Source organism: Perna viridis, chromosome 14 (genome assembly GCF_037379345.1).
Source record: "Perna viridis isolate PV_CMFRI_1.1 ecotype Kerala chromosome 14, ASM3737934v1, whole genome shotgun sequence".
Taxonomy (NCBI): Eukaryota; Metazoa; Mollusca; class Bivalvia; order Mytilida; family Mytilidae; genus Perna; species Perna viridis.
This window is the reverse complement of record NC_142458.1, coordinates 32058848-32176480: the sequence shown is the minus strand read 5'-3', so window position 1 is coordinate 32176480 and position 117633 is coordinate 32058848. Positions and strand designations below refer to the sequence as shown.

At 32.4% G+C, this 117633-nt stretch overlaps 4 protein-coding genes across 14 annotated transcripts; 3 read left to right on the top strand and 1 right to left on the bottom strand.

Moving 5' to 3' along the window:
• Positions 1 to 31783: 31783 nt before the first annotated feature.
• Positions 31784 to 55277, top strand: LOC148599007 (uncharacterized). 3 transcript variants are annotated; one of them, XM_088560842.1, is made up of 15 exons: positions 31784 to 31898; positions 35025 to 35073; positions 35787 to 35851; positions 37831 to 37934; positions 38917 to 38974; positions 40414 to 40521; positions 41679 to 41707; positions 42480 to 42627; positions 44545 to 44655; positions 46998 to 47044; positions 48498 to 48546; positions 48906 to 49121; positions 51299 to 51919; positions 52838 to 52906; positions 54901 to 55277. In XM_088560842.1, exons 2-15 carry the CDS (start codon positions 35025 to 35027, stop codon positions 54991 to 54993), a joined length of 1767 nt encoding a protein of 588 aa, XP_088416968.1. In that variant the 5' UTR covers positions 31784 to 31898; the 3' UTR covers positions 54994 to 55277. The 3 variants fall into 3 exon arrangements, with proteins under 3 accessions (XP_088416968.1, XP_088416970.1, XP_088416969.1); XM_088560843.1 differs by having other exon boundaries at positions 31896 to 31976; XM_088560844.1 differs by lacking the exon at positions 48906 to 49121.
• A 7219-nt stretch (positions 55278 to 62496) lies between these two features.
• Positions 62497 to 66878, top strand: LOC148599006 (monocarboxylate transporter 12-B-like). Of its 3 annotated transcripts, none has more exons than XM_088561462.1 (6): positions 62497 to 62636; positions 63472 to 63656; positions 63952 to 64095; positions 64586 to 64732; positions 65865 to 66215; positions 66687 to 66878. In XM_088561462.1, the coding sequence occupies exons 1-6, from the start codon at positions 62623 to 62625 to the stop codon at positions 66833 to 66835; spliced, it is 990 nt and encodes a 329-aa protein (XP_088417588.1). In that variant the 5' UTR covers positions 62497 to 62622; the 3' UTR covers positions 66836 to 66878. The 3 variants fall into 3 exon arrangements, with proteins under 3 accessions (XP_088417588.1, XP_088417586.1, XP_088417587.1); XM_088561460.1 differs by having other exon boundaries at positions 65088 to 66215; XM_088561461.1 differs by having other exon boundaries at positions 62513 to 62636; positions 63475 to 63656; positions 65088 to 66215.
• Positions 66879 to 73853: 6975 nt separating this feature from the next.
• Positions 73854 to 79392, top strand: LOC148599005 (monocarboxylate transporter 12-B-like). 3 transcript variants are annotated; one of them, XM_088561727.1, is made up of 6 exons: positions 73854 to 73999; positions 75093 to 75277; positions 75646 to 75789; positions 76239 to 76385; positions 77653 to 78783; positions 79145 to 79392. In XM_088561727.1, the coding sequence occupies exons 2-6, from the start codon at positions 75103 to 75105 to the stop codon at positions 79291 to 79293; spliced, it is 1746 nt and encodes a 581-aa protein (XP_088417853.1). In that variant the 5' UTR covers positions 73854 to 73999; positions 75093 to 75102; the 3' UTR covers positions 79294 to 79392. The 3 variants fall into 3 exon arrangements, with proteins under 3 accessions (XP_088417853.1, XP_088417852.1, XP_088417851.1); XM_088561726.1 differs by having other exon boundaries at positions 73981 to 74055; XM_088561725.1 differs by lacking the exon at positions 73854 to 73999 and having other exon boundaries at positions 74096 to 75277.
• Positions 79393 to 97021: 17629 nt separating this feature from the next.
• LOC148599004 (uncharacterized) lies at positions 97022 to 115355 on the bottom strand. Of its 5 annotated transcripts, none has more exons than XM_088561296.1 (10): positions 115217 to 115355; positions 113905 to 114093; positions 113470 to 113579; positions 111178 to 111295; positions 110801 to 110893; positions 109084 to 109224; positions 107714 to 107839; positions 98190 to 99230; positions 97791 to 97866; positions 97022 to 97480 (listed from the first exon to the last, which is right to left on the bottom strand). In XM_088561296.1, the coding sequence occupies exons 1-10, from the start codon at positions 115272 to 115274 to the stop codon at positions 97363 to 97365; spliced, it is 2070 nt and encodes a 689-aa protein (XP_088417422.1). In that variant the 5' UTR covers positions 115275 to 115355; the 3' UTR covers positions 97022 to 97362. The 5 variants fall into 5 exon arrangements, with proteins under 5 accessions (XP_088417422.1, XP_088417423.1, XP_088417425.1 ...); XM_088561297.1 differs by having other exon boundaries at positions 107714 to 107827; XM_088561299.1 differs by having other exon boundaries at positions 111178 to 111265.
• Between the last annotated feature and the right edge of the window lie 2278 nt (positions 115356 to 117633).

Here is a 117633-nt window from a genome sequence, read left to right as displayed (position 1 = left end):
GCTAGTTGACCCGTATTGTAAATGTATGTAATGAATTTAATTTTGTAAGAAAACCCGAGAAAAATTAAGATACAAATCTAATATGCTAAATTTCGGTATGTGTACATGTAAAAAAAGTAACTTCTCATGGGCTGCATTACTGATTTATACGACATTTAGACATCAAATGTTGATGTGCATGAAGGAAGATTATTATTGTGTGGTTTCTCTGAAGATAACACCAAAGAGACTATGAGTATTAGACCACTGGCCTGCATAGCCCCCTCCTCCCGTAGAGGGATTTTTTCTGGACATATATGGGGTTCGTAATTGATGTATTTCAAGGTTACAGACCACCAATTCAACCAATGAGCATTTGGAACGTACGCAAAAATAGTCCTACGCAGAAATTACCCCTGTTCCTCATAGCCCCGTGCAGGTTCGAGTGTGAAAAGAATAGGCCTGCAGCAGCGCTAAGCTTGTCGTATAAGGCGACTAAATAGTGCTCAGAAACCTAGCCGGGGGCTAGGCGCTCTGCCCACAGAGCAACTGGGATGGGTGCCCCAGGTGGTGGAATGGGGTACCCCTGGCGTGTTACATGCTGGGGTTGTCAGGCTATAATACGGAAAACCTGACCGCAAACCATAGTGGTGCACCGTGTTGGAAAAGATGCCACGTTCCTCGCACGTTAAAGAACCCTGCTGTGGTATTCGATAGGAGTAGGAACCTTTGCGCTCCGCCACAGGAGGCTAAATTGCCCGACCTTACCCATCCGCCCCTTTTTCCAGTGGCAATCAAAATTTGTCGACCCTACTGTCCTTGTGTCCCATCCTTTTTTTTTCATTTCATATTCATTTTATCATCCATTTCATGTTCATCGTCTGAATATAGCTGAAATATTGCTGCTCGGACGTTAAACCCCAACAAACAAACAAACAAACAAACATAGTGCTGTGAAAAAAGTTTTCATCTCATTTAAAAAATTTAAACAGTTTCGTAAAAGGAAAAACATTTCTGTACATTTTATAGGTGCATTTTGCTTCTTGTGATGTGAAGCCTGATCTCCATAATGATTTCTAAATATACCCCTATCTTGTGAAAACACTGGGATTTCCCATGCTATTTATAGACACTTCACTTCCGATGACCAGTACTGCACTGCAAGTCTGCTAACCCCACATGCCATTCTGAGGATTGTGAGCCGACATATGTAGAATCATGCTGATATATAGTCCTCTGCAGGTTAAAGTTAAGGTAAAGTCCAGAGAAGCCATTGAATATTGTGAAATTAGCATAGAAGCCTATGGGAAGTGGAATTAGTGGTTTCTAGCCTTAAGCTGAGGCCATAGCAAAATGAAAAGTTTCTTGGAATAGCTTTAAACTACTTGAAGATCTTGTAAACTTTGCTATGAGAGGAATACACTACAAAAATCCTTCAAAATATGCATTTTTTTAAGTTATAGGTCCAAATTATGGAAAATTGGTCTTTTTGGCTGAATTTTATGTCCTATCTTGTGAAAAGTGTAGAAAATTTAGTAAAAATATCAAATATTTAACTTTGAGGGCTATATTTACCTAAATATGGTGGTAATCAGCACTTGAAATCAAGTTTTGTGTAAATTTGAGCAAAAATTTGATTAGAAATGAGGAAAAACTCACTTTCATTACTGCGGTTAAGGACATATAAGCATTTCCCTATGGCAAGATGGAAAATCCATTTTTGAGTACTTTTTTTGCTTTAGGTGCCCTTTACTTGTCATGTTTTATTGTGAAAACACTGTATTTACAAATTTAAAGCCAAAGATATCACCTTTTGTGAAAATGTAAAGATTTAGGGTTTTTGACATGTAATCAAGAAAAAGGGGGAGGCATGTCAGACATAAATTTTTAAAAATAGACCAATTTTCCAGAAAATGACTACTTTTAAAGGCTATCTCTTTATTAATATTGTTAAAAAACAAGTTGTGATTGATTTTTTTTATTTGAAAAGTCAGAAAAAGTTCTTTGCAAATATTTAATGCATTTAAGTATGGTAGAATACTGTCACTCTTTTGCTCGCGCAACTTGGTTACCCTATATTTAAAAATCAAATATTTAAAAATGTGCTTGTCACATTTCACTGAAACTTTGCAAATGCATTCAGTATGTGTATAGGAAGATACCTGTATAGTTATTTATTTTTTCTAAGACAGAAAGTGACTCTTTAGCTGAGGCCATAGCAAAATGAAAAGTTTCTTGGAATAGCTTTAAACTACTTGAAGATCTTGTAAACTTTGCTATGAGAGGAATACACTACAAAAATCCTTCAAAATATGCATTTTTTTAAGTTATAGGTCCAAATTATGGAAAATTGGTCTTTTTGGCTGAATTTTATGTCCTATCTTGTGAAAAGTGTAGAAAATTTAGTAAAAATATCAAATATTTAACTTTGAGGGCTATATTTACCTAAATATGGTGGTAATTAGCACTTGAAATCAAGTTTTGTGTAAATTTGAGCAAAAATTTGATTAGAAATGAGGAAAAACTCACTTTCATTACTGCGGTTAAGGACATATAAGCATTTCCCTATGGCAAGATGGAAAATCCATTTTTGAGTACTTTTTTTGCTTTAGGTGCCCTTTACTTGTCATGTTTTATTGTGAAAACACTGTATTTACAAATTTAAAGCCAAAGATATCACCTTTTGTGAAAATGTAAAGATTTAGGGTTTTTGACATGTAATCAAGAAAAAGGGGGAGGCATGTCAGACATAAATTTTTAAAAATAGACCAATTTTCCAGAAAATGACTACTTTTAAAGGCTATCTCTTTATTAATATTGTTAAAAAACAAGTTGTGATTGATTTTTTTTATTTGAAAAGTCAGAAAAAGTTCTTTGCAAATATTTAATGCATTTAAGTATGGTAGAATACTGTCACTCTTTTGCTCGCGCAACTTGGTTACCCTATATTTAAAAATCAAATATTTAAAAATGTGCTTGTCACATTTCACTGAAACTTTGCAAATGCATTCAGTATGTGTATAGGAAGATACCTGTATAGTTATTTATTTTTTCTAAGACAGAAAGTGACTCTTTAGCTGAGGCCATAGCAAAATGAAAAGTTTCTTGGAATAGCTTTAAACTACTTGAAGATCTTGTAAACTTTGCTATGAGAGGAATACACTACAAAAATCCTTCAAAATATGCATTTTTTTAAGTTATAGGTCCAAATTATGGAAAATTGGTCTTTTTGGCTGAATTTTATGTCCTATCTTGTGAAAAGTGTAGAAAATTTAGTAAAAATATCAAATATTTAACTTTGAGGGCTATATTTACCTAAATATGGTGGTAATCAGCACTTGAAATCAAGTTTTGTGTAAATTTGAGCAAAAATTTGATTAGAAATGAGGAAAAACTCACTTTCATTACTGCGGTTAAGGACATATAAGCATTTCCCTATGGCAAGATGGAAAATCCATTTTTGAGTACTTTTTTTGCTTTAGGTGCCCTTTACTTGTCATGTTTTATTGTGAAAACACTGTATTTACAAATTTAAAGCCAAAGATATCACCTTTTGTGAAAATGTAAAGATTTAGGGTTTTTGACATGTAATCAAGAAAAAGGGGGAGGCATGTCAGACATAAATTTTTAAAAATAGACCAATTTTCCAGAAAATGACTACTTTTAAAGGCTATCTCTTTATTAATATTGTTAAAAAACAAGTTGTGATTGATTTTTTTTATTTGAAAAGTCAGAAAAAGTTCTTTGCAAATATTTAATGCATTTAAGTATGGTAGAATACTGTCACTCTTTTGCTCGCGCAACTTGGTTACCCTATATTTAAAAATCAAATATTTAAAAATGTGCTTGTCACATTTCACTGAAACTTTGCAAATGCATTCAGTATGTGTATAGGAAGATACCTGTATAGTTATTTATTTTTTCTAAGACAGAAAGTGACTCTTTAGCTGAGGCCATAGCAAAATGAAAAGTTTCTTGGAATAGCTTTAAACTACTTGAAGATCTTGTAAACTTTGCTATGAGAGGAATACACTACAAAAATCCTTCAAAATATGCATTTTTTTAAGTTATAGGTCCAAATTATGGAAAATTGGTCTTTTTGGCTGAATTTTATGTCCTATCTTGTGAAAAGTGTAGAAAATTTAGTAAAAATATCAAATATTTAACTTTGAGGGCTATATTTACCTAAATATGGTGGTAATTAGCACTTGAAATCAAGTTTTGTGTAAATTTGAGCAAAAATTTGATTAGAAATGAGGAAAAACTCACTTTCATTACTGCGGTTAAGGACATATAAGCATTTCCCTATGGCAAGATGGAAAATCCATTTTTGAGTACTTTTTTTGCTTTAGGTGCCCTTTACTTGTCATGTTTTATTGTGAAAACACTGTATTTACAAATTTAAAGCCAAAGATATCACCTTTTGTGAAAATGTAAAGATTTAGGGTTTTTGACATGTAATCAAGAAAAAGGGGGAGGCATGTCAGACATAAATTTTTAAAAATAGACCAATTTTCCAGAAAATGACTACTTTTAAAGGCTATCTCTTTATTAATATTGTTAAAAAACAAGTTGTGATTGATTTTTTTTATTTGAAAAGTCAGAAAAAGTTCTTTGCAAATATTTAATGCATTTAAGTATGGTAGAATACTGTCACTCTTTTGCTCGCGCAACTTGGTTACCCTATATTTAAAAATCAAATATTTAAAAATGTGCTTGTCACATTTCACTGAAACTTTGCAAATGCATTCAGTATGTGTATAGGAAGATACCTGTATAGTTATTTATTTTTTCTAAGACAGAAAGTGACTCTTTAGCTGAGGCCATAGCAAAATGAAAAGTTTCTTGGAATAGCTTTAAACTACTTGAAGATCTTGTAAACTTTGCTATGAGAGGAATACACTACAAAAATCCTTCAAAATATGCATTTTTTTAAGTTATAGGTCCAAATTATGGAAAATTGGTCTTTTTGGCTGAATTTTATGTCCTATCTTGTGAAAAGTGTAGAAAATTTAGTAAAAATATCAAATATTTAACTTTGAGGGCTATATTTACCTAAATATGGTGGTAATCAGCACTTGAAATCAAGTTTTGTGTAAATTTGAGCAAAAATTTGATTAGAAATGAGGAAAAACTCACTTTCATTACTGCGGTTAAGGACATATAAGCATTTCCCTATGGCAAGATGGAAAATCCATTTTTGAGTACTTTTTTTGCTTTAGGTGCCCTTTACTTGTCATGTTTTATTGTGAAAACACTGTATTTACAAATTTAAAGCCAAAGATATCACCTTTTGTGAAAATGTAAAGATTTAGGGTTTTTGACATGTAATCAAGAAAAAGGGGGAGGCATGTCAGACATAAATTTTTAAAAATAGACCAATTTTCCAGAAAATGACTACTTTTAAAGGCTATCTCTTTATTAATATTGTTAAAAAACAAGTTGTGATTGATTTTTTTTATTTGAAAAGTCAGAAAAAGTTCTTTGCAAATATTTAATGCATTTAAGTATGGTAGAATACTGTCACTCTTTTGCTCGCGCAACTTGGTTACCCTATATTTAAAAATCAAATATTTAAAAATGTGCTTGTCACATTTCACTGAAACTTTGCAAATGCATTCAGTATGTGTATAGGAAGATACCTGTATAGTTATTTATTTTTTCTAAGACAGAAAGTGACTCTTTAGCTGAGGCCATAGCAAAATGAAAAGTTTCTTGGAATAGCTTTAAACTACTTGAAGATCTTGTAAACTTTGCTATGAGAGGAATACACTACAAAAATCCTTCAAAATATGCATTTTTTTAAGTTATAGGTCCAAATTATGGAAAATTGGTCTTTTTGGCTGAATTTTATGTCCTATCTTGTGAAAAGTGTAGAAAATTTAGTAAAAATATCAAATATTTAACTTTGAGGGCTATATTTACCTAAATATGGTGGTAATTAGCACTTGAAATCAAGTTTTGTGTAAATTTGAGCAAAAATTTGATTAGAAATGAGGAAAAACTCACTTTCATTACTGCGGTTAAGGACATATAAGCATTTCCCTATGGCAAGATGGAAAATCCATTTTTGAGTACTTTTTTTGCTTTAGGTGCCCTTTACTTGTCATGTTTTATTGTGAAAACACTGTATTTACAAATTTAAAGCCAAAGATATCACCTTTTGTGAAAATGTAAAGATTTAGGGTTTTTGACATGTAATCAAGAAAAAGGGGGAGGCATGTCAGACATAAATTTTTAAAAATAGACCAATTTTCCAGAAAATGACTACTTTTAAAGGCTATCTCTTTATTAATATTGTTAAAAAACAAGTTGTGATTGATTTTTTTTATTTGAAAAGTCAGAAAAAGTTCTTTGCAAATATTTAATGCATTTAAGTATGGTAGAATACTGTCACTTTTTTGCTTGCGCAACTTGGTTACCCTATATTTAAAAATCAAATATTTAAAAATGTGCTTGTCACATTTCACTGAAACTTTGCAAATGCATTCAGTATGTGTATAGGAAGATACCTGTATAGTTATTTATTTTTTCTAAGACAGAAAGTGACTCTTTAGCTGAGGCCATAGCAAAATGAAAAGTTTCTTGGAATAGCTTTAAACTACTTGAAGATCTTGTAAACTTTGCTATGAGAGGAATACACTACAAAAATCCTTCAAAATATGCATTTTTTTAAGTTATAGGTCCAAATTATGGAAAATTGGTCTTTTTGGCTGAATTTTATGTCCTATCTTGTGAAAAGTGTAGAAAATTTAGTAAAAATATCAAATATTTAACTTTGAGGGCTATATTTACCTAAATATGGTGGTAATCAGCACTTGAAATCAAGTTTTGTGTAAATTTGAGCAAAAATTTGATTAGAAATGAGGAAAAACTCACTTTCATTACTGCGGTTAAGGACATATAAGCATTTCCCTATGGCAAGATGGAAAATCCATTTTTGAGTACTTTTTTTGCTTTAGGTGCCCTTTACTTGTCATGTTTTATTGTGAAAACACTGTATTTACAAATTTAAAGCCAAAGATATCACCTTTTGTGAAAATGTAAAGATTTAGGGTTTTTGACATGTAATCAAGAAAAAGGGGGAGGCATGTCAGACATAAATTTTTAAAAATAGACCAATTTTCCAGAAAATGACTACTTTTAAAGGCTATCTCTTTATTAATATTGTTAAAAAACAAGTTGTGATTGATTTTTTTTATTTGAAAAGTCAGAAAAAGTTCTTTGCAAATATTTAATGCATTTAAGTATGGTAGAATACTGTCACTCTTTTGCTCACGCAACTTGGTTACCCTATATTTAAAAATCAAATATTTAAAAATGTGCTTGTCACATTTCACTAAAACTTTGCAAATGCATTCAGTATGTGTATAGGAAGATACCTGTATAGTTATTTATTTTTTCTAAGACAGAAAGTGACTCTTTAGCTGAGGCCATAGCAAAATGAAAAGTTTCTTGGAATAGCTTTAAACTACTTGAAGATCTTGTAAACTTTGCTATGAGAGGAATACACTACAAAAATCCTTCAAAATATGCATTTTTTTAAGTTATAGGTCCAAATTATGGAAAATTGGTCTTTTTGGCTGAATTTTATGTCCTATCTTGTGAAAAGTGTAGAAAATTTAGTAAAAATATCAAATATTTAACTTTGAGGGCTATATTTACCTAAATATGGTGGTAATTAGCACTTGAAATCAAGTTTTGTGTAAATTTGAGCAAAAATTTGATTAGAAATGAGGAAAAACTCACTTTCATTACTGCGGTTAAGGACATATAAGCATTTCCCTATGGCAAGATGGAAAATCCATTTTTGAGTACTTTTTTTGCTTTAGGTGCCCTTTACTTGTCATGTTTTATTGTGAAAACACTGTATTTACAAATTTAAAGCCAAAGATATCACCTTTTGTGAAAATGTAAAGATTTAGGGTTTTTGACATGTAATCAAGAAAAAGGGGGAGGCATGTCAGACATAAATTTTTAAAAATAGACCAATTTTCCAGAAAATGACTACTTTTAAAGGCTATCTCTTTATTAATATTGTTAAAAAACAAGTTGTGATTGATTTTTTTTATTTGAAAAGTCAGAAAAAGTTCTTTGCAAATATTTAATGCATTTAAGTATGGTAGAATACTGTCACTCTTTTGCTCGCGCAACTTGGTTACCCTATATTTAAAAATCAAATATTTAAAAATGTGCTTGTCACATTTCACTGAAACTTTGCAAATGCATTCAGTATGTGTATAGGAAGATATCTGTATAGTTATTTATTTTTTCTAAGACAGAAAGTGACTCTTTAGCTGAGGCCATAGCAAAATGAAAAGTTTCTTGGAATAGCTTTAAACTACTTGAAGATCTTGTAAACTTTGCTATGAGAGGAATACACTACAAAAATCCTTCAAAATATGCATTTTTTTAAGTTATAGGTCCAAATTATGGAAAATTGGTCTTTTTGGCTGAATTTTATGTCCTATCTTGTGAAAAGTGTAGAAAATTTAGTAAAAATATCAAATATTTAACTTTGAGGGCTATATTTACCTAAATATGGTGGTAATCAGCACTTGAAATCAAGTTTTGTGTAAATTTGAGCAAAAATTTGATTAGAAATGAGGAAAAACTCACTTTCATTACTGCAGTTAAGGACATATAAGCATTTCCCTATGGCAAGATGGAAAATCCATTTTTGAGTACTTTTTTTGCTTTAGGTGCCCTTTACTTGTCATGTTTTATTGTGAAAACACTGTATTTACAAATTTAAAGCCAAAGATATCACCTTTTGTGAAAATGTAAAGATTTAGGGTTTTTGACATGTAATCAAGAAAAAGGGGGAGGCAAGTCAGACATAAATTTTTAAAAATAGACCAATTTTCCGGAAAATGACTACTTTTAAAGGCTATCTCTTTATTAATATTGTTAAAAAACAAGTTGTGATTGATTTTTTTTATTTGAAAAGTCAGAAAAAGTTCTTTGCAAATATTTAATGCATTTAAGTATGGTAGAATACTGTCACTCTTTTGCTCGCGCAACTTGGTTACCCTATATTTAAAAATCAAATATTTAAAAATGTGCTTGTCACATTTCACTGAAACTTTGCAAATGCATTCAGTATGTGTATAGGAAGATACCTGTATAGTTATTTATTTTTTCTAAGACAGAAAGTGACTCTTTAGCTGAGGCCATAGCAAAATGAAAAGTTTCTTGGAATAGCTTTAAACTACTTGAAGATCTTGTAAACTTTGCTATGAGAGGAATACACTACAAAAATTCTTCAAAATATGCATTTTTTTAAGTTATAGGTCCAAATTATGGAAAATTGGTCTTTTTGGCTGAATTTTATGTCCTATCTTGTGAAAAGTGTAGAAAATTTAGTAAAAATATCAAATATTTAACTTTGAGGGCTATATTTACCTAAATATGGTGGTAATCAGCACTTGAAATCAAGTTTTGTGTAAATTTGAGCAAAAATTTGATTAGAAATGAGGAAAAACTCACTTTCATTACTGCGGTTAAGGACATATAAGCATTTCCCTATGGCAAGATGGAAAATCCATTTTTGAGTACTTTTTTTGCTTTAGGTGCCCTTTACTTGTCATGTTTTATTGTGAAAACACTGTATTTACAAATTTAAAGCCAAAGATATCACCTTTTGTGAAAATGTAAAGATTTAGGGTTTTTGACATGTAATCAAGAAAAAGGGGGAGGCATGTCAGACATAATTTTTTAAAAATAGACCAATTTTCCAGAAAATGACTACTTTTAAAGGCTATCTCTTTATTAATATTGTTAAAAAACAAGTTGTGATTGATTTTTTTTATTTGAAAAGTCAGAAAAAGTTCTTTGCAAATATTTAATGCATTTAAGTATGGTAGAATACTGTCACTTTTTTGCTCGCGCAACTTGGTTACCCTATATATAAAAATCAAATATTTAAAAATGTGCTTGTCACATTTCACTGAAACTTTGCAAATGCATTAAGTATGTGTATAGGAAGATACCTGTATAGTTATTTATTTTTTCTAAGACAGAAAGTGACTCTTTAGGTTACAGACCACCAATTCAACCAATGAGCATTTGGAACGTACGCAAAAATAGTCCTATGCAGAAATTACCCCTGTTCCTCATAGTGCTGTGAAAAAAGTTTTCATCTCATTTAAAAAATTTAAACAGTTTCTTAAAAGGAAAAACATTTCTGTACATTTTATAGGTGCATTTTGCTTCTTGTGATGTGAAGCCTGATCTCCATAATGATTTCTAAATATACCCCTATCTTGTGAAAACACTGGGATTTCCCATGCTATTTATAGACACTTCACTTCCGATGACCAGTACTGCACTGCAAGTCTGCTAACCCCACATGCCATTCTGAGGATTGTGGGCCGACATATGTAGAATCATGCTGATATATAGTCCTCTGCAGGTTAAAGTTAAGGTAAAGTCCAGAGAAGCCATTGAATATTGTGAAATTAGCATAGAAGCCTATGGGAAGTGGAATTAGTGGTTTCTAGCCTTAAGCTGAGGCCATAGCAAAATGAAAAGTTTCTTGGAATAGCTTTAAACTACTTGAAGATCTTGTAAACTTTGCTATGAGAGGAATACACTACAAAAATCCTTCAAAATATGCATTTTTTTAAGTTATAGGTCCAAATTATGGAAAATTGGTCTTTTTGGCTGAATTTTATGTCCTATCTTGTGAAAAGTGTAGAAAATTTAGTAAAAATATCAAATATTTAACTTTGAGGGCTATATTTACCTAAATATGGTGGTAATCAGCACTTGAAATCAAGTTTTGTGTAAATTTGAGCAAAAATTTGATTAGAAATGAGGAAAAACTCACTTTCATTACTGCAGTTAAGGACATATAAGCATTTCCCTATGGCAAGATGGAAAATCCATTTTTGAGTACTTTTTTTGCTTTAGGTGCCCTTTACTTGTCATGTTTTATTGTGAAAACACTGTATTTACAAATTTAAAGCCAAAGATATCACCTTTTGTGAAAATGTAAAGATTTAGGGTTTTTGACATGTAATCAAGAAAAAGGGGGAGGCAAGTCAGACATAAATTTTTAAAAATAGACCAATTTTCCAGAAAATGACTACTTTTAAAGGCTATCTCTTTATTAATATTGTTAAAAAACAAGTTGTGATTGATTTTTTTTATTTGAAAAGTCAGAAAAAGTTCTTTGCAAATATTTAATGCATTTAAGTATGGTAGAATACTGTCACTCTTTTGCTCGCGCAACTTGGTTACCCTATATTTAAAAATCAAATATTTAAAAATGTGCTTGTCACATTTCACTGAAACTTTGCAAATGCATTAAGTATGTGTATAGGAAGATACCTGTATAGTTATTTATTTTTTCTAAGACAGAAAGTGACTCTTTAGCTGAGGCCATAGCAAAATGAAAAGTTTCTTGGAATAGCTTTAAACTACTTGAAGATCTTGTAAACTTTGCTATGAGAGGAATACACTACAAAAATCCTTCAAAATATGCATTTTTTTAAGTTATAGGTCCAAATTATGGAAAATTGGTCTTTTTGGCTGAATTTTATGTCCTATCTTGTGAAAAGTGTAGAAAATTTAGTAAAAATATCAAATATTTAACTTTGAGGGCTATATTTACCTAAATATGGTGGTAATCAGCACTTGAAATCAAGTTTTGTGTAAATTTGAGCAAAAATTTGATTAGAAATGAGGAAAAACTCACTTTCATTACTGCGGTTAAGGACATATAAGCATTTCCCTATGGCAAGATGGAAAATCCATTTTTGAGTACTTTTTTTGCTTTAGGTGCCCTTTACTTGTCATGTTTTATTGTGAAAACACTGTATTTACAAATTTAAAGCCAAAGATATCACCTTTTGTGAAAATTTAAAGATTTAGGGTTTTTGACATGTAATCAAGAAAAAGGGGGAGGCATGTCAGACATAATTTTTTAAAAATAGACCAATTTTCCAGAAAATGACTACTTTTAAAGGCTATCTCTTTATTGATATTGTTAAAAAACAAGTTGTGATTGATTTTTTTTATTTGAAAAGTCAGAAAAAGTTCTTTGCAAATATTTAATGCATTTAAGTATGGTAGAATACTGTCACTTTTTTGCTCGCGCAACTTGGTTACCCTATATATAAAAATCAAATATTTAAAAATGTGCTTGTCACATTTCACTGAAACTTTGCAAATGCATTCAGTATGTGTATAGGAAGATACCTGTATAGTTATTTATTTTTTCTAAGACAGAAAGTGACTCTTTAGGTTACAGACCACCAATTCAACCAATGAGCATTTGGAACGTACGCAAAAATAGTCCTATGCAGAAATTACCCCTGTTCCTCATAGTGCTGTGAAAAAAGTTTTCATCTCATTTAAAAAATTTAAACAGTTTCGTAAAAGGAAAAACATTTCTGTACATTTTATAGGTGCATTTTGCTTCTTGTGATGTGAAGCCTGATCTCCATAATGATTTCTAAATATACCCCTATCTTGTGAAAACACTGGGATTTCCCATGCTATTTATAGACACTTCACTTCCGATGACCAGTACTGCACTGCAAGTCTGCTAACCCCACATGCCATTCTGAGGATTGTGAGCTGACATATGTAGAATCATGCTGATATATAGTCCTCTGCAGGTTAAAGTTAAGGTAAAGTCCAGAGAAGCCATTGAATATTGTAAAATTAGCATAGAAGCCTATGGGAAGTGGAATTAGTGGTTTCTTGCCTTAAGCTGAGGCCATAGCAAAATGAAAAGTTTCTTGGAATAGCTTTAAACTACTTGAAGATCTTGTAAACTTTGCTATGAGAGGAATACACTACAAAAATCCTTCAAAATATGCATTTTTTTAAGTTATAGGTCCAAATTATGGAAAATTGGTCTTTTTGGCTGAATTTTATGTCCTATCTTGTGAAAAGTGTAGAAAATTTAGTAAAAATATCAAATATTTAACTTTGAGGGCTATATTTACCTAAATATGGTGGTAATCAGCACTTGAAATCAAGTTTTGTGTAAATTTGAGCAAAAATTTGATTAGAAATGAGGAAAAACTCACTTTCATTACTGCGGTTAAGGACATATAAGCATTTCCCTATGGCAAGATGGAAAATCCGTTTTTGAGTACTTTTTTTGCTTTAGGTGCCCTTTACTTGTCATGTTTTATTGTGAAAACACTGTATTTACAAATTTAAAGCCAAAGATATCACCTTTTGTGAAAATGTAAAGATTTAGGGTTTTTGACATGTAATCAAGAAAAAGGGGGAGGCATGTCAGACATAAATTTTTAAAAATAGACCAATTTTCCAGAAAATGACTACTTTTAAAGGCTATCTCTTTATTAATATTGTTAAAAAACAAGTTGTGATAGATTTTTTTTATTTGAAAAGTCAGAAAAAGTTCTTTGCAAATATTTAATGCATTTAAGTATGGTAGAATACTGTCACTCTTTTGCTCGCGCAACTTGGTTACCCTATATTTAAAAATCAAATATTTAAAAATGTGCTTGTCACATTTCACTGAAACTTTGCAAATGCATTCAGTATGTGTATAGGAAGATACCTGTATAGTTATTTATTTTTTCTAAGACAGAAAGTGACTCTTTAGCTGAGGCCATAGCAAAATGAAAAGTTTCTTGGAATAGCTTTAAACTACTTGAAGATCTTGTAAACTTTGCTATGAGAGGAATACACTACAAAAATCCTTCAAAATATGCATTTTTTTAAGTTATAGGTCCAAATTATGGAAAATTGGTCTTTTTGGCTGAATTTTATGTCCTATCTTGTGAAAAGTGTAGAAAATTTAGTAAAAATATCAAATATTTAACTTTGAGGGCTATATTTACCTAAATATGGTGGTAATCAGCACTTGAAATCAAGTTTTGTGTAAATTTGAGCAAAAATTTGATTAGAAATGAGGAAAAACTCACTTTCATTACTGCGGTTAAGGACATATAAGCATTTCCCTATGGCCAGATGGAAAATCCATTTTTGAGTACTTTTTTTGCTTTAGGTGCCCTTTACTTGTCATGTTTTATTGTGAAAACACTGTATTTACAAACTTAAAGCCAAAGATATCACCTTTTGTGAAAATTTAAAGATTTAGGGTTTTTGACATGTAATCAAGAAAAAGGGGGAGGCATGTCAGACATAATTTTTTAAAAATAGACCAATTTTCCAGAAAATGACTACTTTTAAAGGCTATCTCTTTATTGATATTGTTAAAAAACAAGTTGTGATTGATTTTTTTTATTTGAAAAGTCAGAAAAAGTTCTTTGCAAATATTTAATGCATTTAAGTATGGTAGAATACTGTCACTTTTTTGCTCGCGCAACTTGGTTACCCTATATATAAAAATCAAATATTTAAAAATGTGCTTGTCACATTTCACTGAAACTTTGCAAATGCATTCAGTATGTGTATAGGAAGATACCTGTATAGTTATTTATTTTTTCTAAGACAGAAAGTGACTCTTTAGGTTACAGACCACCAATTCAACCAATGAGCATTTGGAACGTACGCAAAAATAGTCCTATGCAGAAATTACCCCTGTTCCTCATAGTGCTGTGAAAAAAGTTTTCATCTCATTTAAAAAATTTAAACAGTTTCGTAAAAGGAAAAACATTTCTGTACATTTTATAGGTGCATTTTGCTTCTTGTGATGTGAAGCCTGATCTCCATAATGATTTCTAAATATACCCCTATCTTGTGAAAACACTGGGATTTCCCATGCTATTTATAGACACTTCACTTCCGATGACCAGTACTGCACTGCAAGTCTGCTAACCCCACATGCCATTCTGAGGATTGTGAGCTGACATATGTAGAATCATGCTGATATATAGTCCTCTGCAGGTTAAAGTTAAGGTAAAGTCCAGAGAAGCCATTGAATATTGTAAAATTAGCATAGAAGCCTATGGGAAGTGGAATTAGTGGTTTCTTGCCTTAAGCTGAGGCCATAGCAAAATGAAAAGTTTCTTGGAATAGCTTTAAACTACTTGAAGATCTTGTAAACTTTGCTATGAGAGGAATACACTACAAAAATCCTTCAAAATATGCATTTTTTTAAGTTATAGGTCCAAATTATGGAAAATTGGTCTTTTTGGCTGAATTTTATGTCCTATCTTGTGAAAAGTGTAGAAAATTTAGTAAAAATATCAAATATTTAACTTTGAGGGCTATATTTACCTAAATATGGTGGTAATCAGCACTTGAAATCAAGTTTTGTGTAAATTTGAGCAAAAATTTGATTAGAAATGAGGAAAAACTCACTTTCATTACTGCGGTTAAGGACATATAAGCATTTCCCTATGGCAAGATGGAAAATCCGTTTTTGAGTACTTTTTTTGCTTTAGGTGCCCTTTACTTGTCATGTTTTATTGTGAAAACACTGTATTTACAAATTTAAAGCCAAAGATATCACCTTTTGTGAAAATGTAAAGATTTAGGGTTTTTGACATGTAATCAAGAAAAAGGGGGAGGCATGTCAGACATAAATTTTTAAAAATAGACCAATTTTCCAGAAAATGACTACTTTTAAAGGCTATCTCTTTATTAATATTGTTAAAAAACAAGTTGTGATAGATTTTTTTTATTTGAAAAGTCAGAAAAAGTTCTTTGCAAATATTTAATGCATTTAAGTATGGTAGAATACTGTCACTCTTTTGCTCGCGCAACTTGGTTACCCTATATTTAAAAATCAAATATTTAAAAATGTGCTTGTCACATTTCACTGAAACTTTGCAAATGCATTCAGTATGTGTATAGGAAGATACCTGTATAGTTATTTATTTTTTCTAAGACAGAAAGTGACTCTTTAGCTGAGGCCATAGCAAAATGAAAAGTTTCTTGGAATAGCTTTAAACTACTTGAAGATCTTGTAAACTTTGCTATGAGAGGAATACACTACAAAAATCCTTCAAAATATGCATTTTTTTAAGTTATAGGTCCAAATTATGGAAAATTGGTCTTTTTGGCTGAATTTTATGTCCTATCTTGTGAAAAGTGTAGAAAATTTAGTAAAAATATCAAATATTTAACTTTGAGGGCTATATTTACCTAAATATGGTGGTAATCAGCACTTGAAATCAAGTTTTGTGTAAATTTGAGCAAAAATTTGATTAGAAATGAGGAAAAACTCACTTTCATTACTGCGGTTAAGGACATATAAGCATTTCCCTATGGCCAGATGGAAAATCCATTTTTGAGTACTTTTTTTGCTTTAGGTGCCCTTTACTTGTCATGTTTTATTGTGAAAACACTGTATTTACAAACTTAAAGCCAAAGATATCACCTTTTGTGAAAATTTAAAGATTTAGGGTTTTTGACATGTAATCAAGAAAAAGGGGGAGGCATGTCAGACATAATTTTTTAAAAATAGACCAATTTTCCAGAAAATGACTACTTTTAAAGGCTATCTCTTTATTGATATTGTTAAAAAACAAGTTGTGATTGATTTTTTTTATTTGAAAAGTCAGAAAAAGTTCTTTGCAAATATTTAATGCATTTAAGTATGGTAGAATACTGTCACTTTTTTGCTCGCGCAACTTGGTTACCCTATATATAAAAATCAAATATTTAAAAATGTGCTTGTCACATTTCACTGAAACTTTGCAAATGCATTCAGTATGTGTATAGGAAGATACCTGTATAGTTATTTATTTTTTCTAAGACAGAAAGTGACTCTTTAGGTTACAGACCACCAATTCAACCAATGAGCATTTGGAACGTACGCAAAAATAGTCCTATGCAGAAATTACCCCTGTTCCTCATAGTGCTGTGAAAAAAGTTTTCATCTCATTTAAAAAATTTAAACAGTTTCGTAAAAGGAAAAACATTTCTGTACATTTTATAGGTGCATTTTGCTTCTTGTGATGTGAAGCCTGATCTCCATAATGATTTCTAAATATACCCCTATCTTGTGAAAACACTGGGATTTCCCATGCTATTTATAGACACTTCACTTCCGATGACCAGTACTGCACTGCAAGTCTGCTAACCCCACATGCCATTCTGAGGATTGTGAGCTGACATATGTAGAATCATGCTGATATATAGTCCTCTGCAGGTTAAAGTTAAGGTAAAGTCCAGAGAAGCCATTGAATATTGTAAAATTAGCATAGAAGCCTATGGGAAGTGGAATTAGTGGTTTCTTGCCTTAAGCTGAGGCCATAGCAAAATGAAAAGTTTCTTGGAATAGCTTTAAACTACTTGAAGATCTTGTAAACTTTGCTATGAGAGGAATACACTACAAAAATCCTTCAAAATATGCATTTTTTTAAGTTATAGGTCCAAATTATGGAAAATTGGTCTTTTTGGCTGAATTTTATGTCCTATCTTGTGAAAAGTGTAGAAAATTTAGTAAAAATATCAAATATTTAACTTTGAGGGCTATATTTACCTAAATATGGTGGTAATCAGCACTTGAAATCAAGTTTTGTGTAAATTTGAGCAAAAATTTGATTAGAAATGAGGAAAAACTCACTTTCATTACTGCGGTTAAGGACATATAAGCATTTCCCTATGGCAAGATGGAAAATCCATTTTTGAGTACTTTTTTTGCTTTAGGTGCCCTTTACTTGTCATGTTTTATTGTGAAAACACTGTATTTACAAATTTAAAGCCAAAGATATCACCTTTTGTGAAAATGTAAAGATTTAGGGTTTTTGACATGTAATCAAGAAAAAGGGGGAGGCATGTCAGACATAAATTTTTAAAAATAGACCAATTTTCCAGAAAATGACTACTTTTAAAGGCTATCTCTTTATTAATATTGTTAAAAAACAAGTTGTGATTGATTTTTTTTATTTGAAAAGTCAGAAAAAGTTCTTTGCAAATATTTAATGCATTTAAGTATGGTAGAATACTGTCACTCTTTTGCTCGCGCAACTTGGTTACCCTATATTTAAAAATCAAATATTTAAAAATGTGCTTGTCACATTTCACTGAAACTTTGCAAATGCATTCAGTATGTGTATAGGAAGATACCTGTATAGTTATTTATTTTTTCTAAGACAGAAAGTGACTCTTTAGCTGAGGCCATAGCAAAATGAAAAGTTTCTTGGAATAGCTTTAAACTACTTGAAGATCTTGTAAACTTTGCTATGAGAGGAATACACTACAAAAATCCTTCAAAATATGCATTTTTTTAAGTTATAGGTCCAAATTATGGAAAATTGGTCTTTTTGGCTGAATTTTATGTCCTATCTTGTGAAAAGTGTAGAAAATTTAGTAAAAATATCAAATATTTAACTTTGAGGGCTATATTTACCTAAATATGGTGGTAATCAGCACTTGAAATCAAGTTTTGTGTAAATTTGAGCAAAAATTTGATTAGAAATGAGGAAAAACTCACTTTCATTACTGCGGTTAAGGACATATAAGCATTTCCCTATGGCAAGATGGAAAATCCATTTTTGAGTACTTTTTTTGCTTTAGGTGCCCTTTACTTGTCATGTTTTATTGTGAAAACACTGTATTTACAAATTTAAAGCCAAAGATATCACCTTTTGTGAAAATTTAAAGATTTAGGGTTTTTGACATGTAATCAAGAAAAAGGGGGAGGCATGTCAGACATAATTTTTTAAAAATAGACCAATTTTCCAGAAAATGACTACTTTTAAAGGCTATCTCTTTATTGATATTGTTAAAAAACAAGTTGTGATTGATTTTTTTTATTTGAAAAGTCAGAAAAAGTTCTTTGCAAATATTTAATGCATTTAAGTATGGTAGAATACTGTCACTTTTTTGCTCGCGCAACTTGGTTACCCTATATATAAAAATCAAATATTTAAAAATGTGCTTGTCACATTTCACTGAAACTTTGCAAATGCATTCAGTATGTGTATAGGAAGATACCTGTATAGTTATTTATTTTTTCTAAGACAGAAAGTGACTCTTTAGGTTACAGACCACCAATTCAACCAATGAGCATTTGGAACGTACGCAAAAATAGTCCTATGCAGAAATTACCCCTGTTCCTCATAGTGCTGTGAAAAAAGTTTTCATCTCATTTAAAAAATTTAAACAGTTTCGTAAAAGGAAAAACATTTCTGTACATTTTATAGGTGCATTTTGCTTCTTGTGATGTGAAGCCTGATCTCCATAATGATTTCTAAATATACCCCTATCTTGTGAAAACACTGGGATTTCCCATGCTATTTATAGACACTTCACTTCCGATGACCAGTACTGCACTGCAAGTCTGCTAACCCCACATGCCATTCTGAGGATTGTGAGCTGACATATGTAGAATCATGCTGATATATAGTCCTCTGCAGGTTAAAGTTAAGGTAAAGTCCAGAGAAGCCATTGAATATTGTAAAATTAGCATAGAAGCCTATGGGAAGTGGAATTAGTGGTTTCTTGCCTTAAGCTGAGGCCATAGCAAAATGAAAAGTTTCTTGGAATAGCTTTAAACTACTTGAAGATCTTGTAAACTTTGCTATGAGAGGAATACACTACAAAAATCCTTCAAAATATGCATTTTTTTAAGTTATAGGTCCAAATTATGGAAAATTGGTCTTTTTGGCTGAATTTTATGTCCTATCTTGTGAAAAGTGTAGAAAATTTAGTAAAAATATCAAATATTTAACTTTGAGGGCTATATTTACCTAAATATGGTGGTAATCAGCACTTGAAATCAAGTTTTGTGTAAATTTGAGCAAAAATTTGATTAGAAATGAGGAAAAACTCACTTTCATTACTGCGGTTAAGGACATATAAGCATTTCCCTATGGCAAGATGGAAAATCCATTTTTGAGTACTTTTTTTGCTTTAGGTGCCCTTTACTTGTCATGTTTTATTGTGAAAACACTGTATTTACAAATTTAAAGCCAAAGATATCACCTTTTGTGAAAATGTAAAGATTTAGGGTTTTTGACATGTAATCAAGAAAAAGGGGGAGGCATGTCAGACATAAATTTTTAAAAATAGACCAATTTTCCAGAAAATGACTACTTTTAAAGGCTATCTCTTTATTAATATTGTTAAAAAACAAGTTGTGATTGATTTTTTTTATTTGAAAAGTCAGAAAAAGTTCTTTGCAAATATTTAATGCATTTAAGTATGGTAGAATACTGTCACTCTTTTGCTCGCGCAACTTGGTTACCCTATATTTAAAAATCAAATATTTAAAAATGTGCTTGTCACATTTCACTGAAACTTTGCAAATGCATTCAGTATGTGTATAGGAAGATACCTGTATAGTTATTTATTTTTTCTAAGACAGAAAGTGACTCTTTAGCTGAGGCCATAGCAAAATGAAAAGTTTCTTGGAATAGCTTTAAACTACTTGAAGATCTTGTAAACTTTGCTATGAGAGGAATACACTACAAAAATCCTTCAAAATATGCATTTTTTTAAGTTATAGGTCCAAATTATGGAAAATTGGTCTTTTTGGCTGAATTTTATGTCCTATCTTGTGAAAAGTGTAGAAAATTTAGTAAAAATATCAAATATTTAACTTTGAGGGCTATATTTACCTAAATATGGTGGTAATCAGCACTTGAAATCAAGTTTTGTGTAAATTTGAGCAAAAATTTGATTAGAAATGAGGAAAAACTCACTTTCATTACTGCGGTTAAGGACATATAAGCATTTCCCTATGGCAAGATGGAAAATCCATTTTTGAGTACTTTTTTTGCTTTAGGTGCCCTTTACTTGTCATGTTTTATTGTGAAAACACTGTATTTACAAATTTAAAGCCAAAGATATCACCTTTTGTGAAAATGTAAAGATTTAGGGTTTTTGACATGTAATCAAGAAAAAGGGGGAGGCATGTCAGACATAAATTTTTAAAAATAGACCAATTTTCCAGAAAATGACTACTTTTAAAGGCTATCTCTTTATTAATATTGTTAAAAAACAAGTTGTGATTGATTTTTTTTATTTGAAAAGTCAGAAAAAGTTCTTTGCAAATATTTAATGCATTTAAGTATGGTAGAATACTGTCACTCTTTTGCTCGCGCAACTTGGTTACCCTATATTTAAAAATCAAATATTTAAAAATGTGCTTGTCACATTTCACTGAAACTTTGCAAATGCATTCAGTATGTGTATAGGAAGATACCTGTATAGTTATTTATTTTTTCTAAGACAGAAAGTGACTCTTTAGGTTACAGACCACCAATTCAACCAATGAGCATTTGGAACGTACGCAAAAATAGTCCTATGCAGAAATTACCCCTGTTCCTCATAGTGCTGTGAAAAAAGTTTTCATCTCATTTAAAAAATTTAAACAGTTTCTTAAAAGGAAAAACATTTCTGTACATTTTATAGGTGCATTTTGCTTCTTGTGATGTGAAGCCTGATCTCCATAATGATTTCTAAATATACCCCTATCTTGTGAAAACACTGGGATTTCCCATGCTATTTATAGACACTTCACTTCCGATGACCAGTACTGCACTGCAAGTCTGCTAACCCCACATGCCATTCTGAGGATTGTGAGCTGACATATGTAGAATCATGCTGATATATAGTCCTCTGCAGGTTAAATTTAAGGTAAAGTCCAGAGAAGCCATTGAATATTGTAAAATTAGCATAGAAGCCTATGGGAAGTGGAATTAGTGGTTTCTAGCCTTAAGCCGAGGCCATAGCAAAATGAATAGTTTCTTGGAATAGCCTTAAACTACTTGAAGATCTTGTAAACTTTGCTATGAGAGGAATACACTACAAAAATCCTTCAAAATATGCATTTTTTTAAGTTATAGGTCCAAATTATGGAAAATTGGTCTTTTTGGCTGAATTTTATGTCCTATCTTGTGAAAAGTGTAGAAAATTTAGTAAAAATATCAAATATTTAACTTTGAGGGCTATATTTACCTAAATATGGTGGTAATCAGCACTTGAAATCAAGTTTTGTGTAAATTTGAGCAAAAATTTGATTAGAAATGAGGAAAAACTCACTTTCATTACTGCGGTTAAGGACATATAAGCATTTCCCTATGGCAAGATGGAAAATCCATTTTTGAGTACTTTTTTTGCTTTGGGTGCCCTTTACTTGTCATGTTTTATTGTGAAAACACTGTATTTACAAATTTAAAGCCAAAGATATCACCTTTTGTGAAAATTTAAAGATTTAGGGTTTTTGACATGTAATCAAGAAAAAGGGGGAGGCATGTCAGACATAAATTTTTAAAAATAGACCAATTTTCCAGAAAATGACTACTTTTAAAGGCTATCTCTTTATTAATATTGTTAAAAAACAAGTTGTGATTGATTTTTTTTATTTGAAAAGTCAGAAAAAGTTCTTTGCAAATATTTAATGCATTTAAGTATGGTAGAATACTGTCACTCTTTTGCTCGCGCAACTTGGTTACCCTATATTTAAAAATCAAATATTTAAAAATGTGCTCGTCACATTTCACTGAAACTTTGCAAATGCATTCAGTATGTGTATAGGAAGATACCTGTATAGTTATTTATTTTTTCTAAGACAGAAAGTGACTCTTTAAGCTGAGGCCATAGCAATATGAAAAGTTTCTTGGAATAGCCTTAAACTACTTGAAGATCTTGTAAACTTTGCTATGAGAGGAATACACTACAAAAATCCTTCAAAATATGCATTTTTTTAAGTTATAGGTCCAAATTATGGAAAATTGGTCTTTTTGGCTGAATTTTATGTCCTATCTTGTGAAAAGTGTAGAAAATTTAGTAAAAATATCAAATATTTAACTTTGAGGGCTATATTTACCTAAATATGGTGGTAATCAGCACTTGAAATCAAGTTTTGTGTAAATTTGAGCAAAAATTTGATTAGAAATGAGGAAAAACTCACTTTCATTACTGCGGTTAAGGACATATAAGCATTTCCCTATGGCAAGATGGAAAATCCATTTTTGAGTACTTTTTTTGCTTTAGGTGCCCTTTACTTGTCATGTTTTATTGTGAAAACACTGTATTTACAAATTTAAAGCCAAAGATATCACCTTTTGTGAAAATTTAAAGATTTAGGGTTTTTGACATGTAATCAAGAAAAAGGGGGAGGCAAGTCAGACATAATTTTTTAAAAATAGACCAATTTTCCAGAAAATGACTACTTTTAAAGGCTATCTCTTTATTAATATTGTTAAAAAACAAGTTGTGATTGATTTTTTTTATTTGAAAAGTCAGAAAAAGTTCTTTGCAAATATTTAATGCATTTAAGTATGGTAGAATACTGTCACTCTTTTGCTCGCGCAACTTGGTTACCCTATATTTAAAAATCAAATATTTAAAAATGTGCTTGTCACATTTCACTGAAACTTTGCAAATGCATTCAGTATGTGTATAGGAAGATACCTGTATAGTTATTTATTTTTTCTAAGACAGAAAGTGACTCTTTAGGTTACAGACCACCAATTCAACCAATGAGCATTTGGAATGTACGCAAAAATAGTCCTATGCAGAAATTACCCCTGTTCCTCATAGTGCTGTGAAAAAAGTTTTCATCTCATTTAAAAAATTTAAACAGTTTCTTAAAAGGAAAAACATTTCTGTACATTTTATAGGTGCATTTTGCTTCTTGTGATGTGAAGCCTGATCTCCATAATGATTTCTAAATATACCCCTATCTTGTGAAAACACTGGGATTTCCCATGCTATTTATAGACACTTCACTTCCGATGACCAGTACTGCACTGCAAGTCTGCTAACCCCACATGCCATTCTGAGGATTGTGAGCTGACATATGTAGAATCATGCTGATATATAGTCCTCTGCTGGTTAAAGTTAAGGTAAAGTCCAGAGAAGCCATTGAATATTGTAAAATTAGCATAGAAGCCTATGGGAAGTGGAATTAGTGGTTTCTAGCCTTAAGCCGAGGCCATAGCAAAATGAATAGTTTCTTGGAATAGCCTTAAACTACTTGAAGATCTTGTAAACTTTGCTATGAGAGGAATACACTACAAAAATCCTTCAAAATATGCATTTTTTTAAGTTATAGGTCCAAATTATGGAAAATTGGTCTTTTTGGCTGAATTTTATGTCCTATCTTGTGAAAAGTGTAGAAAATTTAGTAAAAATATCAAATATTTAACTTTGAGGGCTATATTTACCTAAATATGGTGGTAATCAGCACTTGAAATCAAGTTTTGTGTAAATTTGAGCAAAAATTTGATTAGAAATGAGGAAAAACTCACTTTCATTACTGCGGTTAAGGACATATAAGCATTTCCCTATGGCAAGATGGAAAATCCATTTTTGAGTACTTTTTTTGCTTTAGGTGCCCTTTACTTGTCATGTTTTATTGTGAAAACACTGTATTTACAAATTTAAAGCCAAAGATATCACCTTTTGTGAAAATTTAAAGATTTAGGGTTTTTGACATGTAATCAAGAAAAAGGGGGAGGCATGTCAGACATAATTTTTTAAAAATAGACCAATTTTCCAGAAAATGACTACTTTTAAAGGCTATCTCTTTATTGATATTGTTAAAAAACAAGTTGTGATTGATTTTTTTTATTTGAAAAGTCAGAAAAAGTTCTTTGCAAATATTTAATGCATTTAAGTATGGTAGAATACTGTCACTTTTTTGCTCGCGCAACTTGGTTACCCTATATATAAAAATCAAATATTTAAAAATGTGCTTGTCACATTTCACTGAAACTTTGCAAATGCATTCAGTATGTGTATAGGAAGATACCTGTATAGTTATTTATTTTTTCTAAGACAGAAAGTGACTCTTTAGGTTACAGACCACCAATTCAACCAATGAGCATTTGGAACGTACGCAAAAATAGTCCTATGCAGAAATTACCCCTGTTCCTCATAGTGCTGTGAAAAAAGTTTTCATCTCATTTAAAAAATTTAAACAGTTTCGTAAAAGGAAAAACATTTCTGTACATTTTATAGGTGCATTTTGCTTCTTGTGATGTGAAGCCTGATCTCCATAATGATTTCTAAATATACCCCTATCTTGTGAAAACACTGGGATTTCCCATGCTATTTATAGACACTTCACTTCCGATGACCAGTACTGCACTGCAAGTCTGCTAACCCCACATGCCATTCTGAGGATTGTGAGCTGACATATGTAGAATCATGCTGATATATAGTCCTCTGCAGGTTAAATTTAAGGTAAAGTCCAGAGAAGCCATTGAATATTGTAAAATTAGCATAGAAGCCTATGGGAAGTGGAATTAGTGGTTTTTAACCTACAAGCACATTGATTTTACCGGTCAAGTTTCAGTTGTTTACAGAGAGTAATTTTCAGCTCGGGGAAAGAAACTTATAACTGAGTCTGACTGAACCCTTGAAAACACCTTGTTGTAATTTCCTTCTTCCTCCGTCGTAGTATTTCCTAAATAACTATATTCCTGTTGAATTGTTTACATCTCGTATTTTTCAATGCCAACTATCACTTCGTCTATGCCGCCTTCACTGTTGTTGTGCAGCCGATTATGTGTAGGTTAAACTTGGGGAAAATCGGACAAACATTTTCGTAGATATTTTTCTTAAATTAAACACATGATAACGAACTAATTCAGATTTCGTGTAAATCTCTTTTTTATACATTCGGCGCTGTCGTCTGCTTTTCCTTTGTTTACGAACGGATATCAGGTGACATTTCCGAGGTCAAAAGTAGTGTAAAATGAGAGCGCAAACCCCTCAATTTTTTTTAGGATTTGAGGGTTTTGAGGATTTTAATGTAATTAGCACATTATGATGTCATCACACGTAATATTGCATAGGCGTTAACTCAATTACCATTGCCGATTTCATGGAAGTTGTCCAGATATCGATGCGTTCTTTTCCTGCTGAAGTATCGGAAAAGTTTATTTCGAATGGTTTGAATTACGCGTTGGGCGTAATTTGCTTTCTTCTCATTCTGCGTGACAAAGTGGCGTACACTGTATTCCCGAGCCCCGTGCAGGTCCGGGTGTTAAAAGAATAGGCATGCAGCAGCGCTAAGCTTGTCGTAAAAGGCGACTAAATAGTGCTCAGAAACCTAGCCGGGGGCTAGGCGCTCTGCCCACAGAGCAACTGGGATGTGTGCCCCAGGTGGTGGAATGGGGTACCCCTGGCGTGTTACATGCTGGGGTTGTCAGGCTATAATACGGAAAACCTGACCGCAAACCATAGTGGTGCACCGTGTTGGGAAAGATGCCACGTTCCTCGCACGTTAAAGAACCCTGCTGTGGTATTCGATAGGAGTAGGAACCTTTGCGCTCCGCCACAGGAGGCTAAATTGCCCGACCTTACCCATCCTCCTTTTTTTCAGTGGCAATCAAAATTTGTCGACCCTATTATCCTTGTGACCCATCTTTTTTTTTCATTTCATGTTCATTGTCTGAATATAGCTGAAATATTGCTGCTCGGACGTTAAACCCCAACAAACAAACAAACTGTATTCCCGAAACGATCGCTGCAGCAATTTCAACAGGAAACACCGGTCTTTATCCATGCGAACTTTTTCGGAGGTGTTTGTGCCCTTTGAAGGATTTTTCGGAAAGCCTTTTCTACTGCCGATTTTGATTTTGCAGCTTCCATCCAAAGGTATCGACTGAAAACGTCAACACATACAAGTATAAACTTGTACCCCGAATTTGAACTGGAAATATTACCAACTTCCATTAAAGCGGCATCCCATAATTTTCCAATGCCCGTCGTATACACGCGTAGTCTTTTGAAGGAACGACGCTGTGTTTTTTGCAAAGAATAATTATCTTGTGCACTTAACCATCATCGAATTTTGTGATATCCAACTTTTTTCCAATTAGCATTCACAACTTACAATTTAGTGGCTGAAGAAAACGCGCAAGGACTTTCAACGCTGTAATAAAATGATTTGTTTGTTTGTTTGTTTGTTGGGGTTTAACGTCCGAGCAGCAATATTTCAGCTATATTCAGACGATGAACATGAAATGACGACGGAACGAAAAAAAGGATGGGACACAAGGACAATAGGGTCGAAAAACTTTGCTTGCCACTAGAAAAAGGGGGGATGGGTAAGGTCGGTCAGTTTAGCCTCCTGTGGCGCGAAGGTTCCTACTCCTATCGAATACCACAGCAGGGTTCTTTAACGTGCGAGAAACGTGGTATCTTTCCCAACACGGTGCACCACTATGGTTTGCGGTCAGGTTTTGCGTATTATAGCCTGACAACCCCAGAATGTAACATGCCAGGGGTACCCCATTCCACCACCTGGGGCACACATCCCAGTTGCTCCGTGGGTAGAGCGCCTACCCCCGGCGAGGTTTCTGAGCACCATTCAGTCGCCTTTTACGACAAGCCTAGCGTTGCTGCAGGCCTATTCTTTTAACACCCGGACCTGCACGGAGCTGTAATAAATGGAAGATAGCAAATCGTTTAACCTTTCTCCTTGCATACTGACTTATGGTAATGTAATTTAACCATTGAATAATATGCTCCTTTTTAATAAAAAAAAATATCTATGTTTAAAAACAACCCCCCTCTTTTTTCAATACATCGCATCAATTTGAGGTGCCACTCTCTGACAATGCTACACCTACGTCATAACGGATCTTGTAAAAAAAAAAATACAGGTATTTTCATTGGTAATTTGGTGTAAAAATATAACTCGAATGACCCGAGAAACTTATTCACAGGTGTGAAATGACAAGCAGGTGGTCGTGATTCATTTGGTAACGTGTATTTACATGCCTACTTTGTTTTTATTTTAAAAAAAAAAACCCACGTTGTGTTTTCTATTTTTATTCGTAGTTTTTGGCTATGACACGGTGTTTTATTTCAGGATATGACTTCTGCTGAATTGCAAACGATTTATCCGGGAAAGAGGAATGCATCTCCCAAAAAAGAAGGCTGCGGATCGATATTTGAGGTGTCGCAACGCTAATTGAGTTTACTGCTTAATTGCGATCGAATTACGACTCCTCATTTTTGTCAAGTTGGAAGTTGGTAATATTTCCAGTTGTTAATGAGTTGACAATGGTAATTGAGTTAACGCCTATGCAATATTACGTGTGATTACATCATAATGTGCTAATTACATTAGAATCCTCAAAACCCTCAAATCCTCAAAAATTTCGATGACATTGGGAAAGTTAAGTTGCTGAGGCGATAAATACCTTACCCTTGTTCATCCCCTTATATAAAAGGGCGGGCAGGGGGTTCGGGGGTTTAGGGGACGTCACGGGCAGATTGGTGGTGAAAGAAATGGGGAGCGGGGGTAGAAGTGTTGGGGAACGGCAATGCATGGGACGGGGAGTGGGGTGGATGGAAAGGGGACAGATGTTTTTTTTTGTTTTTTTTTGTTTTTTGTTGTTTTTTTTTTTTTTTTTTTTTGGGGGGGGGGGGGGCGATGGTATAGTGGTGTGTATCGGGGGTAAAGGGGAGATGATAATATGGTGGCAGGGATACGGGACCCCCTGTCCACCTCTTCTTTTATGTCATTGGCATTACATTAAATTTACGTTTTAAATTTGAAAAGATGATATGGCAATGGGAATATCTTAACGAGGCAACAACCCAACAGTAGAGTAAAACACAATAATCATATGTAATTATAGATAATATACATAAAACTGTATATTCATTATATTTAAAATACTAGTATTTTTTTTATATTTATCACAAACTAACATGCAGTTTATATGGCAATAAAAGATTGATTGATTAATTGACATCGGTCCGTAACAAAAACATCATCTTTCGAGATATATCGATGTGCAATAGCATTTAATATTGAGATTTTACTGAAAAATATTGAGTATCACACATTATTTACTGTTATTATACTGTATCATATTTTTTGTTTTGTTTATGAATTTTATCTCTGTATATTATTACCAACAATCTCCAAAATTATTACTTTTATGATAAAGTTACTCGTCGTAAAATATATATGGTGCGTTGGGATGCATTGGGGACTGAAACAGCTGGCCGTAGGTGCGGGGTATAAATTAGAGGGAAATTAACAACCCCAAAAATACAGTATGTGTTATTGATGGTTTAAATAGGGAAGCATACTTGAAAAGGGAAGATGCCTTTGTTATCAGCAAAATTATAGATTTAGGATTGTCTCATACGTGGCTTTTGAAGCCAAAGGATGACGCAGTGGTAAAAAACAGAAGAACGGGACCTCAACAAAAATGCTCAATTGTTTGTAAAACATCAAGTTTAAAACTTGAAAACGCTGTGACATATCTAACAAATTATGGCAAGGCACTGTAGCGTATCTTAACAGCTGATTTTAATCAGATTGCAAATTATGGCTATGTATTTCAAATTAAAGATTGGTGAAGTACTTGGTGAAGGAACAATTATATTTCTAAAATATATGCACAAAATACATTGATTTTCAAATGTTGTTATTCATCTAAACGCCAAAAACCTTAGCATGTTAATTAGTTTCATCGATGAACTTTGTCATGTTTATATGTGGTTTGAAAACCTCATGGCGGTATTTTGGTGTAAATGGAAGTTGTGTTAAACTAAAACAAATTTGTATTAATATACAAAGCAAGGATTTTCCTGTACCCCATGTTGCCCCGTGCAGGTCCGGGTGTTAAAAGAATAGGCCTGCAGCAGCGCTAAGCTTGTCGTAAAAGGCGACTAAATAGTGCTCTGAACCCTAGCCGGGGGCTAGGGCGCTCTGCCCACAGAGCAACTGGGATGTGTGCCCCAGGTGGTGGAATGGGGTACCCCTGGCGTGTAACAGCTGGGGTTGTCAGGCTATAATACGAAAAACCTGACCGCAAACCATAGTGGTGCACCGTGTTTGGAAAGATGCCACGTTCCTCGCACGTTAAAGAACCCTACTGTGGTATTCTCCCGGAGTAGGAACCATAGGGCTCCGCCACAGGAGGCTAAATTGCCCGACACTACCCACCTCTCCCTATTTCCAGTGGCAATCAAAAGTTGTCGACCCCATTGTCCTTGTGTCCCATCCCTTTTTCATTTCATCATCATTTCATGTTCATTTTATCACCAATTTCATGTTCATCGTCTGAATATAGGTGAAATATTGCTGCTCGGACGTTAAACCCCAACAAACAACAACAATCTTTTTGATATGATTAGCTAAAAGGTCTGCTTCATGTACCTTTAACACTAGAAAATGGCAGTCTTTATACAACATGTTTATGACAATAGAGACGAGTTCCCGGTGTTAATTTCCCTTTCCAAGATGGTGAACGCAACAAATATGTTGTAGCTGGGGAATAGATATCACAAACTTCTAAAAACATTCACTAAACTTGTTCACCGTTACTAAACTTTGATACATCAATATAATTATAGCATATTTTTTAGTATTGCACTACGTAGATTCTTGCCTATTTCGAGATTGACACTATACTACTTCAAATCCAGTCCAATTGTAGTGACTGATTATTTCTAATGCTGACAGTTTTTATGGTATTGCTATTCTTTAATATATTCTGAACTACATGCACATATGAAAAGAAAACTGAGCTTTTCGGTTAGCAGTAACGTGCTTTCAATGCTGACGAAGAGTGGACAGTCTGAAGATAGAATGAGATCAGATACGGGTATATACTTGTATCATGATTTCGTTTACTTGTGTGTGTATATATTTAGTTGCTTTATGTCATTTTTGTGTTGTCTTGATATACCTGTTTTGTCACTGTGACGAAAGACGCGGGAGGCGACTGGAGGATATTGCTTTTTATTGCAACTTTGCAATACGGTGGACTCCAACCTAAAAAAGGAAAAGCGGTAGGAGAAAGGAGATACGGAGGAGGTCATTGAGAAAGAGATGAAATTAAAGGATTGGGCATGGGGACATGTCCCAATATGAACCACTTGTTTTTTTTCCCACATGCTACCTTTTCATATATATTACATTTGTATATATATAAAAGACACGATTTCTGGTACTCACGAATTTAAAAAAAAAATCACGAAAACAATCACGAAATCACGTTTTAAAGGTTCTACCGTCCATCGATAATGTCAAATAACATGTATAAAAACTTACCAAATGCAGATTTTATACTATTCATATTTTGTTGATATGCAAATTGGAGAAAATGAAAAAAATTAATGCTGTAACTAGGCTAATGTAATTGAAAAAAAAAAACATCACCTGTTGTGAAGATATTCGAGAAGAATAAAAAGAACGCTGCCAAGAAGTACATGTACATTGAAGAAAAAAGCAACAAAATAACAAAAATAACCCAAGAATTTCTGCGAGCGATGGCTCACTAGTACTTGGTAACACCACTTTCCATCCCGATTTTAGGAAAACAAACAAAGTCCTCGGTATGAACAGGATCAAAATTAGATCAAACCATATTACATACTTACAGGAAGAATGTATTTTTTACTGTAGCCGATGTGACGAGCGATCGTTGTTTTCGAGAAAACTGTGACGGAGGGAAACACGGACAATAGTACATGTATAACAGTACACCTCTCTCTTTCGGAGCGGGGTATAAAAAATCCCAAAAACAAAATGAATATATTTCTTTTTTTAAATATGACCTTAAACAAATACAAAAAAAAATCATCTTACTGAAAATACCTTGTAAATAAGACATGTTTTCGTAGATAATAAAATACATAATAAAAGAAAAAAAAATGTGATACGACCGGACTGCTAAAACCTGGCCATGAAAGCCTCAAAGTGTGAGACACTACATGGGAGTCCAAACAAAAAAAATATCTCCAGCAGCGAATTAGTGTTCAATTTTTTCAATTTGCATTCAATTTGTTAAATTTAACTTTAAAGTCATTTAGAAAAAAACGCGACTTTGCTTTAATTTTATATATTCCGTGATTTCAAGAATAAAAAATCCCAAAGAAAGCCTGGAACCCCCAAGTCCTTGGATTCGCGCTTGTGAAACAATCGGGGTCGTTGTATATGTAAGTTTACGTTTACGTTGGTTTTTAGACTGAATTGTAAGACCGGAAGTAGAAAGTTGCACATGTTTTGAAACAAGATAAGGCGGCATTTTTTCATTCAACAATTTGTTGCATTCCGCTGAAGGTTAAAATCTGTTGATAACGAGGTAAAATAAGTTTAAATTGATGCTATAGGGCATCTACCATCTTTTAGTGTTGCCTACAGGGATGGAGGTTAAGAATTGGTACGTGAGCAATGTTCACATACATACATTTGTACTACTGTACTTGTAGTTGTACCATTTAAAGCATCATTTCTGTCTCTACTGGAAGGAAAGTTAACAAAGTCTCTTAAAAGCTTATGTTGCTTGCATAATGTTCATGTAATGTTGTAAGACTAGAATCAGAGTTATATTGGTATGAAGTCCTTCTGAATTTCTTCCAAAAACATAACAAATGCATGTATTACAATATTAATTGTACACTCCTTGAGACGTTTAGGTTTCCTGCACGAACGCTATATGCACGATAGACAAAAGATGAAAAAATTATAATATTAACAAATAATGACGAAAGGTAAAATAGAAAATTGAATTAATTAAAATATATATATATTAATACTAGTAAATAATATAAAAATAACAGTTGAATCAAGAAAATAATCAAAGTACAAAATGAAACGAATGTTTCTATGGTGCGTTTAAACGAATGCTAATATAGTGCATTTTAACGAACACGAACAATGTGTAAACGCATGATAAATGATGCAATAACACTAAATTGGGAAACCTAAACATCTTAAGGAGTGTATATACTGAAATTGAATATATACACAAATTTGAAATAAAAAAAAAAAAACATTTAGTTTGATGCGTGTCTCATCATAAGCTCCAGACATTAACATCTACATAATACGACTGTCCATCACAACACTGATGACTATTCGTCAGCACAGCACTTACCATTTTAAGGGCCCTAGTCACTTCGGCACTTGGTCTAAACGGCTCCAGATATAGTCATTTTGGCACTTGATTAAATCAGCACCTGTTTTTCATTGGTCGAACATGTATATGATTGATTAAAAGTACCAAATCTGTGTTGTAACAATTTTGTTAATATATTTCAAAATGACTGATAATTAAAGAAATTGGGAAATCATATTTTTATCTTCTTTGAAATGACTTGGCCCATAAAACCAAATTTAGCAGGAATAATGAAAGGCATCTGAGCTGCTGGTATTATTATCTTAAGAAGGGATAGCAACTATTGTATAACCTGTGAAAGTAACGAGTACCTGTTCTGTTAATTAGTCATTTCTGTTGTGTATTGGATACAGGTAATGCTGGTGAATGGGGCTTTGTTAATTAAGTGCCAATAAGCAATAAATACAGAGGTGTTTACTTACACGGATTTTCTGTATTTTATACGAATTTTGACTGCAAATTACGATCTACAGATTGTTAATATTTCCTTCATTTGTTAAAAATTATAGAAAGTTCAGGATTTTATAAATCATTTCCGTAGAAAACTGAAAAATACAGTTTGTCATCAAGTAATATAAACAGATCTGTAAATACATGTACCTTGCATTGGATGCCAGGTATGAGGTATACCAGGTATTTATCAGACTATATTATTTGTTTTTATTTTTAACAAAATAAAATATATGGATTTAATATCTTTAATTTAAGGTAAATTCAATATGGTAGTATATATGATTTGTTCCAATGGAAATTCTCAAATTTACGAGAACGAATTATCTTTCATTACTGTGATCAGGTTGGTCAGTGGTTTCTGTCTTGGCGGCGATCAATCAGTCAATAGTCATCAGTTTGTCAAAAAGTTGCACAGATAAGTTCAGGGACTGTAAGGGCAAGTTTTACGACACAGACAGGCAAATAGTCATTGAGAAGCAATTCCAGTACACTCAGGGACATTTGTTTCTCTAACACCTCAAGTCAGAATTTCAAATCCGTGTTAGTCAGTGAAACTCCGGGTCAGTTGGATTTTTTCTTGGTGGAATATGAGTGTTACACCCACCCAGCTGGGACATCATGTATTTGGCATCAATTAAAGACTTAAAGTTCTAAATCTTTTAACAAAACCTATCATTAAAATAAAGATACTTGTACATGTATATATACATGTAGGTTGTATTTGAATGTCTTAGAGTAATCTGGAAGCATTTTTAGCAGTTGAAAACTGAACAAGGTCACCATCACATTCTCGTTTAGACAACATATTATGCAGTGTAACTTATTACCGACATTGTTCACAGTCCGGACTAAGGGCTTCTTTGAAATTCTTACGTATACATTATCTAGAAGGCTTGGGATGTGTAAGTAGATATTCTTGAAAAAACATTCAATTATTAAAAGTATTGGAAACAAAAAGCATCACCAGACTGTTTTTACAAGTCTGTTACACAAATCTCATTAAGTTCAAAGTGTTTTATGTGTAATTATTGTAGTAATTATCAATTTAAAAGGGCAGAATTAAAAAATCAGAAAATAACCTTATTGCTTGATAAAAATAGGATATAATATTTCTACATGATATATCCCACTCCTTGGACGTAGCTGTAAATAAAAAATAACACATCAACAAATGGTATACTTGTACAAAATAAAAAAAAATAGAGTGTACCAAATGTTGAATGATATGACTAAATTTTTATCCTAATTGGAGTGCTCCGAGTTTAAACAGGATATACACATGAGAAACAAACAGAATATACATCATATCTTATAATAAATTCCCCATTATGCCTCATTGAATTTTACAACTATTATAATATGCTAACAGCCAGTGATGGCTAGAATGGAATCTGGGTGATAAACACTGACTATATCAGTGCTTGGGTCGGACATAAGTGAACCATTCCATTCTGAGTGTAGTGTATACTACTGTCAATCATTCAGTCAGCAGGCTGATTTCATTTTGTCCAAAATATTTAGTTACTTACATGTATACATACTCATTTTTGTAGCTTAAAGAGATTAACGCATAAAAAATGCTCGATTTTGAAATTGTGTAACATACATGTATTGCTGCTGAAAATTAAGAATATGTTGGAAGAATGATTATTTTTGCTAGGTAAAACTTTCGCACATGTACGTGTATAACACTGATAAAGAGAAGAAAATGTTTAGTACTTTCAAAAGTATAATTTTGCTTGTAGCAAACATTTTCTAAAATTTTTTAAGCATTTGCTTCTTTGCTTGTTCTTAACTCTTACTCTCCAAATCAAGAAATATTTTTAATTTCATGGATTGGCACTATATATTTTGTAGATGAGTTGTGAAGATTTTCCAGAACTGGTCAAAGTATTAAAGGATGTTTGTAAGTAGAAAGTATTCATCAGAATCAGACAGTGGATGAAACATGGTCATAACAAATCAATTACCCTCAGCCACAAAGTGGTTCAAATTAGTGATGGTCTGAGGTCTCAGGTTCTCTCAATTTCTAACCAAGGACCTTTAGTGATGGTCTGAGGTCTCAGGTTCTCTCAGTTTCTAACCAAGGACCTTTAGTGATGGTCTGAGGTCTCAGGTTCTCTCAATTTCTAACCAAGGACCTTTAGTGATGGTCTGAGGTCTCAGGTTCTCTCAGTTTCTAACCAAGGACCTTTAGTGATGGTCTGAGGTCTGAGGTTCTCTCAGTTTCTAACCAAGGACCTTTGGTGACGGTCTGATGTCTCAGGTTCTCTCAGTTTCTAACCAAGGACCTTTTGCATCTCATTTTCATAGGTTCTTGAATTTCAACCCATTGAATTAACACTTTATTGAGGACTTTGTTTTCCTCATGGAAGGTCTAGGTTCCACATTTGAAAGGTAATTTTAACCCCCTGACTGTGGTTGTATAATTTTACTAGTGTGTACAGTCATTGTACAGGCTTACAAATAGAAATGCTTATGAAAATAATAAAACCTATATATTTACTATTTAGGAACAGGTGCAAATGTAACTATGTATATTAATATGCTTCATAATTTAGAAGAAGAAACAATAAACATGAATAAAGATGTCATTATTATTCTTTTCTTTTTTTTCAGTGAAAGAACTCCAAAAAATTACAGTCATTTTAGGCAATTCTGCGATTTTACCTAGTAAACCTGAGGTAAGATATATGTTTCATATACAAGTGATGTAAAGATATAGCAATCTGTGCTCCTGAAAATTTGAATTTGACAATGTACAAGAGTAATTAAGGGAATCAGCAATATACCTTAATCTTCCACATCTGGTGTTCATATTTCACAATTGATGTGCTGCGCTAGAACAAGTACTAACTACTCTAATATCCTTGAAAGAGTAACAATGGAAACCAAGGTTATAGTGGTAATCAAAAGAATGTAATCCAGGGACAAAAACCACACAAGGAAAACAGACATACACAACAAAGAACATAAAGTAACTAAAATCATATATACTAAGTAATAAAAGCAAATAAGCAACTCGGACTCCACTAAAAACTGGGATCATGGACCTGGTGCACTGGTAAGGTAAGCGTCCTCTGTTTTTCTAGAAACACCTGCCGAGTTGCTCATAAAAAGTCAAGTCCGGGGTAGACAAATGAGGAAAGGAAAACTATTACCTGTTGAATAAATCAGTTTTCATTGTGCAGATGGATACACCGTAACATTCCACGAGTTGATGATGACGACCATAAAACTTCTGAAGTGATAACTTCAATCTTGTAGCAACAGAAGCCTATTTTTAGAGTTCTAGCGCGATACAAATAGTCTGCGTAGTTGCAGCAAGCTCTGGCATAATGTATGAGTTGTGACATGAAAACTCCATACGCATGTGCTGAAGGGATGTTGCCACAGATGAAAGGAAAGTTGACAATTTTGAATGAAAAGTCATCACGTTTGTCGTAAAGTTTGGTCAGTAGTTTTCCTTTACCATCGATTTCTAAGTGTAGGTCAAGATATGGGGCTGACTTCACAGTGTCTGTAGTATCTTTTATCTAGAAAATGAAGTGAAATCCAAGAGCAGATCTCAAAATTCATATTTTGAAAATGTTGTATAATCTCTTGGCTAAATTAAACTTGCCTTTTGAAGTTTTTTGATTATTTGGAAATTCCAGAGGTATTCAAATTGTAGATGATCTAAGGGTTTGGACATTTATCATGTGACAAAAAAATACCATCATTCATCATACTGAAATAAGACAGTATAAGTTAATTATTTAAGCCTGACTTCAACAAAAATTTATTATGAAAAATTCTGGAAATTAGAGGAACAGTCAAGAAATGATCGATTGCATTCCACCAATTAAAACTTTTTAGTTGGAGGAAGGGGTTTCTGTAGGGTTGGTTGGACAGTGGTAAACAAACTTATTTTTAGATCACCTAACCTAAAGTTCCTGGTGAGCTATTGTCATCACTTAGAATCCGCCATCATTGTTGTTCATGATAACATTTTTAGCTCACCTGGCTAAAGGCATCGTTGTCATCATCGTTAACAATTTTTCAAAACTCTTCTTCTCTGACACGACTTGACCAATTGAAACCAAATCTGGTATGAATGTTCTTGGGGTATCATGCATCAAACTGATGTGGGGATTTTTGATCCTTTGAAAAACATGGCCGATGTTACTAAAAATGGAACATAGGGGTCAGACAGTAGTTTTTTACATATACCTCCAAAACCGTTAGGTTTAGCCAAATTCTGGCGTAGGGTGGAAGTGTTCAGCATGATGAGATCTATCTGTGGTATTAGTTTCATTTTAATATGTTACACCATGTTGAAGTTATCGCCCTTGTTAGACGTTTTTTTTTTGCTTTTTTAAATGTGTTGGGCATGGTGAGATCTATCTGTGGTCAAAATTTCATTTTAATCTGTTAAGCCATGTAACGATCCTTATGGTAAATTCTACCAAAGTCTTCTTGAGTCAAAATTGTTAGACAATTTCTTATTGAATTTATTGCCATTGGGAGACAAAATTTAACCAGGTGAGCAATTCGAGCTCCAGGGGGCCTCTTGCTAATTTTCACTTTATTGATACGGGTACTATGAAGCAACTTTCAAGAAGCACATGAAAATGAATTATGAACCATAGGCAAAACATGATAGTTTTTTATATATCTTCAGGAACGTGTTGGAAGTGGGGATGGTCCAGCAACTCCAGTTCCAGCTCCTGGAACTCCAGTCCCTGCAGCCAAGAAGAAATCAAAGAAGCATGATATTCACCTTAGGTATGTATTAACAGGTTTGCTTACCATGTACTTTTAAATAGTGCTAGTCATAAGCCTAACAAAATCAAGCTGCTTCTTAACTACAGATAAATACATCTATAAACATGTCGTAGATTTAGAACACTATTTGTTTTACTGCCCTATTAAGTCATGTTTATAATATTGGAGGGTAAATAAAGTATGAATATCAGGATCTGGAAATGTGGGAAGTTAAACAAAATTATTATCATTTTTTGGGGGGACTCAAACTTGTATGGTTGTTTCATAAACAAGTTGCCATACATGTTTATGTCCTGACTCCTAAACTATTCTATAAATATTACTTTTCAGCTCATCTGACCTAAAAGGCCATGTGAGCTTTTATCATCACGTGGCGTCTGTTGTTGTCGTCATCTGTCTTTAGCTTTACTTACAAAATGAAATATGGTCCCTTGCCAAAAAATATGGCTGCTGTTCCTAAAAATACAACATAATAACACTCTAAGACATATCAGGCCCTTTGGCTTGAAGAGGTCTCTCTTCCCTGACAATTTCAATATAAATTTCAATAAATATTTCAATATATTTCATTTTACAAATTTTAGGGTTATTGTTCTCTTTTTTTGGGCATTTTTTTACCTGTTATTTAGAAAATGAAAGCAGTTTGATGATTAAATTGTCACTTGCTAAATTTTTAATATATAATTAAATAATTTAAACAGCTAAAATAGATTCGAAATAGGTGATTGGGTTTTGAAATTTGTTCTCTCCCATTTTTTCATGGTCTTTAATGAAGCAGTAACAGTTTGGTGTTGTTATTGTCCAGCTGGCTTTTATTGTTTGTGGTGCCACTATCTGCATCTAGGCCTACTTCTGAGATTTTCAGTTTGTTTACCTTATTAAAAAATGCCAATAATAAAAAAACACTCGTTAAAATTTCCTGTCATGATACAGCTTCAACTTGGAGTAATATAAACATATAATTAGTCTATTTCAATTACAGTGACAGAGCGAAGGCCTTATATGTTAAAGCAATGCAGGAAAAGCATGATCCTGAACAGGTATGTTGTTAATTACTTTGTACCACTAAAATTTACACACATGTATTGTTAATTATGAAATTGTCATGGCAGTTGTACTTTTGTCTTTTCCGTGGTAGCAAAGTCATAATAGTAATCAAGGGAACCAAATTCTTGTGGGAATCAAAATAATGCAATCCAGGGACAGACCAGACAGAGAAAACATACACTCACACTTCACAACACTTCAAAATATGGCTCAGCATGTTCGTGTAGTAATAATTATGATCAGTTGTTCAACATTCTTGTACAGAACTATGTGAAATCTGTGAAATTGTTTGAAAAAAAGCCTAATAAAATTTTTCCAGTTTGTCAAAAAACAAATGGCTGAAAAATTATCCCAAATGAGAGAAAACTATTCCCAACTAGTAGTCAGATATGGTGTTTCAGTTCAGAATTATACTTTTTACTTTTGTACCATTCATCTAAATTTCCCATTTTTTTTAGGATGGGGTGGTATTAAAAAAAAACAAAAAAAACAAACAGTATCACTGGACTGAAATATATGGTTATAGACATCACATTACACTCAATCAAATCAAACTTGCTTCGAAAATTATTATTTAAACACAAATCAGTGCTTCTTAATGGTAGGCGTCATAGATGTCCAATTTAACAGACATGAGTAAAAATATCATGAAAACATTAGATTAAATTCACTTTGAACAAATGTTGAACAAGTAATACATTCCTGAATACAAAAATACTGATCATATAATTGTATTGCTAAATTTGATATGCTGTACACATGTTTCAAGGACAAAGCTGTTCAGAGGCTCTAAAATAAATTCCTAAAAATTAACCATTTTTATTCATTTTGGCTAAAATGTTTTGAAAAACTTGAAATTCAAACAGAATTCCTAAAAAAAAAGGCCTTATTATTCTGTGAATTCGTAAATTTTCTTGTTACTTCACTGCTGCTTAGGAGTTTTTAAAAATTATCCTTGCAGTTTTTGTTTCAATGATTGACTTGCTTTGTAATTAAGAGAATGCATCCTAATTGTCTATAAATGTTTGCTTCACTGCAGGAAAGTAGGTGTTCTTTCGTCAAAAATTCACGGAAGACATTTATAGAAGATAAATTTTTGCCCTAAATTAGCCCTTATTTTTTGCCAAAATGTGCTGTACAGCCTGCAAGTAGTAACCTTTCATCAGCAGCATTAGATTCAAATGAAATGAAGATCTAAATTTAATAAATATGATAAATAAAATCTGATATATTTTGGTTACAATTTACTGTGCTTAACTTCTAGCAAATTTTAGGTAATGTCTGGACTTAATAGACCTGTTTAGACAGGTGTTTTTTTTACACAGGTTAAAAAACAAAACTGACATATAACAGCTTCTTAGGAGATGGCTTGTTGAAACAAGCCTGTGTTTGTATATTTTTCTATGATATCAAACTGATTTTTGTCATTTAGGACTCAAAGGCAGAATCTGAGCAGAGGTTTAAAACCAAATGGTATGGTCTAAATCAAGAGAAACAAGCCAAGTGGAAGCTGAAAGCAGCAAGGATCTCTTCTGCTGAGGTAATAATGACCATAATGTGCTTGTTTTTTAAACTGCTTCACTAACAGTGAGAGCAAACACAGCATTTTTAATGTCCACAAGTCAACATAATCTTCTGAAAGCGAAAGAAAAAGATCCATGAACTAACAAAACTTCGTAGGAAGTAAGCAATTTCTAAAGATAAAGTCAAACTTCAAATTCCTGATAACTCGAACACTTTTCAGTGGTCCCTTGGAGTTTGAGCTGCCTAGATTTGACTAGAAAATACAGATATATAGTGGTAGGGGTGTCCATCTTCCCTTCATTCTTTCATTCCGTCCATTTCAAACATGGGTACCTCTCTCTTATCAGTTTCTCCTCCTTAACCACTGAATAAAATTAAACGGAATTTTCACAAAGTCCCATTGTGCACCTCATATTTTAGATTTTGCTGTGTCAATTTGGGGGTTTCATATAGCAAAACATGGACTATGTCATTTATGAATATGGGGACATGAGGAGTTGTATTTTTAACTTGCTTAGTGTTTAGGTATTCATCATGTTAATTGGACATATTTATTTGCTGACAAATATATGATAGTGGTGCATTTGGACTTGTTTAAAGCGATGTTTTTTTCCACCTTTTGTAGCGGAATTCCACTAATTGAAATCCAGATATTATTGTTACGATTCTTTCTTTATTGTTTATTTATTTCTGATTTTACTGATTACCATTTTGTTTGATGACCTCGTAAAATTATTCCTGTATTTAGAACACATTGAAACACTTATATTGATTGCCAGATTGAAAATATTTACAGGACTTAGTTCAAAGGTGGGGAAGCTCAATCTCACTTATCAGAGAAAGCATTTCGTTTGGGCCACACTTAAAAATATATATGTTTCCCTCTCCCAACCCTATACCACAGAATATTAGGTAGGTAGGTAGGCTCCCAAGTTTTTTTTCCCAAAGTACATGGTATCAGATCCATATGTGAAAATAAAGTACAAGAAAAAAAAAAGAATAATAAAAAGAGGAAAATGCAATGAAAACTCAAGGGTAGGGATCACTTTCAGTGGGTAAGTTATGTAGAAGGGAAACAAATGTTTTTTTAATTTTAGCCTTAGACCCTTATTTTGTTTCCTGGTTTTGTGGTTTGGATGTTTGAATTCATTTCATTTTCTGCTTCTATTTTAGGAAATTGCACATATGAGACCAAAGAAAAAGTAAGTTTAATTTGGTGACAATAATTCAGAAAAATTGGGACAAACTTTGCTCTTAAAACTCAATTCTGTTTCAATAAGTTAAAAATACAGAAATGGTACAGTCACTTCTTTTGGTAAAAAAATCACATGGTATTTGTGTATCTACAACATTTATGTCTTGAAAGTCAAAGGATCGCGATAAAGCAATTCATCAAGAGTCAGCTGAGATAAAAAAAACAGATATTCTTAAAAATCATACTTCAGAAGATGATCAGAAAATATTAACTGGTATTACTAATCAGTGTTCATTTCAGTAAATTGCATTGACACCCTTGACGGTAAAATGGGGGGGTCATTTTAAGAAAATGGAGGCCCAATAGGAGCCCCCTTGGCAGTAAGAAGGGGCCATTTTCAGATGACAGGTGGGATTCAAACCAAAAATGAGTTGTTGTTTATTTGCTGATACAAATTGTCATTATTTTGATGTTGCTACTCCATTTTGAATATTTCTGTTCTTATTGGGATCAGGTATACATGTACCCATGGATATTCAGTTTTTCCGTAATACTTGAAATTCTCCAGGTTCGCTGGCCATGCCCATTTGTTTTATTCAGTTCACTGTGCACCCTCAGGGCCCATGTGTCACAATTGTGTGCGGCATATGTAAAAAATCCACGCCGATGGCACAAGACTGTGGTCTAAAATGAACACTGTTTATACTATGTATAAGTCTATTGAAGTCTTAAGGTATTTGTTCACTCTTTTCAGATTAATAAGATTCATTTGTTTTCAGGACAGGTTACCAATATTTTACACATGTAACTGGAAAAAAGTTAGTTGCAGATGGTGTTGCCCACAAGAATATTTTTGCTGATGTTGGTAGACTGTGGAGCAACTTGGGAGATACCAAAAAAAAGGAATACCAGAAGCTTAGTGAAGAGGTTGTCCTTTAATATATAACTGAGCTTTTTTTTGTATGAAGACTTAAGCAGTACCCAGAGATCACTAAAAATGTTTTAACTAGTTAGTGGTAAATTGTAACTGTATTAATTTGCTGGTTGCTTATTTTCACAGATACTGTCAACTGAATATATTCATGATATTTGCAAGTATCAATTTTTGTAATTAAAAAAGTTACCAGTTCAAAATTGATTACACTAGTATACTTTTTTTCACACTTAATTGTATATCCATTGCAAAAATAGAACTTTGATATTAGGATCCCTTGAAAATTTATAACAGTATTAGAGTCACTTTGTCCCTCTATCCTTCTGTCCATCCAAATTGTGCAATTATCTTCCAGTGGATGGATTGATTTCAAATTTGGTATATGGCTTATGTGTTAATATTTTAATTTGATGAGAATCCTGCCATTTGATTGGTTTGTTGACAAATATCAACATTGTTTCAGTTGTATAAACTAACTTGCTATTTAGGCAACGCCCACCTTTTACGTAACTACTTTTTGTTTGTCAACATCCGAAACAACGTTTTCAGTCACATTGTAACGTTGAAACGTTTTTGTGACAATAAATTATTAACTAACTTTATGTCTGCCGGTTTATGTCAAATTCCTGCTTTAACAACTGTGTTCAATTTTGGAAAATAACATTTTCCAGTGATGAAATGACAGTGTCTTGCCGCTTAGTTTAAAATGGCGGCCAATTTGTTTACTAGAATTACTACACGGCGGGAAAATTAAAGTTGCTGTTTACTCAGTGTTAATGAAAGTGATGGATATATCATTTTTTTTATTTTTTAATTAAAATGTAATGAATGTATTCAATTTCTGATTAGTTAATACGCTATAACATAATTCGGGTCCGTTTACGCTGAAACATAATTCGTTTCGCAGATTATTCAGCATAAACAGACCCAAATTAGGTTATAGCGTATAAACTAATCAGAAACTGAATACATTCATTAAAGAAATTCTAGTATCTGTTGCATATTTTCTTCTGTATGAATTGGTGTATATATGCAACTTCATGTTAAGTATTCGTAGTGATTATTTCAAGTCAATAGGCCATTAGCCTTTCATGCTTTGGGGTGTTGGTTTCTGGTTAAGCTCAATTCAATTGGTGTTATGCCCACTAATTGTTCCATTCAGTCACAACATGTAGGATCCAACAAAAATCCAGTCTACTTTCTGTACTGAAGACCTATTCAGAATCTCTAGGACTTTAACATTTAAATAATGCTTTCATATCCAAGAAAGCTGAAATCTGAATGGCTGAAGAGAGAGGTAATATGAGCAGAAAATGAAAGGAAGTGTTGTGACTGAGTGGGTAATACAACTTTTATGCAATGGTTATACAGGGATGATTTTTTTTCTGCTTTTTAGTAGAATTCTGCTAATTGAAATCCAGATTTTACCATTACGATTCTTTTTTTAACTGTTTATTTATTTCCGATTTTACCAATTTCAACTTTGTTTGATGACCTCGTTAAATCACCGCTGTTTAAATCACAACTGCTTGACGAATTATGTGTTATATCAAGCATCGCTATGAAGCTAACACTAGATGTCCAGTCAAATGGAATGGGTATCAGGCAGGCCAGCAGAAATGTGTCGGGGAAGTGAATGCAAAATGAAAGGAGCCTTTAAAATGAAAAATTTAAAATGAAAACAAGCAATTCAAAAGCAAGAAAAAATAAAAATAATTATTTGCATTTTCCAGATCTGATACACTGAGTTATTTAAAAAAAAAAAAAATCAAAAAAAAATCATATACCTATCTAGCTCCTTTCAGCCATTGTCCTTTTTTCAGTGCTTTAACAAATATAAGAAAAGTGTATAAGTGTTGAGCTTGGATGTAGGCTATGCCTTACTTATATTTTTTTCCTGGTTATTGCAGCATTTCCGTACTGAAGTTGAGGAGTTTGACAACATTCTATCTGAACTGCCTGATGAACTTCAGGAATGTGTAGGAGCTGAGGAAAAGAAACTTCTAGATGAGAAAAAAGAGGTATTGTATCTTAAAGAAGTCAAGCTGATGTTTTAGAAAATATCTGCAAAAATACTGCAAAACTTGAAAAAAAAATTTAGTGTATGGACCCACAAAAAATGATGTAGTCTAAGTGGGTTTACAAAACTTAAAAGCCTAAAATTAAGAAACTTATGTTTGTTGGTAATTCTCTACCCTCCAATCTGATATACAATCTAGTATTTATTGAAATTAGATAAAGTTATTTTCATTTTTTTTTTAATCAATTAATGTGTGAATTTCAATGTAAGTGATGAAATGTATAACATCAAAGGTTCTTCTTTGTCTAAACTTCCCACATTTTTTTGCTTTTATAAATTTGGCAGTTTTTCATTGCTTGTATGGTTTGTGAAATAAGGGCTGATGCTCTTTATGAAATTTGATAAAAGGGGTAGATTAACCAACACTAGTTTCAGGCCTACTATTTTGTCAAAAATGCAACTTCTTGAAATGTTGTGTATTACTAAAGCAATATCCTGAATCCTATTATACAAGCAGTTTTGTCTTAATAAAGTCCCAATGGGGTCAACAAATGCTGTTTCTATACATTTTTAAAAAGAAGTTTTTACAAAAATGAATTGATTCAAAGTAGTATTATTAATAAATAGAATACATTGCAAGGTTTGAACAACAAAATATTTTATCATTAGTTGTATTCATACAGTAGGCCATTTATATGCCTCTGCCACAAAGTGGTCTGGGCATATTTTAACTTGGTCCCTCATTCTGCCATGATCAATTTTTCATGATTTTTCACCTTGAAATATTGAACTGATTTTTAATGCAGGTGTATATTGATGATTTAATTTGAGTTCTGTTACAGTTTCTTGATTGTAATTAGATCGTACTCCTTTAACTTAGAAAAATACTGTTTTGACCAGTTTTACAGACTTTTTTTCTGCATCCTTGAGGCAAAAAAAAATTATGTTTCCTGCTACTCTTCCTATCCATTTTTGTGTCTTCCCTAAAGATTTCATTGTCATTTTTACACAGTTTGTGCCCTTTGTACTATATGTGGGAACATTTGTCATGACGACACATCTAGTGTTTTATATAAATCAAATAATTTGAAAAAATGGGCTCTATAATTCTACATAAAACTGTGTCATGAAATAAGCTATTGCATTATGATTTGGCTCAGTTTTTATCTTCAGTTTTAGAGTAACTTATTCATGAACTGCAATTTAACTTTGTTTTTTAATGAAGGCACATATTTAACAAGTGAATTTTGCAATTTTCAAACTTATATTAAGTATTTAGTTTTTGGGGCTAATTCTATACCTGTTTGGATAAAAATATGGTTTAATCATTTGTACAGTGTAAGAAAACAACAAATTTTACTGCATGCTAGCCAGGCATGATACAAACATTACTTTTTTTCAGATTTTAATCAAAAATAGGACATCTTTAAATCTGGTTTTTACAATCATGTGTCTTTTTTTACTGTATATTTACTTCTATTTCATCAGTTTCTGTTTTCTTTTATTGGCTTTGGAAGGTCATGTCTGATAATAATATCAGTGTGGGAAACCATTTTTTCCCAACTTGTCATTCTGGCTAGTGGAATATTGATTGATCTTACTAGCCTAATTTTGGGTTTTTTTTTCTGTACTATCATCTGTTTTCTCTTGGATGTGACTATCTTCTGTCGTTCTTTTTCTTTCTTCAACTATTTTTTCATTTGTTTTTAAATTCCTCAAAACCTTTCCATTTACGGATATTCCCTCCCATTTAAGTTTTTCTTGTACTTTACAGCAACAAAATAAGTACTCTGTTTCTGAACTCATATTTTAAAAATAAAATTATATTTCTACAGATTCATCATTATGAAACAAGAAAATGTTTATCATTTTCATCTTGTTCATTTTTACTTAATATCTTAAATTACCAAGATAAATTCGTTTGAATACAAATACGAAATCGGGACCGTCGCATAGGTTTGGTACATCCCCTTTACCAAAATTATAGTGGCAGATCATAAACAATGCTTTACAAGTCAATAACATTGTGCATATCATGCAAAAATTTACTTGACAAATTCAAACTAAACTTCTTAAATTGTAGGGAACACATTTTTAATGTATGGTTTTAAGGGATGTTTTACTAAATAACCTGTTGGCTGGTTAACTTTCCTTGGAACTTGCCAATCAAATGATGGTCGCCAAATTGACAAGTGTAAGCTAATGAGAAGTCACCAAATTACACATTTACTCGTATTTTGCTGGTGAGTGGTGGTTTCCCCCACACTGCTTCAGGTTTAACATGTTCTAAGTAGAAATTTTTTTCAGGATAGTATTATTGACAATGATTTTTTTTCATTTCAGAAAACTTATTCCAAGAAGAAAAAACAGCTGGACATTGTAACTGCCTTGTGAGTTTATATTGTCTTACAGAAGTCACATTGCTCTAGAATTTTGTATAAAAAGTTGAAATCTGAAAAGTGACTTTCCAGTAGTAGACAACAGCCTAGAAAACTCCAAAGTTTATCTTTCTTTGTTTAAGTATGTCTTGTTGTGGGTACCAGAAAAACACAGAATTGGTAGTGCCCTTTGGTCCATTAAGATTAATTGATAGATTTTCACCATCACCCGCCGCTCAAACATATCCCTGCCCTGATTTTTAATTTTTTTGTAAATTTAAGATTTCCATACTTTTTACCTGTCCTCGTCTGATGAGGTATGGGTTTTAGAGTGTTTACTACACTTCTGTGTAACAAAAATGTGTTTACTATACTTTTTATTGTTGCCAGTTGAAATACAAAATAAGCAGGATGGTATGTGACCATAAAACATGGTTTAATATCAGTATGTATGGAAGAAGATCTCCCTATCTTTCTTATTAATGTTTAATGGTTTAAAATGACAATACTGTCTACATTTTGTAATTCTAGACAAGTCACAGGACAAAAAAGAAAATGAGACAAAAAATAATATCCTCCCACCTCTGGTTGAACATCTAGCTATTAAATTCAGTTGGCCTGGTGATAGTAACAAAAAGTGAAAGCTGCACTAATTAAAGTAGATGCTCATGTCTATACATGTTGAAGAGATTAGTAGTTATACAATGTTCTCAAGTACATGTACATAGTCTGAGATTTCTTTAAGTGTTGAATTTATTTTGATGAAATATTGTTTGAATGACTAAGCATCATATGTTGACTTGTATAAAGCATGAAATGTATTACAGTGTTATGTCACTGAAATTCTTTAAATTCATTTTTGAAATATATGTAACTGGTCTTTTTCCACTGTAGAATATATATATAATTGTGTAGTCTGTGTGTTTTTGTTGTGTAACTTGTCTACAAGGTTTTCCATAAGAAGCAACTGTATGCAACATTATTCAGTTTTAACCTGTTCATAGCTGTTTTATGTGGGTTCCAGCAGAAATTATGGAAAACCCAGTGTCTGTGCTTTTCTGCTGTAAAATATATGTAACTGGGTAGTCTGTGTGCTTTTCCTTTTTAAAATATATTTTTCCCCTTTAAACTGGGTAGTCTGTAAAGGAATGTTAGTAGTATATTAAGTAGCAGGAAAATTTTGCAAGATTTCACCCATTTTTGATAATAGAGTGGCTGTCTAAAGATGAGCAAGTAGAAAAGAGTAATCAAGGGAACCAAGGTTATAGCGGTAATCAAAAGAATGTAATCCAGGGACAAAGACCAGAGCAAGTGTAATACACTGTATTTGTCTCTGTCATGATTTCATCTTTAAAAAATGAAGAATTACAACAAAAGGATGAGCAAGTAGCCTTCCAATTTTGTAGGTTTGATTGCTGTTTGTTTTTCCACTGTAATAATTAATTTCTTGTATTTATTTTTTCAGAAATATGTCAGGTGTATCAGAGAAATCTGTCAGGTCTAGTAAATCAGAGGTAAGATAAGAATAGTCAGAATCTGATATCTATGCATGTTGAAAGGAAGGGCTGATTATTCCTTAAAGTACTTTGTTACTTGGCAGATGCTCCAAAGAGCTTTGTTTGACCTCTGTCTCAACCTGTTAGCTACACTCTAGCCTTTTGACAGATTTTGATGTCTGCCACCTTTGGTAATTAAAATAAAACACTGAGGTATTTTTCATCAAATGCATGTTTTCATTGAAGGAAGCCCCTTTTTATACTTCGACACATAAAGTGGTGAAGTGTTATGAGATACCATCTAAAAAATTGTGTCTGTCAATATTAATTGGCAAGGGGACATGAAGAAATTGATTGGTGTTTAAATGTCTTTACAGGGTAAATCAATAGTTGTTGAAAGTGATCCTGAGTCTTCTGACTCTGGTGAGCTGTCAGAGGTCTTTGATGATATGTCAACAAGTGCCCCAATATACAAGACCACATCAGCCAGTACCCCAATACACAAGATTATTTCCAGAAGTGCCCCAATACATGAGACCATGACAGTTAGCACTCCAATACACAATATTAAACCACCCAATAAACTGTTTAAGGTGATTATTTTAGCATGAATGGTTAAGGATGTTAGTTAAGTAACTCAGTTTGGTTCCACAAAACGGAGACATTACTTAGTCATATTTTTTCCATTTAAAAACATTTTTATACAGGATTTTTGCATTACGTCTCCTATTTATCTATTGTATTCAACATATTGGATTACAGATTTCTATCAGCTATGTAAAATATTATTTTCTATGAAATACTATGTAGTAAAATTGTAAATTTGATAAGAATGATACATCAATACATGATTTTTTCCTGTTAAGCAATGAAATTTCACTCTTCAAATCTGGATTTCACTGTCACATCTTTTGTCCAAATACCTAGTTTTAATTTTACCAATGGCTGTGTTAGCAGAATAACACTTCAACTTAAGAAAATTTAATGTAAAAGATTAGTTTTGTGGTGCCATGATCAAGGTTGAATTTTTTAATTATCTCCAATTAAGATTTTCTTCCTCATTTTCATGCCACTAGATTTGAGTGGAGGGTGGATTTGATATATAAACTTACTATTTGTGATGCTTTAAATAATATTAGGCTCACTCCACATAGTGGCTAAGAACTTCTAAAAAAAAATTATAAAATTCTTACTTACATTTACATTTATATCAAATGTGCTTTTGGATTGTCTATTTAGAGGATACACTGCAGTGTAAATTTGAAAATTATATTGTGCATTTGTAATTGTGATTTCCATTTCAATGGGCAAATAAATTCTGTTTTTTTTTAATATCAAAGGAGAAATGAAGTGAAAAGTCCATTTTATGTTCAGTTTTGCCCTCTCCTTGGATGATGTAAAATTCAGTTTAACAAATAACTAAACAAATTGTTTATCCAAAGCCTTATTTGGTCTCTCATAAAAAAAAAATAATAATTTTTCACAATTTGCCTCCTTCCTTATTAATGCCTTTATATTCTAGCATGTGTTGTTATCCATAGTCTACTTACTTGCCAAGTTTTGCACCTTCAAACTGTCTTCCTTACACTTATACTGACAGTTGCATGTTGAATATCTACCCTTCTAACCCTTGTTAATTGTTTTATAGCGTGCATGAATTATGTATATCATTTTTCTGTTAGTTTTTAAATTTCAAGTAGAATTTACTCTCCACAGTTTCATAAATATTAATTTCCGTTTGTTTTCTGTCTGAGTTGTTCTCCTGTTTAAGAAAACATATTCTGATTGCTTAGACACTTCATATATACCTTTGGAATAAGCATTCAGGTTTCATAAATGTTATCGATCTTGGTTCAGATAAATCTTAGAGCTTCCAAAAAGTGAACGAAACATATTTTCATCTAATTCAAATTTGATTTGTCTTAGAGCCCATCTACTGCTGAAATTTCAATTTTAATGTTGATACTGATAAAAGTGCCAAAACTGACAACTTAATTTTTTATTTCTCATTGTTTTAAAAAGGAGTTGGCATTCATGTGTATGGTATCTCAATGTTTGTTTGTCTCCATGGGTCTAGTTATACTAAAAGAATGGTTTAATCAATTTTAATGCTACACAGTCAAAAGTGCCACTCATGAGAAACTTTTGAAGCACAGCATATGATGATCTTATGATTAATGCATGATTTACATTTATTTTTATTTTTTCCTGATTCCCGGTTTTTCATTTCAGAGTTATGGAACTTAAAATGTTATGAATATGTGAAAGCTTTAAGACAGCTATTTATTATGATTCTAAATTGCAAACATAGGATATTAATTGGCTGCAGCATTAAATTGAATTATTTGTGTTTTTAGACCTGATTTTATTATGCTTTTAGGCAGGAACTATGTTTTTCCAACCCAGATTTTACCATTTAGAATCTTTTACTGCATTATTTCTGATTTGCCAATTATTGATTTCTGAAAATAGGATCTGATTTTGCAGAAAAAGGTCAATTTATCAATGTAGCTGAACATGACATTGACTATATAATTTAATTTTATACTGAAATCAGAATTTTTTTTATTATAAAATCAAAATTCATCTTGAAGTTAATTAATGAAATAAAGGAAAGCTTTGTATAGACTTATTCTTATTTCAATCCTTTGGATATTGATAATCAATACTGTAGAAAACCAAGTGACAGTTTGACCTTATTTATTCTTATAATGATAAGCTATTCATTGTGAAAGGTTCTGACTCTTTTAACAGCAAATTTCTCTTGCAGTCTAAGTCAAAAGTAGGACAGAAAGTGAAAAAACAAAAACGACCTGCAGAGAATATATCTGAAGAGGAACCTGAATCTAAGAAGAAAAAAAAGACTTCCCCCAAAAAGTCTCAGAGAAAAACTTCATCAAGTTCTGAATCAGATTTAGAGAGTGACAATAATAGAACAGTAAAGAAAAAGATCTTGTCTCCAAGTAAGGCCAACAGGATAGAGAATACAGACTCTGAATCTGAGGCAGGGTATAAAAATCAGAAAATATCCAAACCAGTGACACCTTCAGGTAGTAGAAGTAAGCAGAAGTCAGCAGTTAATGACTCTGTCACCAAGTTTGTTAAAGAGGATGATGGTGACTCTTCGGACTCTGACAGTGATAGTATAGTTCAACCCAAAATAGGTGGGAAAGGGACTAAAGCAGGAAAATCGCCAGTCAAATCATCATCCAAAGGAAAGGTGGCTAAAACCTCTGATTCTAAATCTAAACAGAGTAAAGGGAAAAGTTCAGGTAGCCCTAGTAAGACCAAAGTCAGTCAGAAAAAAGGAAACTCCTCGTCATCTTCTGATTCTGACTCAGATGAAGAAAGGCCTTCAAAAAAAACAGCCAAAACACCATCTAAATCATTAGTGAGTTTAAAGACATGATTTATTCTACTTTTTTAAGGGAACTCCATCATGTCAAATCAGTATTTACTGTGACAATATTTTTTTTAACTCTATAAATAATTTCGATATTGCAAACTTCTGCATTGTTAGTTGACCTTGTAAAATCTTCCCTGTATTTGACAGTGTTAGGTATGAAATGAAAAGTTTGTATGTTATGTAACCAAGATAAGTAACAAGTTTCTTAGTTGTTCACTGACATTTTGAAGTTAAATAGCAGTTCAGGGTTTGATTTTAATGATTGTTCAATTGCCCAGGTTAAGTAAATGTGTTTTTTTTTGACAAGTGAAAATAGCACCTTGAGTGTCTGATTGGGCAAGTAAAAAGTGTGATGTATTGAATTTAACATGTTTAAGAAGAACAAACTTTTAATTGCTTTGTTTATCAGTTGTTGACATCATAGCAGAACTGTCATTGCATGTCATTTCCTTTCTTTGCAAATGACATTGTAAATATATTCTTAACTACCAAAGTAACCAACTGATTATTTTTATCGACCAATGATAAGCATAAGTTATTTTTGTTGTTCAACTTAGGAAATGTGTACTGCATTTAAGTTCAAAACATTGAAATAAAATTTCCTCAAAATTAGTTGTTATTTTGTGTACATTAAAGGCTCATTTACAAATAAAATTTCAATTATTGGCCCCAAAATGTTAGGTTAACAGATTTTAAAAAAATATTGTCAAATCCTGAACAGTTATATGTGGAGTAGGTGTCAGTTGTAAATTTGAATTTAGAAAAGTAAGTTTTGTCAGATGTTCATAAGAATGTAATGTTGAAATCATCCTCCAATTAGATGTAAAATTTGACATAGTCATTATTATGATAGAGAGTCTATATCAGTGTTGTGAGTTTGATCGCTGTGATATTTCCTTTCAGAATACCTCAAATAATCCTTATGTCAAACAGTTAATGCAATCAGACTCGGACAGTGATGAGCCAACAAAGGTATGATGTAAACTAATAGCGAGCTTACTTATTAAGAGAAGTGAATATGTTCAGGGAAACATGGATGTACGTACGTGTATCTCCACTGCTGCTGTAGCAAAGAACCTAACCTGCCTTGGAAAGAATATAACTCGGATTGTATTATTCAAATCAAAGCATAGTTTTTCTAAGATAGGAAAGGCAATCATTTTCTTTTTTGGAATTTGCTGCTCTCAGTTGCATCTGAATTTTGTTTACGTCACATGATATGTGTAAAATATTCCCACCATCCAAAGCAGCTGTAATATTTCGGCAATCTGTACAAATTTTGAAAGCGAATGGGAAAAGGGGGGATTGGGCTGGGATTTCGGAAAAATTTGTTCTATGCATTGACAAAAAAATCCTCCATTATTGAACAAGGCAGATGTTCAAATAAAAATATTGATTTCCTTTGATGCTGAAATCTAAATGCAAAATTGCACTTGCGAAACAAAAACTCTTATCCTACCCCACCCCTTTTTAATGTCTTTTACTATTTTTTTACGAGTCTCGCACAGATGGTATGCGTAAAGTAAAGCTCACAGTGCTCGCTGATGTAGGCAATGCCTACTCCATATCAATGCAGTATGCGTTCAGGGTTTTGTAGGAAAATGCCACTCTTTATGCCTAAGCTTTTGCTTTCTAGATTAATAAGTTTTACTTGTGATTGTACGTATGACAGTAAATATCCCATGAGGCCAAATAAAAAAGTGTCTTGTTTCATGAGTTGAAATGGTCATAAGATAGTTACAGTAGGTACAAGAAACAGGGTAGGTAGGGCAGCAGGAAACTGACATATTGTTTTTGTTTTACTTCATGGAAAAAGCCTTTTATAAATGATAGAAGGCACCTTCTAATAAGAGGACATAATATTGCAATCTCAAGCTGCTGTAGTCCTTTTCACAAAAAATTATAAGTGTAATATTAGTCGTAAGTTCATCCTCCCAAATCAGGGTTTTGAGTCCACCTTTGCTCCCTCAAAACCATCTAGTGAGCTACCTAAATTTAACCTGGATCCAACATCCAATCTAATCACTCGTAATAGAAATTCTTCGATATAACTTACAAAAGCGTTTGACAAATACATAATCTCTTTTTTTTTTTTTTTTTCGGTAAAGACTTTTAAACATAATTTACAGTTATCATTTTTGTCTATTATCTCGAGTTATTGTTTACCTTTCCACTGACGTTATATGTTAAATCGATTTTCATTGTTGCTTCATACCTGGAGAAGTAACCAATCGGAATTGGCTAGACGATACCCACTAAATATGAATGAGCGATGTCAGGGGTTTGAGGGAGCAATGCTGAACTCCAACCCTGACTTCGGAGGATGTCATAAGTTAAGATGTCTTAAGTATTGTGATGTCATAACTTGCAACTTATTTTACTCTGACTTATGATTTTTTTGTTTGAAGACAACTTTTATTTTATTTTTCTGTTGTTTTATTTGTTACACATCTTTGACTTGATAAGTGGTCCATGCTCCCAGTTTTCAGTGTAGTCCAGGTTGTTAATTTAGTTTCGTTTTTAAATTTTTGTTATTTGGGTTATTGGTTATTTTATGTTCTTCATTGTTTTGTTTATTTTTCTTGTCTAGTTTTTTTTTACTGTCTGAATCCTGGTTCCCTTGATTTCACTTGTACACAATACATTCTCTTATTTCAAGCTTTGCAGGACATTTTTTGTTTGAAGAAGTAGAAATTAAATTTGCTTGTTGAATATAATAATTTTCGTCTAAGATTCTCAGCTCTGTTGTGGTAAAATGATTGAAAATTTTGTACACCTTTTTTGATGTGACAAGTTATATGTGGTCTTCTATTTCAGGTATTCTTGTACTTCAACTTCCTGTACAGCTTTATGTTAGTACATAGACTTGGTTTTTATTTAGGGAATATACTTCAGTTGGGGTATGGCTATTGGGCAAGGCCAACATACCTTGTTATAGATAAGTGGTATATTTTTATTATTTTCAGAAGAAACTAGCTTCTCCTAAGAAGAGTAAGTTCACTGCCTTGAACAAGAAGACCAATTCAACCAGTTCAGGAAGTTCTTCAGACTCTGACTAAACTATTTTCTTGGTTAACTTTATCAAAGGATTTGGTAAAAGTATTAAGTGATTTAAAATTATTTCCAAAATAAGTTTTTTCCCTAATGAAAATTTGCCAGTTTGTTAGAAAAAAAATGGCTGAAAAAATATCCAAAATTAGAGAAAACTATTCGATTTTAATTACATACTTAATTTTTTGTACCATTAATCAAAATTTTGTAATTTAAAAAAAAAATGATGCATATTTTCCCAATTAAAAGAGGGTAGAGTGGTTTCAAAATAAAACAAAAAACAAAAAAAAAACGAATTACTGGTATCACAATTTTCAATTATTATCCATAATCTATTAGTGGTACAGCTAGAATAAGAATGCCTAAGTATCTACCCAGTGTATTCATTGATCAAGTACATGTAGTTAAATCATTTTCTAGTCAACTTTCAATGATAATTATATGGAAAATCTTTTGTTCTAAAACATGAAATTTGAAGGGGGGGCAAATAGTTTTGTACAAGACCTTCATATTTGAACATGAGAAGTTTTTATTTTTATTCTTTTAAATTGTTTCGAAGTTTCAATTATATATATTTGAATAAATTTGTGCAGTTAATTATTACAAGGTAATAATTTTTCTACAATTTATTAATACTTGAGCTAATTTTTTATTGTTATTGGTGTATTCTGATTAATCCAAACCCATTTTATTCAGGTTTTTTTTTTTTTTTGTTCTGGTTCAAATACATTTAACCTGGCACGAAACGTCTGGTTTAATTATGTATATTTTTGTTTATCAGAGTTATTTCATGATAGAATTATTTTATCAAAGTGACAGGGGAGATAAGTCACAAACATGTCAGTTATTTCCATTTCATTCAAGACTGGAAATTATTTTTTCTGGCCTTTAACTATTGAGGGTTGTGCAAATAAAAAGCTACAGTGTATGTGAGATAAAGATTGTTTTCTCTCCGATCTAAGGCCAAACCAATGTTTCCTGTCTCCAAGGCAACAAGATTTATTTTCTCTCCGACGAAAACAAAACCAATGTTTCCTGTCTCCAAGGCAACAAGATTTATTTTCTCTCCGACGAAAACAAAACCAATGTTTCCTGTCTCCAAGGCAAACAAGATTTGTTTTCTCTCTGATCTAAGGCCAAATCAAAACCAATGTTTCCTGTCTCCAAGGCAAACAAGATTTGTTTTCTCTCTGATCTAAGGCCAAATCAAAACCAATGTTTCCTGTCTCCAAGGCAAACAAGATTTGTTTTTTCTCCAATCTAAGGCCAAAACAAAACCAATGTTTCCTGTCTGTAGTTAAATCATATTATTTGAGCTAAATACTTATGTTACCCATTGTGAAATTGAAGTTTTTAATCACTGACTGTGTGACATAGAATCAAAGTACATGTAAAATATTTTCAACATTAACTTATCATTCTATATTTTTTTCCCTTTAGTCCCAGTGAAAAAAAAAGCATTTTGTTAAGCATGTTTTAAGCATTAGATATAAGGAATATTGTCTGTTGTACCAGATAAAGAAAACCTTCATGACTTGATTTTATAGAGGATACACTGTATTAGTTAGACAATAATTATTATTTTGATCTTCAATGTAGATAGTACATGTATACATACTTATTCTGGAAAACAGTCAAAATGTTTCATTTTTTTTAATGAAATGTTACTGTTATGTTTATGTATTTTTATTGTGACTGTGTCATTATTTACTGTCACTATGTAATATTTCTAATATTATTATAATGTTGATAATAATTGTTTGTTTTACAGTAAGCTGGAAAGGGAATAAGAGAAACAATTTGATTAAATGATTTGTTCTATCTGTAGCTATCAAGAATCCGACAGAATTTACAAACTTAACACTGAAAGTAACATATATTTATAGTTCTTCATTGTATTTTTTGTGTTAAGGTTGACAGTTTGGCATTACATGTACATGTATTTATTAAGTTCTTTCTACTTGTAATCTGAAGTGTAATTGTGTTTTTGTGTATTCAGTTGTTACATTTTACAATGAAAATGCCCTCAGTTTAGATTTACCAGTACTGTCTGAACCAAATCCTTAGCACCACACAATTTTAAGAGATTTAAGTATGAGAGTAAAAATTTCTTCCATGGTAACTCCAGTCAGAGTCCTACAGTTTTATGATTTCACAAGACTGGCTTCTTGCTAGATACTTATATTTGCAAAATGCTTGTAAACTTACATTTGCCTTTTTCCGCCTATACATGTAGTTACTGATACTCTCCGACTAAGTAGTTTCTTGTGTAACATGTATGTGGTGCCAGGCTTTTCACATATCATGCAGTAATTAAAATATGCATTAAACACGGTTTGACTATTTTGTTAGTACACTGCTTGTTTTTTTAATGTATTGGGATGAGAGTATCCACTATTGAAGCCCTGATGTTTATTTTGTTGTGGTGAACATTTATTGTTTTATTGAGTTTTGAATATTAAACTTTTCATTATAGGAATAAAACTCTCATTTGATATAGAATTTAAATGTGATGATATAATGACCTACACTTTAACCCTACATGTACTTGTTATACATAGAAGTTTAATTTGGTAAATAGGCTTCATAATATAAAGATTTTAATGATCTAATAAGTCAAAAGGAAGAAATTCGTGAATATAATGGAATTTTATTATAAAATACGGTGAAACTTGACAGTATATAATTAAGTGTCAGTCTCTGTAAGAATTAGGCATTGGATGAAATATATAATGAAAAAAAACACCTTTTTCGCTCACCTGCCCGAAGGCCATGTGAGCTATTGCCATCTTGGCGTCCGTCGTTGTCATTAACAATTTTTCTGAAGCAAACTCTGCTTCTCTGACACTACTTGACGAATTGGAACCAAACTTAGTATGAATGTTCCTTTGGGTATCTTTCATAGAACTGATATGGGGATTTTTGATTCGTTGAAAAACATGGGCACTGTTACTAAAAATAGAACATAGGGGTCAGACAGTAGTTTTTCCGATATATCTCCAAAACTGTTAGGTTTAGCTAATTCTGACAGGGTAAAATTGTTCAACATGATGAGATCTATCTGATCAAATTTTCATTTTAATCTGTTAAGCCATGTTGGAGTTGTTGCCCTTTTTTAACGTTTTTTGCTAGTTTTAATGTTATTTCTTCCAGAAATCTCTGACACTACTTGAACAATTGAAACCAAACTTGGTGTGAATGTTCCTTGGGGTATCCTGCGTAGAAATGATGTGGAAATTTTTGATTCGTTGAAAAACATGGCCGCTGTTACTAAAGATAGAACAGAGGAGTCAGTCAGTAGTTTTTTCCATATATCTCCAAACCGTGGCGTTTAGCAAAATTATTTCTATAGCTGAAATGACCCTTATTATAAGGCCTTCAAAAGTCTTCAGGGATCAAAGTTGTCAGGTGACTCCTTGTAAAGTTATTGCCCTTGAAAGATGAATTTTTACAGTTTTCAGCCAATATCTTGAAAACTATAATAGAAAGAAACATCCTATTGCTGAAATGATCCTTTTAATATTCCTACCAAAGTCTTCTTGAGTCATAACTGTTGGACAACTCCTTGTTAAATTTATTGCCCTTGAAAGACAAACTATCCAGGTGAGCGATTCAGGCTCTTGGGAGCCTCTTGTTGGAAGTTTACTTTGACCATTTGCACCACAAGAAAAAAAAAGACAGGATTTTCCATATCAATAGTTTTGTTTTTTGGGTTTAATGTCCGAGCAGCAATATTTCAGCTATATTCAGACGAGCCATATCAAGTTATAATTTCATTGAATTGCACTGAAAATAAACATTTTAAGGGAAGATAACTCTTTCAACAACCTCATTTTTTCTAACATTCTATTGAATAAAATTTGAGCAAATTTAGTAATGCAGAAATCAACTAATGATCTTTTCAAATAGAGAAAGCCCCCTGAAGTTACATTGTCAAATCGGTGGGTTTTCACATGCATGTTTCTGATTTTTCTCATTTTGCCTGATTCTTACAAAAAAAACTTACTCTTAAATATTTTGTTATGATTTTTTATTGTATGATTGAAATGCTATTGTATATATTTTAAGAATTTTTGTTGATCAGTAAGATTATGACTTATGTATTACTGTTATATTTTGATTGGTACAGGTTAATTTGATTACTAGGTTTTCATCCATTCCATGAATTGGCCTTACTTTAACCCATTCTTGCAGTATGTTCGAAGATCAAGTCATTTTTTTGCATAATTTTTTTCAAAAATTATCTTACTTGTGAAGTAGGCTGCAAGGTGTAATCAGTATGGAAGACAAGTAAAAACTACATACATTAGATATGTAATTAATGTATTTTACTATAATTATAAATAATAGAGTTGGTCTTCTGTTGTTTGAATGACGTTTAGCGATGTAATGTCTTAGGATAGTTAACTTGACAATTAACGAGATGATCTTTTTATCATTCCATAAGTATTTTAATCTAAGTTTGATAGAAAGTTCTGTTCTGTTTGTCAATTGTCCAATTAACTCCCAATGGAAGTTCATTAGGTGATTGTCTTGGAATATATGAATAACAACTCTATCCCTGGAAATTATAACTTTCACTTTCTATAACATATACAATTTTAACTAGAACTATGTTGGAGTTGCATTTTCTATAAAGGAGATTGAAATTCAAGAATGGTATATATTATTATGTGATTATTATTACATTTTGGTTTGTTGCTTTAGAAGACATAAAGAAAGAATTTGTAACCAACACTTTAGTATGCATTTACAAAATAATGTGACATTTTTCTATTTTTAAATGGGCTTGTTTACATTGAAGTCTGCCAGGTCATATCAAAATTAAAGTGACCTTTAAAGCATTATTGAATGGGATTTAAATTACTGGTGGTCTGAGGATATGTACCTTCAATAATTTACATAGGATTGGGATCTTTAACTCTATTCATTGACACTTCAATGGGCACATTTTGCTTTGCGAAAAGTGATCATTAATTTGAAGCTTAAAAAAATCCTGGACCCTCTCCTCTTGAAAGTAAATTTGGACCCTGTTATGAATAAATTTGCATAATAAATGTGCCACTTTTCTCCACTGGGTGGTGATTAATTTCTTGTTTTCTACAGTTTTTCACGGAAGAAGAGGTGATCTTTGCAAGTCTTGATTTGAAATTAAAACTCTTGTATCTTCTATAACTAATATAGGTATATGATTAAACTTTCTTGGATATGAGTTACTGAATATTTATGGATGAAGATTTTCAGATTCTATTCCAAACTTATGTTACAAACAGACACTGAGCTGTAGGTAAATATTATGAAATGTTAATAGAAAAAATTATTAAATTCTGTTAGATAATTGATTTTTGTTTGTAACTTTTTGTATATAGCACATCATCTGTGGCAGCTAGATACAATGTATCTCTGTATTGACAGGTATGAAACACAATTAAAAAAAACGATACGATTTAAGTAATAAACTGTAGTTTGGAAATTGAACTGTTAAACTTTATTTGATATTTTGTTCGCAATCTTTAATTACTAAATAACTTGTTTCAGATTAATGTTTCTGAATAAAAAAAAAAATGAATCTGGTGTTTTATTTATCAATAGTAGCTACACTATAGTGATTTATGTCAATCAGGAATCTTGACAATTTCTTCTTTTTTGTAGTCTTGAATAGGCATGTGTACTATAGTGAAATATGATGGTCTGAACATTCATTTTTCAAACACAAAATAATTCTTTTCTGTCTGTTAACAACTGATAAAAAAGTACTTTGAAAAAAGTTTTGTGTTGCATTACTCTCCCATAGGTGTATTAATTCAATGTTGATCCGGAAAAATTCGAAAGATCTTCTGGAAACCCTCAATTCAAGATTATTATCAGAATATGATAGCATTAAAACCTATGATTTTTCAACACTTCATACTTCTATTCCCCATACTCGGTTAAAATCCCGACTCAAAAACTTAAATTGTTTTTCCAAAAAGGATTTACGCCAAGATATAAAGTTCTTTGTAGAGATTATTCATCCTTTAAAAAATAATTCCAAATCATCTTTCCGAAGATGTTTTCATAATGCTTCAATATTTGTCCAGTTTGGAGGAAGCGTTTTTCAACAAATGGCCGGCATTCAAATGGGAACAAATTGTGCTTTCATACTTGCTGACCTATTCCTTCACTCTTACGAGGCTGAAATCATAGCTGATCTCATCCGAAAGAAAGAAATTTAGGTTAATGATGCTACAATGTGAAGTGAACCTTATATCTTGACCTACACTTAGAGATCGATGGTAAAGGAAATTTATTGACCAAACGTGACGACTTTTCATTCAGAATTGTCAAATTTCTTTCACCTAAGGCAGCATCCCTTCATCACCTGCAAATGGAGTTTTCATATCACAACTCATAGTTATGCCAGAGCTTGCCGTAACTACGCAAACTTTTTGTATTGTGCTAGACTTCTTACAATTAGGCTTCTGAAACAGGGTTATGTTGCTACAAGATTGAAGTCATCACTACAGAAATTTTATGATCGTCATCATGAACTTGTAGATCGTTACGGTGTACCCATATGCACCATTAAAACTGATTTGTTCACTTTTCCTAGTTTTCCTTTCTTCTTTCGTTTATTCCGGACTTTTTATTAGCAACTCGGCGGGTGTTTCATAAAAGCAGAGGACGCTTGCCCTTGCGTTGCACCTGGCTCATGCTCCCAGTTTTTAGTGGAGTCCGAGTTGCTCATTTACTTTTGTTACTTTGTATGTATTATTTTAGGTTCTTTGTTGTATTTGTCTGTTTTTCATGTCCGGTCTTCGTCCCTGGATAATATTGTTTTGATTTCCACTAGAAGCTTGGCTCCCTTGGTTACTGTCGGTCTTTGGTTTTGATGAAACGCTGAATCCCTCATCACTGCATTGATATTGAACACTGAACAATCATCCCAAACAAAGAGGATGATCACCTTTTCCGCTGACATGCAACTATGTTGAACCTGGCTATTGGTGACATTGACGAAGATCGTTATATTGTTAAATGGCAGGTGAAAAAGAACCCTATTAACTTAGGTGAAGATTTAGCATAGATCAGAAACACAAACTAAACGAGTCTGGAAGATGTCACAAACAAGTGGTTTTGGAAGAGAACTCGAATATGAGGATGAGAGGTTACTCCTAAAAACACGTGTAATGCATATAAAAATTAGTATTTGCAGGTCAGGATGTTGACTCTCGAAAAGTAATTTATAATAAATCACAAACCACTTTCACACAAGATCTTCACCCTGAAAATAATTGGTCACGCAACTATGTATATTTGATGTTGTTTCTTTCCGATATTTTAGTATTAGTTGAATAACAAATTACTTCAGTCATGATTGGAGAAGTTGATTGTTTTCTTCCCAAGGAGAATTTTTGAAATGTTTTTTCATGTTAACATCTATTTGGTTTAGATCTGAAAAGATACGTGATCTGCACGTACAACTTGTCTATCAACAGTTTTGACACAGGGATCGCTATCTTATGGACCCATTTCATCACCTTTTACCTCAGAATAGTGCATGTATATATTTAAGGGGAACAGAACAAACAGTTTTATCATTGTATCTAAGTAAATTTACTTTACGTTCTTAAACTACTCTATCAAATCAATGATCGATGCACACTTTACGGTAAGAAGACAAGCTTTTGTTTTCCTTTTCTTACTTTTATTTTGGCTTTACTAAAGAACAATATATTCCAGTAGGCTGTACATAATGATAATTAGGTAAACAACGACTATTTAAACTATGTTGGGACACAATGAACCAGAAAGACTTTCAAAACTACACGTCCATCAGGTTGTCTTTCCTTTGCGGTCACAAAAGTAAACTGACTATACTCCACCAATAAGCATCGCAAATACTCATATATTTATAACGTCTTGAAAAGAGGTAAAATTAGAAATTAGGTTGTTCAATTCTGCACATTCATGTACAAAATGAGGATGTAGACGAGCAGGTATTTAAAGTTCATGCATGTTTAGCTTAAATGTTTATCTATGACCTTTATTTAAAGGTCCAGATATTGTACTACATTGTCTTTTGAAAACGTAGTCAAACAAACGCCGTAAATCTATGAAGAATCTTTTAACTGACGTTGTCACGTGGCTGCATAAACAAAACGATTTGAATAGGTAACTTCCAACAAGTCCGATTGTTCATGCTTAAAATATTGATATATTCCTATTTAGATATAAAGAGATATTTTTGTTTGAAATAAAAAACTTTGCCATGAAATGTAATCATGGTTACCCTTCCCGTAAAGCTAGTATTATAACGTGTCAATGTAATACAAGTAAAAGGCTGTAGTATACGTCAATTAACAAAGACATTCTACTAAAACCAATTATGTAGATATTATACGAGAAAGATAACCGTGTTTACTGCACTTTACTTTAAATATGTCATGCTTATTTTAACTCAAAATGCTCTTGATAACGATATATGACGTAACGTGCTTTAGCAGAAGACTTGGAATGGGTGAAGTAAATCATGACACAGACGACAGTAACATCATAACAACAAATGGGCGTCATGAGCTTTCGCTACAAAATGAGAGACTGCTTGACAGAAAGGAATCCGAATCAAAAGCAAAAAATGCTCAGAGATATAGTGTTAAAGATCAGGGTTGGGCATGGATGATAGCATTAGGTATATTAAACTATTTAAACGGTTTATACTTTTAAGTGTGAAAATGTGAAAATTCAATTCTTTTAATTATTATGCGTGCATTACTAAATTCTCAAATACTTTTCATGTATGGTCAAAAATAACAGAAATATGACTCGCAATGGAAACATAAAAAATGCTTTCACAATATTTGCCCTACAGTAATATATTTATTATTAAAAAGGTTTCTTTACAGATATGCAACATAGCATGAATTAAAAATATGTAACATGTGTCTAAGATTATGGTTCCATATTAATATTTCAATTTGTTTCAGCTTATTTTATACACGTGTTCATATGTGTTGGTCTGGGTAAATCGTTTGGAATATTTTTCGTTGAGTTTCTGGAGGTTTACGACACTAATTCGTCTATGCTTTCTGTCGTCATATCAGCACAGAACTTGGTGTTGTGCGTGATGTGTGAGTATGATTATTACCAAGAACAATCAGTAAAATCAATATGATCTGAATGTCAAATGTTTTATGTAATTGCATGAAAAATGGGGAGAGAGAATTGAATTAAAAGATACATTTAATTATAAGTAAATGGGCAACTTATACTCAACAAAAACATTTGGAGCATAGACAAAACACTCAAGCAGGACAAGACGTTGACTGGTATATACCCATGTACAATCTACTTTTATGTGTAACTGTTCAGACATAATTACTGTCACATTATGGCTGTCACTAAAATTACACTGAACTCCGTTGAATCGTTTTTCTCTTTCTATTGTTGAATTTGTTACCATAAGAATAAAACCCGGATAGAATGTCATGTAATATACTAATCGGACTCTGAGTTTGTGATCCCTAATTGGATTCTCGATTTTATTTACCAAGAAATCTCTCATTGGCAATTGTTATTTGAATAAGATTGAATAATGGTTTTCCGTGGTTTCACTTTCAGCACTATTCGTCCTTAATGTAGGACTGAAACGCTTTAAAGGCCGCCACCTTGTGTGTTCAGGAACATTCTTATTCAGCGGTGCTTACATTATCGCTGCTTTCGTACCCGGAGAATTTGCACTGATTTTGTCCCTAGGAATTATTTATGGTAGTATGACTTTATATTCATTACGAGCGTATTTATCTGCTAGTACAATGTATTGTACAGTAAAATCATTTTGGAAAAAAAAGTATTTCAATTCCCTCTGATGTTCAATTTTAACATAGCATTTGGTATTATGCAGTATTTATATAATTCTAAATGTCCAAATATACAAATGTACCACATTTTCATCACAATAAAAATTTATTTGTAAGAAAATCAGTTCTCGTGCCGATTTAACATACATTGTATGACCCACAATATCAAATAAACGATAAGGTTTTTTTTTGTTTCATTTTCTGTTACATATACCAGTATAACTTCGTTATAGAACTTCTCATGTTTAACACATTTGTTTTAGGACTTGGAGTTTCTCTTACAATATTAATCATATCTGTCGAACTGAACAAATATTTTGATAAGAAGCTAGGCTTTGCCTCGATGATAGCTGGATCAGGGGGAAGTGTTGGATCGTTTGTATTTCCTATCATCATTCGGAATCTCTTGGACCATTATGGTCTCCAAGGGACATTACTTCTCATGGCAGGAGTTTTATTTCATAATCTTATCGTCGGTTCTCTTCTACGCCCGTTTCGGCAAAATCCTAATTCAGCAAAACTATCTTCCGAATTTAATGGAGAACAAGATATAGATATAAAAAATCACGACAAAATTGAAAAAAAGACTAGTAAAAAGATGTCGAAATCAGAAGAAAATATGTCCACATACTATAGATCACAGGCTCATAGCGATTTAGTCAAGCCTTCCTATTCTAACCTAGAGGCAAAGTCTTCAAAAAGAGTCAGAAGCATATCGGAGAGTAATGATCACGAAATTATACATACAGAAATGAAGCAGTCTTTTCAGAGCCTAAGTACAGAACTAGGAAGAAGCGGAAACATCTACTCCAAGTTTGGTACATCTGCAATAATGTCTTCTGTATATAGTCTTAATGTACCTTCAATGACTAAACCGAGTCAAAGCAAAGACGGTGTCTGTAACAGAAACAGAAACTGTTGTTCAGAGATATTTGATTTGAATCTCCTAAAAAACCGACAACTTCTACTTGTATTTTTTGTTTGCCAGGTAAGCGCGGCAGGTTGTGGTCTTATCGTAATGTATGTTCCTCCATTTGCAGAAGATAACCACATATCAGACGGCAACATTGCTATACTTGTAACTATTATGGGTATATGTGATTTTATATCAAGAATCGGATTTGCATTTGTAATGGACAGAATCCGACCAAGTATTATTTTAGGTATATGTCTCGGTATAACAGGACTTTCCACAATGCTATGTCCATTGTTAACAACGTTCCAATCTTTCATACCGTACTGTGTCGTCTATGGTCTCTTTGGAAGCGTCTATTTCTCCATTACACCAATAATAATACGCCAATGTGTTGGGATGGAAAGTTATGCATCAGCTATGTCTATACTTGTACAAATACATGGTATAGCGTTTGTTGGCTTCACTCCTCTATTTGGTAAGATAAACCTATAATCTAGGGGTATGAATAATAGAGAAATCACGGTCTAATACAAAATCTGAAGTTTTAAAGTTAAAGAAAATCGAACAATCAAAAGAAAACAAAAAGAAAAACAAACAAACAAACAAACAAACAAACAAAAATCAAATAAAAATTAATCGTTTCAAATTAATCGTTTGAAATCACAATTCTTTATATTTCGTTGGAATCAAATCATGAATTTTATTTCATACGGTTTTAAATTGTTGCGCTTTAATTAGTTTAATTGACATTTTATCAACTGGTTGACAAAGCGGCTGTCCGTGGCAAAATTTTAGAAAGATGATTGAATTTATTTGAGTAATTTATAAATTGATAAGAAACGATGCATGAATCCAGTTAAACTGTTCGAAGTTACAATACAATTAACTTTCAACTTCAATACTGAAGTGTCTAGCAACTAATGTTTATAATTGTTTTATTTTGTAGGTATGGCACGTGACATGACGGGGTCATACATTTTGACCTTTTACATCATGGGATTGGGTGTTATCATCGGTGCTGTTGCAATGTTCTGTGAACCGATTTTTGAACGAATGGAATTAAAACGTAACAAACAGAGCAAAATGCCTCCTTGAATGAAGCTTTATCTGAATACAAAATTAAATTGTAGAAAACTTGCGGTGACGTAGTTTTATTTATCAAATTGAATGTAGGAATATTTTCTTATACATTATGCAAGTATAAAAATGACAGGAACACCATAAACTACAGCTGATTAGTAATTTAGAAATAAACACAAAATGGCGAATGTCTCAAACACTTGTAACGTCACAAAAATAATGAAAACAATCTGCCCCTTTGGAGAGACGATAACTTTCTTGACAGTGTGTGTGTGTGTGTGTGTGTGTGTGTGTGTGTGTGTGTGTGACCAATATAATGCATGGTTTATAATTTCTTCACGAAAGCATTTTGTTTTCGGGTAGCCCTTTTGTCGTCATCTGTTAACTAAGCCGATATTTAAAAAAAAACTTATCATACCGTTTCTACGATATGGCAGAGTACCCTTTAGCTTTTAGATGTTGTTGCCCCACCCTTTAGAAAATAAGAGTTGAAATAGGAAAGTAGGTTTATTATTAAAATAAATCCAAACCAGTTGCTGTGTCCATAACGAACTGTAAATCTATATGCTTTAGTGTGTCAAAAAACTACTATTGTATCAACAATTGCCCCAGGTGAACACAGAGTTCACCGTGCTGCGGTCGTATTATGCCAAGATCCGGCAATCTCTTTATTCACTCATGAATATGTTCTAATATGTTCTAAGGACAAAAACCAAACAAATAACAAATAGAAAAAGCCAACTGAAAACAAACGACTACTGTGGAAATTTAAAAAAAAAATGGCAGTTAACTTAAGTTATTTTGTTTGCACATATCCGGCGCATCTGAATCGTAAACGTCCAAGCATCAGAGTTCGTATTCTGAAGTTTTTATTTCCCCACAAAATGTTCACATTTAATTAAAAAATCTGCAGACACTTTATATACTTTTGGACACAAGTGAGTGATTTTAAATTGGGCGTTTGATTTTTTATATGTTTAATTGTATGTTGGTTTATTAGAACGCAAATCAGGTCTAGTTGTTAATTGAAATGTTTTGCAATCTCTCATAGTATTAAAATAGAAACAACCGTAATATTGTCTTTCCAGATATCGTATAAACTAATGTTCCAACAGCGTGGCATCGCTAAACTTTGTGCATAATTCGCCGCCTGTCTGATCATCTGATGTATTTATCACAAAAATAAAGTAACGTGTGTGCACATGGTCATGTGACGTATTATCGGACACGTTTGTGAAATCGGACATAATTGCGAGTCCTACGTATATAATTGCTTTTTACCTATTTTTGGTATTAAAAATTGCAAAACATGCAACATTCTTATAACAACCCTAGCCGGGGGCTAGGAAGCTTTGCCCATAGAGCAACTGGGATGTGTGCCCCAGGTGGTTGAATGGGGTACCCCTGGCGTGTTACATGCTGGGGTTGTCAGGCTATAATACGGAAAACCTGACCGCAAACCATAGTGGTGCACCGTGTTGGGAAAGATGCCACGTTCCTCGCACGTTACCCTACTGTGGTATTCTCCCGAAGTAGGAACCATAGGGCTCCGCCACAGGGGGCTAAAATGCCCGACCCTACCCACCTCTCCCTATTTCCAGTGGCAATCAAAATTTATCGACCCCATTGTCCTTGTGTCCCATCCCTTCTTCATTTCATTATCATTTCATGTTCATTATATCATCAATTTCATGTTCATCGTCTGAGTATAGCTGAAATATTGCTGCTCGGACGTTAAACCCCAACAAACAAACAAACAAACAAAAAAACCGACCCTTATTTCTCCCGTTCCCTTACAAACGTATGTTGTTTAATATATGTCGGAAAGCAAGAACGATTGAATAAAAGAATGTGCGGTCATCGTTAACACCATCAAATTCCCGACAATTTATCAACATTTTAATCAACAAGATCATTCAATCCTCTCCACGAAAGTTCGTATTTTAGAAAAAAATTACCATCCTACGAACAGTCCCGTTCTAAGTAAAAACTATCGTAGGGAAAGAGAGGAGTACTGGATACGCAGACTAGGTACTGCAATATCGTACGGATGCAATGACAACATCAAAAGTATAGGAAACCTTTCAAGCCAATATAACAATAGCATAAATGTGATGAATTTATTTGACAAAAATCCAAGACGGGAAAGGAGTCATGGCCATCGCCACTATACGTCACCTAAGTTACATGATGTCTCCATAGATGGTCTCCTTCATGTCATACAAAAACCTCGTGGACTTCATCACATTAGAACCAAACTTTATTCTATACCTCTCACTCTACTACACTCCATTTACAAAACAGTCATGACACTCCTGTTTCTGACCCCACCTCATCATTATACAAACTTGTTGCCATCAGTTTGGATATTGGTTTCCACAGACTCTTTAAACCAGTTTGTATGAAAAGTCAAGATGAAGGAAAAACGACCATTTCTTCCACTACTGTTTGTCAACAAAGGTATAGATGCAATGAATTTGGCTAACATCCTCCATCACAAAAACGTTACCAACAAAATCCCCCCATATTTCAAAGACAAATCCATACCAATTATTTCATATTCCTATACTTCACCCATTGCATCCAAAATTTTCAATTATAAAAGGCTATTGCAGAACCGCGAGATTGAGGACGTCAAGGCTAAACCACCTGACTGTTCTTGCAAAAGCTCTCCATTCAAATATGGTCCTTCTGGTCACGTCGTTACGGGAGATTTAACCGTTATCGAAAACGAATCTCTACGTAATATCCTTTCTAAAGGTCCCAAGTACCGTGAACCACGCTCCATAAATTGGAATTATAACTTTAAAGTTTTTATGGATGCCGTCGAGGACTATGCAAGAAAATGGATAAAACGAGAACAAGAAGACATTGATTCTCTGTGGTTAAAGGCCGTGAGGTCCTTAATATTGAAACGAATGAAAGTTTTAAATAGGTCAATGAGTGCCAAGGCTACATCAGTTTTCAAAGACTCCGATGTAGCAAAAACATTGCCTAATATACATGACAAATATGTTGTACCAGAAAACAAAGCCCAAAACAACATTGTTTTTGTCTGCAAAAGGTTTTATATCCAATGTTTATTAGAGGTTATCACGACTTAGAAATATTATACATCGTTGTTTTTTCCAAAAAAGATGATACTACAGACACTGTGAAGTCAGCCTCATATCTTGACCTACACTTAGAAATCGATGGTAAAGGAAAACTATTGACCAAACTTTACGACAAACGCGATGACTTTTCATTCAGAATTGTCAACTTTCCTTTCATCTGTGGCAACATCCCTTCAGCTTCGACTTTTTGTGTCGCGCTAGAACTCTAACAAATAGGCTTCTGGAACAGGGTTATGTTGCTACAAGATTGAAGCCATCACTACAGAAGTTTTGTGGTCGTTATCATGAACTAGTGGATTGTTATCATACATCCATCAGCACCATGAAAACTGATTTATTCAACGGGTCATAAATGCCTTTCCTCGTTTGTCTACCCCGGACTTGACTTTTTATGAGCAACTCGGCGGGTGTTTCTAGAAAAGCAGAGTACGCTTACCCTACCGGTGCACCTGGTCCATGCTCCCAGTTTTTAGTGGAGTCCGAGTTGCTCATTTGCTTTTGTTACTTTGTATGTATGATTTTAGTTACTTTATGTTCTTTGTTGTGTATGTCTGTTTTCCATGTCTGGTCTTTGTCCCTGGATTACATTTGTTTGATTACCGCTTTAACCTTGGTTCCCTTGATTACTCTTTGAGAACCTCTGTAGACTAGTTTACATAGTTTGCAAAAAGCGCACATTGTAAATGTATCTAAAATGTCGCGAACAAACATCAACATTTACGCTCAATGAATCATGTGCAAATCAAATTCGGTGTCTTTAATGTGTTAGTATGTAAATTCAATGTCATCATTAAGAAAAATATGAAATTCTGACGAAAAACATTAAATATCAACTTTATGACCATGTACAACTACTATTTAAGGATCTGACCTGAAAAGTTGAAAAAAAATGATAATTGGTATTCAAAAACAACATAATGTGGCCGTCAATTACTATATTTAGGTAAGGTATTAAGAGAAAAATTAAAATGATGGATTTAATTTCTTTTGCTGTTGACTAACATTCAATGTTTTCCTATTCACAAACAATCTGTCTCCTTGTATGAATAAAGTTGTTGATGTAGATAGTGATCAAGCTGCATTGTGGATTCATATTCATTATTTCAAGTGTATTTTAAATCACTTTTGAAACATAATATAACATTTACACAACAACATGTATTAGAAACATGTGGATTTATTATCACTGGCAGCATGGTGAACCCAACACAACACCATTTCCCACTAAACTTTTCACATATATGAACAGTTTTATTAATATACGTTCATGTGTGTTTCCCAAAATACTGCGAAATAAATGTTGTTAATTCTATTTATTTAAAAAACTACAAAACACATTTTCAAAAACGAATCAAACTCGATGATGTTACACATAAAATGAGAAGTCGCCAAAGTGAAATAACAACACAAGGTTAGATAATCACGAAAATCTTAAAGTTAGCCATAAACTAGTGGGTAGAATTGAAGTCCAAACCTAAAACTATTAGCTATACACATACGGTTTTTTCACTTTTTTGTGTGTCAAATATCAATAATATGATTCATTTAAGTTGTTTCCATAACATAAATTTTGGGTTTTGGGTTTCTATGGCTGAAAGAGTAATCACAGGAACCAAGGTTATAGCGGTAATCAAAGGAATGTAATCCAGGGACAAAGAACAGACATGGAAAACAGACATACACAACAAAGAACATAAAGTAACTAAAATCATACATAAGTAACAAAAGCAAATGAGCAACTCGGACTCCATTAAAAACTGGGAGCATGGACCAGGTGCACCGGTAGGGTAAGCGTCCTCTGCTTTTCTAGAAACACCCGCCGAGTTGAAAAACATCATTTCGAGAAATGAAAACCAAAATGGTAGAAATGAAGACCAAAAAAAAAAAACCAAATCTATAATTAGCCATAAATATATATTTATTTTACTTTTCTGTGTAGAATATCATTAATATGGTGCATTTTAGCTGCTTCCATAACACATATTTCAGGTTTTGGGTTTCTATGGCTGAAAATAGCTATTGCGAATTGTAGACACAAATGGTAGAAATTAACGCCAAAGAAGACCAAACCATCAAAATTACAATAAACATACTTTGTTTTATAGTTGGGTATCATCATACTAGTGCTTGTAAATACTTTTCTATGATTTTGTGGACAAAATTTAGGTATTGCAACATGAAGACCGACAATGGTAGAAATGAAGACCAAAAGGTAGAATTCCTGATTGATAAATACCCATAATAAGTGCGTTTATGATTAATTCTATAAAAAGTATACATTTCTAGTGCATTTCAGTAATTTCATCGTTATATTATTCTATGTTTGTGTGGTAAAGCTATTGAATCAATATCGGAATATATAAACCAAATAGGTAGAAACGAAGATTAGAGAAACAATGAAGGCCTACTTGAAAAAAACATGTAACGGTGTTTTTAGAATTATTATGCATTTTGTCAAATTAAAAATATGATTTTACTTGTATTATAGAGTATTTTTAAACATTAGAAATTCTTGTTCATATGTTCATGTGCATTTGATTTCTTCGGCCAAAGAAAAAAAAGTCACAAGACCCAAGTGATCGTAATTAAATGTTTTAAGATACAAGTCTTACAAAAATATTTCTACAAAATATCTTGATGTATTTTTAATATGATTGAGGACAAACGAAATAATTATTATACCTCTATTTCATGTTACATATCAGATAAAAATGGGTCGGTGGGTTGATATTTTATTTTATTTTATTTACTTATTTTTTTCCCAAATTTTATCGAAAACAACTTATTACATGTAATCTTTGTGGAAACCGGAAATTGACTACCATCTGTGAAATGTCAGGTAGTTTGGTGGTAATTTTTGTTGTTTGTTAAATTGGAAATGAGTCAGTCTGGGGTTTAATGCATGAGTTAGTAACAGGAAGTAGAAGTATAATTTTATTTGGCCTAAACACTATGTACGTACTATCTACATTTGTCATTTTGTATTGATAAAGATGTGAAAAATGTCAGAATATTATAGTCACACATGATGCTGGTTGTGTAGTTTGTAAACGGATAATATGGTATCATTTCCTCTATCAACAGAAGCCATACTACGAGTTAATCATGTCAAACAGGAATCTTGTCTATTTCTCCTTTATCCTAGTCTTTAACAATTAATGTTTACTATATTAAATTATCATGAATATGTCAGTCCGTTCACACTTTGTACAAATGCACAAGAATTTGGTTTGCTAACATCTAATTAAAATCACTTTGAAAAAGGTTTGTGATTCATTTCTCTCTGTCTTCTACCGAATTGTTTCTCTATCGTTACTTAATTGTGGTCCATTGGGTTTTGACTTAACACTGGGTTTCGTCAGTGGGCTTACCAGATGAGCATTTCTTCAATTTCATTGAGCATTGATCACACATCTCAAAAGAACAGAGTGACCACCTTTTACACTGAATTGCGAAGAATTCGAAATTGGCTATTGGGGATTTAAACGAACACTGGGATATTGTTACATGGCAGGTAAGAAAGAAAACTGTTGTGAACTTTTGTGACGATTATGCATAGGTCAGGACCACAACCCATATTAATCTAGGACATGCCACAAACAAGTGGTTTTGGAAGGAAACTCGAATATGAAGATGAGAGGTTATTTCTCAATACCGTGTAATACATATAAAAAAAAATAATGGTTGATTCAGTATTTCCGAGTTATGACACTCGATAAGTAATTTATGGTAAATCACATTTGGCTTTCACACAAAATCCTCACCCCTAAAGTGATCACTTAACTATTTTCATTTGCTGTTGTTTCACTATTATTCTGAACTGCGGTAATAGTTAAATAAAAACAAATCATTTGACCTCAATAACGATTTGGATAAGTTGATCCTTTTCCAAGGAGAATCTTTGCATACTTTGTTTTTTTTTTCATGCTATTACCTATTTTGATTTAGATCTTCAAAACAGCATTGATACAAGAATCGATATTTTATGGATCCATTTTATCACCTTTTACTTGACGATAGCGCATATATAAGTGGAGCGGAACAGTTTTATCATTGTATCTAAGTATATTTACTTTATGATCTTCTCTATCAAATCAATGATTGATGCTCACTTTAACGGTAAGGTGACAAACTTTTGATCTTATTTTGCTTTCCTTTTTTTATTTTATTTTGGCTTTACTAAAACAATATATTCAATTAAGATGTACATGTAGTGATAATTGGATAAACAACGACTAGTTAAACTATATTTGGACAAAATGAACCAGAAAGACTTTCAAAATCACATGTACATCAGGTGGTCTTTCCTTGCGGTCACACAAATAAACGCACTATACTCCACCAATAAGCATCGCATATACTCATAGATTTATTATTTCTAACTCTTTAAAAGACGTTAAATTAGAAATTTACGCGAAATCAATTCGTCGCATTCATGCACAAAATGAGGATGTAGACGGGCAGGTATTTAAAGTTCATGCATGTTTAGTGTCAATGTTTATCTATGACCTTTATTTAAAAGTCAAGATATTGTACTACATTGTCCCTTGAAAATGTAGTTAAACACACACTGTTAATCTATGAAGACTATTTTAACTTACGTTGTCACATGGCTGCATAACAGCTAACTTCAACAAGTCTTGGTGTTCTTACTTAAATAGAGTATTGATCCATTCCTATTCCGATGTAAATACATTTTTTTGCTCGGAAAAATATATTTTTGCCATAATATGTAAGAATGTTTACCCCTTCCCATAAAGCTAGTTATATAACGTGTAGATGTAATAATCCATCATAGTTTACGTCAATTAATAAAGTTAGCTTAGATATTCTAAAAAAAACAATAATATAGACATTATACGAGAAAAATCTATTAATATTCAGATGTAAAGAAATAGTTTTGTTTTGGGAAAAATGTATTTGCAATAATATGTAAGCATGTTTACTCTCATCCCAAACATCGTATAAAATCGAAAAAAGTTTCAGCATAGATTCCACCAGTTAATAAGTCGGATTAGACATTCTACAAAAGCCAATTGAGTAGACATTCTACGAAAAAGATGACCATCTTTACTGCACTTTATTTTGATTATGTCGTGATTATTTGAACTCAAAATGCTCTTCAAAACGATATATGAAGTAACGTGCTTTAACAGAAGACTGGGAATGAGTGAACAGAATCGTGACACAGACGAGAGTTGCATCATAACAACAAACGGGGGTCATGAGTCTAAGCTACAAAATGAAAGACTGCTTGATGGAAGGAAGTCAGAATCAAAAGCACAGAATACTCAGAAATATAGTGTTAAAGATCAGGGTTGGGCATGGATGATAGCATTGGGTATATTAAACTTTTTAAACGGTTTATGTTTTTTTACTTATGAACATTTGAAATTTAAATTCTTATAATTATTATTTTAGTTTAAATTCATAACAAACTCTACAATGTTTATCTTAAAAGGCTTCAGGAGTGTTTGTGAGCATTACTCAATTCTCAAATATTTATCATGTATTGAAAAATATAAACAGAAAAATGACAGGACATGGAAACATACAAAAATGCATTCACGACTTTTTGTTGAGAACCCGTACAATAAAAATGTATTATCTATTGGGTTTTTTCACAGACATGGAACATAGCATAAACTACGAAATATTTAACATGTGTCTAAAATTATCGTTCCATAGAAATATTTCAATTTGTTTCAGCTTATTTTATACACGTGTTCATATATGTTGGTCTGGGTAAATCGTTTGGAATATTTTTCGTGGAGTTTCTGGAAGTTTACGACACTAATTCCTCCACGCTTTCTGGTGTCATATCAGCACAGAACTTCGTGTTGTGCGTAATGTGTAAGTATGATTATTACCAAGGATAATCGGTAAACTCAATATGATCTGAATGTCAAAAGATTAATGTTATTGGCAAGGACGGTGAATAACTGAAAGATAATATACATTTTACTATAAGTAAATGGGCAACTTACACTTCACCATACTATTTAGTGCATATACTAAATACTTAGGCAGGGTAAGAAGTTGTTTGCTATATGCTATCTTATCATTTGTGACTATTCAGACAATAAACTTAAAATAACTACCACATTGTGGCTGTCCCAAAGAGTACTTGGAACTCCGTTTCTTTTTCGAATATAATTTTGTGTAGTATACTAGTCTGATTATATACCGGTATTTGATACATGTCTGTGACCCCTAATTGTATCCTCGTTTTTTTATGAAGACTTATTTGTAATAATTATTTGAAAATTGTTTGAATAATATTTACCCTTGAATCATTTCAGCACTTTTTGTCTTAAATGTAGGACTGAAACGCTTCCAAAGCCGTCACCTTGTGTATTTAGGAACGTTATTATTGAGCTGTGCTTACATTGTCACTGCCTTTGTGCCCGGAGAAGTTGCACTGATTTTGTCCCAAGGGATCATTTACGGTAGTACGATTTTGTATTCATGACGAGCGTATATGTTACGATTCTATATAAATAGAGTTCACATCCGAATAACTCCATAAAAATTAGATTTATAGTCACTTGTTACATCGGTAATGTACGGACATGAATCCGAAACTTGAATAATTTTACCCATTTAGATATTTTGAGTACAACATTCTATTTATCTGCTGGTATTTCATAGTTTAGCTATTTTGAAGAAAAAAACATATTGCATTTTCCTCCGATGAGTTTATTCAGCATAGCACTTGTTAGAAGAGTAATCAAGGGAACCAAGGTTATAGCGGTAATCAAAAGAATGTAATCCAGGGACAAAGATTAGACATGGAAAACAGACATACACAATACAGAACATAAAGTAACTAAAATCATACATACAAAGTAACAAAAGCAAATGAGCAACTCGGACTCCATTAAAAACTGGAAACATGGACCAGGTGCACCGGTAGGGTAAGCGTCCTCTGCTTTTTTAGAAACAACCGCCGAGTAGCTCATAAAAACTCAAATCCGGGGTAGACATACGAGGACAGAAAAACTATGATCCGTTGAATAAATCAGTTTTCATGGTGCAGATGGATACACCATAACGATCCACGAGTTCATGATAACGAACATAAAACTTCTGTAGTGATGACTACAATCTTGTAGCAACATAACCCTGTTCCAGAAGCCTATTTTTTAGAGTTCTAGCGCGATACAAAAAGTCTGCGTATATCGGCAAGCTCTGGCATAACGTATGAGTTGTGATATGAACACTCCATGCACAGGCACTGAAGGGATGTTGCCGCAGATGAAAGGAAAATTGACAATTCTGAATGAAAAGTCATCACGTTTGTCGTAAAAAATGGTCAATAGTTTTCAATCACCATCGATTTCTAAATGTAGGTCAAGATATGAGGCTGACTTCACAATGTCTGTTGCATCCTTTATCTCAAGTTCTTTCGGGTAGATGCGATGTATCAAATCCCCGAAATTAGGATTGTTTAAAGATAATACGTCATCTATATAGCGGAAACTGAGATTAAAGGATCTAGCTAAACAATATTCTTTCTTTCGGATCAGATCAACTCTCAACCATATGAATGAGATTTGTGGTTTGTTCAACTATTCATGTCTTATTTGTACGAATAGCATGATTTAAAATATCAAGTTAACGGTAAGATTTTCTTGTTTTTCTTGTTCACTTTGTATCCAATATAACGGTATTACATCGTAATTGCTCACTGTATGTTTGACAAATTTGTTTTAGGACTTGGAGTTTCTCTTACAACACCAATCATATCTGTAGAACTGAACAAATATTTTGATAAGAAGCTAGGCTTTGCCTCGATGATAGCCGGATCAGGGGGAAGTGTTGGATCGTTTGTATTTCCTATCATCATTCGGAAGTTCTTGGACCATTTCGGTCTCAAAGGGACATTACTTCTCATGGCAGGAGTTTTATTGCATGATTTTATCGTTGGTTCTCTTCTACGCCCATTTAGGCAAAATCCTAATCTTGCAAAACTTTCTTCCGAATTTAATGGAGAACAAAATGTTATATATATAGAAAATAAGGACAAAATTGAAGCAACGGCTTATAAGGAGATGTCGAAATCAGAAGAAAATATGTCCACATACTATACATTACATGATTATAACGATTTGGCCAAACCTTCCTATTCTACACCAGCTGCAAAGTCTTCGACAAGAATCCGAAGCATATCGGAAAGTAATTATCACGAAATTAAACATACCGAAGTGAAACAGTCTTTTCAAGGCCTAAGTACAGAACTAGGAAGGAGCGGAAAAATCTACTCTAATTTTTGTACCTCTACAATAATGTCTTCAGTATACAGTCTTAACGTGCCTTCAATTACTAAACAGAGTCAAAGTGATGGAGGCATCTATATCAGAAATAAAAACTGTTGTCCGAAGATATTTGATTTTAGTCTCCTAAAAAACCGACAACTTCTACTTCTATTTTTTGCTTGCCAGATAAGCGTGGCAAGTTGTGGTCTTATCGTGATATATGTTCCTCCGTTTGCCGAAGATAACCACATTTCAGACGACAACATTGCTATACTTGTAACTATAATGGGTACATGTGATTTTATATCAATAATCGGGTTTGCATTTGTTGTGGACAGAATCCGACCAAGTATTATTTTAGGTATATGTCTCGGCATAACAGGACTTTCCACAATGCTATGTCCATTGCTAACAACATTCCAATCTTTCATACCGTACTGTATCGTCTATGGTCTCTTTGGAAACGTATATTTCTCCATGGCACCAATAATCGTACGTCATTGTGTTGGGGTGGAAAATTATGCATCGGCTCTGTCTATACTTGTACAGATACACGGTTTAGCGTTTGTTGGCGTCACTCCTCTACTTGGTAAGATTAAACTTATAATCAAAGTGTATAAATATTAAATCAACTTTCTTAACAAGGTCAGAGTATTTAAGGACAAGGGACAACGTTAAAGCAAAACAATAACAATCCAACAAACACAAAAACAAAAAACAAAAAACAAAAACAAAAACAAAACAAAACAAAGAACGACTTATAAGAGGGAAAACATCATCATGAATTATTAGAAAATGTTCACGTTCAGGTTTCTTTACATAATTGAGATTTCTTTACATAATTCAGGTTTCCTTACATAATTGAGGTTTCTTTACATAATTTCACACTTTGCACAACTACAAAAATGCATTATATAGATATTGATGAATTTCTTATACCCTTTTTGCAGGTATGGCACGTGACATGACAGGGTCATATATTTTGACATTTTACATCATGGGAATCGGATTTATAATTGGTAGCATTGCATTCTTCTGTGAACCAATTTTTGAAAGAATGGAACAAAAGCGTAACAAGCAAAGCAAAAAACCTCCTTGAATAAAGCTCTTATCCGAATGCAGAGGTGAAATTTGAAAATATTGCTTTGATTCAGATCATTGTCCTACAAAACTTGAAATAAATCGACTTCACAAGGTGGTAATGTCTTTCTTTTATAAATACAAAATGATCAATTTATACAATCATCATTATAAACAAATGCAAGAGTGAAAACGGATTCAATACTAAATTATGTCATTTGTCAACGCGACAAAAAAATGAAACAAAAAAATACATACAATCAAACAAGAAGATAACTTCGATCAAAACAAATGTAAACAAAACATCGAAATGAACAATAACAGTACAATGTAACTGCGACAACTGACAAATAAAAAAGTAACAACCACAACAAAAATAAAACATCACAAACAAACAACACATAAAAATATACAGACGAAACACAAACATATACAGAAAATACATACAAAAAAATATACAGAAAAAACATACAAAAAATTTACAGAAAAAACACATAAAAATATACAGAAGAAACATACAAAAAATATACAGAAGTAACAAAATTAGAAATAAGAAGAAAACATAAAAAAAAATCCTGAAAAAGGTAATGTACATGGAAACAAACGAATATAATATCATTTTAATTGTTTGTTTGCTTATCAATACACTGTATATATAATAATCATTACTCAACACTTGAAAAAATATCATTTAGAGAAATAAATACCACATTTCTGAAACCTAGAACATAGATGTAACGCATTGAGTGAGAAAGGTAAATGTTAAAACAAACTAAGGTAAAAAAAAAAAAAAAATTAAATTATTTTGACAGAAAGTTATGTTCGCTACTTTTATGATAATTGGCGGGAAAATTAATTTCTATACAAATGTTATAGGAGTTTTTGGATACCGACTATTTTTTGTGTATGGAGATTTTCTTGATTTTCTATGTTTAATATAGGTTTTTCTTTGTATTTTAACTTTTTGTACCCCAAATTAAAAACAAGTTTTCACCCTTGAATCAAGATCAGCCATAATCACTTAAACCATCAAGCTCAAAAACATTAAAGCACCATATCATCATTCTATTCATTTATTACAATCAATACAATTGACTGAAAGAAAAGCAAATAAAAGTAAGAGAAAGTATTTACTTTATTTATTCTTTTTGAAATACGAAGTAATTTGCGAAGCAACTTTTTGGTCGTTCCCTCTGCGGCACTCGAACTCGTACCGCTGTGACAACGTCTCAGAATGTGACGACTCTATTCACTAAACTGCTCCATCGGATCAAATTGATACAGGGAAGATAATGTAAACGTATAGATAGGTCTGAAAATTCCCAACGATGTTAGAACTGTCACATTTGCGATGCAAATTTTTGGTCGTTCCCTCCGCAGGACTCGAACTCGTACCGCTGTGACATCTATGGCAACACCGCCTGCACAAAGTCCAGCGCCCTAGACCAATGGGTCAGCTAGGCTATATAAAAATATAGCTTTCGCTGGCCGGGTCATTCCTCCTCGTAATATTAATCTAGGGCTGTAACTTAGTACACGTTGTATGGTAGTACGGGACAGTTCATTTAGGTGTTATTATGTAGGAGAGAGAATCAAATTAATGATGCATGTCACAACAAATCAATATTATACAAACGTCTCAGAATGTGACGACTCTTTTCGCTACACTGCTCCATCGGATCAAATTGATACAGGGAAGATAATGTAAACGTATAGAAAGGTCTGCAAATTCCCAACGATGTTAGAATTGTCAAATTTGCGATGCAAATTTTTGGTCGTTCCCTCCGCCGGACTCGAACTCGTTTTTATATAAGCGTACATTCGATACATAATGTATTTAAACATCTATTCGGTGTCCTAAATATTACACTATGTCCATTTAAGGTCATCATTAAGAACGATATGAAAATTTAGAAAAAAAAAATAATAAAAAAGCATTAAATATGATCAACCTTTTGACCTTATACATGTGCCATTTAAGGATCTGACCTGAAAAGTTGAAAAATGATTTTTTACATTAAAAAAACAACATAATGTGACCGTCAATAAATATGTTTAGGTATGGTATTAAGAGAAATACGAAAATGATGGTTTTAATTTCTTTTGCTGTTGACATTCAATGTTATCCTATTCACAAACAATCTGTCTCCTTGTATGAATAAAGTTGTTGATGTAGATAGTGATCATGTTGTATTGTTATATATGCAGAAAAGAAAGACAAACCTATAAATGGATTCATATACATTACTTCGAGTGTATTTTAAATCACTTATGAAACATAATATAACATCTACACAACAACATGTATTACAAACATGTGGATTTATTATCACTGGCAGCATAGTGAACCCAACACAACAAGATTTCAAACTAGTATTCCCGCACATATAACAGAACTATTAATACTAAAATGTACACATTCATAAGTAGTTCACCAAATATCGCGAAATGAATTCTGTTAATTTTATTTATTTCACAGAATATAAAACACATTTTCAAAAATGAATTCAACTTGATTAGGTCATAAAAAATAATAGTTAACCATAACCTATTCGGTCCCTGCACTCCGATATAGTAGGAAATAAATTGCCCACCAATATTACATCTTTATGAGAGTATGAATTGTAAGAGACATAATCATCAAATTATCAACGCTGACAATGTTATTGCACAATTTTTGATTGGTGCAAAATACGGTTGTTATCCCCCTTTGTATATGCATTGAAACTTGAAAGTTTGTAATTTTATTACAATATATATTTCCTATAAGCTACCACATATGACTAAATATTCTGTTTTAAATTTCTGTATTGTAACTAAAATACAATAGAATAAACTGCAAACTGGTATAATGATCGTTGTTCGAACGCTGAAAGAAACATAATTGGGTCGAAGTCTAGGAAATCTACTTACATTTCTTTCACATAAAAAAAAACAATATATATTTGTGACTTTGAAAAAATACACAAAGCCGTCATTGTGTGAAAGAAGGAATGAGTACTTGAGACATACGACAGCGTCAAATTGGGGGATTCCTAAACTATAAATAATCTTGTGTAATAAAAGTAAACGGCAGAGAAAGACAAAGCTAAAACACACGATAACTAAATAGTACGACATGAGCATTATGGACTCACCGTATACGTAGCTAAACTCTGGATTTCTAATGAAATCCCCCCCCCGAAAAAAAACCCTATCGTCACCAGGAACAAAGCAGAAAACATAAAAACCTACCGACAAATAGCTTTATATAAAGTACGAATCAAATGCATAAATATTGAATATGAAAGCCTGAAAGTAATCATATATAATATCACTATAAAAAAAAATAAAAGAATTGAAACCTTGCGTAAACAAGTGACCCTTCATTTGAAGAAGAACATACTCATTCTCAATTATTTATTCTAGCGGTAGTATAATAAAATAAGGAAACATTGAAAATTCTGAAATTGTGCAGTCGACACAGTTTAATGATAACAATCCGGGAAGTGGTACGTATACGTATGTATACTAATGTGCACAGTACAAAAAAGTTTTGGCCAATACTGATATATTTTAAGCGAGAAACAAATACAACTATGGTTCTTTACCTTGAAGCTTGAAGTCTACATTGGGTCAAAATAATACAAAATTGCTAACAAGGGTTATTGATCTTGAAATACAAAAAGCGAATACTTTTTGTGTTTAAATATTGTCCCAGTGAATTAAAAAAAATGTTTGTTTGTTTGTTTGTTGGGATTTAACGCTTGAGCAGCAATATTTCAGCTATATTCAGGTCACGCGATGAACATGAAGTGGATGGTAAAATGAACATGCAATGATGAAATGAAAAATGGGATGGGACACAAGGACAATGGGGTCGACAAATTTTGATTGCCACTAGAAATAGGGAGAGAAGGGTAGGATCGGGCAACTTAGCTTCCTGTGGCGGAGACCTATGGTTCTTACTCCGGGAAAATACCACAATAGGGGTATTTAACATGCGAGGATTGTGGCATTTCCCCCATACCTTGTTAATAGAAACTGTCAATAAAAAGAAATATGCGCATAAAAGAAAGGGTTACAACTAAATAAGGTTCTACTGTAATTAATAATACATTTGGTGGAAATGTTTATATTTATATCAGGTAAAACCACGTAACAATATGTAAAATTTCCCCATGTTTGTGACTGGTGCGACCTTCAAGTCATCACAAGGCTTTCAACATATTTACCCAATTTCTTCCGCATTCATGACCGTCAAAGTATATGCTATAAGTCACAATTAACGATTATAGAAACATAGGAATGGAGGGTGGGGGTATCTAAGCTAATAAGTTATGAATAAAAGCTTAATTATTTTTCCCATTCTTTTTTTGCTTAATTTTAAGTAATGGATTTCTAATTTATCTCCTTTATGCTTACTTATTTCAACCTGGGTATTGAAACTCAATAAAGACTCAAGTTTTATGTAGCAAATTGTTTAAGTTTAACATCTATGAATCATTGACTGTTTTTTTTTATATCTTTTCTTGAACTGTACTATTAAATTTGCGATTGATATAATCCACACAATTTATTTCTGAGGCTTTTTCCTATCGTGTCTTATATTTGGACATATCTATTCCATATATTTCAAGACTTTAATCTCGGAAATAGATTATAACCTTCATTACACCCTCTTAACACTTTCCGTGTATCGACAAGTTGTTATCGCTTGATTCATGTGAATAAGGTCATTGTGAACTCAATTCGGAATATTTTTCGAATTAAGTCTCTTAAGAGACTGTCCGTGTAGAAAGCTGGCAAATCCTATAACATGAATGCCACATGGAAAATTCAATTTCGACATAGTCTTGTTCCAATGTAATATTAACCTCATGATAAATTACCTTATAATGTCAGAGACATTTTTGCTACATCAGAAGTAGATGACTCATGATAAAACAAAAAATTATCCCCTTACTTAACGTTTGTAATGCTTTTTTTATCATTTCAATCTTTTTATCATTGCAGATAATTACAAACAATCATTTATTCTGCTTAGATAACATTCATTTGTGATCTCAAATGAATGAAAATGATTAAATTTTGGCATGTGGCAAACAATGTCTAGGCCTTCCACTAAAATTGTGTTACAAAACCCAGATAATGTACACAGTGTTTGTATTCCCAATAGACTCATCTGAGCTTATACAAAAATAGGAGATGTGGTATGATTGCTAATGAGACAGTCATCCACGAAAAACTACGTTACGAACAATTAAACCTCTACGGGTCACAACACATGTTCATTAAACCAACCACATAGTTGATAGGCAAACTAAAACTCATGATAACTTCAAAGTGGCTGTGTTAAAATAACAAGGTTACAAAATATATAATGTTAAGAATATCCAAAAGAAGTACCACATAACTATCCGGAAATAAGGTATCAATGAACACAAGTTTAATGAACGGAAGATATTCAACAAGGGTTTTGTTTTAGATTGATGAAACTTTAAAAAGAAAAGATCCTATTTGCTTAAAAATGTCAAATTGCTTTTTCATGAGCAATTCGGCGGGTGTTTCTAGAAAAGCAGAGGACGCTTACCCTACCGGTGCACCTTGTCCATGCTCCCAGTTTTTAGTGCAGTCCGAGTTGCTCATTTACTTTTGTTACTTTGTATGTATGATTTTAGTTGCTTTATGTTCTTTGTTGTGTATGTCTGTTTTCTATGTCTGGTCTTTGTCCCTGGATTACATTCTTTTGATTACCGCTATAACTTGCAATTGTTTAAAGTAAAAAAGAAATGTCGAATTACTGTTTCAGTGTTTGTTGTTATAAACACTTTAGATAACTTAAGATATAAAATGCCGAATGAAGTATTTTATAAAAATAAAAACACAAACTAGATTACGTTTTTTATTACCAAAGTAGAAACTTAAGATCAAGAAACTATGGTTTTGCAATAAATATTCCTGTTATGTAATGACATCAAAGTTGAAATTAGTTTTAAATACACGACATGTGTAAACATTGCTATCAAACTGAAGTGCTTTATTAATTGTAGTGGTTTTGGTTGTACTTTGTAGATTTAATGCTCAGTACTACACACGAGTCCAAAGATAAAACGACACACAAACTGAATATAGTTGTAGTCAGACCAGATACTAATGGGTCAGGGAACTGGAAATTTAAAGTGAAAGTAAACTTTTTTTATTGAATATAAAATCATATCATGTAGATCATGAAAAAAAATTAACTTAAAGTGATATTATAAGAGCAATGATTAACATTGTAACGATTATGTGATTGTATTGTATTAACAAGTTACAACAGACACATTTAGATTTAATGGTTAAAAGCTTCATGATTTTGTTTGAAGATTATATGCCATGTTTTACGATTAAAAAAATGCAATAGTAGGAACCTAGTTTATTTACCTTTGAGTATTGATCGCAATATTTGTGATTTAATCGCTAGTATTCACGTATATCAAAACAAAGACCTTTTCAAACGAAACGCAAATTGTAAATCAAAATAAGGAAGTTTAATTACAGAAGCAAATGTTGGTCGTTCCCTCCGCGGGAATCGAAGAACTCGTTCCGCTGTGACATCTGTGGCAACATCGCCTGCACAAAGTCCAGCAGGGCCCTAGACCAGTCGGTCAGCTAGGCTATTAAAATATAGCTTTCGCTGGTCGGGTCATTCCTCCTCGTAGTATTAATCTAGGGTTGTAACTTAGTACACGATCTATGGTAGTATGGGACAGTTCATCTAGGCGTTATTATATTATATTTATATATAAATGGTCAAACAAAACCAAGCATGGATAAATAAATAAAATCAAAAGACTTTATATACTGCTAATTCTCTACGGTTTCGATGAAATAGACAATAATTGTATGATAGGGTTATTGGACGATTATTGGCAAATAATGTTCCCGAGAAATTATCTTCGAGTTGGTGAGTTTAATATCATGCTCTGTGAGGGTCAATATTCACCTATATTCTTGCAATAAAATTTATACTATAAAGTAATTAAATTCTAGTAAAGTACTATTTTTGTGGTTGAAGTGTAATTGACGTACTGTTCTTAGAATGCACTAGTACCAATATAGTGGTATTAGCATTGATGCAATATGACTTTGTAGTTTCCTTTGATGATGTTATTTTTTATTAATAAAGAAATGTTCATTCAATTTAATTTATTCTTTTAACGTCAACATGAACAATTTACTCAGTCCTGTGAACTATCAAATGAGTCCTATACTTTTATGTCGGTTGAAATTTCTTCACGACTGGGACATTAATAGAGATTCGGATTCTTTTTCTAAGGGCTCTATGTCTTTTGTTTTTGCTACTTCATTTTGTTAACCAGACAGCAATTGTGCAATGCAACAATCGACATTCGGAATATCTCCGTAATTTTCCTGGCATTAAAAAAGCAAGTTACGTATAAAATACAAGAATATATTGCACAATGATTATAAATGGATTTCATAGGAGAAAAAATGTAACTATGATAATAAAAGGAATATAATGGATGAATGCTTATTATACTTTTTGTTAACCTTGTTACAACAATATCAATTTTTATTAGACATTCAGAATTAATAATTTGATTTTCTCTTCTACAGCTACGTTAAGGGTTGATATGAACTAACATTGAAATCCATGGTGAGTTGATCATAAACGGAAGCATACCGTTGTGTTTTTTTTTGCATGTATTAACCGCTTCCGTAAAATTCATTCTCAATAATCGTATTTTGTCTAAAATAAACAAACAATTATTCATCTTTAATCATCCTTTAAAGTACTTTCTAGCTAATCACACAACAGACAAGGTTATTTTCCAAAACAAAAAAGAATTTATTTAAGGAATGACTGCTATATTTTATGAGGAAATAATCTCAATCACGTTCTGCACACTAAATACATGTAACTTACGTATTTCAGTCATTGAGAGTTAAAGATCTCTAACGTATTACAACAGAGAAATACTGTTTTTCTCATTATACTAAACAAATGTATTGGCTTGTCCAGTATTTGGTATATTAATACACTAGTTTGTATATTTTAACTATTTATAATTTAATATCGAAAGCGGGCCTAATGCATTTTAAAGGAAAGTTTTTTGCAAAAATGGTTCACTCTAAAAATGGTTCATCTATGTAAAGAAAATACATGATTCAGTATTTCCGATTACTTTAAGTTCCAAACAAAATATTTGCAATTCAATCAAACAAAATTACCACCACCTCCAAAACGGCCTATATCTTAGAACAGGAAGAGAAAAAAAAGTTATCAACTTTTTTTTTTTGCTTCCATATTATTTTTTTGCATTCTTTGACTTTCCACATGAAAACTCTGGTACGCAAAGCGGAATATTCGCAGATTTTCACCGGCATAACTAGCTTAATTTTAATAGCATAACGCTGTTTTATTGATTGTATTTGTTGTATTTCAAAGTACACGTACATTATTATTGTTTTGCCACGAGCGAGTGTGAGTATGACGTATACTACAACTATTTTTGACAAACAACGTTGTACGAGTTGTACGAAGAAAATGGTAAACGTAAAACAAACATTATCAGAAAACAATACATAAAGCAAAAAGTTATTTAAACATTTAAATATTCTGGTTCCATGTCGTCGATACTTGATTTGACTACATTGAATAAAACGGATTTTACACAATTAGTGTAAACTTATTAAATTTCGCATTTGCTATTTTTCACAGATTAAGTCCACTGAACATATTCCCGGGAATCATTTTAGCGTTATGATCAGCATTATATGAAGTTCAAAGTCAACTGACTACGCATTTTGCGATTTTTTGTACACCGCACAAAAGCTCAAATCAATACATTGACAGTATTTAATGTAAAAGCAACACATCATCAGACATTTTAATTAACATCCACTCTACCAAAGAATTTATACCATATATGAATGAGAGATATAAAGTATTTACTAATTATGTATGCACTTCGTACATATTTGCTATGCTAGTATATACTATAGTAGTACTGTAATCGTAATACGATTTCTAAAAGTTAAGGAAGTATATTTTTGCGTGGCTATGGTTGTGTGAAATTTCTTCAGCGACTTTTTAAAATGATATAAACATGGTAAAGGTGCCTTAACTATAACAAATGAAATGAAAAAAAATATTTTGGGTTTCGTCTATGCATGTTTATAAGCATACTTTATGAGCAAGACAAAATAACTTATCAGTTCCGTGCTTGTTCACTTCCACATTTAGTTTTGCTATAAATCTTCTCACAACCTCCTAGCTTTTTATATATTTGGCATTCACATGGAAGTAACAATACAACGGAGATTATTCTGTAATTCGCACATTGAAATGAAACACCTTGGCCTGTGCGATGTACATCTAAAATGTAGAGACCAGAAAACTATATACCTTCATTGTAGTAGCAAGAAAAAAGTTTTCCTGTAACAGATAGTACCAATACGCAGCGCATGAATGCCTCTGATGTAAAAACGTTTGAGAAAGGATCACTCTAAAGGGCGGCTACAGGATGTCAAGGTGAAAATAGAATTAAATGCCGAATTAAGATAGTCAAATCAATTTGTAGAATTTGAAAAAAAAAGGTTTTGCGTTATTTAACATATTCAGCATTTTTGTTAAGATTTTATGGGAGACGCCGATTCTCCTTCATGTGATAGAAATCATATCTCCATTATATTTATAATATTCTTTGCGATAATAATATCAAAGATTTTTATCATAGTTAAAAAAGAGGTTAAATATTAAGAGATATCAGTAGTAGAAAACTTTGTCGAAGTTGAAATGAAACGTAATGTGAACATCTTTTCACACATTTTTAGCATCCAGTAAAAGGTTGAAATGGTCATATAATCGTTTTGTTTACATCAAAAAAGCCCGTTAACTTATGATGTTCTTTACATATTTCACTCGCCTTGCAGAGGACGCTTACCCTACCGGTTCACCTGATCCATGCTCCCAGTTTTCAGTGAAGTCCGAGTTGCTCATTTACTTTTATTACTTTGTATGTATAATTTTTATTTACTTTATGTTCTTTGTTGTGTACGTATGTTTTCCATGTCTATTATTTGTCCCTGAATTACATTCTTTTGATTTCGTCTAGAATCCTAGTTCCATTGATTACTCTTTACATGTAGTATTCGTGATATAGAAAGTACTCGAATTCGTTTATTCGTTACGAAGTACCTCTATATAATATTTATGACATTTGATTACCGCGTTTTTGCCGCTTTATTCGTCTGTGCAAAAACAAATTGATTCCTAGTTCTTTTGTTTTCTTAATCTATTAATTTGAAGGTGAGTGTCGTATGATACAAAGTTTTGTATTGTTCATTTCTTATGTCTATTCTGTTCATGAGTTTATTGATAAAATTGTCCAGAAATCTTTTATGACTAAAATCTGTTAATAGATTGTAATTCCACTCTCGACTGCCAAATCAAGATTTAATAATCTCGAATATAATTGATACTAATTTTATAACACAGCTGTTTGAGTGCAATTTCTGCAGACCAAAAAAAAAAAAAAAAAAATGCATTACAAATTTAACATTGCTATATTCGTTATGAAGCTCTGAAATATTTGTATGCTTACGTCATTGTCTTATGTATTATGAAAATCATGATCAAGCGAGTCATATGTATATTTATTTATTGATGAGATGTAATACCATACAAAATGTACTACTAGGGACTCAAATTTTTACATGTGTTTAATTACATATATCTAATATTTTTTCCACAATAGCTGAATTTTAAAGGGAGAAGGTGTGATCACGCTAACATACTAGGCACGGCGCATTTTGTGCCTAAGCCAGGAATTTCTGGCATATGTATGTATTGTGTTGTTTTCACTGTCAGTTTACTTTTATGTTGCTGGAGTATGTAGGGGCAACTATTTTGTTGTACCTATGTATAATGATGCTTTTGAGCCAGCTGCAGCCTACCCGTGGTATAAGGATTTCCTCGTTGTTTATTTAAGACAAATAGGTGGCCATGGACTGATATTTTTACCCCGGTGAGGTTGTTGTCTTTTTGGTATATTCATTATACCTATTCTCATTATAAGTTAAAATTTTATATTTAAGGAATTAGACGGCCACCAAAATTAGTTATCATATAACCTAGATGGGTACTTTATCCAATCAGAGCTGCTATCAGTCAAATTTCAATTTTTGTAACGGTTACAACTTCCTTCGTTACATTTTTACTAAGATAGCAAAGTATCAGTATTTTGTACATTTACGTCCTTATCATCTCTCACTCACCAAACAATCGATGGACATATTGTTACATAAAAAAGGTTTTTTGAGTGGTAACACATGCAAGATCATCCAATTTCTCAGGAAATCATTACTTGCTCTTTCACCGTTACTGACCTTGATCTTGGTATTCTGCCTACGACATGCAACCGTTTTCACAATTGATTCGCTATGCTGCGCTATTGAAACAACTCTGAATTCCTTGAACACCATAAATATACAAGTTTGCATAACAGGCTCCGGAATCAGGGGTATGAGGAAATGCGTCTTAAAAGGTCTCATACCAAATTCAGACATCAGTCCTTGGTTGAAAAATGCGAGGTTTCTTCTAAAATGATTATTGTATATTTATTAATTGTTATTTGTGCTGATGTGACCGCTGATTAATCGATTATGAAGCAAAAGCATGCACATGTTATTTAATCTCCACCTGTACATGTACATTCACGCCGCAGTGATAGAGGGAGGTTCAGCGCATTGTTAGACCTAGATTTAAACTCCATTTCGTTTGAAATTCCTGTACTCAGTCAGGACTTTCGCGGTACCAGCTGTTCTGGGGGTGTAATATCTATTTTGCAAGATTTGTTTTGAACTTGACTTGATATATAGATCGGATTAGTGTTCGGTAATTTTGTTGCTACCCTTTTTTTCATGTCTCGTCTTTATTCTTAGAACAAATTCTTTTGATTTCCCCAAACTAAGATTTATCTTCAACTAGAAAGCTAAAAATGGTCTCTTTCGGTTTTGAGGTACATTGATTGCTCACAAGAGTACTTGATCTTAAAATACCAAAAATTAAGACTTTTGGTGTAACAATTTATCATCATATCAAATTGATGAAGCGCCTTTTGGGACACATTTTTGTAAATATTCCTTTTATTGGACTAATCCGATTAAAAGTAAACAAAAATGAAAATGTAATTCTGTTCGTTTCATATTATGTGGATCTACAAAAAAAAAAACAAATCCGAAAGAGGAAATGATGGAAGCTATGACACACATAACACTTCGGATCTCATATTGTACATCGATATACCAACAGTACCAACATAAAACTTGTAAACATGTGGCTGTAATGAAATAGGAAAAGTATCCTCCACCGGAAGGAGCCAAATTATGAGAAATCTTGCACTGTTTAAGAATTCATCGTAATTTTGGCAAGCTTTGGCGTATGAGTTGTGATATGTAAACTTCATATATAAAGGACTGTTGCCACAGATGAAAGGAATATTGACGAAAAGGAATGAGAGGTCATCACGTTTGTCATACAACGTATTCATGAGTTTTCGACTGACCTGTTGGAGTAGGTCATGATATGAGGAACTCTTTATAAATGTTGTCTGTAGCGTCCTTAATCTCAGGAGCTCTTCAGATGGATGTAATGTATAAAATCCCCGAAACTGTAATTGTTTAAAGAACACAAGTCATCTTCGTTGTTGAAACTTAGCTCACAAGATCTGGCTAAACGAAGTTTCTACTTTTAGCTTAGGAACATTGTCTGTTAAGGCCAACTATTATTGCATTTGTCATGCCACTTTAATTTGATATACATGTTCTTCATATCAAGTATATATGAAGTCTTAGATTATCAATTTAAAGATGAAAAAATTAAATAAACATAAACATAAACTTTTTTTATCTCAAGCTTATTTCCAAAAGTGTTTTCTTTTCTTTCCGAGGCTGAGACAAGAATTACGTGTTAGATGGTGAAGTTAAAGGTCAGATTGTTACAAATCTTGAAGTTGTGGTCTCAACTCCTATTTTGTTCGATAATTCTCTTAATGTTGCACAAAATGTAAGCACCATCTAGCAAGATCTAGAAATTAATCAAGTTAGTTGAGTTCCGGTGAGAAAGTTAATAGTCATGGTCTTCTAAGCTATAATTTACAAATGTGTGTTTACATTTTGTACAAAATGGACAAAATGAATTTCCTCCATTTGATATTTATATATTTTTCCTTATTGATACAGCGAAAGACAAGCTTCCTGAATACGATACTATAGGCGTATGCATATGATCTAGACCATAAACATACAAATAAAATAGCATGAAACATATGCAAAGGTTGGTTTGTAATAACTTTACCATCAAGATATAGTGGTCAAAATACGTTCAGATTACGTTAACATTTAGAAAGCAAGGTTATCCGACTGAAAATCTATTGTTTGCTTTGTCTCTGGTTACGTTAATATACAAGTGCAGGTTTATAAAGCAGATATCAATAAATGGATTGTAGTGTGTCATAGATGGAACCTTGTTTGAAAATTAATATCAAGTACAATATAAATCCTGCGGGGAGTTCGCCCTGTTATGTAATGGTGTTAACTGATAATAATTCACTCAAGGTAGTTGACGTGTCTTAACGCTACAGGCGAGTGTAATTGAATTGTTATATAGGTGGATGGGTTAAACTAAACACAAATTCTTGAGAAAAGTATTAGATCTAGGGAAATAGACATATTGGTTTCTCTGCATTACTCAATTAGGAAATAATAATCATTTAAATGGCGCAAACATGAAAGTTGATGAAACAGTATAAATATAATATAATATCATTCTATCGGTTTTGTTTTTAACATCTTTAGAGCGGCCTCAACTTTTTCTAGAAACACCCGCCGAGTTGCTCATAAAAGTCAACTGCAGGATAGACAAACGAGGAAAGGAAAACCATGACCCGTTGAATAAATCAGTTTTCATGGTGCAGATGGATACACCATAACGATCCACAAGTTCACGATGACGATCATAAAACTTCTATACTGATGACTCCAATCTTGTAGCAACATAACCCTGTTCCAGAAGCCTATTTGTTAGAGTTCTAGCGCGATGCCGGAAGTCTGCGTAGTTTAGGCAAGCTCTGGCATAACGTATGAATTGTGATATGGACACTCCATATTAAACAACGGTATGAATTGCGTTGGTATTTCCTATATTTGTTAGAATTTAATTTGAGTTCCCTTGACCATTTAACCATTTCCGCATTCTTTATCTTAGCAATTTGTGCTATGATTCAAAATGTAGAGTAATATAGAATTAGGAATAAGGGTGGGTATACGTGATAAACGAAATAAATGAAATACATAACTACTTCAATTTTATTAACTTAATACCATATCTCATTTCCAAGACTTTCATTTATATTCACTTTCAATATATTGTTATTTGGTTTTTTTTTTACAATTTTTTTTCGATCCGGGAGATATTACAGCTTAACATTGACTTGATTTAGTATCCATACAGTATTGTAACATATTATGATACAATCGTTATTTTTTGTTTGATCATTTTTGAATTGACAAAAAGGTTTCCAAAATGATAAAATGAGGTGACTTCAAAAAATATAAACATTGTATAACCAACACATGTATCTATAAAAACCTATTAAAGAAAGAAAACACTGGATATTTCAAACCCTAATTTATTTCACGATATCTCTTAGACAGTTATATAAATTTACTTTTTTGACTCGAATTTTATTATACCTTTTTAACAAAATGATAGATAAGAATTTTTCTATTCGTTGCTATTTGTTTCAGGTTTTTAAACAAAATACATATAAAAAGTAAATTTTAAAATTTTAATCGTCATTACATAATTCTTATTATTTCTGCATTTGTATTGGACATGTTTGACATCTATTTATTTGGCATTTCGATATAACTGAGGAAAATCTGAACAGAACCATTAATAGTATGATCTTCAAAATTAAAGATAACCTGTTTGATAATTAGGTCTATTTTAGAATACTAATGAAGTTGTCACCTTAGCAATAATAAAACGAGGAAGACAAGTATCAGTGAAGTATCAGAGTTGAGATAAAGCAAATAATTTTCGATAAAATCACACTTTTCAACAAATGCTGGTCACGTACACGGCACATGTGTTTGTGATGTATGATTTTGCAAGGTTTGAAACAAAAAGCAAAACAGGCAAAGTAAAAAAAAACCATCTAAAATAAGTTAATTTACAAAAGACAACACAAGCTGACAAATCTCACAGACAATGTAAACAATATTAAAATTAAGACAACATAATTGTTCTTAATTAGGTTGTCATAGGATGTATACTTAGTGCTTTTGTATAATTGATGTCTTTGAAAATATTCTAATTACTTTACTTTTGTCATTATGGAACTCGATATTGCTTAATATCGTAGTAACCTACGGGGTGTTTGTGCTTTCAAACAGATTTGTTTTTAAATTTCAGTGTTGAAGCCGATAAGGATAACTCGAAGTTTGCAATCACAATAAAAAAATAACAATTCAACTTTGTGGATATATAGATTGGGTGGTTATCATATACACGTACCAGTAAATAAAGTACATTAATAAATCACCGGACTGATAAACTTTAGGCAAAAGTAAAAATGAACAGCCAGTTTGGCAAGTTCCGTATATACATAAACTGGCACTTTCAAGGCAAAAACTGGAAAGTTGGAAACAACCCTTATTGTTATAAATTGGTAGAGGTGTTTTCGATGGAAAATGTGGGTTAAACAGATAAGGATTTATAGCACACAGAGCTTTCAGCATTTATCATATGCAACTATATGTTTTGTACTGAGTGATTCACCGTCGTCGAGTTCGAGGTGAAGACCTACATAGGACGCACAGAACGATGTCAGTGTTTTCTTTAATTTATAATTCTGGTAGATGATGACTGCAAGCCATTTTACAGTTTTAGTATTGTAGGCGGAGGAAACAATGTCAATATATCGATATTTGAATAAAAAGAATCTAGCTCTTATAACTTACGTTGCTATTCCAAAATATTGAAGAAAGTCTGGGGTCAGGGGACACATTTTAAGGTCATGTGATATCAAAACATTTTTATCAAACCATGTGATGTAATGAATTGCATTTCCAATGTTTGGTGTTCTAATCACTTAACATTACTTAACAATATACATACCATATGCAGATGTTTATAATAACTTATTTGCAGAAATAAATAAACAATCTCAATTACGTAATGTGATTACCGCAAAAGAAAGGTGATATCAAAAAGAAATGTTTTCGGTTTACCAATACATATTCCTGTTATATAACAATTCCAAGGTAGTTATCAAACATCGTCGTCAAATTCATTTGAATTATTAAATATGGTGAGATTTTGTTTCTTACAAGCTATTTTTTGGTAATACATGTATTATCACACACAAAGACTACTATTTCGGATTCCAAATAATAAAAGAGTTTCTAGGAAAAGTGAATCAGTCCTAGTATTTTCTCATATGTCTTGTCCAATTATATCTCAATTAGTTGAAAGAGTAACCAAAAGAACCAAGATTTGATATGTCATAAAAAGAATTGATTTCATGTATATAGACAGAGAAACATAGCCAGACACAACAAAGAGCAGAAAATATATCAACCATAATAAACTGTACAAATAATCAAATATGAAATATTGTTTCAAAAGATATGTTTATCTTAAAATTCAGCATCAGAAAAAACCTAGATTTTAGTTTGATACGAAATTAAACATTAGATATCTTTGTTTCTCCAAAACAGATGGCACACCTAGATACAAATATACAGTTCCTGGTAGAGTTTCCACAAAATTCCAAAAATAATTCCAAATTATCTTCCTAATAAACAGAAGAAAACGTTTTCAAAATGCCGGAATTTTTTATCGACAACTTAGTGTGCTGGACGCGTTTTACAACACACGGCCGCCTTTTCAATGGGAACAAATTGTGCTACTCTACTTGCTGACCTATTCCGCCATTCTTCTGAGGCTGATTTTATAGCTGATCTGATCCGAAAGAAAAAAAAACACCGTTTAACTAAATCCTTTAATCTCAGTTTCCGCTATATAGATGACGTATTATCTAAGAGTAATCAAGATCAAAGAGTAATCAAGGGAACCAATGTTATAGGGGTAATCAAAAGAATGTAATCCATGGACAATGACCAGACATGGAAAACAGACATACACAACAAAGAACATAAAGTAACTAAAATCATACGTTATACAACTCATACGTTATGCTAGAGCTTACCGAAACAACGTACACTTTTTGTATTGCGCTAAACTTCTTACAATTATGTTCTTGGAATAGGGTTATGTTGGTACAAGATTGAAGTCATCACTACAGAAGTTTTATGGTCGTCATCATGAACTCGTTGATTGTTATGGTGTATACATCTGCACCATTAAAACTAATTTGTTCATCGTCATAGTTTTCCGTCTCCTTTCGTCTACCCCGGACTTGAATTTTTATGAGCAACTCGGCGGATGTTTTTTTTAGAAAAGCAGAGGACGCTTACCCTACCGGTGCACCTGGTCCATGCTCCCAGTTTTTAGTGGAGTCTGAGTGGCTCATTTACTTTTGTTACTTTGTATGTATGATTTTAGTTACTTTATGTTCTTTGTTATGTATGTCTGTTTTCCATGTCTGGTCTTTGCCTCATTTGTTTTTTTTTATTCGTAAACGTAAAAAAGATGTATTGTAACTGAAATGGCAATATTGAACACAATGGAATCTTTTTAAATGACCAAAGGTATGTTTATATCAATTATTGATATTATATAGTATGTAATGGTGTAGAAATAAATCAAAAGTTAAAGTGATCATAGTTAGATTGCCTTTCTATCTGCTTCACATGCATTCATGTATCATATGATAAGTCGTCATCATAACTCCCATGACTGTGTTCGTTAAACATTTGATCACATGATGAGTTGTTTCGCTGAATATGATCATAGATACTTTCAAGCGGAGTTTTGTCACTTTGGCTGTACAATGGACTTTCCTGTGAAGTAGATTCAATCTCAATATCTTTGTCCAATTTAAAATGTTTTTGTACCATTGCATATCCATTGTTAGTTATCATGGCACGGATCAATTATTACGGTTTGTCTGGTGCTGTTGTTATCTCCTCCAGTTTCGTTATGCATTTCCCCATAAAGATCTTCCTGTCTTGATGTGAAGTTCATTTTCCTGAAATGTTAAACAATATTTGAATATTTTTCGAACTATTTGTTACTTTTGAAGTTTTTGTAGTAAAATGTTACTGTGATTACATTAATATTATCGACATGCTCGTTGATTTTGGTTAAAAAAATACAATCGATAGTTATAAAAAAAATTGGGTTAATTCTAAATCAATACTCTTATGAAAACCATTACGTATTTCGTTTTTCAGTTTATCTGATTAATTAGTAGTGTCTAAAACTAAATGATACTACTAATACAAAATTGTAACGACTGCCTCTCCATAATTAATTTTTACATTACAACATCATCGTACCTAGCTCTGATCACAGCAATAATTATAACCACTATACATATAGGTAATCCGAGACCACATCCAAGACCTACAATTACTGAAAATTTGTAAATAAATTAGAGTATGATATGAAATTTCCCCACATTTCCTTCTTGTGAAATATATTCTACAATAATGCGTAAATGAGCAGATAATAATGCATGCAGTTATATATTACTAAGTTCTTCTTCAATCGAAAAAATTAGATCAATTGCGTAATGAATTGAAAACGTGCCTAATATAACGCTGCGTTCGATTTACTAACTGATGTTTAATAATGTCACAAATTTTAGAAACAGATCCCCTACTAGTCCAGTTAATGGTGAAATTACCATGCTTCATATACAATTATGACATTAATACATGTATCGGATTTCGTACCTTCTGTGCTCGATGATCGATCTGTATTGCCCTCATTATTATGATTAGTCGTTGATATTGTCTGTCGACTTGTTAGTCGCGTAGAAAAAACATCGGTGAGATAAGTCGTTTCTTCGGTTGTAGAAAACTGTTTTATTAATCCCAAAGTTGCCTTTCCCGCTGTTTGTTGACTTTTTTTATTCATATTTACTTCCTGTGTTTGTAAATTGGTTTCACTCATAGCTGTAGTAATTTTCTGCACTGATTGACTGGTTCCACTATTATGTGAAGATGCTTCCTGTAAGTGTTGACTGGTATCGCTCATAGCTGTAGTCATTTCTTGCAACGATTGACTGGGTCCATTAATATGTGAAGATAGTTCCTGTTTTTGTTGACTGGTATCACCAACAGCTGTAGTCATTTTCTGCATTGGTTGACTGGTTCCACTACTATGTGAAGATGCTTCCTGTGTGTGTTGACTGGTATCGCTCATAGCTGTAGTCATTTCCTGCAACGATTGACTGGTTACATTAATATGTGAAGATAGTTTCTGTTTTTGTTCACTGGTATCACCAACAGCTGTAGTCATTTTCTGCATTGGTTGGCTGGTTCCACTACTATGCGAAGATGTGTCCCGTATTTGACTGGAATCGCTCGTAGCTGTTGTTAATTTCTGGATTCGTTTACCGTTTCCAATTCTATGTGAAGTTGTCGTCTGTATTTGTTGACTGGTAAATCTCTCACTTTTATTTATTGTCTGTCTTTTGTCACTAGTCTCGCTGGTTGTGCCGATAACATCTATATTTGCAAAGGTTCTTCCTACATGTGATTTTGATACAGTCTGATTTACAATGTAAATTTCAGTCATTTGTTTGTCTGTTTCATGATCGCTAATAGTTTCTGTCGAAGTGAAATATTCTGTGCTTAGAGAGCTCAATGTAGTATCTTCCTGACTACCGTCAGAGCTCGTATCAGTATTAGATTGGCTTGTAGTTAACATTAAGATTAATGGATTTGATGTCGTTGTCGCTGCTGCTGTTGTAGTAGTTGTTGGAATAATATCTGCTTGAATAAACATATAAATATAATGATGAACCTATATAATAATAAATCTCTATATGGTGTCATAAATTTTTATTTGGTGAATGGTGAAAATATTCAGTTCATATTAATACTGCATTTACATGTTTATATGTATATAGCGTAAAACATGTTTTGCAATATTTCAGAAAAATAAATTTCAATGATCCATTTTACTTATTACATTGACACAGTGTGTGTGTGTGTGTGTGTGTGTGTGTGTGTGTGTGTGCACTTTTTTGTAGAATCTTATTAACTGTATGACAAAACATTATCATTATATATTTTTTTATGTTAAAAACTTGTACACTAACTTCATAGACAAATTGAAAGGCTGCACCAAGTACTCCAGTGATGCGATATCTATTTTGGACCTGACTTGATTATGGATCAATATTGTGTTCGGTAATTATGTTGTGACCTTTAAAAAACAACTGACGATATAATTGAAAACAATATCTTCTAAAAACAAAAAATACCACCATATTTATATTTCAAATTTTGGTGTGCTGTACTTGAGTTTCAAAGAGTATCCTCTTGTCAGCAACATATCAACCAAATACATTTGAAGATCTAAATCCAAAAATGAATTGTAGATCTAAAGCATTCAAAACCAAACATTTGGAAATAAGACGCTAAATCCACCACCAAGAAGTTCTATCCAGTGCATTACAGTGAATAATATTAAGCAGAAGTAGCACCCTTTAAACGTTACAAAAACAAATTATGTATATGTCGATGGTGAAAATTGTGTGTTTGGGTCTAATATATAAATCCTTATTGCCACGGCCAATAATTGAGTCGTTCACTGAAATATAATAATTTTATTCTGAAATATATATGGTAGAGCATTTACATTATTGAAATGCAAATTTAGTGTAGCAAATTAACACTCGAAAATATAATGGATGGAAGGAACAACCAGGGAAATTCAATAACATGCAATGGTCGCATCATGCAAAATCTATAAAAAATAACTCTATCCAAAAGTACTTCCCGCAGAAGTAAACTATCTTGTAATTATGTTCGAATAAAAAAAAATGAACGACCGTCCGTACCATAGTCAGTCATACTTTAACTGATTCAGTCCATATATTACTGATAATGATAGTCGAAAGCACTGAGATAGACTGATAAAGTTGGTACAAATTTTGAAGTAACTGTTTAAATTAAAATATCACTTGCTAAGTCACTTTTTAACTGTCTAAACTTATCTTTACATCTTATCAGACATATATTGACTGATTAAACGTATTTTGTGTGTAATCAGATGTTTTTGGACTGACTAAACCTGATTTGCGTTTAATCAGACGTTGGCGGACTGACTAAACTCATTGTGCCCTTAATCAGACATTTTTTACCGTCTTAACTCATTTTGCGTTAAATCATACATTTAAGGCTTATTTGAACACGCTTGTATATAAAAGAGTAAATTCATATTGCGTTAATTCGTTCCCTCTTTATACTCTTTTATCTGGTATATTATGTTTTGTTGCTTACTTAACAATACATCATGTATTTTCTTTCTAAAACATGATTTTGTTAAATATCATCATGATCATTACAACTAACAATTCAACTGCCTCTTTCGAAATCATAATATAACCTTAACTAAGAACAATGTGAAACTGTATCCACGCCGGTGTGGGATACTGCCTTAAGGCGGTACAGTAATGTCAAATATTAAACTTCCGGGAACCTCTAGCAAAACACATGCACATGCATGTAGACTATAGTCAGATCTATGTGGAGGCAGTCCGTCAAATCCTACCCTAGAAAATATTGAAATTCTCAGTAAATCCCTGACCGCTGGCCCCTCTCGCTCCCCCCTCCATATTATAGATCCGCAATTGTACATACGTTAAAGGTAAAATTCACTATCGTAGTATTAATTCAATATTGCTTTATTACATCAGCGATCCCTGTGGGATGACACTAATATTTAATACATCACACTGTATACCGATATGCTGCCAGTAAAGCCCGTTATTCGAACATCTTTAAAATATGGCAATATATGTATCTTTAGAAAAAAATCCAACCCAACCGAAACCACACCTCTGATCGATAACCAGTGTAAATGAAATACTAGCCTTAATCTTTTCTGGTTTCTTCAGTTTCAAATCAAACTCCGTGCAAGCTAAGTCAAATAATGAACCAGATCATATAACTTAAAATATGTACAATCTTTGATCTACATGTACAATGTACCTATCAACTAATCACATCTATTTCTTAGAAATACATACATAGCTTCTATGTTAGGTATCGTCTCATACACAATGAATCCTGTAAAACACAGCTCTATCATCACAAGTATTATCTTTAATGCATGTATATCATGTATATCTAATTTTAAAAACGGGCGCGCATTTTCCTAACACTTGTAACTGAAGTTTCGACTATTACAACACCAGATCACAGATTGTCACCATTGCAGAGATGCATTATCTAACTTTTAACAAAATCAAGTTTTAACTGTCATCTCTCTCCAATGTTACCAGGCGGCAATCGTAAAATATTTATTCAGACTTGATTAAGTCCAGAACACCATTTGTTTTAAACTGTTTAATTCGATGTTTTCTGTTATTTGTTTGCATGTTGTTTTTTCGTTTAGGGAGAAAACCTTTTCGTGCAATGCAAAATAGTCTTACTCTTAATTGCACGTCAGTGTGATACGATGAAATGTTCCATTTTCATAAATTCCACCGTTCAGAAATTCACGTAAAGATAACCAATACCAATGAACTTGTGTATTTTTGACACGATTTACAAGGGGTGAATAATTCAGGTTAGTTGGCTTTAACGCAAGGCGGAGCGCTGCAAATGTGTGGGGGATTTTTGAAAATCAAGATTTCGTGCTAAAATATACATTGTTTCAATAAAACAGTGGCGTGATCATCCTTTCCGCCCCATATGAATCATTCAATAGACGGTATTTAATGGATGTTTTGAATTTAAATATATAAATCAAGTGTCTGTCGTCGACCTTTTTCAAAACTCAAAATGTCTTGTAGAACCACAAGTCTTTGGCCTCGCAAAGCAAACATCCAATATGTTACTGAAATCAAAAGGCTTTATTTCCCAACTCACATAATGTTCTAGGCAATTGTCATGTTCTTATACATTGTATCATTGACGATAATGTTATATTACTTAAGAGTCGCTTTATAATTCAATTAGTTTGCAGTCATTTATTCACCTAAACGTGTATCATTAATCGTTTACCTGAACATTGGATATTTATCTGTTTATGAGGTACATGTACTTGTATCGAAACACGCCCTTCAGTAGTCATAAGACATATATTTCACCAGCTATACACACACTGTGTGTCAATTGGTTTCACTTATAGTTGTACGAGATAAGACGAATTAAGTTATATGACACTTGTAACTTAATTTTATGGTGATATAAATCCTCCGTCCTACATATAACAAAAACACAGGACAACAAATATTGTCCTATTCTATTGCGTTAAATGCCAATAATGTACCTATGCTCATGCAGTTTATTTAGCTCGCGAAAGCATAAACCACAAAATATAATCTGTAATCATTCAGAGTCATTTTCTTCGCACTGCCCCATTGAAGGCATTAATATGATTGAAGTAAAGAAAACACTGGAAATTTCAAACCTAATTTATTTCACGATATCTCTAAGCAAGATTTATAAATCTTACTTTTTTTACTCGAATTTTATTATACCTTTTAACCAAAGTAATAAATAAACTCTTTCAAATTGTTGGTACTTATATCAGGACTTTAATCAAACTAGTTATCTAAAATATATTAGATATATATCGTCATTACATAATCCTGATTATTTCTGCGTCTGCATTGGACAAGTATGATATCTATCTTTTCGACATTTTGAGGTAACTACGAAAAATATTAACACAACTATCAATGTTATGACCTTCACAATTAAAAATTAAAGTGTTTGGTAAATAGGTCTATTTTAGAATGACAATCAAGTTGTCACCTTAGCAATAATGAAATGAGGAAACCAAATATAAGTAAAGTATTAGAGTTTAGATACAAAAAAATATCAAATCAAACCTTTCAACAAGTGCAAGGTCAAATTGTGTCCTTGAAATATTCTAATTATCTAAGCTTCGTCATTATGGATCTCGATACCGCCTCATATGATTTTATGCTGAAAATGTTTTTTTTAAAGTTTTTTTAAAGAGTAATCAAGGGAACCAAGGTTATAGCGGTAATCAAAAGAATGTAATCCAACAAATCTGACTAAAAACTGGGAGCATAGACCAAGTGCGACGGTAGGGTAAGCGACCTCTGTTTTTCACATCTGGAATGGAAAGTGCCCCGACCATTCCAACAAAAAAGTACCCAATTACACATTCTGACTATTTCAAAACAATCAAACCATGTTCCATCACTTTAAATGATACATTTTGCTATAACGATGGCGAACCAAATTGTACTAGAACAAAATGTGGTATTAAAATTTGCAAAACATGCAACATTCTTATAACCGACTGTTACTTCTCTAGATCCCATACATACAAAACCGTCCATACAAAAGGCATGATGACTTAAGTTGCAAATCAATAAACTTAAAATATGGATTAAAATGCAAATTATGCGATCTAGTATATGTCGGTGAGACACAAGAACGATTAAACAAACGATTGTGCGGTCATCGTTCGGGAATTAATACCACCAAATCCCCGACAGTTTATCAACATTTTAATCAACAAGATCACCCATTGCATCCACATTTTTCAATTATGAAAGGCTTTTGCAGAACCTTGAGATTGAGAACTTCAAGTCTTAAATTCAAATATGGTCCTTCCAGTCACGTCATTGCGAGAGATTTAACCATCATCGAAAACGAATCTCTGTGTAATATCCTTTCTAAATATCCCTTATGCCGTGAACCACACTCCATAAATTGGAATTATAACTTTAAAATTCTGATGGATGCCGTGGAGGACTAAGCAAGAAAATGGATAAAACGAGACCAAGAAGACATTGATTCTCTGTCAGAGTGGTGAAAGACCGTAATGTCTTTAATATTGAAACGTATAAAAGTTTAAAGTAGGACAATCAATGCAAATGCTGCGTCAGTTTTCAAAAACTCCGATTTAGCAAAAACATTATCTACTATACATGACAAATATGTTGTCGTACCAGCAGACAAAGCCCAAAACAACATTGTTTTTTCTGCAAAAAATTCACATGTAAAGTTTATTATCAGAGGTAGACGTAGAAAAAAATAAAATTTATAAGACCTATACTGCTACCACACTATCTAAAGAAGAGATTGTGCTATCCTCTTTTTGTCTCTCTATCAAGGACGATGATTGTGATTTTCCGTCTATGTACTGGATTCCTAAACTCCACAAGAAACAATACAAACAACGTTTCATAGCTGGATCTGCAAAATGTACCACCAAACCTCATTCAAAACGTTTAACTTCTATACTCACAGCCGTCAAAGAGGGTCTGCAGACCTACCACAACACTTGTTACTTCCGTTGTGGTATTAATTCAACGTGGATCCTGAAAATTTCGAAGGATCTTTTGGAGACAATCAGTTCAAGAATAGTATCAGAATATAATAGCATTAAAATCTATGATTTATTAACACTGTATACTTCTATACCCCATACTCAGTTAAAATCCTGACTTAAAAACATTATACATCTTTGTTTTTCAAAAGAAGATGGTACACCTAGATACAAAGAGTTTCACATCCAATGTTTATTATTATCAGAAGTAGACGTAGAAAATGAAAGAAGTGATAAGACCTATACTGCTACCACACTCTCTACAAAAAATTGTGGAAAATCATAAATCGACTACCATCGATTTCTAAGTGTAGGTCAAGATACGACTTCACAGTGTCTGTAATATCCTTTATCTCACTTTCTTTGGGGTAGATGCGATGTATCAAGTCCCCACAATTAGGATTGTTTAAAGATGATAAGTCATCTAAATAGCAGAAACTGGTATTAATGGATCTAGCTAAACGATATTCTTTCTTTTAGAACAGATCAGCTATAAAGTCAGCCTCATGAGAGTAAAGATACAGGTCAACAAGTAGAGGAGCACAATATGTTCCCATTGGAATGCCGACCGTTTGTTGAAAAAAGCGCCCACCACACTGGACAAATATGTTCCAGCATTTTGTGAACATCTTCCTCTGTATATTTGGAAGATGATTTGGAATTATTTCTTACAAAGTATGAGGAATCACTACCAAGAACGATACATTTATATTTATATTTACTGATTTGTTCAACCGGTCATAGTTTTCCTTTCCTCTTTCGTCTATCCCGAACTTGACTTTTTATGAACAACTCGGCGGATGTTTCTAGAAAAGGAAAGAACGCTTACCCTGCCGGTGCACCTGGTCAATGTTCCCAGTTTTTAGTGGAGTCCGAGTTGTTCATTTGCTTTTGTTACTTTGTGTGTATGATTTTAGTTACTTAATGTTCTTTTTTTGTGTACATGTATGTCTGTTTTTTATGTCTGGTCTTTGTCCCTGCATTACATTCCTTTGATTACCGCTATAAACGTGGTTCCGTTGATTAGTCTTTGACTTATTATTCTTACGTACTGCATGTGTATTGTTTTCTTTTTTTGTAGAATCGTATACACATTATGACACAACATTGCAAAGAAGTAACTTCATTTCTGCAGCATAAGGACCATATACATTCAAAGATCTGCATCCAAAAATGAATGCATAAATAAAGTATTCAAAACCAGTAGTATCGGAACCAGAACCAAACCACCACCGACAAGTCCTATCAAGCCTGAGTATTTTAAGAACTACAATTTTAAACACAAAAATAATTATGTATATGTCGCAATGTGTTTGGGTCTTATAAATACATCCATGTAGCCACTGTGACATGTAATAAGCCCTTCAAGGAAGTGTCATGATTTTATTCTGAAGTATATACGGTACAACTTATACTCCGTTGAAATCCAAATAAATTTTAGCAAAGTGATACTCGCAAATAAAATGGATGATAGGAACAATTCATAGTCGGGATATTCAATGACATGGAATGGGCGTGTCATGCAAAATTTATGACAAAACTCTATTAAAAAGTATTTCTGTTATTATGAATTATGTAAATGCTCGAATCAGAACAAATTTCAATTTCTATAGTGTAGAGCTTTCTATTCAAAATGTAGACGTTTTAGTTTCATTATGCTGAAGTAAAATCTATAAGTTAACTCTCTAAATCATAAAATTATTTACCAGATGAATTATACAAATAAAACTTAAGATAAATATCTGAAAGAAGGCAATAAAAATCATCCGTCCTACATGTACCAAAATGCCAGACGGCGAATATTGTCCGATTACATTTTGTTTAAAACAGCGAATGCTCATGCAATATGTTTAGCACAAAGGCATATACTGTTAGATATAATCCGCCAACTACTTATAATCCGTCCCTTCATACTGTCCCGTCGAATGCATTAATAAAATTGAATTAAAGAATGAATGAATAATGGAATGCAATGATGGATGTATGAATGAATAATTAAAGAAATTTATTACACAAATCAACACACACACTAATACTAATATAACTGGTATATTCTGTTCCATATTCAGCGTTACCTAGAAATCGAGTACCTATGTCATCTATACTATAACTGTCCCGATATTTAATATTTGACATCACGGTTTTCTCCCTTTTTTTGCTTACCTGTGCCATTAACAGTTCTTCTAGAATTTGTCAGAAACAATAGAACTGAAGTTGTAGCAAGTAATAGATTCCTGTGGACATTTCCCGTGTATGACAGTACTCTAACTGGATCACATACACATCTGGTATGTTTACTAATTGCAAGTTATGGATCTTTACACCACTTCTTCTCAAGTTTATGCTTACCTATGTAGGCATACTTTTCAAAAATACTCGGTCGCCTATAGTTATCTCAAACACAGATTGACATACCTTAAAGTCATAGCAGACTTTGTGACATCTACCCGCTTTTTTATCAGAAGAGTCTGAATTATCCAATTATTATTAAGATTAATGAAGGGAACCAAGGTTATAGAGGTAATAAAACGAATGTTATCCAGGGACAAAGACCAGACATGGAAAACAGACATACACAACAAAGAACATAAAGTAACTAAAATCATACATACAAAGTAACAAAAGCAAATGAGCAACTCGGACTCCACTAAAAACTGGGAGCATGGACTAGGTGCACCGGTAGGGTAAGTGTCCTCTGCTTTTCTAGAAACACCCGCCGAATTGCTCGTAAAAAGTCAAGTCCGGGGTAGACTGAGTGTGTATTCTTTTTATTATTTTTTTTAGTATAATTTGTTTTGTTTTGTCTGTTTTTCTTGAACTAGTTATTTTCCTTGGTTTTGGATACGCTTCGTTCATTGCTACTTATTTTTTTCTTGCCTTTACGCTAAAAATATGTTCACTTATTTTTATTATCATATGTTTCACTCACCTAAAGTACAAAAGAAACCATCCGTACTGTTGTCACAGTTTTGGACAAATATCTTCCTGTTCTCTTTCCCTGGACATACTTCCATTACTGAACAACGATTTGATTTTGTTAATCCTATTAATGAAACTACAAAAATAATTAGGAATAAGACTGAAAGGTTAATAAAATAAGTGTCAGTCTTTTTAAGAACATGATATATAAAACATCATTTTGATAGCGTAATATGACTATTTGCACCATCAGAATCAAGGGAATAGTTTTCATAGCATGTTGGTACATTAGATTATAATTTCAATGCAGTGCACTGAAAATGAACATTTCAAGGGCAGATAACACTGTCATAAGCCTCAATTTTCTACCATTTTATTGAAAAATTTATGAGCAAAGCCAGTAATTAAGTGAACAAATAATGGCCTTTTCAAATGGAGAAAGTTTCCTTGAGTGATATTACATTGTCAGATCGATGTGGTTTCTACATGCATATTTCCGATTTTTCCCATTTTGTCTGATTCTTACAATTAAACTCAAATGTTTGGCGTCAATGGATATAATTATTCTCAATTAAAAAAAAAAATCACTCTGTTTGTAATACTATACAACTAATGAATGATAAATTTAGTAAATGGTAGGCTATCATAGTCCTGTGAATGCAAACTAAATTGGCTAGTTATAACATTTAATATGTTAAGTAATAGGGCAACAATTTTCCGAACGTAGACAAGCTGTGTTGTTTCCAAACGTCACGTAACTGCCAAGAAATGCAACATTACAAGTCACATTGAAGAAAACAATTAAATGAACGATTTATATATCAGACAATGAGTGAGAAAAAAAAGTACAAAACCAGATTTCCATTACGTTGCAACAAAACTGTCTTTAAAGCTACATTAGCTGCCAAATTTGTTCAGTTTTGATTCCACTGAATTTTGCTGATTCAATAAAGTAAGTAATAACAAAACTATAACTTCGAATTTTAAAAGTACATTTTGTTGTGATCATATACATTTATTGTTTATCAAATACTTTGAAGCAGAATGTTCTATTTCTTATAACTTGTACAAAGTAATACGACAATGGTCATGCATTGGTCTTGTACTCTTGCTGTGACCATTGATGAGTTATAAATTGATTTAAAATTATCTAAATTTTCTCCCTTTGCATTCATGATACCTGTATTAATTGAACCGTTGATGGTTCTACAAAATTATTTCTGCAAAAGTTGACTTAAACTGGAACAATATTTTCAAATTTGAAATGAAAAGCGCATGTTTAGCTGAAGTCAACAGAAACAAAAAAAAAAATAAATAAAAATAAATAAAATAAAAAAAAAATAAATAAAATAGATAAAAGGTTTTCGTAGACTATCTTACCGTTTACAGCAGTCGTCCTGAATGGAAACCGAAAGTATTCAACAACTAGACTTCCATTTGCCAATAAGTTATCTATTGAGCACATCTTAGTCTTCTTTTTCCACACATCTAAACTGTTTTTGTGGTAACCTATACTGCATACTTAATGAAAAGAAATACAAATACAAGGCTCAGCCAAAAAAAAAAAAAAAAAAAAAAAAAAAAAAAAAACAGGCCGAGGCTTATAGTGGGTGATTTATGTATTTCTTAATCCAATATATTTTTTTTATTACAAATCCTTCTGTAGGCTATGCAATAAATGTATTAGAAAACATTATTGCGAGTAGTAGTTACCTGGAGTTATTAAAACTAAATAAAAAACAGGTTATAAAGGTATGGGAATTTTTTTTACCATAATTTTCACACTATAACCAGTCAAAAAATATTTGAAGTTATATAGGAGATCCCAAATATTTTCAATTGGAAATCTTTCAGTGGGTCTCATAGAAACTGCATAAAAAGTGCAAATAAAACTTGGCCACTGGAGATATGAACACTTATATTTTGCTATGTTCTATTTCGGAAAAAGTACAGTAAACTTCCCACCAGAATTTATGCCTTTAACTAGTCAGAAATATATCACGATGAGTAGCAAATCCAAGGACACGAACATATGGAGAGTTGTTTTCGTATGATCTAACAAATGTTTTTATACAGTTTCTCTGATTATCTTAAGATATCATCAATCACCCCTGCCATGTTTTAAGAAAGAACCATACTCAACATGATATTGTACACAAATGATCATTGAGATGGAAATGCGATGAAAGCAATTTAGTCACGTTGATGTCTATTCTTCCAAGGTGGCCATCATCTAATTCGAAATATACCCCATTGTACATTACGTTCTCTATCAGGAATAAAGAATTTGTCAAATGAAGACCAGTTTTCATATTTATGGTCGTTTGTTGGAAAAGGCTTCTTTGTGTTTGAATATTTGAATAGAACCAGCCTGTGAGAGATTGGTGGACTAAGTATTAATTTCAGAGTTTACATATTTAACAGATGTTTCATTATTATGAATAACAATATTTCATACGGTGAAATTAGATATATTTTTATACGCCTCTAATCCAGCCTTAATCTTTAAGATTGAAAGATTTGCTCGACTAAGACAAGTGTTCTGATGATACATTTGTACCGATTGAAAAAAAAATCACTTCAGAAGATGTTCACACAGTTGATTATTTGCTTTTGTTACTTTTTATATATGATTGTAGTTCTTTGTTGTGTATGTCTGTTTTCAATGTCTGGTCTTTGTCCCTTGATTACATTCTTTTGATTACCGCTGTAACTTTGGTTCCCTTGATTACTCTTTTCGTTTAATAATTATTTCTATACAGGTTTCTACTTAATTCTAGATACAAAAAAAAAAAAAAAAATATAGGAAATGAGTCGTAAGTTGGAAAACGCATGATGTTTAATGGGACATTTAATGCTTCTCGAGTCTTTACTCAATTTGACAGTCGAGAAACGGTGTTACTATTTTCTTATCTCCATGGGTTTCAATATAGAATAAGTTATTCTTTTATTAATCTACACTCATGCTATCATATTCTTTAACAACAGGTTAAACGCTTGAAACAAATCGACGAACTATTTCAAATTAAGTTTCTAACGGTGTATTGTACTTTTGGTACAGTGACCCAACTATTATAATCAAAAGCTTTATATTTACCAAATATATTACATGAGTTAGTTGTTTTGATTGCAGTGGTGGTTTTGCATGTTTCATTTGTTGCAGCAGCAATAACTGAAGAATTGAAATGGACTGAAATGAAAAGGTAAATTGTTAAAAAGAAACTATGATATTGTGGAAGAATGATATATATAGTGCACACAAATGAATGCAAAACACTATGATAACAAATTAATTATATCTTTTTTCTATGATTTGTAAAAATGATATCATCAGATGTCGTGAACTTTGAAAATGAAATTTGCGCGGCATCTCGTACCCAAGTGTACTTGTGGTAAATGTGGTTACAATAATTAAAAAAAAACAATTTTAGTCAAAGATCATTTTATATGAGAATGATATTATTTCAACATTACCTTTGTATGTATACAGGAACAACAAAGAAGTATGGGTTTCATTATTGCATTGATCGAAATTTTGTGCTGTTCCCAGGCATTCCAATGACTGAATATTGCATATGCAAAGATAATTATCCTAAATGAAAACGTAAGGATATTTTGAACGCATCCAACATTTGATATATATTATTGCTAGCAAGTGAGCTCTATATCAATATGCTTGTGTGTATGAACCACGTTTGATAGTTGTCAGTCACACTGGATGAGGATCGGTAATGATACAGACAGAACAGTTTCGAGAATAAAGTAATTTTGTATTATATTGCGTTATGTTGACCACCCTAGATTGGATAAAAAATTCGTCCAAAATAACCAAAGCAGCAATATGCAAATAGAGACCTTAGATAGAATGTACATTGAACCATATAAAAATGAAGACCATAAAGGAAAAATCCATCCACCAATGATAAAAAAAGTTTAATAATCAATAATTGAAGATTGGCGTTGAGACTTAATATAGCTCAGTAAATAAATGAGTGTGAGTGTGCACTTTCAAACAATTTCCCCTGGACATCGTGATCACGTTACCGGTCAGTGTGTACTGTTAAACACTTGTTATTTCCATAAATTCTCCAAACACATCACCAATGGACATACCTTGTAAACACTCTTTAAATCCATGATTTTTGTTTGCTCTTTTGCATTGTTCAACATGCCTTGATTTAGTTTGCACTACATGGTAAAATGGTAAAATGCCACTGAACAGTAATGGTTTAGGCCTGTATTGTTATAGAGATCACTATTGAATTGAGCTTTTGTCATAGATTCTTTGGTTATTCTATATTCTTTATTTAAAATGATAGGAAAGGGAATGCTTGGTGCACTTTCTAACGCTAAAGTTTAGCAGTTCATTTGTGATGCTGCTTTTCAATGTTTGTCCCATACGAATTTTATAATCATCAGCGACCCCTTTATGTCCAGTAATAGCCATGATCTAAGAATGACAGTAGGAGTCCTTTGCTAATACTGTAGCACCCATAGCTCGAAAAGAATGATTGGTATATATTATATTATACCGGGCTGGTGGAGAAAAAAAAGTTTATCCACAAATTAAAAAAAAAAACACAACAGAGAAATCAAAAGCAAAATGGCTAGCCGTAAGACAAGATGACAAAACTAAGAGATCGATGCAGAAAAGTGTACATGTTCACATCTGATACATATTGGCTAAAGCGCTATGAATTTGACTGTAATTACTTTGATATGATATCTTGTTAAGAATATACGATAATAGCGATGTACTTTTCGCATCTTTTTAAATTTGGTAATGTACAATGTACGTATATAAGTGCTTTTCAACACATTAATGATCCTAATAAATAGCTATTGTAATGTTATACAAACGTTGCTACTATACAAGTTAAATATATTCATAAAACATATTTTAAAACAATTGCTTTTTTTCTTAAAAAAAACGAAAATTGCCTTTTTTTCCTCATGCTACTTAAAAATAAAATTTTGTTGGTTTTAATAAAGTTAATCGTTTGTTTACAAAAGAATTCTGGCTACTCCAACATAGACTTTTTACCTTTTTAACTGTAAAATTCAAAATGTTGGAAAAACCAGAATAACCCTTTCTTCGTGTGATAAGATTTACAAAGCCAACAAACAAAACAAACATGAAAATCTTGAGCATCTATACTAAAACCAAAGTATCAATTTTGTGATATTTAACTATACATGTAAACTAGTAACACATATTTCTGCAATTTTACCTAGGATATAAGTGTTCTTAAATGCAATATACAGCAAATCCAAAACAAAAGCAAACGTTCGACATCAACAAGGAATTACATGTACTAAAATAATTCAAAAATATTTGTAATAAATACATGTGGTATAATAGAGTAAGCGCGTGGCGTAATGGCCGGAACAACACTACATTGACATAAGGAAATATGGACAACTCAGATTTTCCTACTGTGACAGTAAAGACTCAAATCAATAGTAAAAATGAAGCAACCATCTTTATACATAAACATATACAGTGTGAAGGAAAAAAATAAATTTATATTACTGCCTGTGTATAACGGACGTCTCAACAATCACAGATAATGCAGAACATATACACGCCGATATATTCAAATTCATTTTTTTCTATTTTACTCTTTGTGTGCAAATCTAATGATATATGGCTTGTTCTCTTTATAACAGCGTTATTTGTCGATAACAGGAGCCATATAAGCTTGCGTTGTATGTTTCATATTAGCCGTTGAGTGAGAACAAAAACAAATATGCATTATAACTTACGCCATATCCAATGATATCGTAATTACCCTCACCGATGCAAAATACGATGCATTCCGACAATGTACCTTTTCGAATGTTGTAAGAATGCTGTTTGAAAAACCTGTAGCAGCCTGTAAAAACACCCCTTCTTAAATTCTTTTTCACATATTAAAATTGAGATTTCTACTAAATATCTCAGTCCTAAATTATGGTTACAAGAATACAATTATTTAAAAAAGCTAACATTATGATTTTAGAAATCAACTTCCTTAGAAAAAATAATGTATATGATGTTCATCTTTAGATTGCGAATGCCATTGCATCGTTTAATATTTTTACTTGACTTATATTGAAAAAACAATATTTGTCCAATGAGTATCACAACAAGCCATTGTCGTTGTCAATGTAATGTTATAGACTGGCTTAAAGACTTGCTATCGTGTGTATAAATCTTACCTAATAGTGAAATCCAAGGTGAAAAAGTCTCATATGTGTTTTCCCAAACAGTGACCGGGTTGTTACTAACCAGCATACCGTTTGTATTTCTGCAGAATATATCTGATTCTTGTGAAAGTACCCCATTATCACCTTTGCATACTTTCTTTGCTTCAGTGAAATTCAACCTTTGCTCGTAAAAACGAGTTTCTACAGAAATATATATGAATAAAATGAATGGTACGAAAGAAACATTTAATTTATTAAATGAATTTATCACTAAAATAAAAATATTATATTAACGTACCTTCTTAAGATAGTCCCAACAATAAAATTTGTTTTAGCTGTCAATGAGTAATGATTTATTTTTGTAAAGTATTCTCTGTGCAGGTGTGATCACTGATTGACACTATAGCATGTAAATACTACTAAATCACTACCGGCATACACGTACCGATATAGAGAATGGGGGCTTTTGCGCGCTATAAAACCTACTCACCATATGGTTTGAAATGCTTGAACAAAGTCAATATCATTGTGGTACAAACTACTTCAGTGGTGTATTATATATTTTGTCTGATTGAAGATGGACTTGGCTTAATTATAGATTGGTTAAGTGTATGGTAATCTACTTGTTTCCCTTATTTGTAACACACACACACACACACACACACACACACACACACAAAATCAGCAACGTTAGTTACAAGGCCTCTCCAAGTATATTAGATTGTAAGCTATATATGTTAGGTCTCTCGTGTTAAGATATGTAGCATGTACCACCACATGTTTTGGTAAGTAATTGAAAACGTGCTTATAGAGTATTTTTGTTACATCTAAGGCTAATTCAATTTATAAATTTGATAGTTTTACTTCAAGGATGGTGTTTCTAAATATCAAACTGTTTGCAACTTAAGGTCATATTTTACTTGAGCATATCCTTTTGGGTAAGACAAATTCTCTTCGTTATTATTGGACAATTATTTTGTTCCACATCAAGAAAAGGTCATCATTTTAGCAATAAAATATAATTGTAACTTATCTCTAATGTGATATACTTCGTATTCATGGTTCACTATATCATGAATATTGAATTTTGACAAATTGACATTAACTTGAAAGGATATCTCTATCTATTAAGCAATAACCTCATAATTCAAAAGAAATTTGTATCAACTAAATCAGCAGGTTTAATAGTATCTTTACAGAACTAAAAACAAGAAACATGTTCGAACATCATATTATTGTGCCACTTTAAGACATAACTGACAACACTTTTGTATTACACATTGTATACAAAATTTGAAATTTTACTAAATCTACTAATACTTACGTTTAGAACCATTCGAGTCCGGAAAAATTGTAATCAAGAAAAATATAAGAATTGCCATACTCTACAACCTTCTTTGAAAGAGTCCTGCTGATCAAAAATGATAAAACAACACCACAGGTAATAAAGTCTGATATGCATTTGAATCGGTTATCTCTATCGACCCAGAAACAAAATCATGTGACTTTGGGGAAATAACCTTTTGGAAGAAAAATGAGAAAATTCTTCTACCTTGTAAAATAAAGGGGATTACACTTTACTAAAAGACCATTTTAACAAAAAAGGTTCAAAGCATATTCTAATCTATCAAATGAGGTCCTACCGCTTGTTGCATATTATGATGCTAGTAATGTGATATAGCTGAAATTTGTGAATTTGTTTTTATGAACAGTATATCATTGGAAGTAGTCATGTGTATCTGTATACGATTTATTTGTGTGATCTGTATTTGAATAAATCTTAGTTTTATCAGTTTCAGTGCTTAAAATTGTAATTGTTACTCCTTTAGAGTGTATTTATAGTCTGCTATATCCTTATTACTCAGATATTCCATCTCCTTTCTTGTTTCTTATTGGTCGGTTTACCCTTTGGTAGGAACTTCTTATCTGGCCAGTTGACTCAAGGTTTTAAGTGAGTGGAGAAGTCGTTTTGGTCTTGTGGGAAATCTTATTCTCATCTCGACTTTATATCTTTGTGATATAGTTCTATCCATTTTGAGGTTTGTTTCTTATCAACTATGAATAATTTATAACATGCATTCCTTTAATTCCTCAGAGTAAGTGATATTTGTGGAGTAAATTGGTGATTAAGTTTGAATGCTTTGTATGATTGATTTGAGAGTTACATAAATCTTATATAAACTTGGGATTAAAATTATTTCAACTAAATAAGTTTATTATAAGAGTTGCATTAAAATGATTCAAAACATCTAAACAATTAAAGTCCACAATTCTATAGGGATCCAGCATACTTCTGATGGAATGTATGAATGAGTGATAGATCATTTAAAACTTATTACTACTTAACTTTGATAAAAATGTAAATGACCTGTATATTTATGAATGTAAATATTGTTACTTCAGGTTTACATAATTTTGATGGGCTGAAACTGAATCTTTATTAACGAGCTGTCAGTTATACTTATTACTGTGGAAACTTATGCCTTTGTCTGTATTCACATGACGCTATGTTTAGTTATACATGTATGGATATATCACATATTAGTATCTGTGAGAATAGATTAATATGTGTAGTTAACAAATGCATATCATACATGATATTATTTACACGATTTACGCATCGTGAATTAGAGTTTAAAAATGGGATGTTTACGTACTAAGGACATTACTGAAATTAATTTAATATTATAAAGAAAATATTGTTTTTTTTCTATTTAGATCACCTTGAATATTTCACAACTTGCATATTGATCATACCATGTATTTACAATGATTATTATTATAACAAGGTATTTTTCATTGTTTTCTATGATTCTGATAAGTTATGATGATTAATAAATAATCAGGACCCTACAACCTGACATTTGTGTTTTTATTACAGTTAAATGATCATAATATAAATGTCAGTAAGAGCATCGTACAAATGCTAACTTTATTCAAGATCAGAATGAGAACGCATTGCACCCGATTTTAATTGCATTATACATTACAAAGTTTGCTCATTTGTTCCAAAGGGACTTTATGTCTTGTTAGGACAGATACGGTTAGATGGTTTAGAGTATGGTTAAGGTAGCTTATACTGGACGCCGGAACAATGAATTTAGGAATGAGTCTTTATATGTGGTCTTCATGTGAAGTTACCTTTCATGGCACGTATCCCCTCCTTATTAAAGTAAGCAATATTTAATAAAAATTGTGCATACGCAGGAAAATTAACAATCATTACATAACATATAGGATTTGCCCTTGTAAGCATTTTAAATCAAGCTTAGCTATTTCGTTACTCAATAACATAGAATACTTGGCAGTCACTTTGAATTACATCTATGTTTGCAAGTCAACTAAATGCGCAAAGCTTGTATGTTGAAATGTGAATATCAAGTTGAAATAAGGAATTCTACGCAACACGAAAAATCTACTTCACCCATCGAAAGGTGAGACTTTAGTTGTTTTTCTCTCTGTGGAATTGCATGATTAAAACTTGCTTATAAAAAAAATAATAAGGCATAAGAAATACATCGTATGTCTGAATAATTGGTCAAACTTGTAAATATATTAATAAGGAAAGAAAGAGAACAATTAATCGATTCAATAACGACAAATTAATAATAATTACATAAACAGGATATGAAAATAAAAGACACACACACACACACACACATATATATATGAGCATAATTGATTATTTGCTGTTAATAAATCGATTTTGTGCTTAACAAGTGCGTATGTAAACATTGACAA

Excerpts from the sequence above, each read along its gene's own strand:
- LOC148599007 (XM_088560842.1), top strand. The coding sequence starts at position 35,025 with ATGAGTTGTGAAGATTTTCCAGAACTGGTCAAAGTATTAAAGGATGTT. Across the intron at positions 35,852-37,830 it reads TTTTACCTAGTAAACCTGAG|GAACGTGTTGGAAGTGGGGA; the intron begins GTAAGATATATG and ends ATATATCTTCAG. Across the intron at positions 41,708-42,479 it reads CATATGAGACCAAAGAAAAA|GACAGGTTACCAATATTTTA; the intron begins GTAAGTTTAATT and ends ATTTGTTTTCAG.
- LOC148599006 (XM_088561460.1), top strand. Across the intron at positions 63,657-63,951 it reads GGCATGGATGATAGCATTAG|CTTATTTTATACACGTGTTC; the intron begins GTATATTAAACT and ends AATTTGTTTCAG. Across the intron at positions 64,096-64,585 it reads CTTGGTGTTGTGCGTGATGT|CACTATTCGTCCTTAATGTA; the intron begins GTGAGTATGATT and ends TTTCACTTTCAG.
- LOC148599005 (XM_088561725.1), top strand. The coding sequence starts at position 75,052 with ATGCTCTTCAAAACGATATATGAAGTAACGTGCTTTAACAGAAGACTG. Across the intron at positions 75,278-75,645 it reads GGCATGGATGATAGCATTGG|CTTATTTTATACACGTGTTC; the intron begins GTATATTAAACT and ends AATTTGTTTCAG. Across the intron at positions 78,784-79,144 it reads TGGCGTCACTCCTCTACTTG|GTATGGCACGTGACATGACA; the intron begins GTAAGATTAAAC and ends CCCTTTTTGCAG.
- LOC148599004 (XM_088561296.1), bottom strand. The coding sequence starts at position 115,274 with ATGGCAATTCTTATATTTTTCTTGATTACAATTTTTCCGGACTCGAAT. Across the intron at positions 97,867-98,189 it reads TCGATCATCGAGCACAGAAG|TAATTGTAGGTCTTGGATGT; the intron begins GTACGAAATCCG and ends ACAAATTTTCAG. Across the intron at positions 97,481-97,790 it reads ATTGCTGTGATCAGAGCTAG|GAAAATGAACTTCACATCAA; the intron begins GTACGATGATGT and ends TTAACATTTCAG.